A 144,179-nucleotide genomic window follows, 5' to 3' on the forward strand; every position below is an offset into this window, starting at 1 on the left:
CAAAGATACAGAAGTTACAGCCAAGAACCCAATTACCATTCACATGTACTTCACACTGCTTGTTCTGACCATATTCAAGGGGCCTGTAATTTTTCCCTATTTAGATAATGTCTGCATTGTTTAAAATAGAAGTGTATAATGTGTGGTTTTTCATAAACTGATTTTTCTTCCTTCTGAAATATTTTGATTATCTTTAAGATAGAAAACTGCAGCTAATCAGGCCAAACATCCAAGAGACAGAACATGTTTTGTTGTAATGAAGTCTTTTGGAGTTTAGAGGGACTGATCCAGCTGCTACTGAAATCATAGCAAAGTAACAAACACACAGATCGAAAAGTGTAGGTTTAGCCATTTCCTGATATTTTTGAAAGTGGCTGTGCACACTGACCTTCATGGAGACTTTTGCTCATTATATCATCAGATGTTTTTTGACCGTCTAGTTCATGTCTTCCATAGAAGTATGATTGTTTTAATTACCTCCTCAAAGAAAAGTGAAGATTAATCGCAGTAGGGAGAGACTAACATGAAAAAAAAAAAAAAAAAAGGCCATGAATGAGTCTAAATCTAAATTTCAAAAAGGATAAGAAATATCTGCAGGTGAGCAGCTTCCATTTCACTCCATCTGCAAATTTGCTCTGAAAGCTCTATTGTGGGAGGGAAATATGTAGCCAAGCAATACTACCAATTGCAGTTCATGCTTTCATGCTTATTTCCCCTAGTTATTTCTGTTGCAGTCTCTCTTTCCAGTGTTTCGTTTTCTGTGCGTTAGCTTTATTCCCCGAGATGTTTTTCAGCAACCATGTCTTGTATTTATAGTGATTTTTTCCTTTGTAATTCCTTAGTCATTTATCAAAGGATTTCTGAGGATTTGAAGTGTCAGTGTTATATAGAAAAGTTCATCAAATAGAAGTAGATAGAGCATCTGTGGTTTGTTACTACTTCCATTTGGTGTAACAGTGGCTATGACTTAAAAAAATTGAGTGAGGTTTAGACTGGTGTTTTTCCAAGATGCTAAGGGTAAAAAGGCAGTTGTTCAATTGATTTGTTCCACAGTATCCATCCTTTAAAGCTTGTGAAATGTCAGAATAGACAATATTTTTCAAGCATCTTTTTCAGAAAGCAGAAGATGTTCTACAAGATGTAGCACTATAAAGTATGAAATGCTCTGTCCTAAAGTGAAGCGTGCATCATTGTAAAGACCTGTGACATAAATTGTTCTGAATTCCTTCAGGGAGTAAGTAAGGCTTTCCTAAGTGCGTGTGGGCATGAGTAGATTATTCTCTACTGTTCACTGTCAGTATGGAATGGCTTCAGGTCACTACTACTAGTATCAGAATACAAAAGCCAGAATAGTCTGCCAGTTGCTGAGCCCATGCTGCAGATCTCAACCTTTTTGGTGAGCTGAGCATGTGTACTGCAGTATGACCTCCTGGTAGCCAGCCATAAGCTATTGGCTTGAGGTTTTAAGTTAAAAATAGTGCTTTTTCAACCACTGGTTCTTTCCATATACTGAACAGGACAGATTGTCTCTCCTCTCTGGAAATCACTGGATTATATGGAGTAGAGCTCCATTCTGTTGCACATGAAAAAGTGGAAAAATTTATGTTTGTCATTGGTTGTCATTAAGTGATTCCCCTGCAGAGCGCAGACTCATTGGAGAAGCTACCTAAAGCCAATGATTACCAGTGCCCAGTATGAGGTGAGTTCCAGAGGTTAAGCTCTACAGGCTGTGTTGAATATTGCTTCCACCAGCTGTGCTGATACTCAATGGAAGCAGGGAGAAGAACCGAGGGAGAGAAAACACTAACATTAATATTTTCTTCCTTGTCCACTGCTGGTGGCAGAGTTTGTATTGCAAAGAGAGACTGATGTATCACATGCAAGAGAAAGCAGATTTTGAGTTTTGAGTCAGTGCTCTCACTGGAGGTGGCAGAAGGCAGGGCTACAGTTTTTACCACGTGCTTCTTCTGAATCGTCTACTGCCTGCAATTTGTGGTTTCTGCAGTAGCAAAAGAAATAATTAAAGTGTCTAAGGCAAGTTACAGGATGACTTTAACCTGTATTTGAATTTTTGAAACTATGTCCCTGTGCAGTTCTTTGATAACCTGAGGTGATCAAACAAACAAAACAAGTGCATTTTTGCTTTCAGAGACTGGCATTTGTCCATGCAACTGGACCAACCCAAGTAAGATTTCCTCTCAAGCTGATGTATAGGTAATTCTGAGAACTGTCCTTTAGAATAATTCTGAGGGACTTTGACTTTCTTGTACAGCTCAGACATGGGAGGCAGGGTTGGTAGGAAAATATAAGTACTCTTATCGACTCAGAATATGGCATCTGACACTTCTTTTCAGTGCAGTTGTAGTTAATTTGAAATGGCTAGCGCCTTCCACACAGAAATGCTGTGGATTTAATAATCTTTCATTAGTTGTGTGGTTAATCTTGGCTGGATCACAAGCTGACTTGTTTTCTATTGTGAAGTTAATGGAAGCTTCCACCTGTAGACCATCAGCAATTGAGAAACAATTGAGCTGTTAGAAGGTGAATGCTCTTTGATGCCAGGGCTGCTACCAAAATTGTAACTATCTTTGGTAATGATTTTCAGTGCTCCACTTAGCCAACACTCTTGATGTTGATATTAACACCGAGGTCACCCGCTGTAAGATCACCACACCAGGACTGATACTGATGCTTATATTAACACTGATACTATTCAGCATACCAATTACCTGTCTGACTATCAACAGATGTTTTAGAACTTGTTTTGTGACTCTGTTTCCCAAGCCAGACAGTGGATCATCAGTTACATTTGTGTCTTGTAATTCCTCACAGGGAATACAGGCAACATGGGCATCTTTGCATCATGTTGGCAGCTGCCTGTTAAAGAAAATTAGTGTGTGAGTTGGACCCAGTGATGCACAGTTCTGAGGCTCGGGAGGTTGCTTGACTGCAGGCATGGTTTAGAGTTTGTACAAAAGCTTTCTCCTTCTTGTTTATCAACATATTGTGTTTATTACTTTTTTTTCTTATAGCTTAAGCGATTATCTAGTGATACCTGATACAAATGCAAAAATTGAGAAAATTGTCCTACTTTCCAGTGAGATTTTCAAAAGATGACTGATGAATGAGAAAGTTTTCACTTGGAAAAAAAGTAGGATCACAGGATCTCAATTACAGATGAGGAGTGAGCTCGTTTCACCTTTTAAAGTACATTTTCTAATAGAAATCTCTCTTTCAGAAAAAAAATCTAGGGCAACTTATGTAACTGAATATGTGAGAAGAAATAAAATTATAGCATTACATTATTTAGGAAGGAACTTTCTCTGAGGTGTATGTGATACTTGAATACGAGTGACAGAATTTTTGTTAGATAGTCATTGAAAGTCAAACAGTTCAAATTCCTACTTGACAACATCAAACTAATTGTGATAAACAGAAATATTTAAAGAGTTTGAGAGTTTTACATTATGATAATCCTCATATCAAAGCACTTCAAGAATATTCAATGCACAAAACTATCAGTTTAACTTAAATTTAAATCCAAAAATTCACTCTGGTTTTGGTTTTGCTAGCCATGTAGTTGTTTTGTCACAGATGTCGCTTTCTTCAAGAAGAAAAAGAGAGAAGATACTGCAGTACAGACATTATATTATAAATGTTTTGCAAATAACAAGGCTGAATATTAGTGCCAATAGAAAGAAAGAGAGAAAGAGAGAAAGGAAGAAAATGAGAATTTGACTATCAGGAAATGAAACAACTTTTATATTTTATATCCTGAATGAAAGCATGGAAATTATTCTGACTGCTTCCAGATGGAGAATTCAGTGTAGTGCAAGCTGAATAGAGGGCTAACTACTAAAAATGCTACAAGTTAATAAGTCTTTTACACTTAAATAAAGCTTTGTGTAATAGTTAAACCAAAGTCCCAAAAATGAATACAAATCTCATCATTTCAAATGAAAGGAGTGGCAAGAGGTATTTGGGATTTTTGTTGTATTTGCAGCTAACCAGGCAGCTAGCTGAAACATTTCTGGTCAAAGACAATGTTTCCTATTGAAACCCTTTGCCTTTAATTGTAAATGAGGTTTACATGAAGGTTTGAACTGATTTTTGGATACATGTTTTCTGGAAATCATTGAAAGAAATGAAAAGGGCAAGGATGTCTGCATCACAGGGCTCTCCCTGTTGCTTTCTGACATTCGTTACAACCGATCAAAGGATAACAGAAACAGATTTGTGACTGACCTTGGCAAAAATGGTTAGCTGAGGAATGTGTGAGAGTTTCCAATGAATGGGACATGGTTTAGACTTGATATTGAATTGGAAGATGAGGAAATTTAATGTCACATTGGAGGGAACTGTGGCATTTGACAACTATCTGCAAAAGGTAGCTCACTTTCTGCATATGTGAATAAAACAGAATACTGATTAGAGCTGCCACTGAAAAAGAAAAGATTCAGACAAATGAAGACAGGTGAACTGCTTCTCAGCACAAGTGTAGAAGGAACTGGAGAAATGTATGTGGTAGCAGGTAGGAAAGAAAGAAAAAGAAGTATCTAAAGGAAAATGTAAAGTGTAATGTAAATGTAATGTGTAAATGTAAACTACTTCAAATGCTAATCAAGGCCCTAGGGATTCTGCATTTATACTTGCACATATGAACATAATGGCTATTTAGTATTTTAGAATAAACCCAATCTTCAAATAAAAATGAAAAAAAAGAAACACACCAGTTGAAAAATTGTACTTTTTTTTAATCGGTGGAGTGGCGTTTGTTTGTTTGTTTGTTTGTTTTGTGTGTGTCCTCATTCCTACAACAAGATAGGATAGGGGAGGAAAGGAAGGAATAAAGCAATCCCACAGTAATTTTTTTCCTTGAGTATTCTGCTTGCTGCAGCTTAGTTCTGATTCCTTAAGTTCCTCATTAAACGTTTCTGGTAACAAAAGGTAAGACAAGTCAAATACATATCAGGAAGACTGCTGGAAACATCTTCATCTGTGGTAGGAAGAAAGGTCAAGAAGGAGCCTAAGGGGAGGCTGACAGAAAGTGAGGTAAAAAGTAAATCTAAGTATTATATGTACTGGGGCTTGTTAGACTTGCTGTTTTGAGGGAGAGAAAATCAACTTCTTAAGAAGATTTTACAAGTTTCTTGCTCAATAAAACAATTTCTGTGCCACCTGTAAAGTTTGAGGGGGTGGGATGCAGCACAGAGCATAGAATCTATAAAGCAAGTAATGTCAAAACAGCTCTAGTAACAAAGTCTTTGTTTGAATAAGGAACTGTAATGGGGATGGTTGTTATTTTTTTCTGTAATAAATAAACTTTGTCTCTATGTTAAAATGCATTGGTGTTACCTATCTCCCTTGCCTGCATTAGAGAATGTGAGTAAAGATTTGAGAAAAAAAAGGGTTCTTTTAAAATTTCTATTTAAGAATTACACAATAAATATCAGTTTGTTCACCTGCTCAAAATATTTGCTAATCATAGTTTTAAGTCACAAACTTAAGACATGCAAATCCTTTTTTTATTCCACAGCAGCCACGTACTTAGCTTTTTGCTTGCTATTACAAGTAGAAAAGTTACAGTGCAATTATAGCTTCTTCTGGCATCAGCTGGCATTCACCTGTGCATCAGCTGAGTGACAGTATTTCTCACTCTGCCAAAAAGTCACTGTCCTTTTTGAATGAGAAGGAAGTGTCATGCGGATGGATTCTCTGGGGAAAAAACAAAGCACATGGCAGCACGAAGTGAGTGTTTTTGAAAGAGAGCAATCTTACTTCAGTTCTTTCTATGCTTTATCAATACGTAGGTTTGTGACAAAGGAATATGTAATTTACTACTTATAATTAGTTAAATAAAAACTGTTGGAAAACTCAGGACTTGACCTTTGCTCAAGTAGCAAGGCTGTTGCACCAGGACGCAGATACAGAACTAAAATATTTCTAGCCTTTTTTTTTTTTTTTCAGTAGGAGGATTAATTTTTTCAGTTAAGTGTAATGAAAAATGTGCTGTTTCTGTATAGCCAATTATTTGTTAGAATATTTGTTTTCAATACCTGATTTATATTTGTAAACATCAGTTTCGTGAGTGATAATCAGAGGAACAGAGAAGTACCTTGTAAATTACAATAATCTGCAAAGGTATGTACATGCTAGCAATGGCTTTTATGCTACATCATTGTACAGCTTACATCATTGTACAGCTTCTCACAGTATGTAGACATGAATGTATTAAGCAGAAAGAAGGTCATGTAGTGACAGGATCTATGTTCCATAGAAGTAAAAAGCAAAATTCCATAGATTTCAGTGGAACCAGAAGCAGATTTGGAGGCAGAAGATAAAAGGTATAGAGAATGATCGGTAAATCTGGGAAATGTTATGTAGCAGAGTGTAAGATACATGCATATCTGTATTTGGCAAGTGAGGCAGCAGTTAAGTTACTGAAAAGTGAGAAAGCCAATTAAGGAAAAAGAAATCAGGTTTCTAGAAAAGGCTGTCTTACTCCTCTTCTATTAAGAACTGAAGTAGTACTGCCTCCTTACACAAGCATACACTATTTTCAGTTCTGGAGAAAAGCCATTATATGACAGGATGTTATACTGAGGAGCTGAATGTCAGGGGAGAGAATCAGAGCACCCCACACCTGAAGAGACCTATGGCTGAGGGAGCTAAGCCATGGGGTGCAGGATAAGGCAGAACACTGAGATGCAGTACTTCTCCCTACCTATAAATCATTTATAGCTCAGAGAAGCAGAGAAGTCATTCCAGTAATTTCAGCAGGTTTTAGAGGAGGTCACCTTTTGTAACTCAGCCCTATTTACTCCAAATATAATTTAATTCAGGTCAAGGAGCTGAGTAATACTATTACTAGTGATTTGCCATATCACTCTTTTGATGTCCATGCTGCTATTGCTTCAGCCAGGAAGATCAATAATGCTCACAGAGAATGAAAATGTCTCTAAATCCTACATTTATCTTCTTCTCCTACTAAATACTCACCACCAATCTTATCTGAAAAATTACCTGTATCACGACGTTGGTTTTTTGTTTTTTTTTTTTTAATTTTTAAAAATTTTTTATTTTATTCAGAAAGCAGCTAAATCTACAGCAGTTGTACCAGCACACTTCTATGGCCTCCAGCTTCAAGATTTGTTTATATTAGACAGAATAACCATTCAGATGTTTTTCATTTTTAATGCAACTCTTTTATTACTTGTAATGAGCACCCATAGTAATTACATTAGGATAGATGGGAAACAAATGTCCGAGTTAACCATAAAAAAGGATTATTTGCAGTAGTTAGGTGAGTGCTTATTCTTGTGTGTTTGTTAAGTTCCTGATACACTCGGATGCTTTTGCAATCAATAATAAAACACTGCAATCTGCAAACACAATGACTGCTCTTCTCTAAGTTTGGCCCTTCTTTATTTGTAATTGAAATGACATCTGCTGAAATGCATAGAGTTTGTTTGTTAATAGAAGAGCTTCTAAATGAGGTTTCTGATGCTAATGCAATGAGTGGAAATTGGAAAGGGAAAAGAAGTGTAGGAAAGGATGTATGAGTGATGTAAAGAACAATTTGCTACCTAGCTTAAGGCTGGAATGATTGTATAAGCACCAACAGAAAGGCTGGCTGGAAGAAGCTGGTTTTAGGCTATACCTGTTAGTGTATAGACCGGGGAAAAGTGCTGAGAAAATTGAATTTTAGGAACAGAGTCTGTCTAATGAGCATTTCTCCTCCAGAACAAGCCTTAGAAAGTCAGTGCGGGAACCTTTTTGAGTACATCGGTCCCAAGAGGAAAATGCACCAATGACTGGTGCCAGGGACCTTTCACACTGGGCTAATGAAGAGAATCTTAATTCTTTGCTTTGAAGGTATTATCACAAAAGATTTTCATAGCAATTTGGAGGATAGAATTCCGCAATTAAGAATTGGGAACTTCTCTCCACTAATTAACGCTTAAGTATTTTTTCAAATACAACACAAAACATGTTTGCTATTGTTGAGAACATTCATATCGCTGAGAGCCACCTGGTGATGAACTCTTTCGTCTTGATTGTTTCTTAGCACACCAACAACCTAATACCTAATAGATGGCTTTTGCTAGGCTTCTCTTAGTACTGTTTTATATTTCCCTGGCACAGGCACCAAGGGCAAGGAACACCCCTTCAGCAACAAAGCTGATTTTGCAGCTCTCTCCCAGGCAATGCTGTCTCTTCGTGAAACACCTACCACTACAGCGAGAGAGATGCGTATCTGGAAATATTCTCTGCAATTACTGCCCACACCTTCTTGATAATTCATGGTGTGACTGATGAAAAACAAACTCTTGATACTAAATGTATTGTCATATGGTACTGGGTAAGGTGTACTAGGCAATGTGAAAAAGGCTGTAAGACAAATCAATGCAGTTTTCCATCTATGCTCTCTACTGTTCTCTACATTTGAACAACAGTGGCATTTTCTTGAGCATTGTTGCAGCCATTTAACTGAAGTGCATTTTTATAGACCATGCAGCCCCACCTAAGTAAGCTACCAGCTAGCTGGCCTGCTTTCTGAGCAGACAGATGGGATTTTGCAAAGTTTGAGTGGTTTCGGTGCTAAATGGCTCCCTGGGCCAGCTATCCCCAGGAGTCTCTTGCGTTTCGGTGAGCTTCTTATCCAAAAGCTTGGAAAATGTTATTGCTGCCACATGAGAGTCAGGCAGCTGAATGCCAAGAGTGGATAAACTGCCCACATTGCCTATCCATTATCCATGCTGGGCTCCAGCCATCAGCAACGGGACCAACCGAGGCAGCAGCAGATGAGGCCCGACCAGCTCCGTAAGCTCTTTTATTTCTCTGTCAGCCTGATACGGATGCGCCAGGAGGCTGAGCGGGTGCTACAGCTCCCACCCGGGGCAGCCGGAGCCTTCGGGGCAGACGGGACCAGCGCCTGCTTCAGACCAGCCCCGCTCAGGGGAGCAGCGCGTGGAGCAGCCGGGGCGGGGGCGGCCGCGAGCTGCGCGCCTATTGGTTGCCGCGCCTCCCCCCGCCCCGGGGCGCTGGCCGCGGCGGAGCCTGCAGGCGGCGCCTCCGCCTCAAAGTTTGCCCCCGCGGGCAGCGCCCGTCTCTGCGCTCTTCTCCGGGCGCCCGGGCGGAGCGGTGGGGGGCGGTGATGGCGGGGCGCGACCGGGCGCGCTGAGGAACGAGCGGACGGAGAGCGAGGGGAGGAGGGCACCATGCGCTCTCTGAACATCACCCCGGAGCAGTTCGCGCAGCTCCTGCGGGACAACAACGTGACGCGAGAGCAGTTCATCGCCCTGTACGGGCTGCAGCCGCTGGTGTACGTCCCGGAGCTGCCGGGCCGCACCAAGGTGGCCTTCGTCCTCATCTGCGCGCTCATCTTCGCCCTGGCGCTTTTCGGCAACTGCTTGGTGCTCTACGTGGTGACCCGCAGCAGGGCCATGAGGACCGTCACCAACATCTTCATCTGCTCCCTGGCGCTCAGCGACCTCCTCATCGCCTTCTTCTGCGTCCCCTTCACCATGCTGCAGAACATCTCCTCCGAGTGGCTGGGCGGTGCGTGCCGGGCGGGTGCGGCGGTCCCCTCGGGTTGGATGCCGCCCGGCTGAGAAGCTCCCTGGGGCGGACAGCGGTCTGCCGCTCCCAAGCCCTGGGCGGTGTGCTGCTCGAAGCCCTGGGCACGCTCAGGGTGGAGGGGGTTGCGCTCCACAACTTGCGCTGCTGGTCGTGTTCGGGTGCTTGCACGCTTTGCGCGGTCGGGGTTTGATCTGTGAGCGCTGAATGCGGTAACTTCAGACTAATGCACATTAAGTGGAGTTAAGTAACGGCTACGCCGTTCCCTCGGGTTATGTTAAAAGCGCTGTGCTTTCGTGCTGGTGTTCGTTAAAAGTTGTGGTGCGTTTGTAAGTTCGTGGAGTAGTCTTGCAGTGGTGTTATTTTTTCTTTCTTCGAAACCTGAAGTTAGAACTCTTTAACCCTTGATGGGGAGAAGGAGCATCTCCTCAGAGAGCACAGGCAGGATTTACCTTTGTAGTAACGTGCTGTTTCAAGATATGATTTTTTCTTGGGAATTTTGTTATCTGGAGCACGAGTCTTACATGGGGCGGCTGAAGGAGCTTGGGATTGTTCAGTCGGGAGAAGAGAAAGCTCAGGGCAGACCTCAGGCTCTCTGCAACTGCCTGAAAAGAGGTTGTGGTGAGATGGGGTCTGCCTCTGCCCCCAGGTAACAGTGCACCAGGGGAGCTTCAGGTTGGTGATTAGGAAGCATTTATTCTCAGAAAAGGAGGTGATGCGCTGCTACAGGCTGCTCAGGGAGGTGGTGGAATCACCATCCTTGGAGTTGTTCAAGAAACATGTAGGTACGGCACCGAGGGTCATGAGCCGTGGGCATGGTGTGGTGGGTTAGAGGTTGGATTGCATGATCTCAGTGGTCTTTTCTGACATAAATGATTCTGTGTTGTGTTGCCATTAGTCTGAAGGACTTGTGTGTAAGGCCTCTGATACCTAGCAAGCACTTTAAAATGCATCCCAGGTCCAAAGAAGTTTAAAGACGAAAAGACAGGTGATGTAATGTTAGTTAAAGGGCATTTACCTTCCTTTTCTTGCTCCTAAAACGCGGTGTTGAATAAATAAAATAAAAGGGATGGTTTTGCAACAAGGAGCAGGTAAGGTCTTTGTACAACAGCAGATTGAACTGTTTCTTAAAAAAAAAAAAAAAAAAAGTGTCCATAAAGTGACTCCATTAATTTCAGTTCCCGAGGCTTGCTGTGCTGCTGGGAGGTACTGAACTGAGGCTATCTTCAGAGCATTAAGATTTAATTTCAGTACATTTGATGGATGAGAATGCAGGATAGGAATTGGCTGATCAGAGGAGACTTGAAAAGCAGAGATTTGAAACATGGGTACCTAACACAGTGAGAAGTAGGTTTGATTTTTTTTTTAATTTTTTTTATTTTTTTTTTATTTCTTTTTTTTTGTCTCAAAATCAAGAAGTTCCTAGGAAAAGTGATAAATATGAAACTACAGGAGCAACTAATAAGTTAAATGAGAAAAGCTGTTTTTGCAGCTGTTTTATTTTCTTACAAGATGACTTTGGGGAAGGAACTATTGTTTTTAAGATGGTGCACCTTAATATTGATATGGAGCCCCCAGATTAATATGGGTATGTCATAAAAATAATAGGGAAACTGTTAGTTATACAACTGTTCCTTCTTTTGTACTACTACTTCTCCTTGCTCAGAGAAGAATACAGCAGTAAGAAACACCAAGAGATCCCACACAAAAGGGAAAGGACTGAACTGATGTACCTTCCCCTAAATGTTAGAGTTGTGAATCTTCTCTCTTGATGGGGAGAATACCTATCTGTCAGTTTGAGACTGAACATCTGATCAGAGCCATCTGAAAGCTTGGTGGCATGAAGCTTCTGCCCGAGGTGGAATTGCAGCAGACATGCCAAAGATGTGCTTTATCCCAATTGTTCTGCATACACATCTTCATTTATCTTATTGAGGGTGCTTGACAAAATCTAGAAGTCAGTATACAATCACAGCATAGTTGAAACATGTATCTTCACTATTTGGATATTTTGAGGTATACTGTTGTATGAGTTTTACTGTATTTTTTGTTTACGCTCTGATGTCTTAGAGCTTCTTTACTACAAGTGGGATTCATAGTTCCTATGATTTTGATGTTGACATTAATTGTCCTGTTAGGATAATTGGATTTAACTAACATTATAATGTTGGAAGTGCATAATAAGTAACATAATTGATGAATGTTTGCCTTGACTGGGAATGGAAGAGAAGAAAGGGAAACAAATGAAATGTAAAATGATGGTACCCCAGGGGTATCTGGTTCCTGAGGATCATACTGTAAAGCATGAATGGTTATTACATTTATATATTATCTGAGGCTGCCAGACTGGGAGGGCTTTTCCTTCCTAGTTTTATTGGTTCAGTTTTCCTTTTGCCTTCCATTTTCTAGCCTGAGAAAGTTTAGTTCATCCATCTTAATGCAACATGTCTGTTCTGGGTTGTTCTAACTCCCATCTACTGAGAAAAAGGTGACTTGACTGTGTAGTATATTTCTGCTGGGAGAAGTACTTTGTCCTGAAGTGCTTGATACTAGAAATATCATTGAGTTTCTGGACATCTGATCTCTTCCCTTCTTGATCTAGCTGCATTTGAATCACTAAAATGAGCACTAGGTATACTAGGTATACTGAGATACAAGTATGTTTTGTACTGACCTTTGTGTTGGAGTTATTTATTTCCATTTTTGTATATATGTGTTTTATTTATCTTCTTTTCCCCCCGCAAAAATCAAGAGGAAGAGGTGAGGGCAGAACTGCAGTCACTCCAGGCTGTAGATACAGAAGTACAAATGTAATAACAGCCACGGCTTTAATGTAGCCATTAACATTTTAGCCATTCAGTGTTATCTCTATGATTGGATGCTATCAGGAAAGAATCGTTCCTGTTTTGTTTCTTCTGAAGTGAAGGGTGAAGTACTTCCATTGAAAAAGCCTCCAGGTGTGCATAGTTTAAAGTAGGACCTCAAGGAAAATGTTCATAATTGACAATGTAAAATAATTCAAATTGTCAATGGTAGAGTCACTCCTTTGTAATAGATAGCATTCCATTGTTACAAATCTGAAAGGCACTGGCATGACTTTTTCCACAATACATTCTTCAACAATTTCTAACTTCACCTACAATTCAGCAATTGAAATCTCAAGAAACTGAGTGTGTAGTGCTTTGCCTGATTATTATGTAGTTCTAACACATATGCAGCAACTGGGAGGACCACCATCTTGACCCAAAATGGGTGAATCTGTCTTGCTTTTGATTCTTAGATCTGTTAAGAATCTATTCAACTGCATGAGACTGTGGAAGTGACAGTGTAACCCATTTCTTGTTTATAATTTGCGACTGAAAAGGCTGTAACGTTCTAGAAGACCTTTAAGTAGAAATTCTGCAATCTCTCAGTAATATGAAAGAAAACTAAAATTGCAGCTTTGGTGTAAGTGATCACTGATATTATATTTAGTTGTAAGAAGGGGATGTAATTGGGGCTTGACTAAAAGATGAATTGATGCATACAGCAAGGAGTGGTTTTGGCACAGAGTGGCACAGTTGAGGATTTGCTTTCTTCTGATCATAGGTGGGAGATAGCAGTGGGGTCTTGTGGTCACACTGATGGCCAGCACTATGAAGGGTAAATCTGTGCTTTTATCTGCTGGCCAAATTTTACAGGATTTGTTTTATTTTCCAAAAATGGGTAGTTAGCTGTTAACTAACTGGATGCTGGTGTTAGCTAACACCAGCATCTTTGCTGAACTGGAGAACTACTGTTTTATTTTGTGCAACACAATACCCCTAGTGAAAGACAAGGCAAAAAAAAAACCAAAAAAAAAACCAAACAGATTACCAGAGACCTAGTATTATGCTTTGTCTTTCTTTTTGATCTTGTGGATTTTGATCTTATCAGATATGCAGAATGCATCAGAATGCATCTTACGGCTGGTGTCAGAAGCAGTTTTTTTCTCATCATCTAGGGAGTGCTGGGTCACCTAAAGCACTACTGAATGCACAGTGGCATTTGGGATGGCTGTGCTCAGTTGCATCCAAGCTGCTGGCCGCATGCAGCCCAATGCAGCTTACAGTGCAGCAGCTCCCTGCCCTGTGGTAGCTCTGCCCCACTGTGTGACCCGGCCCAGCCCCTCAGCACCAAACACCATCTGGGCTGAAACCAGAGTGCAATTAATTGCTAATTCAAGTTGTGGCAGGTAAGTTTATGGGGTTTGATACATTGGCTGAATAGAGTCCTGTGAACAGCAAAACATATGCAGCCATGCTTTCTATTTTGATAAAGGAATCTCAAAGTAAGTTTCAGGATTAGCAAAAAATTGCTGTCTTTACCCCGCGTACATGCTACTCCATTTTCAGTTGACATTAATAGATTACATGAGAATTTTCAAATGGAATGTATAGAGTTGCAACCCAGAATTTGATTATGTCTCTTTACCAGTCTTTCATAAGCCCTATATTTCCGGACAGAAATATCCATCCAAATATCCAAATGTACACAGTCACATTTTATTCACTACACCACCTTTTGGCAGTATGACTGTTTGTGAGCAACAGTTTTTAAGGTTGAAGCACAGGAATAGTAAAATTTCAGCAAAGATCTTTACTGAACAGCTTGAGAACTCATTGAGAATTGCAACCACTGCAGTTGAACTAGCCTGGTATGTTTGTTTCAGAAAAGCAAGGTCACATATTCCACTAGTTTTATGTTTTAATTGCACTTTTTTTTTTTTAAATTAAAAAACAACATTTAAAGACTAGTTTTTGTTACTTGTATACATTAACTATGTAGTATATTTTATGAGGGATGTTCTGAAAGCAATGCCTCCAATTTTATTATGTTGGCCCATGATGTCAGAGGCAGATGTTGGAGGTATGGCAGTAGAGATTGAACCTTCCCACCATTATTCCATCAAGTTTTGTTGTCGTGCAACAGATGGCAGCAGAGAGGCAGTCTGACAGAATGGTGTCTGATATGGAAGTGCAAATGAAGCAAAAGTGTAGAATTAATTCTTTCATGTGGAAACAGTGGCACCCATTGACATTAGCTGAACATTAGACTCTTGTTGAACATTTATGAAAACCAAACAGTGGATGTGAGCACAGGGAGGCAGTGGGTGATGTATTTGAGCAGTGGCAACAGTGGGTCACTTTTGCTGGAGCAGATTTTTACAAGTGTGGCGTGCAGCCTCTTATTCATCACTGATGAAAATACACAGCTAATGCTGGTGACGGATGAAAAATAGTGTTTTGTAGCTGAGAATTTACTCTATCAAATAGTGTATTGTGCTCTTTTATCTGTTGTTTCTTTCATGGAAGTAATTAGGAGGCATTACTTCAGGAGCAACCTTCATGGATACAGCCCTGGACAATTCCTCTTGACTCCATGTGGCCCAGGCCCACACCCATGCCTTTAGTTATCTTGTCTGTCCTACCTCTACCATTTCAGAAAGGTGTGAGTCTTCTGTACATATCTTCAGATATTCAGACATTTTCTAGCAAGTAGTATTAATACTTTTTTTTGTATGAGTAAACATTCCTTTCTGACAAAATATTACTGAATAAAATCAGTGGGCCCTTTGTGTCTGATACTTGGAGATACCTCTGTAAGCTCTCGTTCCTGTTCTTCAGTGTAACTTAAGAAACTTCTTCATTCTGTCTCACTTTAATAATGCTCTCATACTCTGCTTACTGGGATAATACTTGACAGTGTGAAACCTGGAGTGAAACCAGGCAGTTATCAGAGGCTTTCTTTTTTTTTTTTTTTAAAGCTTTTTGTTGAAATTTCCAATTTAAGTTTTATCTAGACTTACTGTAAAGATGACTAGAGAAAGGGTTATCCTAAGTACAGGGAATAATGGGCTTAGGGTTTTTTATTATGTAATATATTGATGGGATGACATTTGAAGAAAGCAGTAAAAGAATGCTGATATAAGGAAGCTTCTAGTTACATTTTCAGGGAATTTCTGCAAGCTATGTATCACATTGATTTGTATGAACATTCAACAGAGTGACTGATGTAAAGTGTTCATTGCATTGATTAAGCCAAGTAAGCAAGTTTGAAGGATATGGATGGATTGGTTAGAGCAATTTAAAATTATTTCTTTATTATTATTATTATTATTATTATTATTATTATTATTATTATTTGTGAGGTCATTATTGTATTCTTGGTAGAAGTACTTGACAATTTCTGTCTTATATTGTGTGAATTGAGACTCTTTACCATGTCTCATTTGCTCCCTGCTAGCAAGTCCCATTTGTCTCTTCAGTAGAGATCTGTATCCTTGATCTCTATCCCTGCCCAAACACCCCAAACTGAATTATTTTCTACCACAATAGCAAGTGAAATGGTATCCTGTGATGGTTTGGTGTTCTTGTAGCAATGTTTTGCTGCACAGTTTTAATGCATCCTTGCATGTTTGTATTTGTTTTTTTTCATTGATTGCTTTGTTTTGAAATAGACTGCTTTTTTTTTTTTTTTTTTTTTTTAAATTGCCTGAAGATTGCAATGCCTGTTTGGGAGACTTTGCCAAACTGTGGGCGAAGCTGAATACGAGCCTTGGTAGGGAAGGAGAGCGGACAGTGTGCAGACAGAATTCTTTGGTCTAGCTACTGTAGTTTGTGTTCACACTTTCCAATCACAGCACAGATTTGATTCTGTGGACTCCGGTATTCATTGATAAATCATGTATGGCTATTCAAGGCATGTGGTCTAAATGAGCTCACACCATACAATTTCCTCAGTGGCTGTAATTGACCGTAAATAGTCAGACTTACTGCAGACCTACTATCATCTGCTAGACTTGTACATTTTTGGTCAGAGCAATATATATCTTCGTTGTCTTCTCTAGGTAATAGGTGAGAGACAATTACCTTTCTCTTAGTAGTTTAATTACTAAGGCTACAAAATACTTATATGCCCAAGAATTGATTTAAAATGCACTTTGTTCAGTCTAGTCTGAAGTACCTTTAAGGATATTTTCTGTATAATTGCAGCAGACTTGTTTTCTGCTGTGAGGTTACGAAATACAAAGAAACAGGACATGCTTGCATCAAGCAAGCTGAAGAGAGCTATTTTACAAGCTGAGATAAAGACTTTCAGTGGAAGGGCTTAGTCAATAACACTTCAACAGAGGAAGGAGCAATTTAACTTCTATCAGAGAATAGTTTTAGAATTTTGCCTTTCTTTTATTAAAAGAAATAATAAATAATTTCAATAAAAATTTTATTGAAACGGGGGATGAAACAGCAAACTCATCGGAACAATGATCGTGATAATGAAGACATGAAGAATTGTTTAAGGACATACAGTTCATATTTACAGACTTCCGAATATGCTGTTGTTTGGGAGCACTCATAATGGATTGAATAAACCATGCAGTTTTCATCAGTGCATAAGGGGATACTTTTGGGAGCCTCTTAATGTCTTGAGAAGAAGAAGCAATTAGTTATTTTCATTCCCAGTAATCCTCTGGAAATTTTCTTTCTCCATTGGAAATGATTGGCATTTAAATGCTTCAGTGTTGTCTTCAGTAACAAGCTATTGGAAGGTTTCCTGGAAAATTTTTAGAAAGTTTTGCATTTTGATAATTTAAAGATACTGATATTATCTTAAATATGTATGTTTTAAAGTATTCAAAAATAGTCGCATCTTTCTGTATAGCAGGAAAACTAATTGAAAAATGAGGAGGCAGGAAGGGAGATACTTTCCTAGCAGTTTTCTCTTTAAAAATAAATGATTGAATGGCCTTTAAAAAAAATCCTCGAAAAATATTTATCAGATTATTTCTGCTGCATATGAGATTACTAAGGCCTCTTGACAGTTTGCAAAAGACCGAAAAGAAAACTGCTCTGAAAGATTTAGTATAGGCACAGCTAAAACAAAACGAACAAAACAAAAGCAGAAACCTCTGAGAATCTAATAAATAGGGATAAGTTTTTTGTGCTTCTCAGTTATAGCAGAAAACTATTTCAGTGCCTGGAATCATATCAAAACATTTGATGTATAGGAGCAGATATCATGTTATCCAATATAATTTACTAATGTTCCTGGTGCTTTTAAGACCTGAAATAGGTCTAGCTGTGTACAGGAGGTAGTCAATGCCGATCTTTTTATTGAGTTCTGACTTCATAGAACCTTAGCTTGGCTTATTTTGTGTTAATAACCTCAGGTAGCTAATGTTTGCACAGGTTTTGGAGTCAGGCTTAAGTGTCTTCAGTTTAATTAGCTTCAGTTTAAGTGAGTGTCTAGCCAGGCTTCTAATATGGATCAGAGGAAGAAGTGGAAAATGCCTTCCTTGTCCTCTGAAAATAGCTAGAAATCTCCTTAATTCAAGGATGTGATGCACACAAGCAGAAAATAGATGATTTTCTCTTTTAAAGTTTTTCCTTCTTTGCTCTCTTTTCCTGTGTTTACCAGATGATCTATCAGTATAAGGCCTGATAGAAAGTAGCCAATTTTGGTCAGTTAACAGAATAAATACACAGGGAAGCAAAGCAGTTTGTGTAGATGGATGAGGATGTGAGGTTGCTATGTCAAGTAGGCCTTTATTTCCAGAATTCTGCTGTAACATTATATTCTGTCTGCGTTGTCTACTTTCTTCGTACTTCACATATTTGAAAGGCAAATAATGACATCTTAGTGAGTTTTGTTTTCAATGAATTAAAGGCTTCAGGTAAACGTTTAGTAATAACAGTGATGCTTAGCTTGGAAATAAGGTGAATGCTGGAGCTTTTCATAAACTTACTAAAGTTACCTTTGGTGCCAAGTGAAATTAATGACAATCTCAGAGAGTCCCCAAAACTGTTGTACTTGGGGGTATTTGGGACCCTTGTGATAAGACTTTCTTCTTGAAGTTGGAAAGCAAGGATTCCAGGCGCCTTTTTTTTGCATTTCAATTGTTCAGTGATTACATCTGTTAGTCAGTGAAGGATAAGGAGTAAGAGGCATCATCTGCATTATGAGGAGACTTAGATGCTGCAAAATCTACCTCACCTGTCTTGGCCCATCAAGTCAATGTGTTCATAATGTTCACTTCTGAATATAGTGTAACAAATATAAGAAAGCTATTCTGATATGAATTCAGCGGAGGGCCATTTAAATGTCAGTGTGGGGAGCACCTCTCCTGGGTGGGTGGAGAAATTAAGGGAGTAGGACTTCTTCAGCCTGAAGAAGAAAGTTTTGTAGTGACCTGGCTGCCATTCTCTGTACATTCAAATATATTACTGAGAAGATGCATTCAGGCTCTTTACAACATTGCATGAAAACAGCCTTTGGCTTAAAGAAGGAAGGCAATCTGAATATAAGGAAGATTTTTCCCTGTGACTGCAGTCAAACAGAAGAAGAGATTCTTCCAGAGATGGTTGTGCTGTCTTCAGCCTTGGAAGTTTTCAAGATTGGAATCTTCTGGGTTTTTATCTAATTTGGTTTGGCTTTGTTCCTAATTCTGCTGTGAGTCAGGAGGCCAGAGTAGAGACCTGCTGAGTTTGTTTTCAACCAGCATTACTCCCTGATTCTCTGATTCTCTTCTGTGCTTATCAAAAACTGACTCAGACCTACGGCCTATTTCCAGATTACATACAATGCTTGAGATATTAGGCAGCTAAATCTCCCCCGAATTAAATCACACCTGGACTTCAATAGCTGTGCAAACTCCTTTCAGTAATTTACTTGAAACTCAACAGCAGCGAAATTTCTGTTAAGAAAAAAAGATTGATTTAGGGTTTATGGGTTTGAAAACAGTATTTTAGAAAGATCTACTGAAGAGTTTATCTCCATGTAGATACTCTATTTCGGAATATTCCTGGAGTAACTGGTGTTGCACTGAGATATCTAGTGCCCTGAAATAATGGTTCCAGATTGTCTTTCTCTTTTTAATTTATTACCACCCATTGTAATCCAACTGCCACTATTCTGAAATAATTACCTTATTTAAAAGTGAATAATCATCATTTTTCTTGCATACGAAAGCTGTTATTGTCTATAACATAAAAACATAAGCTATATAATTTGATGTATTAAAAGACTTGCATAAAATCTTCATCTATCATCAAGCAATTTGGAATGTCTTATATCTATTTGTAAATAATATAACGGAAGTTTAGAAAAATAAGAACAGGCTTTATGTGGAAACACAATGGGGACATTAAATTTGACGGAATAGATTATCTAACAAAGGATTGAATCCAATTCAAACATAATCAAGGACACTGGAGCTGGATCTCAGTTCTGACATCAGATTTCCATTGAAGTTGATGACACTAATGCTGGTTGTGACATTCAAAGTGCTTTTTTTCCTTTTCTTTCTGTTGAACAATTTCAAATGCTTCTGCAAACTAGAAAGGATTTTCTTGTTACTGTTACTTAAATCTGGTGAAGTTTTATATGTGAAACACTGGGGTATCTAATAGCTTCTGAAGGTAGGAAGCTTTTGTATAGCAAGCAAAAATTCCAGGCATGCAGAAGAGCCCTAAAATGATATGGTAGTGTTAGTGCAAGGTGTTTAGAGACCCTTGCCTTAATGGTATGAGAAGCCTTGGAGTTGATACACTGTTCTATTTTCACTGTTGATATGCAGAGGCTTTTCTAGTAGTTTTTAACTACTGTGCATTGGAAAACTGTGGGTGTTTTTTTTTTTTTTGGTTTTTTTTTTTGTTTTTTTTTTTGTTTTTTTGTTTTTTTGTTACTGAGGTGCATATGGCTGCTGTTTTGCTTTGGTTGCAAAGACTGAATCCATCAAGGACTTGAAATGTGTCCCATGTGGCTGAGCAAGTGTTTCTATTTCAGCTGTTTATCTGCCATGAGAAGTATCTTTTTACTACTTTTTAAGATTTAGTTACATTAGTTTAGTTCATCTGTTCCTGTGAATTTGTCTTCAGAGACAAGAAATCAGAAAATTCTGCTTTTTTTTTTTTTTTTTTTTTTTTTTTTTTTTATCTTGGACTTTCAACTGAAGGTATAATGATAGCCTGTGTTCTTTCCCAGTTAGTCAATGGGAAGAAAATGAGAATGTATCAGTAAAGGCAAGGAAAATCTGATTTTAGTGAAATTCTTTTTCTACTCTCAATATGGAAGTTGCCACTCATTGAACTCGAGTTTTCTGTTTCCTCTATGAATAGACACCAGCTGAAAACTTTGTCTCATAACTTTAGCGAATGTCACTGTTTCACCTTGTTACCATAAAGTAATACACTGATGCCTCTTTGCTTCCTAAGAATATTTTGGTGTTCTGGGACTTCGGTGAAAGAGCGGTATATGACAGTAAAGCCGATACAGTGGAGTATGGTTCAAGTGATCTTTGCTATTTGACTTTTTTCAGAGCATGAGGAAAAGCATATTATTGTTTGTTGTTGTTTTTTTTTGTTTTGTTTTTGTTTTTCCCCACAATTCTAACACGCAAACTTGGGCTTATCTTGTGAAAGAGGAGCTTAAACATTTTTCTTTCCTTCAAAATTTTGCTTTTCTGCTCGTATGGTTTCCTTTTTTTTATTTTTATTTTTTATTTTCTTTTTGAATGGTTGTCTTCTACCTTAACTTTGTTATTGAGGAGGAAAGAAAACTAAATAGTGAAAGCTGTTGAAACCAACCAACAATGAAAAACTTCACTTTGATTCAAGGGATTTGGATCTGACTGAAGATCCTTTTAGCTCTGTTTTACTCATGACAGCAGGCTGAGTTTTAGAAGAAATCAGGGACTGTAAGCTGTAACTTCTTATTTGGTTATATTTAGCATTTAACATGTGTGCAGATGTGACTTGACCTTTCTTTTTATCATCCCAGCGTGGAAGTTTCAATGCACTCTGGTTGAAGGGCTCTGAATTTTACAGACTAGGTCTGGTGATTGTATGTGTAGTGCATCCTGTATTGTTCTGGGTCTAGTAAGAAACTGATAAGATGTCAAATTTGTGTAAGAATGACCTTTATACATGTGGGACTTTCTTTGTGCTTATTTTGCTCTTGCCAGCACCTTGGCAACGTACTTAAATCAGAAACTATTATGAGTAACAAACAGGCAGCCTAGAACATAGTGCATTTCCTGCTGAGCATGCTAGGATTTCCTCCAGATAGCTTGAAACTAGACTTCGCTTCATATATGTATATGTGTATGTGTGTGTATGTGTATATAAAGCAGAATAGGAGAGCTGATGTAGAGCAGGTGAACGTAGAATTGTAGAATATCCTGAGTTGGAAGGGACCCACAGAGTTCAACAAGTCCAACTCCAAGGACCAGTCAAAGCCACTCAGAATTCAAATGTTATATCTGAGAACGTTGCCCAAATGCTTTTTGAACCCTGGCAGAATTGGGGCTGTGACTACTGCCCTGGGCAGCCTGCTCCAGTGTGCAGTCACCCTCTGGCAAAGAACCTTTTCCTAACACCCAACCTGACCCTCCCCTGATGCAGCTGCATGCCATTCCCTTGGGTGCTGTCACTGTCACCAGGAGCAGAGATCAGCACCTGTCCCTCTGTTCCCTTCTTGAGGAGCTGTAGAGTGCCATGAGGCTGCCCCTCAGTCTCACTGCCCTCTTGTCTGAGCTGAACAAACCGAGGAACCTCAGCCGCTCTTCAAATGTCTTGCCCTCCAAATCCTTCCCCATCTTTGTAGCCCTCCTTAGGTTAATCCCTAGGTTATGTCCTACTGTCGTTACATCCAAAAGGACACATAGTGTTCAAGGTGAGGCTGCACCAGTGCAGAGTGGGAACAATAGGCATTAAAATGTCCTTAGAATGCTTGTGTTCACAGGTGTAGCACAACACTATGACTATTGAAAACTGCACTTGATGAGTTGTTTTGCTTGATAGTACTTTAGTGACAAGACTACTGTAAACTATTACTTTACCATGATCTGCAACAGTTGCATGTTTTACCTTCTGACTATTCTAGGTGCCTTCGCTTGCAAGATGGTACCATTTGTTCAATCCACTGCCATTGTAACTGAGATTCTTACAATGACCTGCATCGCTGTGGAAAGACACCAGGGAATTGTGCATCCACTAAAAATGAAATGGCAGTACACCAATAAAAGGGCTTTCACGATGCTTGGTAAGATCTTAGGTGTCTCCAGTAACTGTGCATAGCGTGCATGTAGTTGGTGCAGATGGCACGATGAGCAGAATGCATTGATAAGGCAAGTGATTTTGAGATAGAGATGGTATTTATGTTTATAAGTCAGGGAAAGTGCCTATGCATAGAGTAACTACTTGCCAAAATCCTGGCAATAAATCTAGAATGTGAAGTTAAATATTTACTTAACTGAGACTCTAAAACATCTGGCAGCCATTTTTTTTTTTTTTTGTGAGAAGAGGTTCAAAATGTGCAAGCGCTGCTAAAGGATTGTCATAGGAGTAAATAATCCTTATGTTTTAATATTAAGAGAATACAGATAACACTCCTCTTACAAATTAATTTTTTTTTATGTGGATACTGATAAATGAAGACATTTTTGAGAAAAATTGAACTGGTAATGAAAGGTCATGCTGTTACACATCTGATTGTTGACTGTTATATATCGTATATTGAAAACTGCTATTTAATAGTCTACTTTGGCTTTTAAAGATGAAACTGTAGAATTATTAATTCCAAAACTTATGCTTCTTGTTAAAAGATGTATTTGTTTACAGGCATAGTCTGGTTGCTGGCTGTTATTGTTGGGTCACCTATGTGGCATGTGCAACGGCTTGAGGTACGTTACGTGAAATGGCAATTCATGTTTTCAACTCAGTAATTCCTGGATCTTTTTGCACATCTAACTATGAAATTGACTAAGCTCCTGAATAACATAAGAGGGAAATAACAAAAATTGGAGCTTTTTTTCTATGTGCCTGCATGAGAAAGAGGAATAATTAAGTCTTGCATGTGCTGCAAGAAAGACTGCCAGCAGGGACTAGTCATGTCCCTGTTTCTATCAAAAAGCATTATTTGCATTTGAGATTTGCCCAGTAGCTGACTTTTTTTTTTTTTTTTTTTTTTTTTTTTTTTAGGGGACGCAGACGCAGCAGTTGTAGGGCTTAAGTTTGTATTTCAGTATGGCATAGTCTTCTCCAAGATTTTGAAGAATTGTGTCTAGATGAAAGTGTAATTCACTGCCCATTATAGTTTAAGATGATACTGTACTTTTTTTTAGGGGAAAAAAAGTGGCTTATCAGAATCTGCTACTTGTGAGTCTGAATGTTTACCAATTCATTTTGTTGTTATTTTTTAAAATGGAATAATATGTGAAGTGTCTAGATACTTGTCTCTACTTGAAAAATACATAGCAAAGATTTCTTTTGAAAATTGTGATGTAAATAAGCTTTGAGGAGGAGTGCAAATCAGCATCTCCTGACCTCTCTTTGCCAACTTGGTTCAACACAACACTTGGTGTGAAAAAGTGCTTGGAAGAATTTTCTCACTTCAGAAAAATTCTCTGATGAATTCCAGTTGCTGTAATAAGAGCAAGGAATATTTGAATATTATATATTCAATATACAATGCAATAATATGAATGTGCTTTGTTTTTATGTTTGGGATTATTATTATTGTAGTGACTCATCTCCTTTACACTTGCTACAGGTTAAATATGACTTCCTGTATGAAAAAGTGCACATCTGTTGCTTGGAAGAATGGGCCAGTCCAACTTATCAGAAGATATATACCACTTTTATACTTGTTATACTCTTTCTTTTTCCATTGATATTGATGCTTTTCTTGTACACTAAAATTGGTTATGAACTCTGGATTAAGAAACGAGTGGGAGATGCTTCAGTTCTTCAAACCATTCATGGGAGTGAAATGTCTAAAATATCGAGGTTTGTAAAGTGAAATGCACTTGAAACTTTGACTTTTAGAAAGCTATTTTTTCTGTTGTATTTTGAGAACCAGTGCAGAGAAATATTTCTTAGGAAAATCTGCAGGCATAGCCCAGATTTCTAATGCTAGCTAGTTACTTAAACAAGATACTGAAATGAAGGCAACTTAAACATTTTTTGTCAAAATGCAGAATTGCCATACTGTGAATGTCAAGTCTCAATAAATCTGATACTACACATGATGTAGTGTTTGAAATTCTTGTGTTTGGAAGAAGTAGGCCATGAATTGGAAAATAACTTCTACGTTATTTCCATATGGTCTGTGGAGAATTCTTTATATAATTTTAAAAATATGAACTCTGCTTTATGATCCCTTTATAAATTAGATCGGTACTTGGGGGGAAGGGGGGGGGGAAAGGGGAACAGAGTTCTGAAAAGTTATAAAAACCCAATAATTATCAATTGAAGAGAAAGGTAAATTGGTTTACATTTATAACAACTTCATTATTTAATAGTGTACATGGGCTACCTTTTTATATTACTTCACATCTTTGCCCTTAATTGACAGATCAAGCTGATTCAAGATGATGATGTGATAGAAACCTCTAATAGGTCTGCTCATTGAGGAGTTTATCACCTTAAGAAAGGAGAAGACTGGCAAGCAGCTTGGAACTAAATGATTCATTAGACATTTATATAACAAAGTACCTAAGGAAGTGAGCCATTATCAGTCAAAACTGGAAGAGGGTGCAATCTTACATGAGTTTTGTTGAGATGAACTTTGGGCTACTCCCCAGCCTAGCAAGCGTTTCCCATAGTGAAGATCCTATAACTGCTACCAGTCAAGTGTTAACTTTTCAGTTTAAGTGAGAGATCTATCTTGCAATCTATAAATCTAGTTAGATGAATAAAATGTGATTTTGAGAACAATGAGAATTTAATGAATACCTTGAGTTTTGAGGAAGTGCATTTCATGCTCTCATTCCAGCATTTAACCTACCAGTGAAGTCTGAACGTTGCTCTGCCAACTCTGTCAACTAATTTTTTTTTTCCCCCCCTTATAATTGGGTGCTGCGGCCACAAAATGCCTTGCTTTCCTGACAGAGAAATAAAAGGTGTTATTTATTTACTACATTTATATGCTGCTGCAGTTCTTGTTTCAAAAGGAATTATGTACTTCTGATAATTTTTCCAGGGTTTTATTTGCATCTGCAACCATCAGAGCATCTTGGCAAATCTAACTTAATGAGACATATATAAACTACAAATCAATTCATAGTGATTCAGTATGAAATGTCTTGATGCAATTTCAGGAAGAAGAAGCGAGCAATTGTTATGATGGTGACAGTGGTGTTTCTCTTTGCAGTCTGTTGGGCCCCTTTCCACATTATTCACATGATGATGGAATACAGTGAGTATTTGCAATGTGTCATAAAATAAAGCCTTTCCTAGGTTTTTTTTTTTTTTTTTTATAATGAAACTAGAGATGATGAAAGGCTAGTGCTGCTCAGCTATAATATACTCCTGCTAGCAAAGGTTAACGTTCTGCTTCTAAATCCTGGGTCACTGTCTTGTAAGAGTTGCATAATCAACAACAGATGGATTACTCCAAAATCTGGATTGTACACAGTTCTGCAGTGCTCACAGAAAATTTAAATACATTAGAAGTATTATTGGATGTAGTGTTGTCTTGTATCTTAGATACACTTGTTTGTCAGCCACATCTGGTCTTTCCTACTTTATGAATTAAAAAAAGAAAAATGTCTCTACCAAGCTTTATTGCTGAAAGGGTGAAAGGGAACTTGAAATCTCTACAGCTCTTTTAGAATGTGTAAGTTCTTAGAGAGAAGATTGCTATTTTTTTTTCTTCTGAATTTGTGCTGCAGATAATCCAGCTTTGAAAAGGAGGTTTATGAGGTATAACAAGATTCCAGAAATGGCAGACTTGAATATTGGGGTGGTGAACGTATCACTGTGGATTATTTTGTCTGTTATACTATTCTCATTCACCTCAAGGTGAAAGTTATTTCCAAGTAGAAAAATCTCTTGAACAAGTAATTTTGAATAAGAACTTCTACTTGCATCAACGTACGTTCTCATACTGGTTTGAATGAAACCAATGTGAAATATTTATCCTTGCACTTGCCCTGGTTTTAGTGATGTAGGTAGGTATTTTGAAAGTATAAATACTTGGACAACAGGGATTAATATCCCCATTTTATCTGCTAATCCATTTGAACTTTCCCAGTGCTCTGGGTTAGATGCTGTTTTTGAAGCACCATCTTGTCTTTTGCTTTTTGCTGTTTGCCTAAATTCACTTGGGTCTTGCATTGTTCGTCTCCCATCTTCTACATGAGTACTGTGACAACATGTGGAGCTATGCAGTTGGCTATTTGTAGGAGCAGTAACTGTTGTACTCTACTTTCCAAATGCAGCAGGCATTTATTTGCCTTGTGTTGCAGGTAAGATGATAGCAGATAACTCAGCAGTCTTTAACCAGTTGGCCAAAAGAAAAAATGTTTGTATTTGGGCAGAATAAAAAGATGCAAAGATGTAACTATTAAAATGGTCTGGATTGTCTCATGATGAGGTCACCCATAATGCTTGGTGAACTAGGTTCTCTGAAATAATCTTGTGGATTATTTCAGCTGCTGAAAGGGCTTTACTTGCCATATGCATTTGTACTTGTTATTCCATAGTTTGGTAGCCAAGTATTTGAAATCAAGGAATTCAGAGTCCTGTATGATTTAATAATTTAAGAAGTATGAGATGTATCAAGATGATGTATTTTAACTCCATAAGATGATCTCCATAAAGTGAAGAATCCATTTCTGGTCTAGTGACAAGACAGGGATTTGTGTTATGTTGTAGGACTTACTTGGATATGGATGTGAAGGGCAGAGCCAGCTGAACAATAAACATGGCATGTATTTAAGGAACAGGAAGCTTTCTGCTTCTTGGCTATCAAGTGAGTTTTTTGGCTGATAGTTTTCCTCTTCTGGACTAGTCTGTCTTTCACTACTTCTATACACTGCATATGCATGGGTTGGGTAAGATAGACTGTGATATTTGCTTGCTGATTAATTCCTATTACTAATATTAATAAGTTCTACCGAGGTCTTTTATTGACATTAAACAAAAGTTTCTGAAGCTGGACTGCATGTATACGGGTTAAGTAGGAGGTGCTGTTCTGTGCTTTTAGCATGTTTTGTTTTTCCTTTCAGGTAACTTTGAAAAGCAGTATGACGATGTGACAATCAAAATGATCTTTGCAATCGTTCAAATCGTGGGATTCTTCAATTCCATTTGCAACCCTATTGTGTATGCTTTCATGAATGAGAACTTCAAGAAAAATTTTCTATCTGCCATTTGCTTCTGCATTGTGAAAGAAAATGCATCACCAACAAGGCAAGTTGGGAACTCAGGGATTACTATGAGACGGCAAAAGGCAAGTGATTCTCAGAGAGTTCCCACTGACTCGGATGAGGCTAGGAGAGAGGCATTCAGTGATGGCAACATTGAAGTGAAGTTCTGTGATCAACCGTCTTCAAAAAGAAATTTGAAAAGGCACCTCACTTTATTCAGCTCTGAGCTTCCTGTTCATTCTGCAAGCATACAGTAGCATCACAAAGGCTTTGAGAATGGAATAAAATATTCTCTTTATGAAACATTGAACAAGCCATTTAAAATAGTTTTCTAATTTGAATGCTGAAAATGAAAGGGGGAAAATATTTTGATTATAGTAATGTTGGAATAGTAGTTCAGAAAATGTAATATATTTTATAAGGATGAAGAATAAAACTTTGGAAAAATGTTACTGTGTGATTTCAAGGAAAATATTTTTCTTTCTAAGCTAATTTAGGGCTTGCCTTGCTCTTTGCTTTAGGTAGAACAAAAACCAATTGCTTGCCAGTTTATTCTGTCCAGATGTTGGCACACTGCTGGACTGTATTCAGGTGAATGCCAGAAGAGAAGCACTATGGAGAGTGTGCACACTTCCTTTGGACAGCTTGGGAAGCTCACATGAGTCTAACATTGTCTGCATGATCTACTGTCTGTGTAGCTCTGAGGACTGAGAGACTTCAGATCTGAGTTCAGAGAAAGTGTAGACTGAGATGAAATTCGGTTTGCAGAGACAGAGACAGAGAGAGAGAGAGTCAGCAATAATTTGGTTGTGATGAGATTTAGGTGCATTTGTGTGTGAATGTTATTAACAGGAAACATATTAGAAATTAACAATGCATGCATAACTAATGTGCTGTTTTTACAGGTTACTTAGTGGGTACAAAATTAAATGCCAGTGTACTGCCCTGTAAAATGCATTATTCCTGCTGAAAAATGTGGAACTTTAAAGTGCTGTACAAATCAAGGGTCTACAGAAGAGTGATCTGTATATAAACTCAGTGTTTACTCTTAGTCATGCTTTGACGAATAGCTTATGGGTTGGAATTGTTGCCACTTCCTGGAGGTATATAAGGGCCAGTCCCAGAACTTGTTGGACTCTAGATAAGACTTTCAGTTGAGTATTATTGTCTTTTGACTAGATGCTTAGCTGAAGATTTGCACGAACTGTGTCTGTCTTCTAAGTGTGTTAATCACTGTGGAAGAACAGGGCTGGTATTACAGAATTGAAATCCATATAAATTATTAAACAAAAAAAAAGGAAAAGCAACAACAACCCTCCTCCCCAAAACAAACAAACCAAAACAACAACAAAAAGCAAAAACAAAAAAACCCCACCAAGCTTGCTATCACTGGGTCAAGATGAGAGACTGGAAAATCAAAGGATTCTTATGAACGTGGGAATGGAGAAAGAGTGTGATCTAGTATGGTATACTGTGATCTGATCCCATAAATGATGCTTTGAAATATATAATTTGCAGCTCCAGATGAGATTAGGCTGGATCCTTTAATAGCCTGTGAGATATGGGTGCTTTTTTGTTATCTTTCACTTTCTATAATAGACCTTGGTGTTCCCTTGGTGGTGACCTTTAAGTTTCTTTGATATTGCTGCTTATGTTTTGTTGTCAATTAAGATTTAAATTATTCATGAATAAATTGGAACTAAACTGATCCTTACCTGATTTACAAATACTTGGATAATTTATTCTGATGCTGGTTTATGATGTACTCATTATTTAATTTTCTATTTATTATTATTTTTACTGTATATGACATAATTTATTATAATTATAGAGGAAGATTCCCAGCTTGACCTGGCAGCCAGGAATTAAGAGCACTCTTAGTCAATCTAGCTTATGTATTAGATAAAACGCTGATTTCAGAGAGCTATGTCTGGCTAAAACAGAATGAGGGAAGTCAGTTACTGTTTTAGTCATACAAAGGTGCCCTTTTGCATTACCTTTGAATAATGCTGGCAAACAGCCGCAGCAATTTTTGCCTGCAATTACAGCTGTGATTGCCTTTGCTTTTCTGTCTTAGTTTGTCTTTCTCGAAACAGGTCTGTAGTTAAATTCCCTGCCCTGAAGAAAAGGGCCTCAGAAAGGTCAATTATGACAGCTTTCCTCAGATGACACACAGTTTATCCGGCTGATGTAACCATATGGCTTGACAGATCCATAAAAAGCACTTTATTTTAAGCTTTTTTGTACTGCTAATTTTAGTAAGATACTTCAGCAAAGGTGATAGCTTTTTTAAAAAGCTTCCAAACATTGTATATGTTTTTGTCTTACCTGCTTGTTGTCTCATAAAAGTTATGTCCACAAGTGACTGTATTAACTTTTTTCATTAAAATTGCATTTTGACTTTTCTTGGAGCATCTACTATGAACTTGGAGTCTATTTTTGTTTAAAGACTTGTATAACTTTATATGTGCATTTCTAGTGATTAATTTCCAGTCATGTTAGAAGTACCAGCTGCTACTGTAATCCTGAGAAATGTGATTTAAAAGGCATTTTTTTTAACAGAAAAGTTAAGAGCAAAGAAATAAACAATATAGTAAAAGAGAAGTGATATTTCAACATAATTTATGATTACAGTTAAGTATAAACAAAACAAAGATGGTTATGGTACATCTTTGTAAACTATATTATTAGTGCCTTTTGAATCAACAGTTTTCTCAATGTGTTAAGAACAGCCGTGCTCTCCTCCTGGCTTGCTTGCTTTTTCCTTTTGGTGTTACTAGAATTGCATAATGAATCTCATCAGAAGACGTTCTGGATAGAGATTTACTGGTCAACAGAGAAGATAACTGACTTCCCTGAACTGAGAGTATTTATCAGTGGATTTGTTCTTCAAGAAAAAATGCTTCTGAAAAGATCCTTTCTGTTAACTTCAGATCAGTTACATTGTGAAACAGCTTGAAGAAACTTAGTTTGACTGCTCAAAGTATTTTATTTTATTTTTTTTTTTTATTCTCAGCTGTATTGAGTTATGCTTTTAAAGTTACCATGAAATTATGCCAGCAACTGGTACAGAAGTGAAGCCATGAATCTGAAAAGATACATTCAAGAGAATGAAGTCTGGTAATATGAATGGACTAGAAAAAAAACATCAGATGTATGTTGTCTGAATTCAGAGGGTGTAAACATGAAGAACAGTGAGTAGGAGGAAATGATTGCAGTTGTGCAGCTGTTACAGAAATTTTTGGGGTTGAGGGGGAGGTTTGGGGGAGGGCAGATATTGCATAAAATTGCTTCATAGGAGAATTTTAATGTTATTTCTGGGGAAGAGTTTCAAAGAACATCAGATGGATTCATTTGTGGCTGTATTTCTAAGCTGTAGCAATATATACCGGGCTGTGCTTTGAAGGAGCTATACTTTTACTGCAGACATGGATTCTGTTACAGACTAGCATAATGCTTTGTAGGCACCAAAAAAATCTGAATATAATGAGCAGTTGAACAGAGAGCACTTACAGCTCCTTGCAATACAAACAGCTTGTCATGATATATTAGTGGTACTGAGCACAGGGATCATCTAGGTGCAGACCATGAGATGTCCATTTGGAGCCTCATGGTAGAAGATCTGAGCACGTGGCACGGTGCTTGAGGGCACACATTTGTGTGGGACAATGAACTGATGCAGCTTAGCACAGTACTTACTGATGAGGACATACAGTCTGTTTTATGAGGCACTGGTATTTAAATGGATACAGGAGAGCCACAGTTTGACCTCTTTATTTAGGGTGTCTGGTCTGCTCTGTTTGCAGTTCAGTTAGTAGTAGACATCTGTTTTGAGTTTGTGTCAAGGTGCTGGAGGGAGCTGCTGGGCTGCTTTGAGAGGAGAGGCCAGGACTGTTATGCTGAATATGGCTGGTTCCAATGGCACAGCCAGTTGGCACGGCTGAACCCCTCAGCAGGACTTGGCAATGCCTCAGGCACATTTAAGAAAGAGTGGAAAACACCAGAGGAGAGAAGAGGAGAAAACAATGCATAAGGAGCAGAGGAGGGAACACCAGGGTCAGAAGGAGGTGGTCTCTGTAGCCCTTGGAAAGCCATGGTTGTTACTTTTCTGAATGACTACTCTTGTGGAGGAGCCACAGCATAGCAGGGAAAGAGAGAGGGGAGTGATAGGGATGAGCTGCTGTGTGCTGACCACATGCTGCAACTCATTACCTAAATCTATTGGCAATAAAGTAACTGACCCACAAAACCAATGGGTAAGCACTCTTCCTGTTTTCATCTTGACCCCTGGGCTTTCTCATTCGTGTTTGTTTGCCTTGTTTTGTATTCTCCTCATCTCCTGCAGAGAGTAGAAAGTAAATGAAGATTAATTTAGTTATTTGATGGAGATAAGCAGTCATTTATCAGGTGATCTTAATAAAGGAATCTGAGAAGTCTTATCTAATGTTGAGGTGAGGTTATTTGGGCTGCGGAGTCTTGTCCCTGAAAAGGATAGATGGAGAAACTGACTCTGAGGTACTTGGCCCTTGTGGGGCAAGCAACACTGGCTGGAATGCTAGCAGAGGCAGTGCTTAGGGTAACAGGGCAGGATGCAGAACCTGGAAGAGGCAGCCAACAGCTGGTATCTTAGGAGTATGGCTTGTGGGAAGGGAAGTGAGAACAATGTTTGTGTGTGCATCTGCTCTTAATAGTTTCTTTTTGAAGCGAGTCACCTGTTGCTTTGCAGTCAGATGGAGATGAATACTCCTTCTGTGGAAGACCATGTAATACAAGTACCTAATTCTGCAAAGATGCACACTGGAAACGTTTTCCTCATTGAAACAGTGCCTGTGAGAGTGGCTTAGTTTAGAAGTAATAGTTCAACTAAGGGAAGTCATAAAAACTGATGGACAGGATTTATTTAGCTGTGTTTTGGGAAGGAAGACTTAAGTAGCAATTAAACAATGACCTCATTTTTAGAGGGATATCTAGGGTGATTGAGACAGCTCAGTAAAATCAAACACTGCATTTCATTATTCCTTCTGAGTTCACTTAGGTTTTTCTCAAATACTATTTTAAGTGGTGATTGATGTTTATTAGTTATTGTTGTATGACACTGGTATTGGAACTACTTTGAGAAATGGTTTAATATATTGCAGTTTGGTGTTTACCCCCTTTCAAAAGTGCTATAGACTTCTGACAGTAGAGTTTGCACTTGAAGATATATAGCCATAATTGATGTAATCTATATCTTAACACATACTCTACTAAAGAGAGAAAATACCACAATTAGTGCTTTGACTTTAAGGTTCTATTTGTGCTAAATATCAAAATGAGAAAAATCTGTTCATAGCATCATCCAATTATAGCATTGCTTGTATTAAAGAAGCATCCAAGCGTGCTTGTTTGGGATTTCCTTGGTCAAGCTTATCTGGAAACACAACCTGAGGGTGAAATTTCTAGGTTCCTATCTTAACTTAGTGGCCAAATTTCTCATGGTTTGTGTCCAAGTTTCCTGATCATGTTGCAATCAGATTTGTAACTGTGTGGTAAAAGCTGGAATCAGTTCTTGTTAAACATGAACCTTTCTTTTTTTTTTTTTTTCTTTTTTTTTTTTCAAGTAGGTTTTGATTATTCCTAGGCAAGCATTACAAATGGTAACAGAGAAGATGGCATGCCTTAGTTTGGCACTGTATGTTTGCAGCATCTCAGGCCAAATTCTCAAAAAGAAATCGAAGCAAGCACATCAACAAAAACCAAGCAACCAACGCATCAATCTACAACCCTGAAAGAAAAAAAAAAAAAAAACCCACAAAAACAACTCTTAAAACTCTCAAACCAATAGCAACAAAGAAGTGAAGAAATAAAAACAGCCCTGAAAATGATAATGTAGGGCATTGGATTATGGTTAGTGTTTTGGGGAGTGCTGCCTGGATATTTATTGAGATTTTGCAAGACAAGTTTGTATAATAAAGTTTGTAGGTAGAAAGTACACCTGCAAGTTGCTTGTCTTCAGTCAAAAAGGAAAAACTTAAGTTGAAATTACATAGCTAATAATATAACTGTCTCTTGCTGAAGCTGTATTGCTCTGGTAGAATACCCATTAGAAATCTGTTTTGGGAGGGTAATAATGGGGATAGGGGTTTTAAAGGGAAGCATGCCCCAAATGTTGGATTGCTGGGCTGAGGTGAATGGAATGAGGTTCAAAAAGACCAAGTGTGGGGTCCTGCACTTTGGCCACAACAACCCCATGCAGCACTATAGGCTTGGGGATGAGTGGCTGGATGACTGTGAAGAGCAAAGAGACCTGGGGGTGTTGGTTGATGCTTGGCTGAACATGAGCCGACAGTGTGCCCAGGTGGCCAAGAGGGCCAACAGCATCCTGGCCTGCATTAGAAATAGTGTGGCCAGCAGGAGCAGGGAGGTGATCATCCCCCCGTACTCAGCACTGGTGAAGCTGCACCTGGAGTATTGTGTGCAGTTTTGGGCCCGTCACTACAAAAAAGACGTTGAGGCCCTGGAGCATGTCCAGAGAAGGGCAACGAAACTGGTGAGGGGTCTGGAGCACAAGTCTTATGAGGAGCAGTTGAGGGAGCTGGGATTGTTTAGTCTGGAGAAGAGGAGGCTTCTTCAGCTGTAGCTGCACTCTACAACTTCCTGAAGGGAGGTTGTGGTGAGGAGGGGTTTCCTCTTCTCCCAGGCAACAAACAGAACCTGGGGAAATGGCCACAAATTGTACCAGAGAAGATTTAGATTGGACATAAGGAAGAACTTCTTCTCTCAGCGAGTGGTCAGGTGCTGAAATGGCTGCCCAGGGAGGTGGTGGAGTCGCTGTTCCTGGCAGTGTTCAAGAGGTGTCTGGATGAGGAGCTACAAGATATGGTTTAGTTTGTCGTAGCAATGGTAATGAGAAGACTGTCAGACTAGATGATCTAGCAGGTTATTTCCAACCTTGTGATTCTATGATTCTATAAAATGAAAGGGAGCTGTCAGAGCAGAAAGTGGATGAATGCTGATGTGAGCAAAGCAGAGATGGTCAGCTGAAAGATGCACTTAAGTACATATAAACCTTGTCCAGAACTCAGCTGTCCAAGGCTTAGTTCCATGAAGTATGAATATAAGCACTTCGCTTAGCTTTAAAAAATCACTGAACTGAGAGTGTCTGGCAAAGCCGTGAAGAAAAATGTCCACAATTTTGTTTGGATTTGTTTCTTACTATGATAGAAATAGCAACTCATGAACATGAAGGAAAAATCAAATTATGAGGTATGAGGAGGAAAAAATTGAGATTTAAAAGACAGCAATTAGAAAATATTGAGTATTGGCTTGGTCCAAGGAGTAACAGGAGGCAGCCTCCCTTTTCACATTTCATGATTGCCATGCCAGTAGGGACGAGAAATGTTTGACCTTTCTGTATACTGATTAAATTTTTAACAAATATATAAAAGTCATCTGTTATGCTGCTTGTGAAATGGTAGAAGCTGTTTAAACAGTAGGGAGGAGGGGATACCTAAGATGTGGGAGGAAAATGAAAAGAGCTTTGAGATAGAGAACTAGATTATTATTGTCTGGAAAACAAAGGACCAAGTAGGTGAAAGGAGGAGACCTAAAAGCTCTATTTTATGTATGTGTGTGTGTGTGAATATATAAAAAGGGTAGACTGAGTATTAACTGAGTCTACCCTTTTTATATATTCACATACACACACATATAACCGAGAAAATTCAGAAACATTTTAGAGAGCAATTCTGGAAATTATCAGCATCTAAAAGAACAGGACAAAGAGCTAGGAAGGGTGCAAGATGCCCTTTGATGTTCTTCAGAAAGGAAGTGGTGGAGTGTAGTGGGAGCTCAGGATGAAAGCAGGGCATCAAGAGCAGCCACCCAAGTGGATTGTGTTACATTTGCCCAGTGGGAACAGGAGAAGGCTTTCCTGAAACAAATGGAGAAGGAGAGAGAGAGAATTCTCTGCGTTCTTCTTAGATTGTTGCATCAGGCTTGTTTTAAGGTTTTGCAAGGCACGTTTTCATTTAACATCTTAAGTGGGGTGTTCTTTGTTGTAGATTCTGTTTAACAGCAGTGTTTTAAAGCTTGTGTCTTTGACAAACAGATTTAATCCACAAACAAAGCAGGCTTAAACTGCTTATGGCCCTTCAGAGACATCTAATTTTTAATTTTATTTATTTATTCTGTCTATACCAGAAGTCCTGCTTTGGATGCTTTAAAACTGGCTTTTGGAGATCTTGCTGGAAGTTCTGGGCATCGTTATTTTACTCTGTTGAAGCTCCAGTGGAGTTAACAGTTTGAAGTTATTTTAGAAGTGCCTTTGGTGACTTGAGGCAAGAAGGAATGTATGCTATTACTATTCAGTTAATAATCTATTACAAGTGACTCTAGTTCTTGAAATTACTAATACATGAAGACCTGTTGAAAACATATGTAGATGTTCTCCAATGCCGTAATAAATTCTGGTCTGATTGGCTATCTCTAGTTCTGTTGTTAGGAAGTGATAATGTCTTTACCAATTTGTGATTACTGCTGCTTGCATGGGATTGTTATGGGATTTCTGATCTTTTTTTGCTTGTTTGTTTCTCCCCTCTGTCTTGCCAAGAGTGGAAGTTTTCCCCTTTCTGACTTGTTTGCAAGCAGCTGCAGTGATCAAAACTACCTCTCCAAGCCTTCATTTTTATAGAGTTGTGAATGTCTGCTTAAAAAATATTAAACGCAGGCATAAATATATAAATATAAGTAGCAATAACAAAAATTAAATCTGGAATAAATTAATGTTTAAGGTATTTGATATCACATACGTGTAGATGAAGCTGTACATCAGAACTAATGGTGAAAATGCTTAATTTAGATTCACTGACTGCATTGCAATTCTGTAATAGGAACATCTGCAGGAATAAATTACAAATGTAGTAGGCTACTCTCCTCCAGAGTCGCATAATAGTTTGTCATGAGAGCTTAAACACATATCCCTCCACAGCTTTCCAGCTGCAACAGGGAGTACAACAAAAACACTGTCAATCCAAAGCAGTAAAACTTGGTTTCTCTCACTCATAGAAATACAGATGAACAGTCCTGCAAATCAAGCTGATTTGCAGCAGAAATGCTACCCTGTAAACCAGGATTGTTTTTGAGAAAGTCTAAAGATATCTACAGCTAACACATGCATGCATAATAAGCTTCTAGAAATTTAGTAGAGATGCAAACAAACTTCTAGACTTGGGTCTGTGCACTGTGGGGTGCTTGAAGATCAAATGAAATCTTGGAAGAGATCTGCTGCATGGAGAAGATTCAAGTAATCTTACTGACACATCAGCCTCTTCCATTTCTAAGACAACATCTTGTCTTGCTGATTGTGGTCAGATTTTTTTACAGGTGTTCTCTTGTTAGACATCCTGTTTCTTAGCCTGTTTCTTACATGCACTGACCACAACTTTTCCCTCTTCATCCAAAATATATCCCTGTAGTTATGAATTACACTAGCTTATAACCTTTCTGGTCCCAATCCATCTTACCCTTACCAATTTTTTATTACTTTTTGGTGTGGCATAATCCAGTTAACCCCAAGTTAGCAAGTGGCATCACGAGTAGTAGATCCATATACATATCTTTTTTTTAGTTTGTATGTATTTTTTATTTTCCATTGAACAAAGTCTTAATGTTATAAGTTAAAATTGAAGGTATAATGTTAACCATTTTGTTATGTGTGGTCTAAACAAAAAGGCTGTCAGGCATTTACTTGTATATCACTATAATTTTCCCTCTTGAAATTGGTATCCTGGCTATCACAGAACCACAGAATGGCCTGGGTTGGAAGGGACTTGAGGATCATGAGTCTCCAATCCCCCTGCCACATGCAGGGCCACCAACCTCCACATTTAATACTAGACAAGGGCCCCATCCAATCTGGCCTTGAACACCTCCAGGGACGGGGATCCACAACCTCTCTGGGCAGCCTGTTCCAGCTCCTCACCATTCTCATAGTAAAAAGCTTCCCCCTGACATCCAACCTAAATCTCCCCTCCCTCAACTTAAAAACATTTCCCCTTGTCCTGCAGTTATCTATCCTTTCAAAGAGTTGATTCCCCTCCTGTCTGTAGGCTCCCTTTAGGTACTGAAAGGCCACAACAAAGTCATCTCACAGCCTTCTTTTCTCCATTCTCCAGCTCCCTCAGCCTGTCTTTGTAGGAGAGGTGCTCCAGTCCCCTGATTATCTTCAGCTACTTCTGTTTATGCTACTTCCATAAATATTCTACTGTTACATATATATAACCTACTGCAGAATCAGACTTTGTTTTCCTGTAGTATCATGGATGTACTGTTTTAATTTAACTTTTTGCTTCAACAGTTCATTGAAGCAAAAATTAGTCAAGGTTAAACTGCATTTTCCAGAAAGGAATGATGAACTCTTTGCTGTATAAATGAAGCAGAAGTGCATCGACTTTCACATCCATCTCACGTGAGGGGAAAAAGACTTTGAGGTGCTTTATTTTAAATGTTGTGCAAGCCAGTTGTTTTGCAGGCAAATACTTGCTGATGAAATTATGTTAGTAAACTTACCTGCAATTTTAGGGAAAAAAGGTTCTGCTTGTAAAAGGAAAACGTCAATATTTTTTTAATTTATTTACTCTAACATTACTTTGCTTCTTCATTATCATTTTTGACTGTACTCCACTGGGACTCTTCCAGATGAACTCCATGAAGTCTATCTAACAAAATTTGTCTTGAAGGTATATTTTACTTGGTTCATAACTCCTCGGCTTTGCTGATTTAAATAGTCTTTTCAGTGGTTACCGTGAATAAGATTTTGCTTCTGAGATCACGTTTGGGAAGGTGAGAAAGCAGCCTGAAGGATTCTTAAACCTTTACAAAAAGGCAACTCGCAGTCTTGTCCCTCTGTTTACTGGTACTCAGCTGCTAGTGTACAATGTCAGTACCAAAATCCCTGCTGATTTCAGAGCAATAAGTAGAATTTGAGATAAACTCCACCATAAACCAAACCTGAATGATCACTATTTGCAGCGAAGTCTGACGTAGAGCGTTTGGTGGTGTGATGAAGGGCTCCCATTGTGAATGCTGGGAAGGTTATAGGCTAGGCTGCAGCTTATGTGCTTTCTGCTGTTGAATGGATTTGTTTGCAGAACACGTGGTGGAAGGGATACAGCTGTGTTTACTAAATGTCCTAAGAAGTATATACTAAGATTGTATTTAGATGGAGGCAATCTTTTGGCATGAAAATGTGCAGCCATGTTAAAATTCTGAGGTAGACAAATAGAACTAGGTAATAAAACAAATTAAAAAATACCAAGTTATATGAAAAGTTCTCCACTCGGGAAAGTATATATAGCTGTCAGATACATTTGATATCAAGGCTGGATGTGGCCATCATATCATGAATGGCTTAGGTTGGAAGGGACTTTAAAGATCAGCTAGTTCCAACTGCTTGCCATGGGCAGGGTTGCCAGCCATTAGATCAGACTGCTCAGAAACCTTGAATGCCTCATCGTAACAGGGAAGGGGGTGAGATGGGGGTAACATTGAGAAATGTGCAGTAACATATGTCATGGACCAAGTCAGGCAGCACTGATGAAGTTGTTGAGGCCGCTGGGGTAAAATAGATCATCTGTGTTTGACATCATTGGGCTAAACAGAAGATATTTCCTCCCTTTCTACCTGGCCTTGAATTAGCTTAAGCTTCCAGATGCTTATCAATGTTCTCAAGGTAGCTTGCTTGTACTATATGTTGTTATTTCTGAATCTGACTTTGCATACTTACAATTTGTAGGAATTTAGATAGAGGTTTCTCAGAAATGTGCCAATTGACCTGGAACTGATGATTTTCTTGCTTCAAATAACAAGTGCTAATGTCTGCCTTGACTGTAAAAATAACATCTGAACTATGACTTATAAAAAGGACAGTAATTTTCTTCTGTGAGTCTTGTGTATGTGTGACAATGGAAATCTCTTGTTCATCTATTTCTCACCTCTTGCCTCAAACGTGGCTTTCATAGATGCATCTGCTAGGCACCAAAACTCCCACTAAAACGTAAGTATCATTGTTTCTTTCATAACTGAAGAGACTTAGAGACCATGCAGTCTATAGCAAGAAAATATGAAGTGTCTCCATGACTAAAGTATTACAAGATGTCCTACTAAATGTCATTTTAAAGCTGCGTCCTCGCTCAGGCTTGATTTGTAGCAGAAACGTTTGAAAAAGTCCCGTTCATCTACAGAACTCCGAATGGCTGTGTTGTGGCACAAATCAGGCTGTAGATGGCAGCGTTGCTGCATGCCAAAGGCCATCCCCTGCTCGCTCAGCTCTGAAAGGGTTTGATCGGAGCTTTTGAAAACATGTATTTGGTATAGGATATGGCCAGGGTTTGATAGCGCTCATTTCTCCATAGAATTGAATATCAGGAAGATACAACGTGAGAAGTGTTAAAATGTGCATGCAATGGTGCTTCCAAATGCATTGGTTGCGTGGTTTCCTCTCTTGTAGGAACAGTAAAAGCTGGGTCTCTTTCAGCTCCCTATGAGACCTGCATCGACAAATAATTTCTTAAAGAATTTCCTTATTTTCATCTTTGGGGGGTTTGGATATCTTCTAAGAGATTTCTAAAAATACTACTATAGCAATGATGTTCTGGAAGACACTGAAAAACCACAGAAGCTGGTAGAAATAAGTCTGGATTTGTAGCCTCCTGGCCTTATGTGGAAGACATCCCTATACAGGGATACAGGCCAGCAGTTTGACTTTGTGTAGTGGATACGCTTGTTGTTTTTATGGTAGTCCTACTGAAAGACATGACAGTAAATAAAAGCAGGTTTTTGAGGTAGTGTTTTCCTTTCCTTTATTAATTGTTTGGCTGTTTCTGATAGTAATTACACCTTGAATAATTCCAGGAATTAGGGTTGAGGTGAAAAACAGATGGGATGAGCTTGATGTGACAGCTAAATTGCAGAGACTGATAGAAGCATTGGTGTAAGGCAAGGCAGGCTGTGCATCACTTCTTTAGCTGTCCTGCCTGGCTTGGCTACCTTCCAGATCTGATGCCAAGTACAATAAGATTTTAAAAATGATAACAATTAAGAAAGTATCCAGTGACTATGCTGGGAGGTTTTAATTACAAATTTACGGGGATTATCGGCTATAGTCTCTATAAGTCTTTTCTTGGTACTGCTAGCTGCTTTTAGGCCACTGGTCAGGTCTGCAGTTTGCAAAGAATCATTATTCTGTCCCTTGCCTGCACATAGGTGTACTAACAGGGTTTCCATCTTTCCAGTCAACGTTGTTTTTGCATCTTGATCAGGTAATGGTCTAGCTTGGTATACCTGTCCAAGACATGAATTAAACCATATTGCTGAAGTAAGCCTGAAACAAAGTCCTTGGCCCATACTTCTGTAGCTCTTGTAGGCAGCTGTTCATTTGGCACATTGCCCCACAGTCCTCTTCCCATGCTGGATGCTTGTTTATATTCTCTGTCCCCCACTGTGTGAGGCTGGCCTGTTCCCTGCGCATCTAAGTCACAAGAAAGATGAGGACCATGGTGCCTTCAGGGGCGAATTGTGTATGAGATAGACCTTGAAGGAGTCTAAAAGGACATCTTTGAGTCGCAGATGTGTAGTGGAACAGCCAATTCTCAGTGAGGTTTTGGCCCAGTTTCTGGAGATAGTCCAGAGCAAAGCAGATTCTGATAATTACACTATTTCTAAGGTAGCAGCAAGTGGAGGCTGCTTTTAAGCCTCAGATCTACAGAGAGGTTTAGCTCTCTGACTGAAATTCTGTGGAAGTGAAATATATCTGAAGGAAAGAGAGCTCAAGGAGCAGTAAGATGGAAGAATGTGTTTGAGAATGTGTTTGAGGGGTGAAAGGGAATGAGAAGTTCTACTCTTGAGAATGTATAACTTTTTAAAAATCTTGAGTGGTATGGCACAGGAAAGAAGTATATTTATTAAAATTAAAACACATAAAAAATGTTTCATGAATATGTAAAGTAAAAAGGCAGATAAACTTGCTGAGTTTACAGTAATTAATCAGCTATTTTGAAAAGACTTAGGTGGCAGCCATGTGAAAGATAAGGCAAAGCACTCTTTTAAGAGGCATATTACTGAACTACTGAACTACTGAATTTTTCCTTGCATATCATGTTTCATTTTTTTCACCTTACATGGTGTTGAGCTTGGAAAGGAAAATATCAAGAAAGCATCATTAATTCATCAGCTAGAAACAGAGACTGAAATATAGCTGGCAGTAAAAACATCTTCAGTCTTATTAGGACAAATTTTGATTGACTGTTCTTGGAAAGGAATGCTATTTCAGTTTGTCACAGTTATTCTGGGTAAATGGTTATGGGCAATACTGCTTTCACTTCATGTTTTTGATTCCACAAAATTATGTCTACTGCTTTTGCAGTAACCATCTTATAACTTCCTGGGTTTTTTGTTTTTAATAATACATTTTAGCAATTACAAATGCTCCTAGAGCTTTTGTTCTTAGAAATTGTACTGCAGTTACTGTTATCTGCTTTATTTCTCCGATAGATGACCCTAAGCCATTGTGAAATTACTTCTGCATGAAATACAAAAACCTTAGAATAAATATTCTTATTTATACTTAGCCATGCAGAATAATTTCTTTGCTTATTCTGGGAAATGTAAGATGGCTACTTCTTATGGATTGCATTTGAACCTACTAGTGCCAGCATTCTAATGTACAAATCAAGCAGATAAAACACTTGAACTCCAATTGAGACCAGTTGTATTTTGTGCTCTTGTATTAACTGTGTACAGGCTAATAGAAACAGTATTGATATTTTATACTTGCTGTATTTTTTGTTTTTATTATATACTTTCTATGTTATAATAACGTGTGTACTCAACTTTCTGTTCCTTAAAGCCAGTAACTGGATGTTTCTCATACCTAAACTAGTTAGAACTGTGTTCCAAATTCTGATGAATTTTTTTTTAAGGCTAAGAAATCCATTTTGTGGTTTCACTTTTAAGAGTCTCTCTGCCTCAGCTGGTCTCTGTAATGAGGACAGGGTTCATTAGCAGCTACATTGAATGCTATTGCTCTGAAAAGATTTGATAGATTGTCTCAGCCTTGCTGGTTCTTGTGGAGAATGAAACAAGGGAGATGTGATCATTTACAAGATTCTCTCAAAAAATAAGGAACAGTCCCTATTACAAATAAATTTGGATGAATCCTACAGATAGCCTGAGCACATGGGATTTGATTGCTTGTATTTCTGGGAGTGCCCTTTGGAATTTGGCCATTGGCATGCAGATATAGGAAGTTGAGTAATTTCTGCAATAATCAGCTAATCACCATGCATTGGCTGCTAGGCAATAAGCAATGTAAGTCATTAAACCTGGTGTTCATTAAATCTGGTCTTTCTGGAGCAAGTGAGTAGGCCAATGATACATCTCTGTGCTGTTCAGTTGTGAGTAAATATAGCATCTGCTAAGGCTGTAAACTATTATTTTTCATATAATAAAAAAAAAAAAGGCACTGGAATGTAACCTTCAGTGATAGGCATTGAGTTAAAAGATGGGTTTAAAACTGAGTGATGAAAATGAAATGAGACATTATCACTAGCACTAATGTGGGACTGTGGCAGATCTGATAGTTGATTTTTCTTTTTTTTCCCCTCTTTCTATATTAGGAGTCTTAAAAGGGGGGCAACACAGCTTCTTCTGATTCTTCTGTAAAACACAAAACCTGCTGCAAACTTCTGAGCTATTTCCTTGTAAGTTGTTGCCTAAGTTGAATTACACTCCCTGTTAATCAGTGTTTACTTGGTTCATTCGCTGTTCGAATTATTGCTTAATAGGCCACATCTTAAGTGACAGAAGTGTGCAAGTAAGTATGTTTTTGAACAGTTGTCTTCATTTTTATGATTTCCAATCTGTCTGTAACATCTTCAAGGAACAGGAAGCAAAGGTAGGGAAGGGTGTTTCAGGAGTCTTTTGGCTGCTGCATCTCTAGTGACACCTTGTGGGATGTTTTGCAGGATCTTCAATTTCTCTTCAAGGAATAAATAAACTGATATACTTATTTGATAAAAACTTGTCCAGACACTCTACAGTGGGATATGGTTAAGTTTTTACACCGGTCTGGAGTGTTGCTCTCCCCAACCTCAGGAATGGCATTTTAACTGGGAGTTGGTAGGATGAAATGCAAAACCAAGATGCTATTTGGCAACTAAGGACAGCAAAGAACTGAAAGATGGTACTTGGTTCATCATATTCTGATTATGTTGGATTTTCCTTCACAACATTTTTTAGGTTTGCTACGCTCTAGGTCAGATCTTCACCCAAGTGATGACACCAAGCTGAGTGATGCAGTAGACACATTCAGAAGGAAGAGATGCCATACAGATGGATGGATCTTGACAAACTTGAAAAATTGGCCTGTGTGAACCCCATGAGGCTCTGCATAGCAAAGTGCAAGTTTTTGTACTTAAGTTGGAGTAATCCCAGATATGCAAACAGACTGGGAGAAGAACTCCTTGAGAGTAGCCTTGCTGAGAAGGACCCAGGGGTCCTGGTGGATGAAAAACTGAACAAGAGCCAGCAGTGTGCTCTTGCAGCTCAGGAGGCCAGTGGTACCATGAGCTCTATCAGAAGAGGGGTAGCCAGCAGGGATAGGGAGGTGATTGTCCTTCTCTACTCTGCCCTTGTGAGGCCCCATCTGCATCCAGGTCTGGGCCCCCAATACAGAAAAGACAGAGAGTTGTTGGAGACAGTCCAGAGGAGCCACAGAGATGATCAGGAGGCTGGAGCACCTCCCCTATGAAGACAGGCTGAGGGAGCTGGGTTTGTTCAGCCTGGAGAAGACTGCTGGGTGACCTTATTGCAGCCTTCCAGTACCTAAAAGGAGCCTATAAACAGGAGGGAAGCCAACTCTTTACGAGGGTAGATAATGGCAGAACAAGTGGAAGTGGTTTTCAGTTGAAGCAGGGAAGATTTAGGCTGGATGAGTGGGGGAAGTTCTTTACAGAGTGAGTGGTGAGGTGCTGGAACAGGCTACCCAGAGAGGTTGTGGATGCCCCATCCCAGGTTGGATGGGGCCCTGGGCAGCCTGGTCTAGAACCAGATCTGAGATTGGTGGCCCTGCCTGTGGCAGAGCAGTTGGAACTTAGTGATCCTTGGGGTCCCTTCCAACCCAAACCATTCTATGATGATTCTATGATTCAGGTTTAGAGCTGAGGTTTCAGAACTGAGATAGCAAATTAACTGAAGTATCTTTTCTCAGCATACTGTATGTGTTTCTCTGCTTATTTGTTTGTTTGTTTGTTTTAACTGATATATGGTCTTTCCATATGAATATGGTCTTTACTTGAAAATAATTGCTAATCTTTCTGAATTATTTGGCAGTATAATCAGACTTTTAGTCCTGCTTCTGGAACAAGAAACAAGTACCACAGCACTCTAGCTGATCTTTTGCAAACAGCAGTTAAAATGGAATCTCCATTAACAGAGTCCTGGCTTATGATTTTTGTTTTGCTAGTTTTTCCCCAGTGTGAAAGGATGAAGCCTATTGAAGTAACCTCACCTTGCTGACTCAGCTAGTCATAAATGCAACAGAGCTTCACATGAGACTGTTCCTCTGAACTACTCTAGGCAAAAAGAGATGGAGGTAATGCACTTGAAATAAGCAGGTCCTTTGGGCTATAACTAACACCTTAGCTTATTTTTTTTTCTTGAAACATTAATCACACTACAAACAACCCCTTCCTCCCCCCCTCCTCCCACCCCCAAAACCTATTTGACTATTTGGCATGCTTTTAACAATCCATTTTGTGTTGCACCAGGTAAGACAGTAACTTCTTTATTTAGCTTTGAGTTCTCTGTATGTAGTAGCTTTAAAAGTAACATCTATACAGTTTCACATTCTGTGGCTACATGCCACTAAGAGTTGTTCCTGGAACTTGAGGACTTGCAGTGATATGTAGTCCATATGAAGGTTACAGGGTGAAAGTTGTCATTTTCATCAGTGAGATTTGTGAATGTCATGAAAAATAAGTATTGGATGTTTTTTCTTCTGCTCCATTGAAGGCAACAAGACCTTTCAGTTCAGTGAGTTCAGAACCATACTGTAGATGCAGAGCAGATGTAAGGTGAAAGGAGAGAGCTGGGGAAGACCTTTCCCAAAGGTGCTCAGAACCCAAGTATGAGTAGGTGGTGAGGTGAGCTGAGGCAGTGGAGAGAACTAAGTGTTTTTTTTCTTCAGATGTATGACTTGTTATTTTCAACAGAATTTTGAAGCTAGTAGCGATGATTTTCCAGAAGTGAAGTAGTAATATTAGGCTGGAGAAGAACAACCAAGCAGAGTCTGTTCTACATCAGCACTCTAAAGCAGATAGACTACTGGGAATACAAGGTGTGATGCTGCCTGAAGGACAGGCACATAGACATTCAGGCCATACATCTGGTCTGTGTCCAGCATAAAGTCCAGGGTACTGATCTCTAGTGTGTCAGCAACTGCTTGTGATACAAACACAGCACAAGCACCAATGCTTGCGGAGTAGGCTGTTCCTCTATGACATTTGTCTTTCCTTGTGCTTGTGGGTGAGGCCAGGGTGCCCAGCTGTGCAGAGGGTGGAATGGAGAGCAAATGGGCAACGGATTTTGGTAATCCTCTGTGTCTCACCTTGCCTGAAAGCATAGGCTCCATTCTACAAGGAGGACTCCTCTGCAAATGAGGATGAAGCTGAAGTTTTTGCCCAGTGCCTGGGAACAGTGGCAAAGGGAAGACTAGCTGTTGCTGAAGTTGAATATTGATTGATTGAGGGGCAGTAATTACACATCCTTCTCCTTTCCTTTGGTGCACAGTATTTTTACTCTTGTCATTTTCATCAGAAACTTAATTTTGCAATTAATATGACTGCTGTAACTAGTGGTTTTAATTAATTATTGTTTTCAAATGGGTCACTTCTTAGAAAATTTCTAACCAGATTCATTGCTGTGCTTATAAGGGAGGAGACTATAATGTGAGAAATGTAGCAAAATAAATCTCTTGAAAAGTGGTTGGAAAACAATACCAATATTTAAAAAAAGATTTACTGTTGCTGCCTTGCCCAGCAGAATGTTTTATCTGTGTTTTTATAAATACCATGAACATAAATTTAACTTTGTCCTTTGCTGACTGCAAAGGAGGAATCAGAGACTTGTCTTCAAGAAACTGTTATGAATTCTCTTCCAATAAGGCAGAGCTGAGTTGATTTTTGCTTTGTCTAAACACATAGCTTCTCCTTCCTTTGAGTGCTATTTTTCATTCTCCTTGTCCACCCCAAGGCATTCTGCTTTTGTGGAGTTGCATGATTAGGCCTTCAACTGATGTGCTTGATTCTATTACTAGTGTTTTTGTTTCCTGTGTCACTGCAGACACATGAGCATGAGGAAAGTAAACGGGTCACTGAGACATGAGCATGAGGAAAGTAAACAGGGGTCTCTAATATCTGGAAAGAATCTCTAGCATCTAGAAGAAAAATCCGGTAAGTCCCATTCCAATAAAAAGCCATTCATAAAATCAATTTATGAATGAAAAACAGTTTTGCAAAGAGGAGTACTAATTTAATAGTCTAATTTTATTAATTTTTCACAAGCAAGTTGGTGGAAGTGTTGGCCCGGTTTCCCTACAGCAACTTGTCTGGAGAAAGGAAGCTATTGATGCGCTCCATATTTCTTTCACCTCGACTGTCATACTCTGTACCAATAAAACCTCTGTTGTCAGAGGACGGAATTCACTATGAGCAGTAAGCTGTACAAGTTTCTTATGCCTCTTGCATGGAAGTAGACAGCATGACTTGGTGAGGAAGCAGTGTGATTCAATGGCAGATCAGCCTCCAGTTTTATCCTCTACCTGCAGATTTCTACCTCGGTGGGAATCTTGCAGTCAGTTACTAAAAACCCTATCTCCTGGTGTTTCACATTCAAGGCAGAAGGTGTCCCGTGTTCTCACAGCCTACATATGAAACATCCTACGTAGTTCCTAACCACCCTCCTACTTTCACTCTGCGGGGGAGTTTGTCTTTACTAGAAACAGTAATTGCAAACGTGAACTTCATATTTACTGAAAGCGGTAGACTGCTTCACCCTGACTCATGGAAAGGAGCCCAGATATTGGGTAATGGCTCGCTTCTTGATAATCCATTTCTCATCTTGCACAATCTTTGAAATGAAGGCCAGACTTCTGTGCCAGATTCAATGGCAGAGGTAATGCATAGGGCTGCTCCGTCTTTGCCAGGATATAGGATGGAGCGATGAACTGCAGGAGTGTTGCTGACTGGTGAAAGCAGCCTAGTATTGGCTCAGCTGGGTTTCAGAGTGAAGGCTCAAATATCAGCATGTCTTCTAGTTTCAGTTTTAGAATAACAAATCCAGTTTGCTTCTTGTACCTCCAGCTGAAATAAAAACTGTTACTTTTGTGCTCTTCTTGTTTCACCTCCCTAATGGATCTTTGGCTCCCTTTTTATTCTTTTCCTACCTACTATTTTTAATTTTTTTTTTAATGTACATTGATGTTTTACTTCAGCAGGAAATCCCCTTTTTTAATGCAATGTAATGAGTCATAACTGCTGTTTGCTTCAAGCTGTTTGCTTCAAGCTGTTTGCTTCAAGCTGAAGGGGATTCCAACTATTTAGTTGTATTACTGCTATATATAATCCTGTTCCACTGTGTAGGTTGTAGCTTTGAAAGAGAGAAAGGTTTGACAGAGCTGTAGGTTAAACAAGCCATGTTGCCACCAGTTTTGTTTAATAAATTGGAGATTAATAGTTATTCCAGTGAGTAGTAAGCAGCTTAGGAATTCAGTAGGTCAAAATGCATCTCAAATTGAAAAAAGATGCTGAGCATTTTAGTATCTTGAAAGGTCTGTAGGGGTGCAGGGAGGTTGGGGGGGAGGGGGTGGAAGAGGGGAGCAATACATGATAGCTTGTGAGTCCAGTAACAAATATTTCTTCAGCAAGAAGCACAGTCTGGTTTGAGTTTTTGTGTATGCTCGGAATCAAAACTGAATTGCTCAAATTTTTTTTTCTTTTTTTTTTTTTTCTGGTATGGAAGAACGGTTTGAATTTCTTTCACTATAAATGTGTTGATCTTTGTGTCAGCATTACTGTTGTTCTAGCACGTGTTACCTTAAGCTGCTGTCTTCTGAAACCTCCCTCTACCATATTCTGTTATCTGGAGTGACTGTACTGATACTGTGTGCCAGAGTATTAATCACCTTTCAAAACTTCGTGTGCCTGCAGGAGATGGAAATTTTTGTTTGCAATAGCCTTTGGTCCTTTGCTTTTCTCTGCCATTTAAACAGAATTCAGCAACACCAGTTATCTAGGAACAAAATGAAATATAACCTGAAGTCACCATTTAAAAGCAAGCTGTGGCAGTATCTTCAGTATTAAGATGTGTTAGGGAGTGGTTGTATGTTGAGATATGGTGGTTATTAACCATTGAAAGGGACCACGAGATTGCTGAAGGTACCACAGTAACACTCTTGAGTTTAGAAAGAGTCATATTACTGGTTTTACAGCATATTGCTGTAAAGGAAATAAGTTAATAAAAGCCACAGAGATATACAATTTCCCATTGCCTTTGACTAATGCTTTTAGAGAAAGAACGTATAAAAATGATCTTAGTTGAAGATGAGGGGATTTCCTTAGGAAGAACACTTTTAAAATGCATTCAAGAAGGTCTTGCTCCAATCCAGTGACCTCAGGTTGTTTTTTAAGAGTGAGAAATGTCAGCCCAGATGAATGGGAGACCAGAGAGCAAAATGCCCAAGCCACTTCTGGGACTTAATGTTTTGTGGGTTTTTATTTATTTATTTATTTATTTTTTGGAAGGAATTCAATTGCTAAAGATTCTGAATCTCATAGCAATGCTCACAGATAATTACTTAGCTTAGCTGCAGCCCACTTGAGGTAGCTGGACCCAAAAGAGCTGGGCTACCCAGCAGGACAGAAAAACTCAAACTGCACAACTTGCACCAGGGTGATGTGGTGAGGAGGCCGTTGGGTGAGTCTGTCTCAAATCACTCTAGGTCTGGGAACTGACTAGAATGGCTTCACCACTGCACTGGTGAAGGTAATGCTATCTGAGTAACGCTTGGCTTCCCATTTAGCAAGTGCAGGTGAGGTTGTCTTAGGGCCCAATGTCATAACCATATGATGCTGAACAGAAACTGCTAAGCCCCCCACAGCGTAACACCCACATGGATCTAGAGCACAGACTTTGAAAATACTCCATTTCTGTCTTGTCTGGATAGTCCTCTCATACAGGTTGCATTTTCCTTCACTATTTCTCTCTGATTTGCAGAAACTGGATACGTCTTTTCAGGAACATAGGGTGAGCTAAACTTGAATGTCTGCTAGCACTTGAAAAACTAATAGATAGTGATGGGACATCTATTACACTAACTGGCTGTCTGCTGTGATTTAAGGCAGCTTTAAAAGTAAGATGCACAGAAATGTATTGCACAGAGTAAGATTGTAATTCATAGGTAGATACATATACCTAGGTTATAAACTAATCTTCAGTACTTAATGCTTTTGTTTGTTTGTTTTCTTTTTAAGGTTATTATTGCAGGGGAAGCACACAAGGGAAGTAAAGCTATTTGCTATAGCCTCCTATTGCTCCAAGCACTTGTCTCTTTTTTTTCCCTTAATAAAAAAAAGAATAAAAAGAGCAACCTTATCTCCACTACAGCAAATGGCTTTTCCTTGCATCATTTAAAACATTTAACAACCTTTTCCTTTACCATTCAATGAATTTTTACATTTTTTTTATTGTTCCCCAGTGCCTATACATTGCCTCTGTCTATGTTTTATGAGTAAAATCTGAATAACACAAAGGTGCTTTTTCCATAAAATTAAGGTCATATGAGGTGGAAATAGCAGCCTTAGATCAGGAGAGCCTTCATTTTTATTACCCTTTCTTTTGTTAACAGGAAACAGTTCTAAGGTGGTTTTCTTAAAGGATGTTGTACGGGAATTCTTGCCTTTATAAATTTTTGTTGATGTTGTCCGATTACTTATGTAATAGGGAACTGTATTAGAAATGATTGGATCTAGCTTCTAATGGTGAACTCCCTCTCTATTGTGGGTTTTAACTTTGCCACACTCACTTCTATGTCTTGCACAATCATACAGTGAAGTAGATATTATTCTTGATTTTATAAAGAGGGAAAATTCATATATTTTATAGAAGAAGGGGGTGATTGTTTTGACTGTTATGATGTTATGTTATGTACTGGGAGAAGAACTCTTTGAGGAGTATCCCTGCTGAGAAGGACCTAGGGGTTCTGGTGGATGAAAAATTTAACATGAGCCAGTAGCATGCTCTCGCAGACTGGAAGGCCAATGGTATCCTGGGTTCTATCAGAAGAGGGGTGGCCAGCAGGGACAGTAAGTTGATTGTCCCTCTCTGTTCTGCCCTCATGAGATCCCGGCTGGAGTAATGCATCCAAGTCTGGGCCCCGACACAAGAAAGATGTGGAGCTATTGGAGATGGTCCAGAGAAGGGTATTAGTGGTAGTGAAAAAAAGATCATCAGATTATCCAGAGAGCCTAGAAAATACATTTATCTTCTGAAATGCAGTGGAGGCATCACCCTTCACTGTCTTTTTCTCCTATAAGATACATTTTTTTCCTTGTCCACTGACAGTCAGGATAGCTCCTATGAAATGTCTGCATTTCCACTGTTTTCCCTTGGTCACCTGCAAGCGTGACCCAGGAGAAGGCATCTCTCTATATTCAACTCAGTGCCAATAGCAAAGCAGTTCTTACTGGGTACATTAGGTCTTACTTTGTGTTTTCTTCCATTTTTTAAATCCAGGACCTCTTGTGTCTTGTGCTTAGTTGGCTATTTATAGTCCACAGTTGAGGTGTTAGTTGACAATGACATTGATAAGCTTACTTGTCAGTGGAGGGAGGGGCATTTTTACACAATACTGTTTGATATCATTCGGTTTTCCTCTATTTGGTATCATTTGCCACCATGATCATCCAGTTCCAATAATGCTTTAGGTAATGTAGCCTAACATTTGCTGTACTTGAATTCCATTCCCTATACAGAGGGACAAGTAACTGTAGTGAAGAGTGAAGAGTGGTTACTTTCTGTGAATTTTTCTTTATATTTTAAAACATTTTAGCATGATTTATTTTAAAAACATAGGGAAATGTCATGCATATGCCTTATGGACAGCAACTATAGTCTTTGTGATGATCCTTCATTTTTTCCATAATATTCAGCTCATCCTTGAATCTTGGAATTTTTCCTTGGCCTTAACTATAGAGATGTTCAATGTTTCAGGTGAACTTGCAGTTTTTGGCAGTCCTTGAATCTGGAAGAAATATGCTTTGTCTCGTCCAAAAAAACCCTAACTGTCTCTATTGTATAAAGGTCATTTTTCCAACAAATTATTAGATGTTTCCTTAAGACTTCATTGTCATATAGTGTGGGAAACATATTATGACTGCAGGGTTTACTTTTTCCTCTTGTTAACTGACAAACACATTAAACTATGTATGGATAGGAAAGAATTCTTTCTGAAGCTAATGCAGAAAGAAAAAATCCTTTCATGGAGGATTCAGACACTGCCAAAATTAGATTTAATTCCAGTTCAGGACAAAACTCAGAATTTAGAGCCTGAAATATTTCAGTAAGAATAACTATAATGGCAGAAACCAATGGGTGGGCAGACAGCTGGGGTACAGGGTGGACTTTTTGGCCAGTAAAAAAGTTTCTATTCAGACTTCATTGACATTAAACTGTGTGCTTAATGTTCATTGAATTGACAAACATCAAGGAAGCAGTGTTGTGTTGAAACTTGTTTTAAACTGCTTTAAAACCCGTTTTCAAATTCTGGCTTCTGTTCTCTGTGCTGTGGAGGTAGTAATGAAAAGCCAGGTCCACTGAAATATGTGACAGCATGCTAACTGATTTCAAAAGGGCTAGGCAGCAGTGGAAGCTGATAGGAAGAATGTTGGATGAGAATGGTGGGCTGGGGAGGAGGACCACTAACAATTCCGCCTGACCAGAATCTGAGGTAGTAATAGGAAGTGGTGGAAGTTATTAGATTTGTGATTGGATGGAGGCGAGATCATTGCCTTTTCTTTCCTTACTTTGATACCACATTGACTTCATAAACATCTTGGTGAAAATCCAGTGAAAATACATAAAAATGTGTTTGAGTTATAATAAAAAATTAATTGAATTGCTGTACAAGACCTCATAAAGTTGCTGTGGCATTTCCAGATTTTCTGTAAGGGAGGGAGAATTTCTTTTGTGTGATCTTTCATTTGTGTCTAAGCAGTAAGCCACACAGTGAGCAGGAACAGAATGGGTAGGAAGTGCCTTGACTTCTCGTACATCTCAGGCCCAACTGAGTCCAAACTTCAATCAAAGTTCATAAAATTAAGAGCAGAAGTGGGTAACAGTATCTTCCCCTTGCAAAAGCCATTTCTGTGAGCGCAAAAATATGTTTCAACTCTGTATCAAACGTAGTCAAGATACGGACTGCATCATAGCTGTTTACATCAAAAAACATGACAGTTTGAACCGACTGCTTTGTATAACTACTTCTTGATCTGGACCAGTTGAGACTGTAAAAAATGTGGTAATGAAAACAAAAATAGTGGCCATTCTGTTTCTGTGAGAGAAGCAGAAGAGCATTTCAGCTTGGCAAACATGTAAGTGCGTAGGTGGGCTTCTCACTCATGCAGCAAAAAGAGAACAGCTGTAGGTAGCTAGTGAGTTACTTCTGTGTCGACAATGGCAGGCTTTTTTTTTTTTCCAATGGGATGAAATCATTCATAATGCCCTAAGTGTGGTATCAAAGTATAACCTTGAAACTAAGTCTCAGAAACTTCCCAAACAGCAAAAATATATCTTCAACTTCCTCTCCAGAATACTGGAGTCGTGAACTGTTTTGAGCACTTCCAAAATTGCCTTTTATTTCCCTGTTTCCTTTCTTCCTTGTAGTGGTCTTTTCTCTCCTCAATAATACTTACATGGCAATTAAGCCCTTCACAAGTCACCAAGGATCTGGTACTTTAAGCTGCTGTCTTTACGTTATATTAAATTTTCTCTAACTCATTTCCTTATTTTTCCCTTATGGAAAAACCCTATACAAACAATTCTTAAGTGAACAATAAAACGATTTGAATGGCAGCCATCCAATTTGGTCCTTCTATAGATAAGTGCCTTGGATATGCATGAGAAGCAATGAAATTTTTATTATTCAGACATGTTATGGTGTAGCCAAAGGGGTTTTCCTCTTGTGAATGGGGGGAGTGGGTAGGTCAGGTGAAAAGATGTATGTGTGACTTCTGCTGTACCCCTACAAATTTCCACTGAAGGCTAAGAAAAAAGGATTCCCCCCCTTCAATTTTTCCATTGACTACATCTATCTACCTCCACAGCATTTTTCTTGTGCCTGCCTTGCTGTGATGAAAATGGCATTACATGAATGTCGCTAACGTTTGCAAGGGTTCAAAATGAAACAGTATGATTGCTTGATTTAAGGTGGCTGGCAAACTTGGAAGAGTGTGGGCAGTCTGATGTAATGACTGGCAACCCTGCCTACGGCAGAGGGGATAGAACCAGATGATCATTGAGGTCCCTTTCAACCCAAGCCATTCTATATTTTCACTGCCAATTCTTAAGAATCATCAATGATCCTGTTCCATATTAGTGTTTTTTAAGCAAGTAGCTGGTCCTGCAGTGAGCAGAGCAATGCACCCCTACCTGAGCCTGCTTCGGGCTTAGTCATTAAAAGGCTCTGTAAACAGCCCAGTACTTCAGTGAATGTGTGTGATTCAAAATGACTTAGAGGTGTTTGTAAACGTTTTACCTTTAGTCTGGGGGAATGCTTCACAGAACATACATACTTACATATTTTGTTTGCTACTCATGGGATGTCATGCAGCCTTTCAGATAAGAAGGGATGTGATCTTAAAGGTTTAGCAATGGTGGCTTTGCCTGGTCCTGGATTAGGAAAAATCTTATTATTCCTGGTTTCCTTGGCAGAAATCATGATAGTGTTGAACAGGTGATGGATATTAAACTCAGGAACAGCACACATGGAAAGATTTAATTTAGCTCCTTCATTGTTGCTGAGCTGACAGATGACAACAACATAACAACAAACTGCTGAACTGTTTCCAGTCCCAAAGAAATTAAGCTTGTTGGTGAGTCCAAATTCAAAAGCTGTGTGTTAGTGAGGTGAAAGCCAAAAATATAGAAAGCTGTATTCACTGTACTTCTTGTGAATGCATTACAGGGGAAGAAGTGATGTTATTCCCTTGTTACTTGTCTGTCCAGTGGAAAAAGTATTTCTCCTCAGATGCACATCTCTTGGCTTCAGTTTCTTTTGCTGCTTGGAAGGATTTGAGTACATGGCATTTGTCTCCCAAGATGGTGCTCTAACAGTTTGCTACTGAGCTGGTAGATTGCTATCAGCTTCTCCTGTCCAGAACGTTCTGCTTTTTTTATTAGCACTTAGATAGGACTAAACAAGAGATCAGAACTAGAGATTGTAAGGGGTCTGATGTAGAGCTGAGTGAATACAAAGCGTTGTTTTGAAAAGGAGATGATGTTTGTGCCTTTTATTCATTTTAATCAGGCAGACAGTAATTCTGAGCTCCATAGGTAATAGTTTGAACCATCAAGCTGAAGTCATTAATGTTTTCTTTAACAAAGAGAGAGTAAATACTTAATATGCAGTGGAATAGATATGTATTGCAAAAGACTGGAGAAATCACCATGCAAATCCAGCAGTGAAATGCTTGTCCTGGAGATACAAACACAGTTAAGCTCCCTTCAGGCAGGAGAGACATTTGAGCCTTGGTCTCCCACATCCTGACCCTGGCCTGTTGCCTTCTGTGCTATTATTGCAAGTGTTTCCAGAATAGTTTTGTTTAAATAAAACCACAGTGAATTAGATGTGAATTTGCAGATGATTACTGTGTGAGTGTGAGAGGCAGAGGCTAAAATGGTGTGACAAAAAAAGATCTACCCTGCTCTACTGAGCAGCTCTGATATTTCTACTAGGAGCATGAAAATATTTCCAGGGCACCTGAATCACTGGTATTTCCAGTACAGAAGACAACAGGAGCTTCATAAACATGTTTGAACTGCTGCTTCTCCTTGGTGGAAAGCTGCGCAGGTTTTGTTGTTATCAAAACTGAAACCAATACAAGAGTCAGGCTGAAAGATCTTAATGTGCCTAGAAATGAGATTCGTAGTAAGTAACATAATGACAGCGTTAACTTTTATCGACTGTGAAACTTGATTAACGAGCTATTATGTGCAGTGGACTGCAGCCTGAGAGGAACAGTGTGTCCTGAAACTGCTGCATCACTTCTTGTCTGGGTGAAGGGGAAGATGTTTCTGCAGACTCCTCCTCTGTACGCCCCCTTCCTCAAAAGAAAATCCGAAACGATAACGTGATATTTCTTGCCTGGGTAGAGCACTGAAAGTCACTTCTGATGAAGGGACTTTGACAGGTTGGGCTGAGTGCTATTTCTGTAGGGAAACCTTTAAAACAAATTCTAATTAAAAAGCATTCCTAGAAATGGTTCCCTGACCTATCTACTCCTTACAGTAAATTATTCTACTTCTAGATTAAAACTTGCGTTTCGTACCCTTTGAGTTGATACAACTTTTCCACCATGCTCGACCACCACTTTTCCCATCACGCACCTCTTGCTGGTGAGTGGGTGTGCCATTGTGTTCCATGGCCATTAGAAGAGTGAGAGGGAATCCTCTGTGGTCTCTGATAAGCAGTGCTTTCAAGTAGATCTGTGTGGGCTGTGTTTATTCGTGAGAGATGAGTGTGTCCTAAACGCTACAGTGACTTTAAGAAAGGGATTTCCCTAAGCCTGGTGTGTAGGTTAAATCTTGAGATAGGTATATATTTGCTTCCAAACCACTTAGTTCTTATTTGATTCAGAGAGCCTTGATTGAGACAAGTGCATACCAGCCCAGCAGCACAGAGATGAGCACCTTGCCTAAAATGGTGAGTAACTGTTGCGTTTGAAGCTGTCATCTCTAGGTCTCTGTCTAGCCTCAGGGTGAAGTCATGTGCCTCTTTGCCCTTTTCATTTGCCAAAAAGATCTCAAATCCCAAGCCTGATGTCTTAATAGCTTTTTTTTTTTTTAAATTACATCTTAATTTTTTAATAATTATTGTGTATAAATCATTTAATTTATGAACATTTATACTTTGTTATAGCAGAGCTTCTACACTTTTTCTGCACGAAGATGGACAGTGAAAGGTAAAGGATTATTGCCAGGTAGAGGATTAGGGCTGTGTCAAACATTTAAGTAAATCTAATGATACGAAGATTCAGTGCATGTCTGTTGGTTGCACCTGGACTTCCTTGGGTAGCATTTCTGCTGAAACCTTTGCACGTTTTACAAGATCTGTAGACCATGATATGTCTGTGCAGTGTCCCTGCACTACTGCTGAGACTTGTTGAGCAGGCAGAGCATTCCTGTGGTTGGATTTGTGACTAGATAGAGGAGGGCCTTTATCCAGATTTGCTATTGTTTTTTCCATCATGTGTAGCCTTTGAGAGAGGTCCATGTCCCTGGCTTTGAAGCATTCCAGCCCTGAAAAAGGAATGTTTGTATCCACATAGCTGGAAATTTCAAGTGGTAAATTTGGGGTTAACAAGCATAAGCAGGACGAACTATGAGACGAGATTTGTATAGGGAGAGAAGAAAGCAAAAATTTTTTAACTACTTGTCTGACAAAAGGCAAAGCTGCAGCACTTCTGTCTGCTGCAGTGAGAATTAGCCCTTTTGTTTTCAGAGCCAAAGGTGCTCGCTACCAGAGGACCGGCACACTCCTTGCACTGGGGCAGCTGTAGGAAACTCCCTGCTCTTGTTCCCCCATTTTGAAATAAAGTAGAAGTTGTAGATACACCTGTGATAACGAGAAAATACTCACAGTACCCCACTAAGATGCCTGGGGAAAGAGATTTTCTTAAAGGGCCATCTTTCCTAGACTTGCTGCTGGATCTGCATTATGCCAAGATGTACTACTAGCAAAGTCCTAATTTCTAGTAGCAACAGCAGTTTTCAGGAGGGTGGGTACACTGAGTGTACCCAAGGCAACATGCGTTTCATGGGTTTCTGAGTTGCTCAGCACTGGTTCTCCTTCCAGCTAAGAAACACTGAGCTTTTTTGGGCGACTGTTTTTTCAGATTGTTCCTATCTTACTATGTACTCCTCTCCTTTCTCATTATTTCGTCCTGATATTTTGAAGCTTACTTGGAAAATACAAAATTTAAATATATTGGAGCTGAACTCCTAATCCAAATCAGATTTTTTTTTAACCTTCTCAACATTAAACTTTTGCTCCCACAGCTGTACATCTTTTTTGTGGGTAGATCTACCTCTATCTAGAATGCTTTTATCATAAACTCCTTCCCAGTCACATGGGCCCTGCCCTTGGAGTGATCTCCTTTCTGTAACTATGGCAAGTTACCTATTTGTACTCCAGAGTACAATTTCCAAAGTCATTGGGCTTAATAGATCTTAAATATTTTTCTTCTTGGCATGAATTGTACAAGGAAGTTCCATTGTTTCTTTCTCCTTTCTTAACGTTACGGTTGCACTGTAGTGAGATCTCCATTGGAAATCCTTCAGGAAAAAAACAAAGCCATTTATATAAAATATGTACTTAATTTTGCTTTTACCTTACAGCACGCTTTCTTTCTAGCTCTGTATGCTTTGTAATGACTGCTGTCTCTACTTTAGTGATTAGTATTCACAAAAAAATCTATTTTTTCACTGCACTGTTTAAAGCTGACATTTAACAAACAGTAGTTCTGTCCCATCCTGCCCACCCGCAAGTAAATTGTCATCCTAATTGAATTTAGATAGAGATACTGAGAGCAACTGGAAAGCCTTCACAATGTGCTCTTGCGGGAAGGATGCTTCGTTTATAAATGTTCTTCCAAAGAACTGTCTGTTTGGCAGATTTTTGTTTGACTTATCTATGGTTTCTTGACTAAAAAAAAACAAAACAAAAACTTTTAAACAAATCAAATATATTTATTGTTGAAGACTTTATTTTATTTCAACAGTGTATTTTTGGAACTAAACCTTATTCTTTCAACAACAATTTGCCTCCATAGACTTTGACTACAGAAAGTATCTTCAGAGTACCATTGACAGCCACCAACTCTGCTGTGTAGTGACAGGCTTACATTAAACAAACCTACCATTTTCTAGAAATGATCTAACAGCATTAAACATGAGGAGTGGTGTCTGAAAATCAGTGACAGGTTGCATATAAATATCAGAGAGTCTTAAATAAATGGAAGTTAAATTTTGTTTTGAAACACAGAAAAATTTGTGATGTTTTGGGTTGCAGTTACCATACATCTTCTAGCACTTTCCAAGTGTGTTGTAAAGCTCTCCAAATCGAAAAAGCTCAGCTGCCCACCCCCTTCACCAATCTCCCAACCTTATAATAATTACAAATTAGTCTTTTTTTTTTTTATATACTTTTATGGCTTCCAATGAGGGTAGGGAAACAGAGAATGACTTTGCAGAATTTTAAGAAAACACTGAGGTCATTTTGAGGCATATTGTGTATGGCTATGGCAGCTTGGTGATGTTTGACTTCTACTGGTCACTTCTTAGGTGGCTCTCGCACATTAGAAGCATAGTCATAATATTCTTAGCATGGAATGTATTTTTTGAAGCCTTTCAAATAATATTCTGTGCTTCAGATTCATCTGTGCAGATGCACACACCCTGGGCAAGACACTGTCTGGTTTTGGTAGCTTTTGTGCCTTGATTTCTGCTTGGTGTGGTTTATGTTCACCTGGGAATGTTTTTCTCACTTTAAAGACCTTGAGAAACTGCATTTAAATCTGAAAATGTTTGGAAATAGTAAAATGGACCAGTTTTCAAACAAATAAACACGTCTAACAGTTTTTCTTCTCTTTTAATGCACTGTAAAAGTGATACATTGATATATTTTTTATTATTTTCATTTATTTATTTTAGCCAAGTCATGTACTTAGAAACAGCAATCTGTACTCCCCGCTTCAACTCATTCGTGTGTATGGCAGTGGAAACATTTTCAGACCTCCTGATGTGGAAAGCCAGTACTCGTAAGACCAAATAACTAAACAGCAGATACTGCCTATCAGTGCAAAGTCATCGCCCCATATCACTTATGAGAAAGCCAATGCAGAGATTACGCTGTGCGTTTTATTTCCTGGACAAGTGCTAAACAGCTTACAGTGCAGAGCTTCTCCAGAATCACACTGACTTGATGCTGAAATCCAGACATTTATTTCTGGGTAGAAATAGCATAGTCAGCCTTTAATTGCTTCATTCCTCAGTCAGGTCCACTGCAACGGCTTTCTGCTGTTTAGGGTTTTAATTTATCTTTCTGCTGTTTGGGGTTTTACTTTATTTTGTTTACTGAATCATTTGTGATTATTTCAGGAAATGTAAATAGGCTACTTACTAAGTTCTGGCTATCATGGATTTGTGGAACAGCATCTACAAATTAGGGCATCTACAAATTATGGCATATTTACCATTCTTATGCTGTGCTACCCTAACCAAGAATAACTGCACTTAATGGTGAGATCACATTTAACTATTAAATTTTCCTGCATCACGTATTGCAGGAACCAGCTTCATTGTATCAGAATCAAGCTGGGCAAAACAGAGCTGAGAAACCTAGGAACTTGTCAATTTTGACACAGATGAAGCATCAGATTTATTTTTTTTTTAGTTACAAGCTGTCTAATATTGAATTTTCAGTACTTTACAAGGGAATGACCAGGAAGGAGGAAAGAGGACTGAGAGATGTTGGGGCTTTTTATGCTGTGCTTGTATGGCTGAAGCTGCATTTTCAGCAGTGGATACAGAAGCAGAAAGACATACACAGTGTCTGGTTCGGGGCTGGCTGCACTGAACATTACTGCTGTTGACAAGTATTAAACCTGGAGCAATCCAGGGAGGAAGGCATTGCAGAAATATTTCATATTTTACTTCTTCAGAGCTACAGGGCAAACAAACAAATTTGAAGGCTTTATTCCTTTTTTAGATTAGTTTCAGTTTGGATGTCTTTCATGAAATTTTGTTGGACTTTTTTTCCCTCTGGTTGCTCTGCCATTTTGATCATGTTTACAGTAACAATCTCTTTCTTTCCCCCCTACTCCTCCCACACAGCAGCCATGCACTGATAATGTGCAACCTGCCAGTTGTTTATCTGTGGGCTTGTTTGTGATTACATATGTTCCATTTTGTTTTGGAGCTATTTTGCAGTCTGGGTATTACTTAAAGGTGGTGATTTTGCTTAGTCTGTCTATGACAGCTAGCCCTAGGTCTTCTACAGTACAAAAAGTAAAAATCAGTGAGAAGGTAACATATCCATCAGTTTGTTCTCCGGGTGTAATTTGCTAGCATGTGCTTCTGTTTATTTTTGTGTGTGTGTTTTCTGCTCCCTGCAGCACTGTGACAATGCCAGTTTATGGTGGTGTTTTCTATAACTGAATCATTGAGCCAACCTGACAAGGTGTGCAGAGGGAACACAAAATCCCTTTCCCTTCTCTGCCTCCTTTCAGCCAGTCCATTTCTGGGAGCCATCTTGCATTGCATCCCCACAAAATGCTGCTTTGGTACAACAGAAGAATAAGTTAGTTACGGCACGTGTTTGGGGAAAATGAGGAAAGGTTCAGGAAAATAGGATGCTCTTAAGATAGTGGTAGGCTTGGAGGGCAAAAGAGAATGTGGCAGGAGGCAAAGCAAAAATACAGATGTTTGTGAAATGCATTTTAATTAACGGTTTGAAATCCTAGATTGATAAATGCCTGGGTGGCTGTTATTATTTTTATAATTAATATTTTACAAGAATTAGTGAGTCTTGTCCCTCTTTGGGGAGCTCTTTCTCTCAAAGTGCATTTTACACATGGAAATCTTCCTTGTTAATGCATGTTAGTACTCCAAACAAAAAAGTCTCTTACAGCCTGTTCAGGTATATTAAGGAAGTACTTAGGTCTTGAGTTATTATTGGAGGGCTGATAAAATTTTGCATGCTTTTTACTAAACATTTTCAATTACAGCTAGAACACAAATATGTGAGAAAAATGATCCTCTTTTTCTTCATCATGTTCCTATTTATTTTTTAATAGCCTTGACAGAAAGCAGAAAATTTATGTAATTCCGAGCAATCCTTGCCATGACAATTATAACCCCCTATTTTCTACAGAGCCTTAATTCTTTGAAGTAGCTGAATTTTTATCCAACTCAACTTCAATTTGTCTGATCTACTAAAAGCCTTACAGCATTAAATTTCATGGTATCATTGAAAAAGCTTCTAGTTCCTTTCGCAACAAAAATGTGCATGTTTTGTGCAATTGTCCAGATGACTCTTGCTCAGATATGTAACTGTAGATTTAGATGTAGGACAATTAGTGCTGCCAACACGGATTGGACTCATTTTGTCAAGAAGAACCAAAATGATTTAAAAAAAAAATAATTAAAAGCCATTCAGAACTGACATACTGACATTACTGGCAACTGGTAATATCAAAAAGCCATGAGAAATGAAAGGCAAAGACATTACCCTGCATCAACACAGTCATCCATTCATTTGGAGGTCAAGGGAAACAGATCAAAGCAGGTGGGCACACTGCACTGTTGTTTGGTTGGCAGCAGCCTGGCCATGATCTGCTGTGTAGATCACGCTGCTCTTAGCAGTATCGAACTCTCTGCTGCTTTTATGCCAGAGCCTCTGCTGTTTAGATGAACAGGTCTGTCACTGCAAAATCATGCAACAATCTTTTTCTTTATTCTTCATTCCTTCTGCCCACACCCCCAAACATGCTTTACTTTCTGCTGCATATGTTTTACCAACATTGGTCAGTAACTTTTAACTTTTATCCCTTTAACATGGCATATTTCTTTAGTATGTGGGCTGTCCTACTGTGTCTAACTTTGCATGTGGATCTGAAACTTGAAATATCTAAGTCCACAGAATGAATTAAGGAAGGAATGGTAGTTTGAATTATGGCACTAGTTTGTTTGTTGGTTTGTGCATGTTCATTTTACTTTTTGTTGGGACTGTTTATCCAGGTCAACATTTTTTCAAAATTGGTATCTTATTAAACACCTAAATGCCAAGTATTATAGTCACAGATTTGCAGGCGTTGGAAGGGACCTCTGGTGGTCATAGAGCCAAGATAAAATCTAATCCCCTAGTATTCCAATTACAACTACAATAATGCTATTCTGTCACTTTCTCCTAAAGAAAAGAATAAGACTCATGAACTCCTTTCCTGGTGAAATAGAGGTGTCCCACATACCATGAAGAAACATATTCTGGGATGATGTTGGCCTGCAGTACAGGCACTGGGATGACTTCTAGGGATGAGGTGGCATGACTTGGTCCCTCTGTACTATCTGTTCTCTCATTTGTAACGGAGAGGTGATTGTACTTCCAATATCTGTCCTTTCCTCTGGGAACAATGTTTTTTCTTCTCATTGGAAGTACAATGCTAGACAGCAGCTAGCCCTGACCAGAGGGAAGCTTATGGAAGCTTGTATAGTTTGTGAACAGTGCATTTGTGCACATTAACTTAAGCAAGGCTCCTACTCTTTTCTCTCCAAGTTATTTATATCAGGCCCCTACTCATCCTCTTAAGCTTGAGAGTAGTAGTTTTACTTTATACTTCCATGAAATGTTAATTTTCTGGTTAATCTGAGGATATACATGAACTCCAAGCATTTAAAACAATTGATTACGTTAGGATGAATAATAATAGTCGCAAAAATACCTTTCCCATCATTTCCAATATTTGCGTGAGTACTGGCAGCTTTGCTTCTTGGGAGATACCCGCTACCACGGCTGGAGAATGCTGTTGCTTCTGCTGTTGCAAAACTGCTCCTGTTACAATGATGGATTTAAGAGATTATAATGGTGAGCTAGGAGAAAGTAGATTCCTGGCCTATGTCAGCTCTTTACGGGATGGAAAGAGAAAACAGGAATGCAGACAATGCGTGATTATGTCTTCTTGTGATTGGACAATTGAATTTCTTCTGAGATTATTAACCTATTTATTTCCACTCTGAATACACTTTTTTTTTTTTCCTTCTCCCTCATAGATTCACTGTGAAAAGTTCAAAAGGAAGAATAAAGAGGCAGAGAATCTTCTAGAATTGTGTTCCCATCAGCATGTTGAGATGGAAAGGTATGACCAGTTTCACATCTTTATTTTTCTTGTGGAGAAACTTCTCCTTTTATTTTATTTTTATTTTTTACTTTTTGTCATTTGTATTATGCTACTAGAACTGTATAATCAAGCTTTTCCTGCATTTGTCTGTCTATTTTTCTTTCAGAAACTCAGCCTAATACAATAATTTTTTCCCATGTTAATCTGTCCAGTGGAGGTCTGTGTCATTTCTGTTTAAACGAGTAAAACATGGGCATATTATGTACTGAAAGAATCATAAAATAGTGTAGGTTGGAAATGACTTGAATATTGTCTGGACAAGTGGGTTTAGTCTGATCAGATGGCTTAGAGCCTATCTAGGCGAGTTTTTAGTATTTCTGACTACAGAGATTTTGTGGCTTCTTGGGTCTGCTTGCTTCTTTGTGAAGTAAAACTAGTTCTACTGATAATGGCAGGAAAAGAGGTTGTATGGTAGGATGGAGAGATACTTCATTCAGATAAGGAGGTCACAGTATGGTTAAGAGTGAGGCTGTGATGATGACAACCCATTTCTAAGATTCAGTGAGTCATTAGGAGAATAAGAAAACAAATAGTGCTGAGAATTTAAATGAATAGCTGTAACCGGTAAGGTAAGCTCTGACAATAATGATGATAATAAATATGTCAGGTAGTTGAGGATGGTTAATACCTTTTAAAGCTATCTTTTAATCGTAACATGCAAGTGTGAGAGAGGAAAATAAGCAAAATGAAAGGAAAGTGTAGATGTTTTTGTTTGTTTTGGATATTAGATGTTTTTGTAGATGTTTTGTATGTTTAGGAAATACATAGTCCTGTATCCATCTTTTCTTCTGGAAAGAAACGCTTTTTTCTTCAAGTTAGTTTGTGAAATAAGTGGATTTTGAAATTGCTTGGGATTTCCCATTTGCTGAAGACACTGTGTGCTACTGCTAGTGTAGTTTGACTCTAATCCATCTGTGATGGCAGGGATGTGTCAGATTCCTTTCAGGCAGTGGCATCCCTGGTGAAAGCAGATGCCAGGTGCTGGCAGTTCAAGCACTGGATCTGTGACACAGACAGCTGTGCAGTGAGCTTCCTCTGTGTTTCATTTGGCTGCCTAACAGCTACTACAGGCAAGAAGTTGACTTGAGTCAACAGAGCTGATTATCCTCCTCAGCTACTGTAAGTTAATTTCCTGCTGAAATTCCAAGTGGTGCTCTGTTTATTTTGCTTGCATTGTTAGTAGACAATAGGAAATACATAAGATCTATGGGGGGGAAACTGACCCAAATGAATCCTGGGCTTGTTTTGCTCCAAAGGTGCCCTGATTAGTGAGGGTTTTGGTGATGCATCTACATCCTGACTGAGGGTGAGCTAGGAGGCAGAACAGGCAGTGCGTAGGTCTTGTTTGGTTTGCAGTGATGCCTGATTGAGGAAGAGAGAGAGCAGAGGTGTAAAACACCAGTTAAAATCATCATCCATACAATTGCACCAGGGTGACAGTTTTCCAGGGAAATGTGTGCCTGTGAGGCCTGAATGTACACCTGGTGCTTATGGTGTGGCTGTGGAGCAAGCAGGCAGTGCAGAAAGTACTGCTGGAGGGTAACTGTTTCAAAAAGGTGCCTGCCGAGGCCAGGAATGTGCCCTAACAGGGGCTCCAGCTTTTCCTGCTATTGGTCTTCATAGAAAGAGAGCACTGAAAACACTAATTTTTGCTCTGCTGTAGATTTTTCTCCCTTTTTGTTGTTAACTCTTAGTTTTCGACTCTTTCAACACTTTCCTGCTGTCTCCCACCAGCTTTCTGCAGGTGTGAGTTTCAGCAGAGTAAGGAGTTGATCTACTCAGAAAGCACACACTTGGCTGAGCTTTCTGCTTCGGATGAATTTCAGAGAAAAACTTCAATTCCCTTTCAATTCCCTCTCCCTTCCCCCCCATGGTCCACACACAGCTGCATGAGCCCTGCGAGGGGAGTCTGGGTGACAGTGCTCCATGTGCTGCTTCTCCTGGGGTCTTCTGTCACTCGAGGCTTGCGTGAAACCTGACAAACTTAGTGAAACTCAGTCCATGACTTCCCAGGGGGTTGAATTTCTCCCAAATTCTGTCCATTGTGAAGAACTTGAATTACGATTTTGATATTGTAATTAAGGAGAAGATCCTAGTAAAAGGGGAATGATGCAACCAGTTTAGCTGTTGTCTTCTCGCATGTCCCATATTTGTTGAAGGGAACAGTCAACCACTGGAAAATACAGAGTGCCTGCATATCGGTAGCTTTGCTTCTCTCTTCACTGAGGAGGGACAGATTACGTGAGCAGCTTCAGTTAATCACCAGACCAATTTTTTGGCTTCTTTTCAGAGAAACCAGATGTGTTTCCATTAAGAACATGCACCTCTTTTGTTGTTGCGATTTGTGTAATTCTTAAAATTAAGCAAAACTATTAAAGAATAATTGTTTCTGTTCACATTTATGGCACAGCTTCTCCAGATGTGGCATTTGACAGCCAAACAGCTGCTGGCTATTAAATGTTCCTTAAAAGCTCCATTCCTTTGTCGTAAAGGGAACAGAAGTGTAGGGACGTTTATGGGGTGACAGGCAGATGTTTTGGCTGAATCGCATTTGAGCGAAAGTTTAAGTGGTTTCTCTGCTGTAGTCTCAGTGTACACACTCGTTATAATCCATATCATACAGCTTGCCTTGTGGAGCTCTCTCCTTGGGAGTGGAGCAAGATTAGGTATAATCTTGTACTTAGCTCCCAAGTACCAGTGCCAGCCCCTTTTTCCCAACATCTGGGACCTCTCACTCCAAAGACAGTACAGTTCTGTGAGGTGGAGCTCAGCTGCTGCTGGTGCCTGGCTTTTCCGGTACACTTTTGAAATACCAGATGAACTTTGTTGTTCCTTTTCTCTCCCTCTTTCTTGTTTATTTATATCCTCACAGTCAACAAAGGCAGGTTCTTTCTGCATGCTTGCACTGGTGCAGAGCGCTTCATGTCTAATAGATGTCTCTTATGGTGGTGTGTGAGAAGAGAAATGCAGAATGCGTGCAGTTCCATCCCAGGAGATGAGGCTTGGATTCCCAGCCCTAAGCTCCAAGTGGAGATCTGCTTGCTGGGTGTTGAGTACTGGAATAGCACCACTGATTCTTAGGGAGCTGCACTACATCGTAACTGTTGTTTATCAGCTCAGGAACCCATGGTTTGCTAATGGCTTACTAAAGCTCTAAGAGTTCATGAGGTTATGAAAGAGAACAAAAACAACAATAATGAAAAACACACCCAGTTCTATAGCAAAAGTCGTCTTGTTTTCTTGGCGAAAGATTTTTCTCTCTGTTGTTTATTAGATTGGCAATTCTTTGTCATTTAGTCTTGGGTGGGTAAGATTTTAATATAAAAATCTTAAGATATGTGCATGGAAAAAAGCCTAGAAATTATTATACAAATCTGAACTAAGAGAACAAAAAGCTTTCAAAATTGCAGAACCTAAGATAATAGCATAGTTCTATGGATAAACTGTCATTGTGAAGAAGTATATGCCTGATGTTATCCTTGTTTCAAATATTTCTAACCCATGCTAGATTAGAAATTCTGTAAGCAGGTCTTTTTTTGTCCAAATTCTAAAAGCATTTTCCTGAATGAAATTAATCACTGTATCAAAAATAGGGGAAATATTAGTTGAAATTGTTTGCCTTGAAATTTGCTGCCAATTTTAACTTATCAGAACCAGTTTGTCCTTTGTAATTCAAATTCAGATGTTTACATCTTCCTAAGGATCAGCTCTCTAGACTTGGTTGCAAAAATGTCTGAAATGCCTACCCAAGGGGATATAGCATGTGTTTAACCCCTACACTCTGGAATTCATTTCCCGTCAAAATAGGGCTCTGTGCTGTTGGTGTCTGGCTGTAAATCCTGGCTTAAAAACTTTTCTAACAACTGCTTATGGTGTTTATTTTTGCTTTTGCCAATACAGGAGAATGACCCCAGCACACCAACCTATAAATTATTATTACAAATAGTTATATAGTTAATTAAATGAAAGAACGCATAATTCTGGTCAAATAATCAAACAGTCAATTCAGAATTTTGCAGTTTATTCCCTGAGACTCATTGTATTTATGTCACCGTTTCCACGTAGCCATTAGTAACTAATAATACTAATAACGTTAGCATATAATAACACTGGAAAAGACAGTAATACTACCTAGTCTTTCCCAGTGAAAACCAGGGAGAGACAAGAGCTCACAAAAGATACCAGCAGCAACACTGGGACTCTTCTCAGGATTCATGCCCAACTATTTGAATAAAGTATGTATTTCTTAGCTATGAATCTATGCAATCTATTGCAAGATGGCTCATGAAAAGACCATAGAGCAGGCCATCAGGAGCTGGGTATGGCTGCTACTCCATTAGAGAAATGGGAGTTAATGGGGAGTTGTGCCGCTTCTTTTGACCAGAAGAAGCTTGACTACAAAGAAGTGCACTTGATTCTATTAGCTGTTCATTTCCACACCTCATGTTTCCTTTCTGCTGCCATAACTTTCCAACTTTAGTATAGTTTTGGGCCAAAACTTTGCTCTGATTATACTACATGCATAATTTAATAAAACTGTGCATGCATAACCAGCACTTCATAGCATAACTCTTTGAGGATATAATTGAATAGTTTATTTGATTGAATGGCTTTGATCTAGCTAGGAATTTTAGTTGCAGTCACAGACAAAGCATGTGTCGGTCACGTTTTTATTCTGACTCTCAGCTGAGAAACTGAGTCGCTATAAAAAGTATGCAGCAATTTATAAGAAATTAACCACAAAAGGTGTTTAAGTCCTGGATTTAAAATAGCATAAAGATACGTCATGAAGCAAAAAGAGAAAAACATTTTAAGACAGTAAGGGAATACAAAGGGGGAATGAAAACATCTTTGTTACACAGCTCTAGCAGCGAAATTCTGCATGGAGATGGTAACTTTCAAAAGGAAGAAAACACATCTGAGGAATTTCTTGTTTTTGGAGATCATACCTGGAAGGATATTGACTACTACTTCACGTGTTCGTGACATGGAAATCATGAGTAAGGTTGTGCTCTCTCCTTTTCTCCTGTAAGCTGCTAAAACTTACAGCGAGCCACCACCTGGCTTTGTATATCTGTCAGTGCTGCTTCCATCTCAAATGTTTTAATTTTCCCATCAAACAAAATTGAGCACGTAACTCACAATTTACAGAGAGGATTTACCATAATACCTTATTATTGTCTTCTTTAACCGTAACATGCCACGTAAATGGGATAGGTTTTATATTTTTTATCTTCCTATTTTTACATTTCAGAAAGCTTTTATACCCAGAAGAGATATACTTTGCCCTCTACTGCAGCATGAAAATATTTTTAACATTTTCCGATGGGCTGCCCAGGAAGGTGGTTGAGTCACTGTCCCTGGAGGTGTTCAAGAAACGTTTAGTTGTGGTACTGAGGGACATTGTTTAGTAGGGAAATATTGGTGATAGGTAGGCAGTTGAACTGAATGATCTTGGAGGTCTTTTCCAGCCTTGGTGATTTTATGATTCTATGATGACTGATTTTACACAACATGCATCTCTAAAATTTGAATTTCTGTTCTGTTTTTTTGTTCTTCTAGTGGATTGTCTATTTTCTCTCCTTACGAGAAACATTATTAATGAAAAACAAAATACCCAACTTTAGGAAATGTTGATAGTGATGTAATGTAATAAAGATGCTAATGGTGCACAGATATGTCTGCAAACTCTGCGATACCAAAAGTAGTTGAGGAAGAATTGCTTTCTGTGGCAGTTATGTGCTGTGTGCCCTCTGCTGCTCACCAAGGGAAGCTCATGTTATCATCCAAAGCTGCCTTGTGCTGTGGTACTTCTAATCATGTCTTGGAGAGGTATTCAAACACTTTGGTCATCTGTGTGCTCTGAAAGTATGGTCTGTAAAATGCATCTACATCACAGATATGGTTAATTAACATTTTACATAATTAATGATAAATATACCCTTCCAAGTACTGAAGTGGCTAGTGATCTTTTGAAATGCACATAAACAGAGGGATAGTTTCTGGTCAAAATACCCTAGTTTAAAGGCTGAGAGGAGAAATAAGTGCGCTGAGAAACACGTCCAAAGAAATAGTTTTCTAACTTTCATGGTGGTGTTGAAACACATGGATATTACAGAGCAGCAACATTTGCAAGGGTTTGAGTCTTTCCCAGCCTTTTTCACTGGCATTGCTGGATCTTAATCCTTCTCTTGCCTAGACTCTGCTAAGCCTAAGAAGGAGAATGCAGAGTGAGAAAGGGAATTGCAGGAAGTATCAGGAACAGCACTCTGTCAGGCAAGCTGCAGGAAACAGAGCAGAGTGATGTGAGCTTCCTGACTGAGAAGAAGTACTTAAAGCCAACCCCCATCTTTACAGGGGATTTCCCAGGTCTATTCATGCTCTGATCTCAGGAGGCTGTGGTCAGACATCTCTTGCTGTTGCTGAGCAGCGGAGATGCATGCAGCCTACCTCAGTGCACACTGCTGCCAGGCTGCTCCTCTTTTGCTTTCTTTGGAGCTGCCCCTGGAAATTGCCCTTTGCCTTTTAGCAGTTGTTTTATTCTGAGTTGCTTTATTTCACTTGAAGGAAACACTGACTGCACTGACCCAGCCAGAGAGGTGGGTTGCGCCAGCAGTGAAGGGTGGCCATTTGCAGCAGAGTGGTTATGAGAGGTGAAAAGTGATGTGCATGTGACTGCAACCCTGGGCAACGAGCAGAACAGTCTTTGCGAGAAGCTACATATAGGCAAGAGGTTTTTTCTCTCAGCTCTGTAAGCTAAGTGGAGCAACAAAGGAGAGCAGCTCTCACCTTCATTTGGTTGTCCAAGCACAGAATAGAAACAGAAGTTCTGACAGCTCAGCCTGAAAGTGTTGGTCAGTGGTTTTAACAGCTGTCCTAAATCCCTCAGTGCCGCTCAGTTACATTTCCCTTCGCTGTACTTAACCTCTTCTCGACTCTTCCCACATTGTTAGGGCTTCTGAGGAGGCTATAATAGCAATTTCTCCCCTATTATGTAAATATCATATAATGCATTTTTCCTAAAACTGCACCGTGAGTGTTTGCTTCAATGCCATAATTTCTCAGTTCTCTCAAGCACCCTTAAGTGCACTCAGCCCTCTGCATGGCATAAATCCGAGCTCTTAGATAAAGCAAGTCCCGTGTTAGGCCAGGTGTGGAATTCCTAATGAGTTGAAGCTGCTGTTTTTCAGGGAGGTGCGCTTAGACGAAAGGGGGGTACTGATGGGCAGAGCTGGTTTTGTGTAGCTGCTTGAAAGCAAAGCCTCCAAAGAGAACTGTTGGTTGTGCCACCACCCCTGAACTTATTGTCTGAGAAGCTTAGCAAACAGTTGCTTAAAAAGGAGAAAAATGCCACTTGCACTGCTATCTGGGATTTTGCAACTTTTTAGCAGTACAGAAAAGGGCTGGTTTTCTTTCTCCAGGTTCCTTGTTTTCCTCCTGAGGTTTTCTTCTTGATTTACATGCATTTGTGCTGACAAGGCTTTGTGGGTCCTTCCCTGTGAGCACCAAAAGCCCTGCTCATCTCCTCAGACCAGAAGTGGAAGGGAAGCTAAGGAGTGCCAGGTTGTGTGCTTGCTCTGTGGAGCTGACTTTGCTCACAAAGCCAGCTCATGTGCCCATGTCGCCAGGGCTGGCTGTGCCACCCATGCACCAGGGAGGCCTTGAAAACCGCAGGCATTTGGAGCAGCTTATGAAAATGTGTGCCAAGAAAGCCCTCCTTTTGTTCATTGTGACTTTAGCTGGCCACAATTCCCTTTCCAAGCGGTCTAACAAAATGCAGGGACTCTTTTCTGTCGAGTAGTCTCTTCCTTTGAACTCACTCTAGCTACCGTATTGGTTTAATACAAACAACAAAGAAGACAGTACAAGGAAATATCTTTCTGTATAAGAGAAAAGTCATGTGATGTGTTCTAGTGAATGAGAACGTTCCATAATTGAAATGAAATATCGTGGTTCTGTTCCCTGTGCAAAAGTCTAATTGCCTACTGTGGAAGTCTAGCTCTCAAATTACACCCAAATATCCTGACATTACATTTGTTTTTTTTTTCTTCCTCCATGCTGTGGCTCAACAAAAGTAAGACAGTTTGAAGAGGCTGGATTATAAAGAGGAGGGAAATGAACTTTATGCATAGTGAGATAGTGATAGGACAAGGGAAAATGGTTTAAAACTAAAGGAGGAGAGATTTATGTTAGATACTGGAGGAAGTTTTTCACAGAGAGGCTGATGAGGTGCTGGAACAGGCTAACCAGAAAGGTTGTGGATGCCCCATCCCTGGAGGTGTTCAAGGCCAGGCTGGATGGGGCCCTGGGCAGCCTGAGCTGGTAGGGAATGACCAGCCCATCATGGCTGGGGGTTGGAACTAGATGATCTTTGAGGTCCGTTCCAACCCAACCCATTTTGTGATTACATACATTTAGAGTTGGTTTAATCTGCTCAGGAAATGAAGAAAATATGTCCCAAAAGCTTGGCTTGGAGGTAGGTTTTTGGGGGGGTCTGCTTTTGCTTATGGCCAGGTCAGTCCTTTGAAAGTTGTGTTCCACCACTGCAACCCTAATTGCTAGCTCTCAGGACTTAAGTCCTGAGTGTCCTTAGTAGAGACTGAAAGAGAACGATTGTCCCACAAATATTTTTGCATTAAGAACAGATCTTTTTTTTCCTATTTTTTGCAAGTTACATTTGGGGGGGGGGAGACAGGGAAGAGGAGGGGGAGGGAATGAAAGTGCCTGTTGGGAATTTATTATGAAGTATTACAGAAAACAAAGTGTGCAATGAAAAAAAAAAAACAACAAACCAAACCAAAACCAAACCAAAACAAACAAACAAAAAACAAAACAAACAAAAAAAAACACCTGAAGATTTGGTTTTGGAATTCAAATCCAATTTTAACTATTCTGAGAACACTTGCGCTATATTTTAACATTCTTGCAGCTGGAGGTGGGGGTGCATGGTAGCGTTCAGACAGCACCCAGGAAGGCTTGCTTGGTTTTTCTATATACAAAGTAATACAATTGGTCAAGAGCACTGGCTTAACTATTTTGCATGCACACAACATGTGTGAGGCTGCCCGAGTGCTCTCTGACTGTATTCCTGGAAGGAAGGCAGCAGGAGCTTGCGGCTCTGCTCTGTCTGTTTTCATGTTCAGAAGACAACAGACAGATCTCCCTTCTCTGTGCTTTAAGTCTTTCTGCAATTTCTTTTTAAGCAGGTGTGAAAGTAAAGAGCTTGATGTTGAAATAAGGAACCTGATAGAGCAGAGTGGTGTTTCCAAGTCGTGTGAGGACTCTGAATTTATTGCCCAAGGGAGTCTGAACCACCAGAGGACTTCATGTTCCCCTAAGGTAAACACACTTTCGCAATTGTTATCTGTGAGAGCAGAACGTTCCAGGCACGTTCCCTGCGTTGGTTATGCAGGAAACTGCTTGATTTCTGAAATGATGCACTGAACACGCTCTGTATTTTTTTTTTTTCTTCTGATACTGCTACTTCGTGCAATGAAGAAGTTAAAATGAGAAGGTGCTTTTCATGTTTTAGAAGGTCAGCTATAGCTGCTGGTTCTGTGAAGAGCCATCCCGTGTAGCCAGCTGTACCTCTTTGGTATCATGGATCCATGAGACCTCGTGCATGCAGAGCACTGATATCCCTTTTAGTTGTTGTGATTGGTAGCTCTGATTTAACCGAGAATGCAAAGAGATGTGAGGAAGAGAGAGCTCTGGGAGGATCAAAGGCATTTAGATAAACAGGAAGAAGATGCTGAAGAGGGAAAATGATTATTTAAACCTGCATTTCTGTGATTTTATAAACAGAAACGTAAAGCCACCTGCCAGAGCAGTCTTTGCTGCTTGTAGCTGAAGCAGCAGTTAACAAACAGGGCAAACATGTTTCCTTCCTCTCCCCTTAAACAGCAAGCTGCTTTTACCATTCAGGAGGAGTAGAAAAGGAAATCCCTGCTTTCTGCTGACTGGGAAGGAAGGAGAGGTAGGTGTGAAGGAGAGCAGTGCTGAAGGTGTGAATGCCAGTGCTCTGCTGGAGGGAGGGATGGCACGCTTACCCACCGGTGCAGGTGTGCCAGGAGATCTCTGAAGGCAGTTCCTCTTGGTGTGATACAGGAACTTCACGAGGAGGTGGAGGAGAGTTAACTCTTCTATGAAATACAGAATTACACACAGCTCTTTTCACATGTGAACTGCTATTTCCAAAATGACTCATGACTTTGGGGCATGCACCAGGGCTAAGCCTGAGGAGATGCTGCAGCATTGGGCCAGTGGGATTAGAAACAGAGAGAGAGAAACTACATGGAGAAATGGGGATTCCCAGTCCAGGGCTGGAACAAGAAGGTAGAGCAGAAGTCAGTACCAAACTGAGTAGTAATCAGGCTGTGGAACTGCTGTTCTGAACAGCATGCACAGCTGGTCTGTGGGAATGCATAGCTCCCATGTTATTCTCTGTGACAGAAGGAGATGCAGGAAAGGATTTATGGGGTGTGAGGGAGAAAAAAAATGGTTGCACTCACTTCAATCACTTCTATGGGGTGCTTCAGTGCTTCACTCAGAACACTGTGGCAACATTCCATCTGTCGTATTTTTATACTTTTTGCATTTATAGGACCTTTGCCCACTTGTGACTCTTTTCCCACTCATGTAGCTTAAAGAACAAAGTTTTATGATATTTTCATGGTAGCAATACATTGGCTGTTTATTCTTTGTACTTATAAGTCAAAGAGATTTTCACTAGGCTGGTTACTGACTTCAAGTGAGTGAGGCTCCAGTAATGTCAGATGAACTGATTCCATGAAATATATTGTAATACAAGAGAATTAAACTGCTAAAGCATCTGAATTCTTTTGAGCGGAAAGTCAGAAAAAGTTTAATGTAAAGACTCTCCACGCTTGTAGCAACTTTGTTTTAAACGTCAAAATGGTCTACTTGCTACAGGGAAAAATTATTAATCAATTGTTGTATCATGAAATTGGCATTTTCATCTTTAGAACTGAGTTTGCAAATGCTTAGGTACCTGAGTAGCCGTGCCTGTGTGGTTAGCCTCACTGCTGATGACAGAAAATAGTGAATAAAAGGAGATCCTTTTATTCTATTCAAAAACAGAAGCCTGTGCTTCTGTGTTTTGCTTGCTCTGAAGACACATCTTGGTCTAATTTTGTTTCCTGTGCATTAGGGAACTTATATGAATCTACAAGTGTTAGAGGGAGTACCTATCTGAATAATGAAAAATGTTGAGGCTGACATGCTTATTTAAGGGAAAATCCCTTTCTAGTGCATTTCTCCTGGTGAAGCACATGGACCAGCTTGAGACAGGTTTAAGAGCCGATTTTATTCTTCAACTAAAATTCCTTAATTTCTATCCTTTCATTATGTGCACGAGAATGGAGGAAAAAGGGCTGCAAAAGGGTTGCAATAATGTGCCAAACGTTGCTGATTAAGTAACAGCTTCCAGAATAAAGCATTTATTTTAGACAGTTTTGCCCAAAGCAGAGTAGAAGATGTCAGAATGCTTTTAGAAGTGATTCAGATACAAAAGAAAAGCTTGACCCAAACATAAGCAAACAGAAGATTTCTCAGAAGCCACCAAATTTTAGCCAAAGTTCATCTCAAAGTAAATGTCACGTCTACCATTCTGAAGCAGTACAATTTAAAAGAATCTCAGCATATATCTGATTGATAGAGTAGGAAGGAAAAAAGAGAGATAATTTTACTGTTTTCTTACAGTCAAGGGAAGGTTTGCTTTAGCTTGACTGGAGCAATTTAATGGTTTTTGGTTTCACTGCAGTGACTGAACAGAGTTTTCAGAAGTGACGAGGCTTTCATTACCTTAATTTGTGTGCCTATTTTGTAATACTTTTCCCAGAATAAAGATCCAGCACTCTCCAAAAATGAGAACTTCTAACTTCTTCTAGTGCTGATGCTTTCAAGAGGACTCAGCATTGGCCAGAGTTCCAAGGTTCCTATTTAAATCTTGTTGCAAGATTCCTACTGATGTCTAAAAGGCTTTTATAATCAGAAATGTTGGATGTTGCTAGAATAAAAACTACAAATAATCCTTAATTCAAAATGGGGGTGAGGAAGATGCCTTAAGGCTGTTAATAACAGAAAGTACATCATTTCCTAGAAACAGAATAGTCATTATTAGAGGACTCCTGAGCAGATCAGCCCTTTCTGTAACTCTGGGGGTCAGCAGATTCTGCCCACCCCATTTTGTCATTGGGAAGCTTTTTCCACACATGGTAGATAGCAGGATTATTCCTGCTCCACACAGCTGTTGGTTTGCAGGAGCTTCTGGCTTCCACCTCACTGCCAGCCATTCCTGGCAGCTGTGCTCTGAAGCCTCTGAGAATGGGGAAATACCCTTTCCCCATTCACCTTAGCTCTTAAAATAAGGCAGCTGTGACCAAACATGGAGATGAGACGAGCACTGGCTATCACATTCATCAGGGCTGCTAAGTGGTTTTTGAGGAATAGAGGGCCAGTTGTGGTTGTTGCTATTGCTTGTAGCACAGACAATATTCATAAGTGCCAAGGATAAGCACATGGGTGTGGATGGAGAGGAGAAAAGGAGTGTGAAGGGAGGGAGAAAGAAGGGCAAAGGTCTTACTAAGAATTCTTGCTGATTCGGAGAACATTTTAAATTATGATTCACTGACCTTACAGAAGGTTTCAGGCTTACTCAAGTACCCTGCAGGGGGAGGTTCCCTCACTACTTTGTTTTCTTAGTATGTTTCATCGTGTTCTGGTCTGTCATTTTAAGGGAGTTATAGTGGGGGGGGGGGAGGGATTCAAGAAGCAGAATGGCATGTGTGGGCATGAAGAAAGCATTCCTACTATATGCATAGGCAGAGGGGAAACTACCAGCTCTCTGCAGAAAGAAAATGACCATTCTTGCATCCAATTCTTAAGCCACAGCACTGCAGTGACTGTTTTGAAGAGCAAAATCTGCACCAATTCTGTTTTCCATATTTTCTTGAACTATATTTAAATGTAAGGAAAAGATTATTTATATTCAGTCTCAGCCCAGCAGCAGGAATAGTGACATTTTATTTTCTTATGTGGGTCAGGTGTAAGAAATGTGCAAAGGGACTGACTTTCTGGAAAGAGTGGGTACAGAAGGAAAGGGTGAAACAGATGAAAGAAGCATGCAATTCTAGAGGAAGTTCTTTCTCTAGAACCTGTCAATCAACCTGGCTAGATAAAGGCCTGTGTGGCATACTGTAGGGAGGTTGTAAGAAGTAACATGACGCTGACTGCTGTGGATGGAGACATGGATTTGCGCGTATGTGGAGAAGTTGGAGGTAGTAATACTGTAGGTTACTAAATTTGGACTTCTGCACTCACAGACTGTTCCCTGCAGCCTGCTTACTGGAGGTTTTTAAAGTGTAGCCAGTAAAGGGCATGACAAAAACTTCAGAGGAAGAGAAGAAATAGGGAAATTAAGGTTTGTGTAAGCATTAGACAGGGATTTGTTGCACTTGCTGACCAGTTTGTTACTGCTGTTATGTCACATTTAGTAAATTAAGTTTTTGCATGTCAGTGGCTGAGTACAAATGATTTCGCCACAGTAAAATCTGATTTTTGTTAGTCTCTATTCCAAGGGACTTGTTTTCTCTGCAAGCCCTTTACTGCAGTGCTACACAGAGTGCTGATTTGCACGCTGTTGCCCATGTGTATGTGGCCTGATGTCCTGTCCGTGTCTGAAGTCCTATTCCAGTCCTTACTGTGAGAGTTGCTCAGGCAGCCTCCAAAATTTACTTTCACAGTATTTTGTGCAGATCTGTTTACACTTTGCAGACCCCCTCTTCAGCTGTCATTTTCTGCTGCCTCTGAGCTTCTTGTGGCTGTGTTGCATGAAGTCAAATTTCACCCCCAACTCTTTAACTGCTCTGAGTGTATTGTGCAGGCTGGCAAATTTGAACAGCGTATTTAAAACATTGCTTGAATCTATAAACACTCTGCTTTTGTTTTAGCTTTGTTACTGCATTTACTGTCTGGTCTTGAACTAGAATTTTCCAGGCGATCAACAATAGCTTATTTGATTCAACAGTTTCAAGCTGCTTGTAAATATGTTAAAAATTTGTTGGGGTTTTGTTTTGTTTTTTTATACTCCTAAAGTCCCATAGCTCTCAAGAGCCTTTCTTTCAAGGAGTTTTATAAATACATCTCAAATTTCCGCAGTGCTATCATGTAATTAAGTTGTTTTACATTGACTGATTGCAATAGACTGATAAACAAATTTAGTAGCTTTCTCTCAGCAAAAGAAAATGAATGTCATCCCCTCATCTTTTTTTCCAGAGCCATTAAGTGTTTTCAAGGAGAGAAAAATACTTTGCTTCAACTTCTCCCAAGTTTTGCTGGAATAAAACCAGTACCTCTGAAGGGCTGAACTTCTGTTCCCTACTCACTGGCTTTTCTTCTGTTCTTACAGATTCCAGAGACACTTCTCTTTCCAGTGTCCACTACTGTTCTTATGTGGTAATGGGAGCAGAAGAGCATTTGTGAGGGAGGGGCCAAGACACCTATCATCTCCCATCAAACCACTTGCACCACTGACCAGAACCATTGCCTTTCAACAGCGCCTTGGGCTGGTTTTGGCCCCTGAGTTGGATTTCCTATCATGTCTTTTAAAAGGCCAGTTGGCTTAAAGCAGTGCCTGAAGGGGCACTGGCATTATCCATAAGAATGCTGTGCTTGCCTAGCTATGTACTAAAGAAAACTTAATGTCATTTCTATTCTGTCATATATTGAATGAAATCCCTGCAGTGGAAAGTGATAGCTATGAGTAAGATGGTACAAGTACAATTGGAAACATTTTTAATATGTATGCACAGGCTGCAAAATCTATAGATTTCTGCTTGCATCAAGATGTTTCTTGTTCCACTGAAATCTGCATATTTCACAAAATTAATACTAAAAAAATATTAACTTTGGACAGATTTTCATTAGTTGAGGCAGAAGAAGACTTTAAAAGAATGAAAATTATATGAGCTTTCCCATAGCCTCCATGAGGTCACAGCCCTGTGCTATAATATAACATGGCATACTCTGAAAAGCTTTGAATCCTCCAGTCTAAGAGATAACCAATCACTTTCAGTGGTCATTAATGAGATCTCTATGGTATTAACAACTAAGGATTTAGGGCCCTAATGTCCACCCAGCTTTCCACATAACTGTTTTGAATTAATCAGTGGCAACAACAACTGTGTGAACTCCAGGGTCTTAGCCTCGCCCTCTCTTTGGAATGATTTGAGCCCCAGCATTTTTCAAGTGGGAGCTGTGATTCACAAGCAGGTCTATGCCCTCAGTTTGCTCTTCTGTCCCCACTGCAGGAAATGCTTAGCACCTCACCTGGCACTTTGCAGGTTGTTTTTCCATGAGTTTATAATGTTTGGCTGTGGCAGGCACACCAGAAGGTACTGGGACATGATGAGGAGATGAGAGGTAGTGGCTGTTCATGTCATTTGTGTTGAGTGACATTACTCTCTCAGTCAGCAGCTAACTTTTGACTATTCATGTGCAGTAATTTCAGTATGGAAAATTGTTTTCCTCTGTCTTGGGTGTGAGAACACAAAATTATACAGGCACCCAATTAATGGATGCTGCAGAAGTGACTGGGACAGCCCCAGACTGTGGGTGAAAGGGAGATATTATTCACTCGCCAATCTGACACCACCATCTGTCTGATCTTTAGGGCTCAGTTGGTCTGTTTCCCCTCATGTATGATAGAGCTATTACCTAGGCTTTTGCTTCGAAATCCTAAGCTTTGATATGACATAAATGTCTGACAGTGCTATTGCAATACTGGGTCTTGTTCTAAAAATGTGTGATGCTTCCTTCCTCTTCCTACCTCACTGTGGGCATTTTACAGTTTTACTATTACTACTTTACTCATGTAGTGCGGTGTATTTATTCATTTTAGAAGCTGGCCTTATCACAAACCTGTTTCCAGAGGATAACTTTCTTGTTTCCCTTAATTTGGCTTTGGACTAAATTTTGCTTAGATGGTGGAGAGATATACTTTGTTTTGCAGCCTGAAAATTACTGGCATATATCAATTACATTATACGAATTATAGGAGAAATTTCAAGAACCACAATTGTGGAAATTGCTGCTGTGTTATTCATCATACCTAGTTTTTCCTTTTTTTAAACCAGCGCTGTACATGGAAGGGATATGTACTCAAAAGCTGGTTTTGCCAAATGTACAGATGAAATGCTTTTGTTTTTTTGATGGGTAGAATTGCTTCCATGTATAATCTAAAGTATCTTTACTAAAATAAAATGTGTCTTTTAACTTCTTTCTTTTATAACCCACAAGTTTTGCAGCCACTCCACAAAAGAGAAGACTTAAGAACTACGTCAGAGTTGGGAGGATATATTTCATGTGCAAATGTTTTCAAGCAGTAGTTCTCTCTCAGATTGGGTTTTGTATTTTGGAAAACAGAATTTGCCTAGTCACACATTATGAACCAGAAAGCTGGAATGTGGCTAGCAAATTCTACCAATTCACAGGATTACTTGAGTTTGATTAATGCTGTTTTCCAAATTCAAAGATCTCCTGAAGAATTATATTATTCTGTGTCACATTTCACAGGCCAGTCTTTGTTTATTTGCTTTTCAAGCAATGGAATGACTTCTGTCCTCACTGAAAAGAGACTTCAGGTCTGGGGATCTATCCACAATAAGGAAAACTATTTTTCTTTCATCTTTCCTTCTTGAATTCATAACCAGTCAGAATTCCAAGACTAGAGACAGTGATGCTTTGTGCTTTTATATTTTCTCTTCACTTTGCATGTGAAGTCTGTGGAAACATTTTTCATTGTTGATCTTTTCTGTGAGTTTAACTTCATAGTATCAGCTGCTTTTCCCAAATGGGAAAATAAGACATAAGTTCAAACTATTAAGACTTGAGTACCTTGACTCTAGAACCATGCTTAGAGTTACTGACTAAAACTACAAGTCCTTGTGATGAGAACAAAATCTGCTGCCCTTCTTCATCTTTGTGCCACCCTTCTTCAAGGAAAGTAAATCAGTTTTCCAGTTAAGATGCTCCCCCTGACATCCTGGTATTTGTGTGGATGTCCTCTTCCTCATAGCTGTTAACATCACAGCCTTTCTAAGCATGATTCACTAATTTTAGCTATCGTGATAGTTCACGCTGTCTTACTGTCACTTAATATTTACCGTACTTACGTAAGTGCTTTGTTACACCTGGAAGCAGGGATAGAAAACCCTGCTGTCCTACTTGCTGAGAAAAATGTACCCTTCTTTCCCTTACACATGTAACTTCCTCTCAGGGGGCACACTGTCCGGTCAATTGCAATTTACGTACGGAGCATTCAGTGCTGCCTTGCCTGGTGCATTAGTCATAGGCAGTGTGCTTGAACCATTCTGGGAAGTCCCAGATAGGAAGGAGGAAAAGCTTAAAATCAAAATTCCACCACCTAGTGCTCAGTCCCCACTGCTTCCACAGGCAGCGCTTGTGTTTCTCCTGCAGTTCTGTGCATTTTCCATCATCTTTCATTGCCCTTATTTCAAAGATCTGCTGTGAGACGAATGCTCAAGGCCGTCTTGGAAGCACATGGGCAGACATGAGTGAGATGGAAGCTCCAGCAGACCTGCCAGAAGTAAGTGAATGTTTCGGCTCCTTCTGAAGTGCTGTTTGAATTGAAAAACAATTGAAAACAATTCAACGCATGAATAACTCAATTGATGGACATGTAATTGTTTTAGATGCTTTAATTTAAACATGTTGGTGAGTTTCTACAGGAAGAGGGAGAAATCGTTTTCTTGAAGTCAAGTGCTCCAATGTTAGAATTCAGCAGGACTGGCCATGGGGTAAATACATGGTCAGTATTTGTACTATGAAAAAAATCTACAGAGATATTCTATAATTTTCTTCATTGGCATTAGCATTAAATTCTCTAAATGAAGAAAATAAATTTACTTCAGGAGCCATAATATCTCAGAAGTGCTCTACTTTTATTCTACATTTTGCTCATTTATTGATTAGAATTCAGACTAGGGAGAGAAAAATATCCCTGATCTGATGTAGTATATTTATATGAACATGAACATTTTTTCCAGGCCAATTGTCTTATACATATATATCACATGTATACCTTTGTAAAAACCCATGGAAACTTCTTGAAAATTAAATTGGGCATTGCCATTACAGAAATGAGGACATAGCTGCTGTTGTCCTGCATGGGTACGAGATTTATGGAAGAACCGCAGATTGGACTGATTTCCCTAAGTTCTTCAAATAGCCAATTCATTTTCTGTGTTGCCTGTTTTGAACTGTTGTTTTAAAGATTATTGCTCCAGGCCTGTAAACACTTACCGGGTGCAACATTACTTAATATTCTAGTTCTTGTAAATGAAGGAATCGCTTGCACCCACTTATGCTCAACTTCTCTGGCTCGCACTGTTTGTTTCTAGTACCATCTGTAAGATGATTAAAAGCCTTTTTTGTGTTCTGCATCTGAGATGGTGTGAATAGTCATAATTCTGTTTATTTTGGGATCCATTTGCAAAATAGCTGTAAAGCACAGGCCAAGCAGGGTTAAAGCAGATGCATACTTTAGAATCCACTGCCAGAGAGTGTTGAGGTACCAAAATCAAATACAGCGAAAGAAAATGTTGCTGCTTCAAATTCTTTACATGCACGTAGCAGGGTGGATGGGAGTTTTATTTGATAATATTGACTTGAAGAGAAGATGCTGAAAACATTCATTTTAAGCACTTTTTTTCCTCCAGTCAAAGCAAGGATTACCAAACAAACAGAAGACTCTATTAGCCAACTCTCAGGAACGACATATCCTCTCACTGGAAAGACAGAGACAAGAGGTAATCTTGAATTTACCTATCTTTTACCTTTACAGTATAATCTTTATCTATAGTATAATATTTTGAGTACCGCCTCCAAAATCAAATTATCATCTATTATAACGTAAATATGAATCCAGAAGAGATTTTTATGTCATTAAGGGCAAATTTTCTTAATTTGGTGAAGGCCAAAGAATCACTATGAGTACTAGCAAATGGAGTCTTATTCACAGGTAGCAGCAAACTGGGAGCTGTTTTCTAGCTGAGCATCCCAAAGTGTGATCCTGTATCCTAAAAATCAAAATTTCTGAGACCTATTTGGCTTTCTTCAATAAAAATGCACACACACTGATTTCAGTTGTAATACTTGCATGAAAGTTGTTTGTTAGGCTTCCCTGTCTTGCATGCCTGCTATTTTTCAGTTTAGTGGTACTGAGAAAGGCAAGAAAGCTCTGCACTCAGTAGTAATTGCAGTTAATAGACATGTTCTATTCACTTCTTGAAGCCAGTGACCTTCTAATTGCAAATACATTTATGTAACTTAAAGCAGATTAACAAAAAGTCCTTGGTCATGTAGGAACTGCATCTTGGGGGTTTGTTCAGTCTTGCTAGTGATTCACCTGTAATTTATTGTATATTTGCATGTTTTCTGATTTCCACTTCCTGAACATTCATGTTCTGTAACTGAAATAGCAAATAACTGACAGATGGGCCATAAAGCTTGCAAAACTTTCCATTTGCTTTCTTTGATATGAACTGGCCAGATAACAAGGAGACTGTGAACACACAGTTTGAGTACCAGAATGCCAGTCTTTTTTATGTATTGACAGTGTTGAAATAAGACTTATTTACTGTGACTTCGTGATCATTACAGCTTCTGGAGGTGAACAAGCAATGGGATCATCAATTTAGAACTATGAAACAGCTTTATGAAAAACAGGTAACGATGCTGATTACTTCTATTGGAATATGAATGTCACCTGCTGCTAGTTAGTTAATTCAGCTTAAAAACTAGCTGGCATATCTGTAGTGAGTATCTTTTGAAGGGATGGGGGCAGGAAGCATAATATTTACTTTGTCTTTAGCTTACATAGGTAAAAATACTTCATCACATACAAGTAAAGATAATGCATGCACAATCTTCAGTGGGATAAAATAACAAGAGAGTACAGAAGTAGCCCATCTCTCTAAGTAGGGAACCGGGCTGGACATGACAGCAGAGAACATCATATCCTCCAAAAGGGCACACTTCAGAGCACAGATGACTGAAAAGTAACTTGTGGTGTCTGATGCATCCAGCCACTGATCCACATCACTATGTGTCTTTTGGTTCTTGTCCCACCTTTCATGGTACTTACCACTCTGGTTTATTAATGGAGTGCTAGCAATTTCTTTCGATACTCCAAAAACCGAATCTCTTTGTAAGCTGACACTTCTCATCTCTTATTTCCTTCTATGGGAAGGAAGTTGGATGAGTGACCTCATGTACTTATCAGGAAAATTTTCTCTCTAATATGTTCCAGTAAGTTTTACTGAGATCCAGATAATTTCTTCCTTGATTTTTCTTCCCCCTCTCCCTCCAAAGGAGGAGAATTCAAATGACTCTTCCTCATTTAATATAACACATTTTTGTGCCTCTGTCTACATTGCTTTGGATGTGTACTAGAGCAGACCTGGTCCATGTTGCAAAGAGAAAAGAACATTAAAATGAATTCATACAGAGGAACAACCCCTTAATAGCTGTGCTTTGGCAGCAAAATCAGTGCAAGAGTCAGCTGATTGAGCACCATGAAAGCAATTGCCCAGAGTTATTAAGACTCTTCAAACAGAGCAGCAAAGCTTGGATTCAGGGAGGTGGGGGGAGAAATAAGCAATTGGGAACTTTACAGCCAAACAGACCCACTCCTTTACACCAGTCTACTGAGAGCTGAAGGGGTGCAGTGGCGCCTTTGGTGTGCTGAGCCCCTTAGGATGGACAGGCAGCCCACCATGGTATGTTACTTGCCTTTCAGCTGGCAGAAGTGAAAGCAAAACTGCACGTGTCAGAGAAGAGAGTCAGTGAGCTGGAGGAACAAAGACATCGACATCCTCCAGAGAAGGAGAGGTTGCAGATCCTGGACAGAGACACACCATCACAGGAAATGGTAGGAGGGTGCATTCTCTTACCCAGCGCTGAATGCTGTCCTGCCTTTTCTCTCTTCTAGCGAGGTGCATGGCGTAGGTTGTTGTACAACCGGTAGATGGAGTTGTGGTGTTGGGCTCTTCAGTACTGGACTCAAGGCAGTGTCTGATCAGAGAACTACGTGGTGAGACAGTCATTTGCATAAAAATTGTCAGACTGCACAGCAGTAGTCTGTGTGTGGGAATAAAGGACAGATTGATGTGTACAGTGCAGAGGTGTTCTGCCTAAGTGTTAATTTCAGGGTAAATTTCTTTGAGCGCTCAGTGAAAGAAAGTACTACAGAGACTTTCAGTGGAAAAGCTGCAGGTTTATTTAAAATGCTTGGCAGTAATGAACTGAACTCCATACCCCACTTTTTGATACATATTTTTACATGTGGGCTAGCGTCAACAGTTTACAACTAGCTGTCTTAGGTCCCCTTAAAGATTAAGGTATTAAGTGCTGAAAGCAATGGGGCTGATCAGTTGTAGCTCTCTGTTCTAGAGAAGCATTCACCTTACCCTGAGTCAGGCACCTCTCTCAGGAGTCCTTAGGCAGTGGCATAGAGATGCACACTGGAAGTCAGATCCCTGAAGCGTTCCCTCTAAAGTAAATCCACAAACCATTTCCAGGCTTTAAAGCAAACTGTGCCATTATGAATGTGCTGAATCACTGCCTGTGTTTACCCTCAGTGTGCAGACAAGGTGAGACAGTTCATCTTCTTGTATTACTACAGTTTTTATTGCCCACCCTTTACAATGTGATAGCTGTGAAAAATACCTAGCTTTCTAAAAGGGTGTGCTCTCCATTTATATTTTTATTTTTCTAACTACATACGCAAATAATGAACAAAATAACTCTGTACTCCATAAACCTCTTACATGTGCCAGTCTCAGTTCACCAGTTTCTTTACAAATTATACAGTCAACAACCAGAAAGTGCTTCTCTTCCCTTTGAATTTCTTTACCTGCTGGATGAGCTGCAGGGGTGCAGAAGATCTGTACCCTTGCAGATGTAGCTGATAAAAGCAGTGGATTTTGAATGAGCAACATGATTTTTAATACCCACATCAACCCAGGCTGCCCATGGGGTTAGATGAAGAAAAAGCAATTCCAGGGGATGATCCAAAGAAATGCTTAAAGTTATTCAGCTTGAAAGCACATGAACAAGATTTGTCTTTATTATTGTTCAGCAGTCTGAAGGGACCCAGGCTGATAAATTTACCAAGGTTAGATTTGTAGGGCTATATATTTTTTTCTAAAGCATCTAACATTCTTTATAACGGCATTTATATTTTGTTAAATGCATGCATGCATACATACATATATATATATATATAAATAATATATATATACATATAAAATTTCTTAGAAGTTAGCAGTAGTTTCTTTTTCAAAGGTTCCACATCCCATCCCATAGCCACAGAGCTGGGAGAAGCTGCAGAAAGCTATTGCCAGAGAAGAGTGTTGTTTGCTCTCTAATTGCTTATCTAATCCCACAGCCATAGTAGAGTAGCAGCAGAGAAGCCATTCTCTGCATGCTTTCCTGACCCATTTAGGAAAGCCAGCAGCAGCTAATAGTCCTGGGGTAGATTATCTACTACTGCTGTCTTAGAGGGCTGTTTCCTTTTTTGATGAATCTGAAAGTATGTCTCAGAAAGACAATGTTGTGAACTTAGCTATCTGTTCCCATGACCTCTGTGGCCCACAGAGGAAAACCGATTCTTTTGGAAATGCACATTTTTTGGCTCCTTTTGGGCTTGACTATATGCCCATAGGCAGCGACCAAAGACTTATGATAAAATCTAGGTGCCAGAACGCCTAAAATTCAGAGTTGAATAAGAAGAATGTGAATGGTTCAAAAACCTCAACAAACTGGAAATCTTTACTTGCAAATAGCCATGTTCTCTAAGCTATCAATCCTGCAGAAGAATGTGTGCCAGGAGCTAGGAAAAGAGGGTGGCAATGGTGAAGCATAGAATATAATAAAAGCCTATCAGAAATTTAATTTTTGCTATTTTTTTTATTTTAATATCTTCAAGCATACCAACTTGAGCAAGCTCCCGAGTTCCTATGCGGAACAAAGAAAAATAAAGCTACCTCCTGCATAAGTGGCAGTTTCTCAAGGGTGTTTCTCAATGACTTGATATGTACACTGCGATTCATATCTCATGAGCTCAAACATGAATGCCTCGTAGCTGCACAGAGGTATGCCTGTTGCACAGAGCATTCATATAATATCGCGTGTGTGATTGTTGGATTTCATTTCTTTATTACATAAGGCAACTGCAGAGGTATATTTGAAATATTTGTTTTTAGTAGAACAGACAGTTCTGTTCAATGCATGTAACCAGCAGGCTAGCAAGGAAGCTTTTCCGTTGGAGAGAAAGGAGGAAATCTTAAACGTCACCAGCTACTTCAGGCTGTGATCTGAATCTTAGCTCCCTTCACTGTAAACTGAAAATTATTGAAAGCAATAGGAAAAGGGAATCAAACTTAGTTTGGCAAATCTGTCCTAATAATTCCTATGATACTATCTTGAAAGGCTACTGTAGGCCTTGTTGCAAATAGGAACATCTTCATGGTAGCTTACTTGAAGGAAACAGTGTGGACAGACATACCAAGAAGGGTCAAGTTCAAGGCACCAACAACTGTGATGGGGTAAAAAAGTGGGTTTCTATAAGCCTTTGTTGGTAGCATGGTAATTTTTGAGCAGGGTTAGGCTTGCCTTAATTTCTCAAGCCCTCAGACTATTTAACACTGAGAAGTGGTTTTATCTTCAATGTTACATAATACTGAGAATGACTGGAACTCCACAGACCTCTATCCCTGGTATGGGTAGATGAGCCTGAAGCAGGATTGGGATGGTCATTTGTATGCAACTGTTTGCCTTGGCCTGCCAGCTTTTTCATGCCTTTGTGCAACAGCAGATCGTAGAGAATTTAGTCTGCTATTTTGCCTCTATCTCATCATATGGTGAGTGGTCAAAATGGTTTCAACAGACTTTATCATATTTGGGTTTTACTAACCACCCGTCTTCCTGTTGCTTTCCTTCACAGCTATGTTTGGGACACCAGAAATTCAGCACATCTGCCAGACAGCAGAGATTCTGAAAACTGTTCTTGCAAAATGATTCCATCTGCATTTCAACAGCATTTCTCTGTTTTTTTTGCATCCCAGAAAGAAACAAAGGTCCTCAGTGAAGCCCTGCATGAAATGAAGGAAGAAAACAAGCTCCTGAAGAAGAAGAATGCATCAATGATAAGAAAACAAGAGCACTATGAGTGTGAAATAAGTCGTCTCAACAAGGTAGGAACAAAAATGAGGCACTGGTCAGAAAATCACTTCTCCCTTTAATTCTAGGGCCTCTACTATCAAGCACTGACGCTACCTGATGATATTCTCAATCCTGGGTGGACAGTCTGTTCATGGCAGCAAACTAATCACTGTTAATCTGTAAATGGCTGATTCAGGGAGCTGGGGAAACAAGCATGAACTGAATTTAGCAAATACCTGGGCATGCTGCTTTGGCAAGCAGCAAAGTTTGCACTGCAAAGATTAAAGAAAGAAAATCTCTGGCTTCATCTGTGAAACTTCTCTGTACCACACTTAAGCTCTTTCTAGGTTTCTCCTTGTTAGAACAGAAGAGAAGTAGGAAATGGCTTTCATATGCATCTAATGAAACACTGCTTTAAAAAAGTTAGTTTATAAACTTGTTTTACATATGTTTTGTTAGAGAATGGCTTCTCTTGACAAGACAGACGCTCCTGTTCTTGTATGCATACATATACACATGTGTATGCATATTCTCGTGTACGTGTGTATATATTTTTGAAGAAATTGCCATAATATAACTCAAGGTTTTTTGGTTTTTGTTTTTTGTTTAAATTTTCCACTGGAGGGAAAGTAATAAATGTAACTTAGTTTGATCAGAAGATCGCGTGAAGCAGTGGGTGTTTCGTAACAATTCTATATTTCATGGTGAACCACAAACGCTTCCTGAGGAAATGCACTGCAGTAACCATTGCTGTGTGTCTTTAAGTGCAACATAAGCTGGAGGACCTGCAAAAGTCAGGGTAAAAAAGCAACGCTGTCATATTAAAATCTGACAGAATTCATGATTTCTAACTCATTCTGAAATGCTTTAGCAAGACTTGCTCAAAACCTTACTGTACTTTCATTTTTTTTTTGTAAAAACAGCTCACTTCAATGTTTTGTTTTGCTTTCTTATCTTATAATGTTATTGGAACTAAGATGTGGGTGAATAAACCGTACTTTTAAATGAAACATCAATTTCATGCAATGTGTTTTCTAACATGAGTGATGCTGATTTCCTGTGTAACTGCATCCTTCACACCTCATGTCATGAATGTATATAAAATTGTGCTATTGCAATTTCAGTGACATGAAGTTCTTACAAATTCTAATCAAATTTCTGTATTAAAAGTACTTGAAACTCCTTCCACTGCATCTTTTGGAAGGTTGTTCTGGAACTCTGTCTCTGTTTTCATTAGACACTTCATCTCTTTCAATTGGGAGGAGTATATTCTGGCCAATTGATACTCATTTATTCTTATGGTACCAGATCTCCTTCACTCCTACTGTTACCCCTACTTTTACATTTAGCTACACAGGGCAGTCATATTTTCACTAGAGGACAGTTTAGTTAAGCTGACCCAGTTCTTTTGATCTCTTAATACGCAACTATACTTGCTCATATGTATGATTTTGCACCTCAGTCATTTCAGTTGCTTAGTTCCCTTTTTATTGAAGACATTAGTACTGTGTCCAAGTACATTTACTTCGGGCTTCATGTTGATCCAGTCATCTGGAGAGCCCATGATGCAGGGTTTGGTCTGATCCTGCTTTGATGTTTATATTATGAAACTGATTCTGTAATGCCAGAATAGTTTGCAATACCATGTCCCAGTATTGACTTTCCTGTTCACCATACAGTAAAAGTATTAGACCAATTTCTCTCTAACTTAATGGATAATTTTGCTGTATTACCATCTCAGTTATGTTTTTCAACCATAGACTGGAATGTATTTCCACATTAAGAAAATCTGTGAATTTTTGTATTTTTTATTTTGTTTTTTTTTTTTTTGTATTTTGTATTTTATTTTGTATTTTTTTTTGTATTTTGTATTTTATTTTGTATTTTTTATTTATTTACTTATTTTTAATGAAAGATATCAGGTTAAACTGTGCTTTGCTTCATCCCTTTTCTCTTGTCTCTATGACTACTCTCTTCAGAATTTATTCCCAGGCCTAAAAATGTATTCTGGTTTGATTAAGATATTTCTAGATGCATGGACTATTTATCCTTCTCATAACTATGAGAATAAAGCTAGATATTTTTTGGTCACACATTTCCCTTTTTGATATAGAAAATTTCAGGAAAACTCTGTGTGGCTAATTTTGCAATTTCAGGTTGTGGTTTTCAGTATTTCTGAATGAACAGTATTTGACACTGCATGAAGTTAAGCTGAATTTAACTCAGTGAGCTGTGAGATCCTCCTCATTTTTACATGTTCCTTGCATGGAGCTGGTCTCTGTTATTCTTCTTCTTGGGTAATATGATCTTTAGTCTTGCTCAGAGCATCACTGCATAATACTTTTGTCTTTATTTTTATGATGAAAGAAGCTTTTATGATTTAGTTTATTGTGCAACATACAGCTCACAATACATTCTATCTTCCATTCCTTGTGGCTGCTAGTGAACAACTTCCAGTCTAAATGCCAATGTGAAGTTTGTTTTTATTTGTTTTGCTATTTGTGCAGAATGCTGAAGTGTCATATGCTGAGAGAGATTAGCAGAGGCCAGAATAGACAAAAGGAAGATCAACCAGTGAGCTATTAGTATCTTTATCCTCCCATATCTATGTTCAATCTTATTCACGTATGACATGGTACACAAACTTTACCATTATTATATGCCTATTTATCTTCTGCAGTATCCTTTTGACACTAGCTCATCAAATGAAAGGCCTCCCTTTTCTCTTCTGCATTCTTTGCAGGAAGTGCTTTTGTTGTTGTTGTTGTTGTTGTTGTTCTCCTTTTGGTACTTCATTGAAAATGAAGTCCGTAATGCTACTAATCCTTGTGTTACGTTATATGCTGTTGGTTTTTTTTCCCTGCCTATTTCTTCTTCCTCTTCCAAAATGATCTTCACCTTTCTCTTAAGACACGAATAGTATGTGGCCAGCCATGAGGAGCTGGGGACAATAAGCAAGAATAGAGCCTTCTGAAATGAATGAAATTAGCCGAGTGTATACGTCCTGAGAGAGACATGGAAAAGTACTGAAACTGCAGTATTTGTGCTACAGTAAACAAATACATGAGCATAGTGTGTGGTTATAGACAAAAAGTGGTAAGAGTAGTTTAAAAACTATTCCAGTCCAAGGGACTGCTGTGGAATACTACTAAATGAAACATTCTAAGTAGCAGAATTTGACTGAAAAATAGAATGTAAGAACATTCTGTGCAGTGTGCGTATACATAACTCCCTCTAGTGACAAATTACAGAGACTACATAACTTCCTTTCAAAAGGAGTTTTCCCTTCGGTTCTAGTTGAAGAAGTCTGGGCTCCTTCTGCAGAGGGTGTTTTGATCAGGCTTTACTATAGTTACACGTATAGGAGGATATGGCAGAATGCTTCTTTATACAGTCTTGGGTTGTCTGTTTTTGGACCTAGATGAATTTAGACACCTCCCTTGGTTTTCCCAAATTCTGATTTACACAGGTAAAATGACATTTCTGGATGAGAATTGCAGCTGTGATGTTCACTGTTATTTGTTGGTTATAGTTGTAAGTACAAACACAGTCTTCTAAACTGTGCTGTCTCAGATTCATGAATGCAGTATGGGCATTTGGAAAATTTGGACTTAGGCATGCATACACGTTATTGTTAGTGAGGTTAACATTGTGTGTATAACTGAAGCAACTGTAAGTGAAGGAAAAGTCTGTGACTCACTCTAATCTGTTTATTTAAAGAGAAAACATTATAATGGATTGAAATAACTTTTTCTGATGTGGTGAGTCTCAGTAGTAAGTGTCATGTTTTATGTTGCAGGCCCTTCTGGATGTGTTGAAAAAGAACTCGTCTGTTCTTAGGACTCCTTCAGAGACTGGTGACAAGAACAGCTTTGGTGACATGAGAACCCAACTTGAAGTTCTCAGACAACAGGTAAGAATGGGTAAGAGAAAGCCTGGCAGAATTTCATGCTATGTGGTTTTGCCTTCACTCCCAAGAGCAGTGTCTAGTTGACTCGCTATATAGTACTTTTGAAAGGAAGCTGTAGGAGCTCTATGCTATTAAAACTGGTTTTTCCTAAAATGCTGTCATCACAGCAGAGTCCATAAAGTGAAACGGAGTCCTTGCAAAGATCTGGAGCAAAGCCTTGTCTTGGACCTCAGGCGGCAAAATGGCGTTTGTGGTTCTTGGAGCTGTCCTGGCAGCCTCTTGCTATGGGCTGAATTCATCCAGAGAGACTGATGTACTTCATCAGTTACTGATGGATTGGTCACTTGTGTCTTCTGTTTCTTATTTTGTTGAAGTTGAAAGCTTAATTTGCCAAGACCAGGATTCTCAAAACAATTCATTAGTGCTGGTCTTGCAGTGTTTTAAAGTATGAGGCAAAACATTTGCATCCATAACTTGTATGCCTGTGACTATAGGGAAGTGTATTTATTTTTTTTAATGTTCATTTTAAGCTATTCAAGTGCTTTGTGCACTCTCTGTCTGCACATGAAAGAATCTGGTTAAAGCATGATACTTTACAGATAGTTTTGTAGTTTAGGTCAGTCATTCTGGACAGTGTTAAGGTTAACATTATTGACACACAAATGGATATGATCAGAATGGAAATTTTATTCAATAGAAATAAAATACTTGTTTCTGTCACGTTTGACAGCAGAGCCAGAGTTTGCTCTCTAATGTAATGCTTGCCACATGCTGGAAAATAAAATCCTGTACTTGATTGTACAGTAATGAGTTATTTCATTCTCCACAATAAAATAGAGTAAACCAAATTTTTTCAGAATTCTCATGGGGTAACCATTTTATGAATTTATTTTTCTGGTTCTATAAATCAGTACAATGAATCCAAACTTCCTTTTGCACAGAGTGGAGCAGGAGGCTTTAGTTTTACAGGGAAAGGCATCCTTGGGATGAAAAGTGATGTGACAGTCTCACCAGATCTTGGCTGTCATCAGCCAAGATGGCCACTACAGATGAGTTGAAGGCATTCATTCCTTGGGAGGTGTCCCTCCCTTTCTCTGTGCAAGAGAATATTGACAAAACCGTGACAAAGTTTGCTCTCTTGCAGCTTCAACAGATCCCTACAGCTGAGAGGGAAGTGAGAGAGCAGAGAGCAAAGCAGGAAAGAAGAAATGAGGAAACGCTGAGATTGTGTAGATGGACAGGGATACAAGAAACCTACACGTCAGTAGCTGACAGCTTTGCATCTGTTTCAGGGGATCACAGCACTCATGCCTCCATCAGCCACAGGCAGTGGAGCTGAGACTCCACGTGGCCACACAGAAAGCCTTTGTTCGTTTTTACACTGTGTTATTCAGGAAAGGGATTATATCTAGTGGGGGGCCTCTGGGCCCTAAAAACCTTGCAAAAATTAGCTGCAACAGGCAAGTCATGAAAATAATTTATGGAGCCCTATGTTGACTTTTTTTGTTCCCTGAGGCATTAACATTTCTTTAGTCTTCCTGTGAAGTCATAATACTGCTGCCAGCAAAAAGCAAACTAGGTCTGTGCTGTGGGCAGAGCTTGAACTGCAGCAAAGAAACTCTGCAAGTAGACTGTTAGCAGGCTTTAGTGGCCAACTGCAAGGACACAAAAGGACTCCTGGAAGCTCTGATGGTCATTCCCACTCCAATGTATTTCTGCTGTTATTTGTCTGTGGAAGTGCCACCAACCTCTAAGTTCACACCAGGTGGATGTCTGTCCATTAGCTGAGGAACTAAAGTCAGCCAGCTTGATATCAATTAACTTGTGGACTTGTATTTTGCTTCTGAATATGTTTGCTGTCTGTGCCCTGGGAGGTCGGATGTTTTTTAAACAGGATGCGGAGCTATGACCCCATATGACATAAGAAAAGATATTGTATTCCTCAGTATCAAAAGACAGTTTGTCTTCTAGGAACTGGGTCAAACCCCCATGTTTGCATTCTGAATTGTGTGTCAATGATCCCCTCTGCCTCTTTGCTGAGATGGGTAGGTTCTTTGGGCAGCTGTTTGAGAGGGGGGATCAGAGGTCCCATATCACAGACAAAAGGTACACTGGCCAATTATTTTTTCTCATCCCTTTTCAAGCTTCTAGGGCAAGACATCCTCCTACACATTTCTTCCTACAGTGTTTCAGGCAAGGTCTAAACTTCTTGACAGTCCTGACTTGTCCAGGTCTTCTGGTCACAGCTCTAAATAGTACCAGTATTTCTGTGCAGCTTAATCCTTTGATCTGCACCAATGTTAGATGGTTAGAGCAACATATAAAGTAAAACTACAGGGCGTAAAACAAGACAGGCACAAGGCTGATCTTGTCATGTGGTGTTCAGTGGTGTTTAATGGCTATGGAAAAGGCAGGACATTATTTAATCATAGCTGTTCATTGATAGGTTGGATAAAATGATAATGTTATGTCGGACTGTGTGCTGGAAGTTGTTTTTTTTGTGCTATGCCGACACCTTTTGCCTCCACCATGATGCTCACTGAGGTACAGGGGGGAGTTGCAAGGGCTTGTAATTGAAAAGAAGATTGAGGGAAAAAAGGGAACTTTTTTTTTTTTTTTAAACTACTGTTTATTCCCTAAAAATATCCATGTCTTTAATCATTGCAATCCTATTTATAGTCTTTAAAATGGATATTCCCCAGTAATTACATGCGTCTATGAACAATGAAGCTGTGGACTGTTTCAGTTGATATGTGCCACTGGAGACTCTTCATTTGCTATTTTTAATTAAAAAAAAAAGATGGGGGAAAGTATTTTGGTTGCAGGATTGTAAGGATCCTTTTCGGATGCAACCCTCTGGTTGACAAATGTTTAAAAAGCAACCACACACACAAAAAAAGTGGATTAAAATTTCTGTGTGGCTCTGCTGAAATTCATAAACTTGGTCATAATGATTGCAGGTACAAATATATGAAGAGGACTTCAGAAAGGAGAGATCTGACAGAGAAAGACTTAATGAGGAGAAAGAAGCATTGCAGAAGGCTAATGAGAGATTACAGACTCAACTGAATAAACTAAACTCACAGGTATGAGTCAAAAGAAAGATGCTCTTGCCAACACATGCGTATTTTATTTTTATTTTCTCACTCTCCACACAACCCAAGGCTTTCTGGCTCCTATTAATTGACATTGAATTTTATGTGAGGTCACCACCTGGGATGAAATCATTCTGAAGTAATGAGTTAAGAAGATGAGAAATGATTATAGACAACTTCCAAATTAAGCAGATGAGGGGAGTGTTTACTGCAAAAAATCCTCAAACATATCTTAAAATGGAGAGGAAAATCAAAAACAAATCCAGAGGGCTCCTGATTGTTTTTCTGGCACTTGATATTAGAGTCATGACATTGAGCCAGCTTTTGAAATGAGAAATGTCTGTAAAGTGTCCTGACCTCTGTCTTGGAATTACGGAGTAATACTAATATCACTGAGGAAAAAAAATAAATGTCTCCATGCAAATTAGCTGAGCAGCCTCTAGAATAATTTGTTATTGCAACATCCTTTTTATCTCTTCGGAGTAGTGTCAGTATTCTGTTCACAGACATTCAAGAAGCCAAGGCGAAGTCATGGCATGTAAAACTTTAAGCTTTCTCAACCCCATTTAAAAATGATGAAATGCTGAGGTTTCCTCTCTCAACAAAATTGTGCAATAGCTTAAAAGAACGGCTGATTACCAAAATGTTCTGTGATGATTTTTTTGTCTGCCCCAACTTTGTTGTGAAACAGAAACTGCAACATTGCCTTGTTCTCAGCCCAGGCATGAGCCAGCATTAGTATTAGGGCCTCTGGCTAGTGAATGCTTTTATAGGTGCTTCAAAGCACTTCATGCAAGTGTGGAGAGAAAAAAAAAAAAAAAAAAGAAATCCTCCTAGGCATGCAGAAAGACCTAGGACAAATCTGTTAGTATTGCATGCAAACACGTTTTAATTACATTTCTCCCACTCCAGCCTACTCCTGGATGGTTTGATAAAGTAATAATTATTATTTTTTTTGGTAGAACGCACTCAGACACATTCTTCCTGTGTATTTTTGCTTTGTCTAGAGACCATAAATACATAACTTGCATGGCCCCAGATGGTCAGTGGATGCTGTGAAAATAGGGAACTACAAACAATGCTGCATGGGCTCTTCCACCCTCCCCAGCTCTCTGAGCAAGAAGTGTTTCCACAGTGCACACGTGAACATACTCTATGGGTGGTGCATGTGCTTGCATGGTGTTTGTGTAGAACTTGGTTGTTGCTGCATTGCAATGACAGGAACAGCTTTGGATGTGGCTTTTAGAGAGTTGGTTTATTAGGGTGAATATTTCATTTCTTCACAGATGAAGACCTGTCTGAAAGGAAAGGAACCACAAGAAAGGCAGTTACAGCAGCAGGTACGCTCTCTTTTCCTGTTCCTTATTGCTGGATGTAACTGAAATGCTGGCCCTTGGGCTCACTGAGGAGTATTTCCATTTCTTAAGAGCCCAGCCTCTCCCTTTGCTTGCCAGCCACAACAGCTAGTGGCATTGCACATGACAAGACAGCCTGAAGGGTTCACAATGGGAGAACAAGTGCGCTCCTTCCTTCTTCCTCTCTCCCCCTGCCAGAAGGTCAGATCTGCTGTAGCTGGGGATTACCTGTGGCTCACTGGTGTGTTCTAGAGGAAACAGAGGCTAGTGGAGGTATACTTGAGGCTTGCCCACATAAAAAGGCTTGGTACAGAGCTTTAAACTATCCCCCTCGTGTGATCAGCTGCAGTTGCTTACAAAAATCCATTCCACATGTTATCTGTGGCTATGAGCAGATGAGAGGGACCAGGTAGGGTGTGAAATTTCCAGTGCATCGGCTCCTCCATATTTGCCCTTGCACAACTCTTCCTTTTGCACTTGGCTGAGCCTTGCCTCTTTCCACAGGAAATTTTTGAGGCAGATAGGTAGTGGGAACTTACACTTGGATTCATCTTGTTTGTCTCTTTCTGCCTTGGGATATGATTAAACGGAGCTTGTGAAGGACTTTAAATATGGGAACAGTCATACAGTCATGCAGCATATTTATTAGTTTATTTTCTGAAGTAAAAATATTTAGTTCTGACTCATCTGTCATTCCTCCTTGTTCTGTCCCTTGGCGAATTCCTATTGATTCTACTGACATGCAGCCTGAGATAAGACTCAACCAAATCTCAATACCACAGACTTCAGTTCATTATCAAAGGACCAGAAGTTGATTTTTTTCTCGTTGCATGAGTACCTGTCTGTGTAGGTTTGCTTCAAGCTATTGAAAGCTATGGCATGAGATGAAAAACTCTTGAAGACAGAAAACACCCAGAAATGTGCTTGCCATATATAGGAGAAAAATTCTAATATAAAAAGTGTCAAAAAGTGTCATGGCAAAGATCAAATTTCTTAATTTATTTTTTTAATCATGAACAGACTTGAGAGAATAAACTGAACATTGTGACACACACTGAGAGAGCTTTTTTTCTTTCCTGTTCCTTTTCACCAAGGCATTTGGTATGTGAATATTCTACTGTTTGTCATATGCTGTTAGTAATGCATTTCTTCTTGTTTTGTTTATTTTTTGACAGACAAAAGATATTCCGGTACAGTCTGAGAGGCTCACCTACCCACCTCCACTATTTCTCTCCCCGTGTGTTAATTATGGGAGTTGTGGGTTGCTTCTTCACTATCAAGATCCTCGAGTCCACCGAGTGTCTCGCAGAGCACAAGAACAGCAGCAGCACTCGGTAAGGTTCCCACCTTCTCCGGTTTCACAAAGGCGCTGATTTTCTCACAGCATGGTGACCATGGAAGAATTAACACAGTGCTGCCATACTGCTATCCTCACCAGTATCCAAATTTGTTGGTTTTCCATTTGTTTTTGGCACCAGATCAAGATTTCATGCAGGTTTTAGAATTACCTCAAGATTCTGAAGAGCCTTTCTGAGTTCTGTGCAGTCTCTCTTCCATAATTGTCTTTCTCAACATGCTGGTTTCCTTTTATGAGCATGTTCTGTTCTTCCTTATTGTTCCAGCATCTTTGGTACTAAATTGCACAGATTGCTGCCATGTCTCATTTGAAGCATAGCCAACTGAAATCTGTGTGTAGAGGAAAAAATTTACAGCAATTTAAGCCTGTAAATAATTATATACCTTAAGTATATATCCTTGTAAATTTTAAAATAATTTTAGCAAATACTAATTATTTTTAAATTGCTGAGAAGAAAAAGGGGACTATTATCCATTTGATTTCAGTCATCATGGTGGTCATCCTATAATTAAAAAAATAAATAAGATTGTCTGATTAAGCTCTTGCTGGTTTCTCAGATTAATTTACATCCATGTAAATTCAGAGCCTTTTCTAGCTGGATCCCAGTTCTGGGCATTCAGAATAAATGATAGTGACAACAGTAAGTATTTAGCTGCAGCCAATATTATTTTGTTCTCTTCTGTCTAGTCTGCCTAAGAAAGCTTGTTGGCTAATGGCTTATTTCCATGTCCTACCCTGAGTATTTCTTTCTTTGGCCTTGTCACTGGAAAATAACTTCTGTGCTTCACTTACGATTTCTGCATTCGTGGATAATACAGCTGTCCTACCTTCAGGCAATGCTCCTGTAGACAGATGCACAGTCACACATTCCCCGTCCCCATTCCCACACGCTGACAAGCCAGCTGTAGGATTCACAGAGCTGCTGTTAAACTGTAAGGGTGAAATTCCAGATGCTATCTCTTGTACCAAGTAGTACCTTCCTTCTGGTCCTCTGATGTAAAGTAGGATTATGTGAGGAATGAGGTTCTACTAGAGTTGAGCCACTCTGACCATGAATGCTCTAGGAATGCAGTTTTCCCAAGCAAGCCTGTGTAGTGGGAGAAGAGGGGGGAAAAAAAAGAAGTATAAGTGGGAGTTACATTTGTGTGTAGATAACACAGCAGGAAATTGGCCTTTTTCCTGTAATCCTCAGTATGAAGTGAAATCTTTTTCTTTAGGCCAGGTTATGTCAGGTAGAGTTGTCTATTTCAATGAAAATACTGCTTCAAAGACTGATACTTTTGAAGTGCTCTGGGTTATCTAAAAAGAAGGCTGTACCCCTTCAAAACCAGTGAAGATCCATTTAAACATGGTGAATGTCATTTTAGATATGCAGTATCTGTTTCTGCATGTAAAGCTATCGCCTACTAAAGATGTTCATTTATTTGAGAAATTCAAGCTTAGTTCTTGCAAAATACATATAAGGCTGCAGAAACAAGCAGAAGGCTGTGGTCAAACCTCATTTCCATACTTCAGGAGTGTGCTCATCTACCTGTTTATCAGAATTTGAAGCATTGGGGAATGTTTTTCACTTCAATTTGGACACTGTCCCAGATTATTTTGGCTCTTCTCCCTGAATTTTCATTGTCTGGATTTCTAATTCTGTAAAGGATTACTGGGCTTAGAGTTTAACCGTTCCTGCCGGAACACTGGGGTCACTTTGACTGGTCACTTTGTAACTCCTAGTTTCATTCTGAGCTTTCTTTGAAATTCTCTGCCTGTGTGAGTGCAGCGTTACTGCTCTGAGCTTTTGATAGCTCCCTGAGCAATTTGTTAGCAATGAGGAAAGGTGTTGCAATTTAATGGGTGTCCTGAGTTAACGTATGTAACCCTGTGTGTTTAGTCTGTGCTTTTGCTTTTTCAGTCTTTTTATATCTTGTGCCTTTTTGTTCATTTTACTTGTCAATAGAAAAAATCTGTTTAGTCTAACATGAAATACATCTCTTTTCTCTGAAATGCATTCCACTCTGCATTGTGTACGTGTGAAAGAAAACAGTAAATCAGAGAACAAAAAAGTGAGTAGAAATTCAGAAGAGCAATGCAGATAAATACATTTTGAACCATTAGGGGGGAAAACTAACGGTGCATAAAGTAAAGCACAGTCTTGCATTGTATCAAAGCCTGTTTGTTTGTCCTCAAACACAGAATTAGTTAATTCCTGTGAACGATGTTCTTCAAGTGAAAATAGGATACTTCCTTTTCCCTGGCAACATATGATGATGATCACTGCTATGTGACTGAATGAAAGCACACATAGAAGCTGAATCTCTTTTCTGTATCTGCAGCTTCATCTTGCCATCTTAATTGAGGCAGAACTTCTTGAGACATTAATGGCATTTCTCTCTACAAGTTGAAGTCTGTAAGAGTCTCCTTGGACTACTCAGGGTTTTGTTAGAGTAATTTCTGCAAAACAGCAATTATTTAACTAATTTGAAGCCTGGAAGTAATTTGATGAGCTTGAATGCAGTGCTCAAATCACACTGCTGGTTTAACAGAGCTTCAGATAGACAGCCTGGTCCCTGGATTGTTTTCTCTGCTCGTAACACTCACTTACCACAGTGCACAATATAAACTATGACACAATTTTGCTTTCTTCCTTACTGTTCCTTACCATGAAGAATTTCCGTGTACTATGCTTGTAGGCACACAACCTTCTCAATAGTGCTTCTTATAAGAAAGATGGGGAATCTTCTCATCCCACGGTATTTTCAATAGATTATCAAACAACAGCTAATGTGATTGCAACAGAAATGCTGATCTGTGGGAAAGGGAAAAGGGAGAGAACTTTATTCAAAAGGATTTTCCTATTGTGCAAAGCAATGTGTTACCTGTACTGAAAGTAGAACAGGTTCACCTGTCATGTCATAGTGCACACCAGGCTTCTCTGGCTTGCTAAGTATAGAGGATGGAGCCAGTCATATCTTCTGATATGTTTTATTCCTTTATTCCTAGCTGCAGTGTACTATAAAGCCCATTTAAAATTGAACTAGCTTCTGTTAATGTTTTTTGATTTGAAGGATCTAGAAAGGTTTACAACAATGTTTCTAATTGGTGCAGCAACTAAACCATGCATCACAAAGATGGAAGCAAGCAGAAAGTCTCAACTGGTAGAAAATCAAGCTAGATATAAGATTTTTGTAAGCTACTTCTGTATAACTAATAAAAAGCTTCACAGCACAATTATGTTTTTAACATGCCACTATTCTCTTGTTTGAAGTGTCTGTGAAGTCCATATTGCTGTAATAATGTTTTATTGTTCTGTGCAGCCAGACTATCAGTGGTATGTTCCTGACCAGTTTCCTCCAGATGTTCAGCACAAGGCAAAGGGTAAGACAACAGCTGTACTATTTTTTTGAAATGGGGGCTTTCGAGGGATATATAGTAAACTTTTCTATTTATCTGTTGAGTACTTACATGACAGCTTTGCTTCAGCAAGATGAGATTGGTGTATGTGCAACATAGGTGATGTTTCTAATGTAATATCATCTATGTCACAGCTTTCGACTTTGTTGCACTCGGTAAAATATCTCTGTTACACATTATGGGATCATGGATTTGCCTCATTAAATGCCTGTGAAGTCCTAAAGAGTAGATATCCTCCGAATTGTCTTTAGAGGTTCTGCTGCTTCAGCTAAAACTAAATTCAATGATGAGCCAAACTTGGGAGCCAAGATGGGGCAGGTTTTAGGAGTCCTTGATAACAAAGTGCAGGATTTAGAACATTATTTCACTTTAAAGTGAAAATGCCTGTTCTTGATCAGTTCTGGTAGTTTAGTGTGCTGGGTCTAAAAATAAAACTATTTAAACAGACCAAATTAATTGCTTGCTGAAGTGTTGATGTAAGCTATCTGTTGGAAACCAGGAGGATCATTTAATATTTGTAGCTGCATTTGAAGTCATGCAAAGTTCCTTGGAATTTTGAAGTGCTTGGTTCAGGCCTCTTAAAAGACTGCCAGGGAGCACAAAGAAAGGACTTTGTTCTTGGTGCAAATCCAGAATTTCCCCAGTCCACTGCTTTTCTCTCTTAAGTTTCATGTTTTTCTCTGTTCTCATGTCTAAATGGTCCTTTTATATCAATACTGTCTCAAACAAATGATGCATCATCCAGTGCAGCACTAGGGGACTGACCAGGTTAGCTGGTGTACACTGCCGGAGTGTGTACACTCCATCTGAGCACCATTTCCTGGGGTGAGTGGGTTCCATATGGACTGGGAGGGAGTCACCAGCAAAAACTGCATAGTAACATCTGGAAGAAGATGGCTGCAGAGTAACTCTTCTGTTGTTTATAGTCCCCCACATTTGTACAGAAGAGAGGGTGCGGTGGGAACATAGCTTGCCAAAACAGAGGACAAGCTTCCCATAATTACATGGCAACTGCTTGGAGGGTTCTGATGTGGTTGCAGGGAAAGTAGTGCTGTGACTGCAAGAGAGGACAGGAGATTAATTTTGTAGTTCCTCCCACTTAAACTCAGAGTGATTTATTGCACCAGAGAATACTGAGAGGATGTTTATACCAGTGTATGAAACGTCCGGCCACCAACTGCAGCTGTGGTCCAGGGCAGTACACTTAGGGGATCTGAAGAAAAGCAAATTATTTTTCACTGTTTGATTATAATGACTTCTGCCTCCTTGAAAATCTTTTTTAAACCCCATGTTCTGTCTTTCTTTAACTGTTCCTTGTCCAGAACATCCAAATGCCACCTCCTCAGTGAAACAGTGAGTAGGAAACTCACAGACTTTTCCCTTTCTTTTTTTAGTGTCCATAATGAAGAATTCTCAGCTAGTACCATCATGGTGCTATGTAGGGTATGTCTGTAGTGTATCTTCAGGGCTCTTTTTATCTTTGCTAATAAAACAGTGTTTTATTAGCCATTGGTCACCGAGAAGTCCAATGTCTACTATCAATTAAAATGCACTAGCCTGGACTTATATGTTATATATAGTCAATTAAATTAAATCTGTATTTAAGCCATTTGTTTTAAGAAATGTTTCAAATTTAGAATCTCCAAGAATATATGATGAAAGTGTTCTTAATGTTTTCCAATTTCTTTGTTCTCTTTTTGACTACTTCTAATTGCAATTCTGAGTTTAAATGAGTTAGTATGTGTGGCAGCATTCCTGAGTCTCATTTCTCAGCTTTCATTTCCTCATTAGGTGATAAACTGACCAATAAATCTCATCTCTTCTGAGCTAGTGCTTCATTATAGAAAAACCAAACGCCAGTGCAGCAACTCTGAGCATGAGGCAGTTGCCTTTAGAAATGCTGTTTTGGTAGATTGATGTTTCTAGGGCAAACCTTTAGGTTTTCCCTATCTGAACGTAGTTTCCTTCAATACTGGTATTTTTTTCTTTGAGAAATAATTACTAAGTATGTGTCACAGATTGTGGCATTAGAACTGAAGACAAATGAGGTGAATCAGAAGACAGATCTTTTCAATGACATGCTGTAAAAAAACCCTCCAACCCAGTTTTAAACACCTCTCAAATCTGAGAGTGTCTGCGCTGGCAGTAACTAGCTCTATGATACAGAATAGATAGAGGTGCTCCTATCTGTGCACCATTTATGGATTTAATCTGGGTGAAAAGAAGGGTCTGTAGGCTTTGCAGTAAGATGAAGTTACTGTACAGTGAGAGTGGGTGCTGCGGCTTGGGAGACTAGTTCTCAGCCTTGAAATGACAGCAGTGTGACCTTGAACACAGAGTTCAAAGCCGAATGCAACAGTGTTCTCAAGTGTCTTGCACCTGCCTTTGTTTGTGTAGAGCATGGGAATTTGAAGGCTGGCGTGTGTGCAAGCAGGTATGAGTATCTGGATGTGACCAAGCACAACTAGTAATCTTGGTATACATTTATGAGTACTTAAAATTTTGATCTCCCTATGTGTCTGAATAGGTAAAACAAAAGCTATTGGCTGTTATAGACATGATGTCCAGGACTAGCTACTGAGAATAATATGTGGCCTCTCTATATTTTTGATTCAGTAATCAGGATTTAAATTACTTAATCCATTTTTATTCACAGATGCCCATGGCTATTTTTGAAATGCTTTCTTTAATAAAAGTTAATGCTTCCCCAAGGAAAATGACAGTCAATCTCAAAGGACAAAGCAATGAATGTTTCAAACTGCAGTGATTGTAGCCATAAAGAGCTCTTAAAGTAGCAAGAGACAATATATGTGCATCTCCTGGCTGAGGAAATGAATCAGGGGAAATGGAAGACTTTAAAGAAAAACAACTAAAATCTAGAACTCCCAGATAAGAAAGGGAGGGTGGAAAAACCTCAAGACCTCAGGAATTTAAGGGCAGAAATTGATATGGGATAGGAAGAGGAAGCCCAAGTGAGGCAAGCTGCAATTGAACTGCATTTGCTATGTTGAAATAAGAGAAATGAGATACCCTATAGTAAAGTCAGAAAGAGGAGGAAGAACTTCTTGGGATAAATTGTCCTGCAAAAAAGAGTAAGAAAGAGTCCTGGCTAGTAATACTTGTAGTGGTCTACCAAAAACACACAAACAAACAAAAAAGCCCAAAGACACTGCCAAACAAAGGTAGAGGAAGAGGTGGTTTATTTTAGCTTTGGTGTCTCTAAAAGCTGTCTGCTTAGTGGATCAGAAATAGTTGCATTAGGGTGCAAATCTGTCCTGAAATGAATTTACCTTTTCTGCAAGTATTTGTGATAGAGGCATCTGTGCTATTGTAAGCTGACATTTTTTTTTCTTTAGACTACTTTGTATTGACTACTAAACTTGCTTCATATAAGTAAATTTCTGACACTAGGGCATTTAGTTAAATATTATCAAAGTACCATTCAGGCCTTTGAGACCTTAGAAACAGTTTCGATGGGCCTCATATATTAAGAAACATGGTACTGCCATTGGTAATCATAGGAGCTTGGAGACTCTTTGACCTGTGAGGGGTTGCGTGGAACAGTGAAGATTTACTTACCACATAAAATATAACTTCCAGAAAGGTTGGGATCCAAGCCGAATCCAGAAATATTCAACAGACTTTTGCAAAGAGGAGCATGTGGACTGTATCCGAACTTACGGATCTGATTTCCTTGCTTTTTCTTCCTACTAGTATCCCAGAAGTTTCACATTGCACATGTTGTTGAACAGCTCAAAAAAAGTCAGATGACTCATATCAGAGCAAGCTTGTCTGTAAGAACAAAGATGTCTTCTCCTTCTCTTCCCAAACATGAAACACTCCATGAAGACAGGCTGCATGGGGAATTAGGCAGGAGCACTCTGTGCTTTGCCATGCCCCATAGATGGGTGGTAGTAGAGACTAGGCTATTAAGTAATGGGCATTCATGGTTTGCAGGGTAGGGTTAGGACAAATCACTTGGCTTCCAAAAATGTGAGGCTATTTGCTTGAGGGTCACAATAAAGAGAGAAGGGCACTGTGTAATGATAAATGGTAGGAGGTGGGTAGAGGTTAAGGAAGAGGCTAAGGAAGAAGAGAGATGACTCATTGCATGAGCAACGGGTTTCTGAGAAGTTAACTTCTCCTGTCTGCCTCTGGGATGATCCCATCCCCAGTTCTTCACTCTCTGGAAATCCTGCTCTTACAGCGTGCTTAAATCCTTCCAGCTCAGCCTTGTTCTGCCAGCTGTGCTGCTTTCAGAGGGACATTAGCTCCTAAATATCTGTGCTTTGTCACTCAGAATTGTTGGAACAAGTTTCCCCTTTTTTTTCCTTCCTTTCTAGGGAGCAAGGCAGAAAGAATTCCAGCAAGTGCATTTAATGTCACTTTTTTTGGCAAATAGTGTTGACTTCCTTCCTTATCCAACTGCGTAAAATTGAAAAGGCAGTTTAGGGGAAAAAAAAAAAAAAAAAAAGAAGACTAATATTTGGACATTTTCCCCAAACTCAGTTTTTAATGGAAAATTGTCTGGAAAAGAGGTTTATAGCACAAAGCCTACTCTGAGCAAGAACCCTTTTGCATGCCACAACTGCTGGCACATACTGATTCCTTCACATGTATTTGTTTTCTTGGCAGAAAGAGTCTCAATACGTTTGAGAACCCCAATTGCCCCCGTTTGATACAACTACTGGATTTCTTTCACCTGAACTGTACATTTTAGTTTTGGATCCAGTTATGCTGGGCACAGGCAGCTCTTAGCGAGGCAACTGGCATTCCTTGGAAAGCAGAAACCAACCTGTGAAGCCCTAGGGATGCCCAAAAGAGTACATGTAGCAGCTTGATATGTCCACTTACTTTCATTATAATATCATCTTCTGTTCCCCTCTGCACTGTGCTGCTTTCCAGATTTTGGCCTCAAGGGTACCTACTTTGCGGCTAATGTTGTTATAATTACAGCTAATTGGAAGAAGAGGGGGGAAGTGAGGGGTTTTCCATTGAAAATAATGGCATCTGCAGGGAGGGGAAAAATGTGAAATGGAAAAATTTATTTGCGGAGATCTTCAATGAAAAACAGACAGAACAAAAGTCAGTTAACTGACATCTTAATTTTCCTGGAGAGGGAAAAAAAAAAAGAAACACTGTTGGTATTTACCCTGTCTTCAGTGCATACATTTCATTAGAAAAGTCAAGACAGTTATTTGATTAACAGCTTGCCCTCCCTCGGGTGTGTATACGTGATTATTTCCAGGATTTTCACTGATACAACTTGAGTTTTGCTGTTGCAATATAAAGAAAAGACCACTCTGTACCCCTCTAAGATTTAACTTAGTTAAATTATTAGTTAAATTAATTTAGTTAATTTAATTAGTTAAATTAATCAAAAACATGAGAAGTATTTCTTTTTGAAGTCAGTTTGAGATAGAGATCACAGAAAAATTTTTAATTTTCTACAGTACAATCCGAAAGTGTCTAATGTGAAGAGAAACAGTATATATATCTGTATATCTCTGGATATAATTTCATTTCTATTGAACACTATATTGTGATTTATCTAGATCTTGTTTTGCTTTCAGTGGACGTTGGATATTAAATTTGGTGTGAAGTTTTTGAAATATGGTGCTTGGTAGAAACGTTGTGTTTCATCCTCCTTGCTGTTACAGGGGGCTATGTGCATGAAATTACTCTGCTGCTTATCTGTAAGGTTTATTTGCATCTCTGCCCAGAGATACTACCTGACCCTGTTCTGACTGGGGAAGGATTTGTGTTCTCTCTTCATGGAGTCATGTGAGCAGAAAAGAGGATGCTGGAAAAGTAGAACCAGACTGGACATATTGCTCTTGCTGCCGAATCATGGAAGCTTTTGGTCTTCCTCTACACTCATTTCTGTGGCAGACTGTTGGTGCCATGCTGCTATGTGACCTTGGGGCTGGGAGCAGAAGAGGCTTTTGTGCAGTGATGGACCAGAGCTGCCTGGAACTCTCAAAATGCAAGTCAGAGGCTCAAGGCCAAAGAGTCAGTGTTTCACATTTTCATCAAATTGTTTTCTTTGGAAAAGGTTTTGCTTCAAAAACATTGTGTGGGAATACAAGCTGAGGTGTTCCCTATGTGGTAGAAGAGTACAATATTCCACTGGATGGCTGAACTGTAAATTATTGATTTATCTTATGTGCACATAATGCACAAATATTTATATTTATATATTTGTATTCCTTTCTGTCTACCTTAAATATGTACAAAGAACCAATCTGCTAATGGTTGCCTTTCCTGGCTTTTCTGAACAAGGAACGTGAATTTTAGCTCTGGTAATACCTGAAAGGAAAAATTTAGCCAAAATCAATGATTTGTGTGGTGCTGTGCCTTGTCACAGATGTGGATACTTTGGTTAACTTTCTTTCATCTGCATTTGGATATCATCAACCCCGTGTGTTCAGACATGAAAGATGGGGTTACTGCATAGTAGCTGCAGAGCAATTCTCCTAGGCAAATTCAAATCCCTGCTGGAGGTATTTCACCCCTAATATTTCTCTTGTAAGCGAAGTGGTGTGAGCACCAGTGTATGTGCTACTAGCAACAAGTTACAGCATTTCAAGAATCTTTTGAAGCTTCAGGAAGGAAGGACGTATTACATTGGCCATAGTACATTTCCTTTCTCTGATCATTTTTTGTTTTCCTACCTTGAATGAGTTTCTGATAAACACATCTGAAGTGCAGACACCTACTTAACAGTTGTATTATTACTGAATTCTTCTCTCTGTTGTACTTTTGTACTTACCTACTCTCTTGGGTGCACCTACTGTTAATGTACACCTAATGAGCACTGCTGAATGTCAGTTGCTCTTTTTAGAGATCTAGAAGGGTTTTATATAGGGAATGGAGGTTAATAGAACCTCCGAATTGCACTGTACCATGATTATTCAGGACTAGATAGAGAATGCTGTTGCACTGCAGGATGTCCCCACACTCCTTTGCTTCTTCATGCTCACTATTATTTGTATTGGGTTGATTACTGGCTTGTAAGGATGTGTGATATTGGCTCCAAGGGAAGGGAAGGAGAGAAAACATTGAGATAAATGAATCATTAGCAGATTGGATTTATCAGTGTCAGAATCATGCTATTGATTTACTTTTGCAGATTCATCATCAGAGAAAGGAGCCCATCACTGACAGCCTTTGACCTGAAGATGTGTACACCCAAGACTGCGAGCTAGTCTTGCAATTTCATTATTTGGTTTTGTTCTGTTTTTCTCTTGGTGGTTCTTTTGTTGGTTTTTTTTTTTGTTTTTTTTTTGTTTTTTTTTGTTTTTTTTTTTTGGTCCCAGCTCCTTATCTCTTCAGGCATGTTATTTATGCCTTGTGAAATCCCTGTGAGGACAATAGAAAAGCTGATTGTTCAGGCTAGAGATCCTCACGATCCACTTAAAACTCTACTGGGAAGCGTTAATGCCCTTTGTTCTGAAAATGCTGTTTGTGCTGGCTATTTGTTAAGAAGCCTTGTGATAAAAGATGGAGCTGTTGCTGGGGCTTTGGAAGACAGTTGCATCTGGTTTGAATTCAAGAGTTTCCAGCTCTATACCGTTGTGATTCTTTCTGTTTAAAGATTGTAATTGTTTTTATTTGATTCCTGGGAATGATTTGTTTATGGTACCATCTTGAATTCTGTAGGTTCTCTTGGTTGTGTGTAAAAAAGGAAATGCACTTCACTGTTTTAACATGTTTGTGCAATTGGAATCGGGTGCCATTGATGTTAGGCCAGGCACATGGTGCCTATTCCCATTCTGAGTCCAGGCCAGCCCTCCTTTCAAAACAATAATTCTTTTTCTATTCATACTTATTTGTATCTGTATAGTTTTTGTGTAAGTATTTCATGAGCTTAACTTCACAGTGAAAGCAGATTTATATTTCCAAAGACTTCTTGCAAAGAATCCCACTGCAATGAATCTGAACATTGTCATGTGACTTCCAATCAGAGAATAAAGCCTGGATTTCTAAACAAAATTGTATTACGACTATGAGACTTTTCTAAAACTCCGGTCAATGGCTGTTCATCAAGTACTGCCTCGTAACCCACTTGCCAGACTGCCTCTTCCCTTCAGGCTCTTGGTGAAGGAGGTACCCCAAGCTGCTGGGACCCCATCTAAAGGAAGAAGTGGGGACTTAGTGCCAGGAGCCATATGAGATGTCCTGTGTGCTTTCCTGCTAACACAGAAGTAGTTAATATGAGTTGAAATTCTTACTCAAGCAGATTATTGATCTACATGTAGACAGAGAGAAATCAGCTAGAGAAGGTTTGTGTGTCATTTCTGCATTTAGAACAGGTATTTTAATTCCCATCAACATACAGAGGCATTTAAATAATAACCATATAGGATGAAACATGTTGCGAGTTTGATTTTAGACACACTAGGGAAGAGTCCATGGGAAAGGACTTTTCTATTGTTAAATTTTACTGCAATGCTGCTCTTGCCTATGCTGATTAAAGAAAAGCTTTCCTAACTTACAGTAAAGAACTGGGAAGAGCCTAAGCGAAGCGCCAAGTGAACTGAGCACTGGAGAGAAATTGCTTTTTCACGATCTATTGAAAATTAGAGTTTTAATTGCAAGACTAGCCCCAGAACAAACTCCCTGCCTGTTAGATAAAGAGGAGTTTTTATCGCTGTGTGAATTTGCAGTTGGCTTGCAGACAGTATAGCAGTGGATCGCTTAACTAGCAAACAGTGTAAGAGCGCGACTCCGATTAGCTATTTGGCTAATAAGGGTGAGATCATGGAAAATGCTAATGCAGTGCTTTCGGAAAATCCAATTATAATGTAGCCCGGCTCAATGCAGGCTCCCAGCAGGTGACCAGTGTTGTGGGCAGGGCACCCTGCACTCAAAGGCGCCGTGCCTTCCCCAAACAGGCCAGCTTCTGTGTAGCTGCTGTGGGAGGCAACAAACCTCGCTTCATTCATTTCGATGTTTTCCCCAACACACTTCGAAGGTTTGTGCCTTCCATTGGTGGAGCTTAACTCATTATCTTGCAACTTGTGCAGGCATTATCTGGCCCAAGCAGATGATTCAACGCGAGCCATTCACCGTAAGAAAATAGAGCTTGCAGGGCTACCTTTTTCTCAGTTTAGTCACAGGCTTTTAGTGTCTGGCTGGCTTGGGCACAAGGCGATAAACCTTGACTCATGCGGATCCCAATCATGCTAAGTGTGAGGTAGTCTTTGTGTTATATGGTAGAAAATCCACATATTTTTGGATGTGCCTAAAATGTCCATAGAGTTCTTTCCTATTTTCTGGTACAGATGCATGTTTCCCAAATGTAGGCCCAACAATTTGAGTTAGTGTTATCAGGTTCAGGTACCCCCAATGGATATGCTTTCTTCAGTGGCCTGGACAAGTTTGGGGAGGTGAGTTATTCTACTTGAAGATCAACCAAAACTACTCATAGCAAGCAATTGTTCCTTCCTCTAGTTTTGCCAGAACTGGGCACCAGCACCTTTTAAAAAAAAAATCTGCCAGTCCCCAATCTCTCTTTCATGTTTTATTTTCCAGACACCTGCCAGATTTTCCATCTGAGCCTTTCAACTGAACTTTCTCCAATATTTTTGTGTACTGGTGGTGAGCGGATTTTTGCAGTTAAGAGCTCATGTCTTGTATTTGTGAAAGGCCTTTTCTTTTTACCTCCCTTTTTCTGTAGGAACTGCTGGGGGTTTGGGAATGCTGGAATTACTATGCAAATTGCCAAAGGAGCAATTCGCACAGACAGAGTAACTCTATTTAATAATGGACCAGAAACTTATTTGAATACCTGAATCTTTAATGAGCTATGCCAAGGTTTGTAGGCCCTCTTTTCCTCTCTTTCATGCTGGCTTGGGAAAACAAGGCAAGCACAGAGTGAGCTCCTGTCAAAACCCTTCAGCCATTTAAAGGGATGTTTACTAGACTTTGCACTTCCTCTTTTACTGCAGGACGCTGACTTGCAGCCTGCATGCTTCTTCTTGTTTGTCTAGCAGAGCCACTGCCGTGCCTTGTTCAATCTCCGTCCATGCTGCCCACCACTCAGCTGCACTGTTAAAAGTGGTAAACTTTGATGGTTACGATGAGGAACTGACCTGTGGTGAAACTGATTACTCACTGAGTTAACATGATGGGGCTCCCAGATGTCTCCTTGCTGGTTGTGGCCAGCTCACCATCTTCCTTCTGCTGGGCATGCTCCAGCTGTCATCACAGAACTGTGCAGATTGAGTGGCAAGCTGTGGAATCTAATGGACACACAATTTTACTAAATAACACTAAATAATTTAGTAAAAAAATCTGATTTACTGAAATCTAAAAATGTGCTTTTTGGCATAGGTTTCTATAGATTTTTTTTTCAAAACTGAACTTTTTCCATACAGCTACAGTGTTACATACTTAACATGCTGTGAAGAAATTTTCATTTCAATGAATGAGAGCAAGTCTTCATATGTCAGGTTAAATTATCTGCTTCTAATATTATCTTTATGTTATTTACAACATGATATGCTGGGTTCACTAAATGATGTTTTGATTATCATAACAGTAATTATCCAACATTAAAGTAGGAGCACATGTTTGAATGCATGGAGTGATTAATGCAAATGAGACACTGGAAAGCTTGAGGTCTTTGGGGAATTTTTGTCCTTTTGTGTGTGTGTGTGTGTGCTTGTGTGTGTGGAGCCAGCAGATGTGACACCAGCATTTTGCTTGCATGAAATTTTAGGTTTGGGTTTACTTCCCAGGTATTTAAAACACCATGTTTGTCTAAAATAATGTAGTTCTAAAAGTGCTTTTCTCTTCTGGAAGAATTAGGTGCAATCGGGGGCAGTCATGCTAATGATTATTCCATTCTGTTTCTATAGATATATTTTTCTACTTTCTTACATAGATACTCTGTGGCACACTATGAGGATTTAATTGATGATAAGTTGTTATATAAGTGTTTATAAATCACTAAATAGTATCCCTCCTTAGTCTCTCTTAGTCTTAAATTTCATTTCTTTTAAGAAGGAAAAATTGCCAGTAGAAGCTGGGAGCTGTTCTAATTGCCTTGGGAGCCCTGGATAAAAGAAAAAGTGGGTTCAGGATTTACTGTGGGCAAACTATGCAGGGTTTCCCAGATAAACATGTATCCTATCCTATAAAAGGGAGGCTAGGTATTCCAGCTCAGAATGATTTGAGAGAATACAAGCAAAATTTTTGATCACCTTACCTTCCTTGAATCCATAATTTTTGATCTTTTGCTGCATCGATATTTAATTTCTTGTCCAAACAATGAATCTTTATCTCATTCTATTTCCCTTATAATGTTTCACTGTTTCTCCTAGCTTCTTACCGTTTCTTTTGCTTTCCAGAGCATGACTTTTCATCCTATATGATAAGATGTTGTTTCTATTGTAGCCTTCATCATTTGCCTGTCAGAAATATTTCTGTTATTGTTCAAACAACTCCTTAACCTCATTTCCCATCTTCTCTGTGTGATTGATTTCTAAATCCTTCTGTACATGCTATGGCCTTTCAAACTGTGGTGTACCATCCTTGTTTGTTTTTAATAATTGCTAAGAAGTTCAGTGCTTTGTTTTCTAGATCTCTTGGCAAGGAATGTTATCCCTGTAGGAGAGATTAGTCTGTTATCCTCTGCAATGCAAAGTGTTCTATTGTTATACATAATCCTATGAATTATAATAAGAACATTTTCAAAACAAAATATTTTCTTCTTAGATAAAATGAATATAAACAGTAAAACTAGAAGTGCATTATTAATGCTAGGGATAGCAGGACCCTTTGCCTCTGTTTGTCCACACCCGACTGCAGTAGCTCCATGTCATACTTTCAATCTCCTTCCCTGTGTTGTTGCCCTGTTCGCTTTCATTTCTTTATGTTTTGGAGGAATTAGGATTATGAGATGCCCAAAAGTTCTTGTCATTGTCCTCCTCTTTCTCTGCAGTTTGGAATAGGAATAGAAGCTAGTGTTGTATGACAAAAACTTTTGATCAGACTCATCTCAGCTCTCCACCCGCCCCAGAACATCCTGGAAATGCAGCTTTACCCTAAAGAGATGAAATTCTACTACAGCCATTCCTGTAGCACTCTGTGCTGAACTGAGAAAGCATTTCTACTCACGCTAGAGTACTCTCCCTTGTTTAAAAAAAAAAGCAAAACAACAACAACAAAAACCCCTCAAGATTTAAAAACAATTTCTGTATTTTGACTTTGTTATGAGAATGACAGGAAAATTTCTCTGTGTTTTGCAGATGCGAGTGTAAAGGTCTGTGAGACACCACAGGGTGGAAAGTATTGTTCTGATTAGTGAAACACTTTCCCACCAGGAGCCAGGATACAGGCTAATTCTGCATTTCCACTTAGGGCAGCAGCAACCCCTCTCCACCATCCCTGCAGGTGGGAACCCCCAGGTGCTTCCTGCCTCAGGGCTGCTTGTGCAAAGGGCCCACACCAGCTGCAGGGCATGCAACACGGCTTAGGACAACGAGGGCAGGCAGATAGGGTGTATAACAGAGTATGTTCACTGATGCTAGATCATTGCAAAAGCTGAGATCTGGTGAGGCTGAGATTGTAGGTTACAGCATTGTTGATCTAATGGAAGGCATCAGAATAGGGAGCTCTGCAGCTCTCCCCACCGCTAAAGAAGGATTTGGAGAAGGGAATTGTTGTGGACGGGGAAGCAGAATGTATGCTACTGGTATTTATATGGCATAACCTGATTGAGAGATTACTTACAGCTCTGATGAAAACTAGAACACTTTGGTTGGCATTTTCATCTTCAGGTTGCTTTATTTCATTTAGTTGCTTGGTTTAATTGAGGAGACAGAGGGAAATGCTTTAATTATCTTGGAGGAAATTTTCATTTTGTTCCTACCTGTTCTGGCATCCTGAGCTCAGCTCTTAGCAGCATAAATACCAAATTAATCCATTTAATGGAGGCACACAGAACTGGCATGTACTTAGGTCCACTGCAAGTTACTCACAAAATCACCTCTCTTTGACTAAGTATGCTGCTCACTTAGCAATGATACTGAAGGCAAGGCATAAAGCATCAGCCAGATTATTTCATTATGATTAAAACTGATAAAGAACTTTACTGAAGCTTGAAATATGAGCTGGTCTGTCCCTTCTAATTGTGATCCAGCAGGGAACCTGTTGTAACAAAATATCAGAAGAAACTCTCTTGGTTGTGCTGAAGAGCTGATAATGAGAGCAGAAAACATGGTCAACAACCAAAGAATGGAATACTTCAAATAAAATTCTTTTTGCATAAATGACAGGGCAAACACCAAATCAACTTTGGAAGAACAATTCCCTCATATTTTCAGTCTTCATGTGGAAATCAGCACTTTGATACACTCAAAGAACAAGCTCCAAAAGCAGAACACCTCACCATAAAGGCAAGCCTGCTGCTATCGAGTGACCCCCGTGAGTTGCAGCTCTGCATTACAAGGTACCTGTTGGGTGGCTGGGAGGAAAATTTCCAGAATAAAACAGTGATTAATCGGAATGTGCTGTTAATTTAATCGCATTCCCACGGGGAACCTCAGACAGTGCTACCATTCACAGGCTTGCCATAACTTCCTACTGTTCCACAGATGCCTGTGGCAGGCTCCACTTTTCATGCTCATTGCTCTGAAGTCCTTTACTCCTGAGTCGCACAAACCATCTATTTTGCGTTTTATGAGCCAAATGAGGTATGTGGATAGTAAAATTTCTGCTGGATGAGAACTGAGGAGGTTAATGCTCAACAAGCAGGAAGCTTTTCCAAATAATTGAATTCTTATTAATGAAAGTTCTCTCCCTGATGAATGCAAATATTCAAGTGATAGCATGTTGTGAGACACTTCATATCTGGATGCACAGATAAGAGACGTGGGAAAGGCAAACAAAAACCTTTGAGCAGCACCAGGTAGGATGCTGAAGAAGGAAGAAACATCCTCTATAGCTTCCACTTTGGTTCTGACTCATCCAGCTTGCTCAGTTTTGTTTGATTTCTATATGTAAACTCTGCAACTGCTGACGAGGATAATTTAATTTTGTTTTAAAACAGCTTAATTTTGTGAAGACCATAAGCCTTTCTTCATCTGAATAGAAACTGATGCAAGCATTGCACCTTGATTTATGTATCCTAGACAGTGCTCAGGCTCAAATGTGTTAGGACTGCTCAGCAGCTGTCTTTCATCCTGGCCCCTCTTTCTCAAGAAAGAGCATAGTTGCACTCCCGTTGCATTGCAGTCATATAAATCTCCATTAACTTCTTTGGGCTGCTTTGAATTGCTGCAGATCATTCCTTGAAATTCTGCAGACATTCCACCTCTGGAGTCCACAGACACCTGGTGGGGATCTGCAGAGCCATGTCAATTCTGGCTCTGTTAAACTGCATGGGTGTTCCATGATCTATGGGAAAAATGCATGCAGTCAACCCACGTGCTTCCAGGTGGCTGAGGGATGGCGTGTGAGCTGTGAAGCTCCTGCACGTGTGAACACATCCACTTTGTGCTCTAAAAGCTTGGTCTCAGCTTGAGAGCAGAGACTTACTGCTATAACTTCCAGACAGGTTATGCAGCAAGGGTCAGGGTGCCATGTCCCCAGGGCAGAGATTTAAAGTAACAGAAAATGAAGGCTTCTTTTTAACCAGGTCTGTCCAGTCCGGGAAACTTTACCTGTGCTGAGAAGGCTTTATATGAATCTGGGTGGCAGAAGACCGTTTCCTGCCACCAGCTTTTTGAAAATCTGCCACCATGCCGGTGCTTCCTTAGCGCTTACTTTTTGTTTATACACTGGTAGGGCGAAAGTGCATTTCCATTTATTTTATTTACTCTTTTATAAGGGCACTTTGAGTTTACTAGGACAGTTTAATTGGGCTCCAAAGCAGCCTGTCCTGCTTACACAAGTGTGCTGTTTTTTCCATTGCTGTTTTTCCTGTTGGGATCAGGGGCCTCTGAAGCTAAACGTTGTCTCTTTTTTGCCTTCAGGCTGCAGAAAGGCTTATTGTGCCTTTTGGCGTTGCTCATATGCTGCCAGGTGATGGCTGTTGGACATCTTTTTCTTCCTTAGACTCCTTTACTGAGCCAGAGTGGGGTGTTTCAGCAGGATGGAGAAGGTCAGTGCCCCTTTAGCAGAATTAGCTCGAAGAAATCTCAGTATGCAAGATCAGAGAATCGACACATGCCCTCATCCAGGTGAGATCTACCCCGTAAACCTGATTTTAAAGACTCAAGTCTGCTGCTCATGTCAGAGCCTCTTTAATCTCCACCCTGACTCCTCAGCTAACAGAACTAGTGGGGCTTTCTGAGGGATGGTGGCAAGCCACAAAGAATAAAAACGGGACATTTGGACAGACAATGTTGTCAATGCTGTACAACGTTGGCATTTAGATAATGTTTTTCTTGCTAGTACAGTCTGCATGATCTGAACTTTGGAAAGTTAGCCATGTGATGAACTTCTGTCTGAGTGGTTATACTGCAGACCATGCAGATATTTTGCTGATGTACAGACTGTTACCATAAGTGTGCTGTTTCATATTTCTCATTTTTAGTAGGAGCAATTGTCTTTCAGAAAGTTGTTTGATAAAGCCATAACAGGTAGAAATGTAGTTGAGAGTGACCAGCTTGGAATTCCTTTATGATCATACTCACATATCTTTGAAAGAATGCTCCACCTTTATTCACTACTTTGGAAAATACCTCTAAGATTATCCAGTCTAACTGTCCACCCAAGCTCACCATGCCTTCTAACCACATCCGTCAGTACCCCATCTCCATGTTTTTTGAACACCTTCAGGGACAGTAACTCCACCACCTTCTGGGGTTGCCCATTCCAATGCAATGTACTTTTATTGGAGAAGAATTTTTTTCCCAGTATCTGACCTGAACATCCCCTAGCATAATATAAGACCATTACCTCTAGTTCTACTTTGCCTTAATAAGAATATCAAAATATGGTCAATGGTGTACAGTCATCCAACTTGGTGCTGCGGTAGGGTCAGCTATGGCTCTGCCCTCTCTGCCTATATGCTCTGTCTAATGCACCACATAAAGTTTGGAGTAATGGTTTCCTCTTCAAGGAAATGCATTTGCCACAGGGATCACTGTTCCAATGTTTGGATTCTGATCATCCCCAGAAAGCTGAGAAAAAGTGACAGAAGCTACCTGTGGAGCCTAGAAGAATGTAGATTTCAGTGAGAAACTGGGGTCTTGTGAAATTTTTGCCTGCATGTTTCTTGTATTTAGTTTAGGTGTTTTCCAAGCAGTAATCTTAGTAAAAATTCCTCAGAGTCCTCTGGCACAGTGGGTAGTGGTGTTTACAGACAATAAATGTTGATTCTGTGTGGAGGGATGGGAAGTGAAACCGTGGTTGGAGAATGCTTGTTGGTTTGTACAATAGCCTTAAAGCTGGTGTTGAGAAAAAATAATTATCTTCAAGCAAACAACTCCATTTGGAACAGTAATACCCCAAATGTATTTCCAGCCACTTAATCCAGAGATGCTCTTTCCACTCTGAATCTCTGGCTTAGCTGGCTCCCTGTGTTCCTCCAGCTGGTGTTGTAAAAATGAGAGGCAAGATTAAATAAATGTATCCAGTCAATTCCTCCTTGGCTCTTATGGCTTTAGAAGTAAGCTCATCTGCACAGATTTCTTAATGTCTTGAGGCAAACTCTCCCATGGACTTTCGTTAGGACCACACACAAACATTCAGTTCCCTCATTTTTCTCGTAATTGCCCATCTTCTAATGAGCAGTCCTTGCTCTTATCAAGGGTTGCAAATAACTTCTTTTGAATAGCTCTGATGTACTTAGCTACAAGGAAATCGTAAACAGTGAGCATCTCCGCTGTGCCTTTTGCTCTTCACAACATATGAATAGTGTGAAAAAACAGACCAGCTAGCTGGGCTTGTTGGGTGTCTGCAGAATTGTGCAAGCCATTCACGCAGCCGTGTGAGTCCTGCTACCTCCTGAGTTGTGGAAGCTCCTCTTTGTGCCAGAGGGAGCATGGAGAGTGCTCTGGAAGACAGACAAGTTAGTTATGTGCGTTCCCACATGCAGCATTCCTTAATCACAGACAAATTTCTGCTGTTACAGAAGATGTTGGTTTTTAAGCTTTGCATAATTGTATTTAATATAATTTCAATCTCAAATGTTTTTAAATTTTGCTTTCCTAGCCAATGCAGTTTATTATGGTTAGCTTTTAATCTTCCACAGTGGTCTCTATTATCAGTTCACTTGAGATGGGAAGCAATTAATAGATCTTTGAAACAGATGTTCTACTTAGACTGAGTGAAATATCTTTACATAATCCAGTATTTAGTAACAAAGGATTCAAAATGATGATAACACCCTTAGAACAGGGAACCGTGTGGCTCTGGAGCTGTGCTGTCTCCCATCAATACACCCATAAATCCACTACAGTTTCCATCTAGATGTCCCCAGCATGCGTGCGCGAGGAGGACCGCAGAGCGCCCAGACCCAGAGGCGAGCCCTGCCAGCCCTGAGGGCCCCAGTTTGTCTCTGGGATGCAGAAACGACCATTTGCCCTCGGAGCAGCCGGGTTGAACCGTGCTGGCGTTCCGGGCAGGCCCACGAGATGGCGCTCGTGTGTGAAGGATGGGGCTCTTAGGGCCGCGGCCGGGGCCAGGAGGGGCCATCGGCCTGGCTTTTAGCGCATTTTTTGTTTGTATTGAGCAAGCCTGGCTTCCCGAGCGCTTGCTGCTAACTGGCAACGCTCAGCAGGAAAGGTGGGGGAAATGGGAATGTGTTCTTGCGGCTAGAAGTGCTTGAAACTTCCCTTGGTGTGTTCGTTGTCCTGTCGCTCGCTTGTCTGGCAAAGCTGTTCCAGCTCTTGCTCTCTCCAATCTTTCTATCCCCTAGCATGCTTCCCATGTGTAATTACAACTCTTCCACCCCTTAGCTATTAAACCCAAATAAAATCACGGCACTGGAAAACTTGCTTAATGGTTTAGAGGAAAATATGTGCAATGGGGGTGTGAGGAAGAAAAGCATTCAACCTGACACGTAGTTACCCAGTGTAAAGCCGATCGAACTTCCCAGTGAGGCAAAGAAAGCAGCATTAGCTGTGTCTTACACTCTGTGCACTTTGCCTCACAGATTTCGTGTCTCAAATGCTTTAAAAAAATCCATTTATAGAAGTGCATTAGTTACTCGTGTAACCAAACAAGTACACTAATTCATCACATAATGGCAGCATAAGGCAGCATAATAAAGGACAGCATAAACACTCCACCCTGCAGGACGTTGTGCTTCTCTTCAACATGGGTGGTACGAGCAGCAAAGAGGTTTGGGTTCCACTTCTCGTGGTGTAATGCAGCCATGTTCCACCTTCTTTGGGGAAGGCAGAATGAATGATCATCACTAATTCCACTTTCTAATGAGTTAAGTAATCATGGCCCACCTTTGTTAAGCAGCCTGGCCATCCGGACTGTGCTGAGAATCTTACTGGGCAATGTAAACCTGAGATTGGTTTGCTATCAGATTCATTTTAATCTTCATCAACCAACCAACAAGTGCGGTCACACCGAACGGCCACTGGCTTCAAACAATGCAAAGATGGCCTACTGCCACATAGTGTGTGTGTTTGTGAGAAGGGAAAAACCTACAGTCAGGTGGGCTTTTATTCTAAGCCATGTAGGATGAGATTCTTTTCTATCATGCTTTTAGGAGAAGCATTCTGTAGCTTACTATACTACTCTGCCATTATCAGATCTCTTTTCCATAGAAGTGGATGTGAGATCACAAAGCGTTGGTGCCAGCTGCAGGGTGCTACTGGGTACACTTAGATAAGAGCTAATATATCTGGATTTATGCTTCTAATGCTGTATGACTAGTTGTGCCAGATATTCTAGCTTAATTTGATCTCTTTCTGCATTGTTAAAGCCCACAGTGTGGGCTTTGAAAATGGATCAAATCAGAACCTGTGCCTCCCCAGTTCGTTTCCTCATTGGTCTATGTCAGTAATTATGGGGAATCAAACCCTAGCTCAGATGTGTTTCCGTTTCTCCCAGCTATGGTGTATTTCTGCTTCCCATGATTGGGCTTATGACCAACAGTTCCTTTTTAATCTCTTCCTTTTTCCTGTCTATTAAATAAATTACATGTTCACATTTCCTAGGAATAACAAGTGTTTGCCAGTTATATACACACAGTGAGATGGGCCATCGTGTTCACAGAGGTAGCCATATCTAAAACACAGCAATATTATATGCTACAGATATACACAGATATTAAGGATTCTGAACATCTTCATATCAAACTCTCAGCTGGGGATCCTGGATCTTCTGGGAAAGGGGTAAAGGAAGAAATATAATCATCATACGTGCAGTTGGGGTATTTCTGTGGAGTCTGCAATTTTGTTTTCTTCTTATCACTGGTTATCCAAAAGGGAAATCTCAAGTCTTGAAATGGGTGAGGAGGATATCAAAGGCCGCTCATCCCCTTGAGGTAAGAAGGAGAGGAAGAGGAGGAGGAGGCTGATGCCATGGACTTTTCAGAAGCCTGGAGGGAACTGCATAGGGCATCTCCAAGCTGCCTTTCATGAAAATGAATCCTTCTCAGTGAGGCGTCACCACATTAAACCCAAATCAGTTTGTCAAATCTGTTCTGATTTGCTGCCAAGCAAGTTGAAATCTTTCGCGTTTTACAGATGAATGCTTTAGGAGTCACCAAATTGGCTGTCAGAATCACAATTACTGTTTACAGTTTTGCACTAAGGTTTTATAGTGAGCAGAATGTCCTGTTTCTCGATAAGAGCTGCTTGCAAAAACTGTATGTGCAGCTGAATCTTGCTGCTCAGACAAGAATTTGTGGCTCTGCGGTGTGAGTGTGTAATACTGTGATTGAAAACAGCAACCTGAACAAACACTGCAGTAACGTGTCGAAAACATTTTTTTTTTTTAAGACAGGAATATAATGAGAATTTAGATCTGGGATGTGTCTGTGGGAACACCTAGCCACATAAGAATTAAAGAGTGCATGTTCTAGATCAAAGCAGCCTGTAGTTTGTATTACTTCTAATTATTGTACCATTCTCTTTTATTAAATTCATTTGTTTTAATTAGCAGAATAGATAATTTGCATCAGAGTTTAAGAGGTCTATTGGACACTTGAGATTAAATCAATGATTTGTTAACAATTTTATCTGGGAAGTAGATTAGATTATTTAAATTATGTGAAATAGCACCAATTTTCTTCTCTCAGTGGAATAAAATCATGATTAAGAAATAATGCTTGGAGCATGAGAGCTCTGCTCATCATTATTTTGAACATGCAGATGTGGGACTTTACAGTAAAATTATCATCTTTAATTTGTTTTTCTAATATTATATAAAATTTGACAAAATCAAACAAGTGGTGTTTAATGGCAAATGATTTCCAGCAACAGTATGGGAAACTCTGGTGTTTGCCACTTGACTCAATACAACTGTATTTTAGGTTTTTGCTTTGGATTTGTGGTCTTGGAGCAAAAAGTCTTATTAATCAGTTCATAAAACAGTAGGATTAAGAAGAATGTACCGGAGGTGTAAAACAGTCGACACGAAGAGATTTTAAAATTAGCTTAATAAATAAATCATAATTCGATAAAATAGGTGAGTAATGAGTTCAGAGCGGTCCAAATGTGCAATTTCTCAAGCTCAGTGGCAGCGTGGCAGCTCGCACCACAGCTGGGCAAAGCCTGGAGGGCGCGTGGCAGGGGGCTGCAATGTTGCATTAGCTGCACTTTGCCATCGAGGTGTCTCAGTTGGTCCCTCTCACAGCAGTGCTTTTAAGTGATGCGGAAGAAGCTGAGCTAACTCGCAAGATGCATGCCAACTGCTGCGTTTGCTTTTGATTTTTCTTCCTCTTGAGATGGGGTAAAGGAAATGTCCTTCATTACAGCAAGAAGCCAGGAAGGGAGGCAGGTCCCTGCGGCTCTGACTCTCTGTGGGTGTGTGTGGGACACCCACTGGCAAGTGCTGTCCCCCAGAGCCCTGCTGCTCTGCCCATCCACGACCCTGCAGGGCTGGGAGCTGAAGCCATCGCAGCCTTATCACTGATCAATATGTCCAGCATAACGTTGCGCTTTCTGAGGTTAATAGATAACAATACCTTTTCCCTACCAGCAAACATTAATCGATTACTGAGGGCAGATCTTCAGATCTGCACCACAATGAGAGTCACATAATCGGGTGAAAAAAAAGATAGATACACACAATTAAACACGCACATGCAGGCACACAGTGTCATCTGTCCTCTATTCTGAATGCGCAGCAGTGCTGGGTGCTAAAATTTGCAATGAATTATTTATACGATGAATTAGCCCTCTTCTCTGCTTCTAGAATATCCAATTGCAGGTTTCCATTTTGGTTCCAGAAAGATTTATTATTCAGATTTATTCATGGGACAGATTATTAAACATTTCCTCCCCTTTTCCCTCTGTAATGCATAACATACATCTTGTTTCTGGTAGCACCTCTCTGCTCAGGCAGGGGATCCCAGCATGGAGAAACAGCACACAACGCAGAGAATTTGCTGCCTTTCTTGTGAACCAATTACAGATGTTCCAAATTTTGGATATTGGTTTGCTCACTTAAGTCAAAACAGTTTCAGTCCCTAAGTAAATGAACCACGGCTGCATGAAAGATCACAGCTAGATGTGAGTGAGTGATTTGGCTCTCATCACTATTTTGACATTCGGTTTTGTGCTCATTCTTTTTTCCTGGTAAAACTCCATTCTTCAGAATGCTTTGATAGATGGAAAAGAGAAGCCAATGGCTGAAGTCATCTGCTCAGAAGTTTCCTGATCTCCTTCCCCTGGAGTGTCTCAGTTTTGCTGTCTTGGCACAAGAAGCTGCCCTTTACCACCTTCCCTCTTGCTATGGGCGCTGTGAGCTGCTCAGCCTGCTGGTGGCTGCTCGCACAGAAGCCCGAGCGCGGGGCTCTGCACTAAGTGTAAGTCTCCCCTGTGCTTTGACAGTGCCCATGACAGCCAAGTGGATTCAAGTGGAAATCGCCAGCTTTCTTTCAAATACCCCTGGCTGCCTTAGTACCTCCCAGACTGCTCCCCTGGCTCAGCGTGGTTCTCAGCCATGCCCTAAATCTCAGCAGGGATCTACACTTCTGACAGAGATTAATCTGTAGCATCCAAGCACGAGTGACCCACACACAGAAGCGTTGCTGCTTGCATGGCTCGGTAAATAACATTAAGGGGATGTGGTTCTGCTTGTACTGAAATCACATGCAGCAGTACCCTGTAAGAACAATAGCACTAAAGCTGTCCTCAGGTTAGAAATAATCTGTGTGCCTGTGTGCAAAGTGCACGCTCTCACGAGCTCTTGGCTGGGCAGCAATATTTTACCTCTAATGACCTCACACCAGAGCCAGCCATTTTTGCTGGCTTTCCAGAGCAATATTTTGTCACGAGGTGACCCTAAATGTAAACACATCCCCTAAACCAAGTGCAGAACTCCCCACTGGCTCCTGCATGTTATGAAGGCTTGGGAAAAGGCTAATTTCCCTTGTTTTTCTTCACTAATTTGGACTTATTTCGTTAGTTTCTCGCATTTGATATCGAGTGCCTGCGTCTTCTGCAGGAGAGGAGAAACGTGCCGTGAGCAGAGCTTTTGTTTGTACTTCTTCCCGAAGTGTTGCAGTTGGAGGCAAGCATTCCTCTTGGAAGGAAGAAGCAGGGATGCTGCATGCGAGCACCAGGTATTTGTAAGTTCTCCCCTGATATGCATACATTAATTCTAAACTTCCACATCTTTCCTCTCTGCCCCATGCTCCTACCCTCGAACCTGTTTGAAAATGAGGAATACCGTTGCACAATGTGTAAAAATAGGGGCATGAGAACAGAACAATGTCTGAACTTGGCTGCCGTGGGGTTCTTTCTCTTGATTCTGGGCTTCTTTGGGTAAACTTATATTTCGAGCAGTCTGTCCGGCAGTGTTTGCCGTGTTGTGGCGAGAAACTGTTGCTCGGTACTGGAAGAAGCAGCGCCGATGGCCCTCAGCAGCTCCGGGCAGCTGCGTGTCCGCAGACGGGAGCTCTTCTGGGCTCTTTGCCTTCGCAAAGCGAAGCTGATTGCTGCCTACAGCCGAGGGCAATTTGTGTCCCTTCCCCAGGGTATTGCTGTCAGTTTTGCTCAGCAGTTTTGCTGGGGAAAAGGAGGTTTTATTTTATTTTTGCCCTCGAGGTCTCCGGAAGATAGGATGTGGCGTGCAGGGAGGGAACGGGTACTTCCAGGAGAATTGCCGAGCGGCTGTTGTCGGTGATCACTTGTTTAATGCTTGTGGAGCGCTTGACATCTTTATGAGTTATGTGCCAAAAACAGAAACAGAAAGAGGCTGGCTCCCCGATGACAAATACTTTCTACCTTTTCGTCGCAGGTAAGGGTAGAAACATCTGTCACTGCCCAAACCCGAGAGTCGCTTCCGAGCGAAACGTGGCGAGGAAGAAGGTGAGGGACAGAATACATTACGCGGGGCTGTCCGCACAGCTGCGGGAGCCGCGATAAGCCCCATCCATTGCCCTCTCCCCGCCGGGACGCCGCTGCCCCGTCGCCGCCGGGGAGCAGCCCGGACCCATCCCGCTGCATACAGCCATTCCCGCGCCCCCCCTCTTCCCCGGGGGCCGGGGCTCCCGGTACCGCCCCTCGGCCCGGAGCGGCGCAGCGGGGCGGGGCGGCCGCGGGGCTCCCCTGCCGCCCGCCCCGGCGGCAGCAGCGAGACACGCCGGGCGCCGCCGGTCCGCGCCCTCCGCGCCCCAAACTTTGCCCTCCGCTCCCCCCTCATACCCCCGGCTCTGGCACCCCCTTTTAAGTGTTTGGGGTTTTTTTGGTTGTTGTTTTTTTTTTTTTTTTTTTTTTTTTTTTTTTTTTTTTTTTTTTTCCTCGCAGGAGGGGTGGGAGGGGAAGGGGCTATAAAGCGCGGAGGGACGGGCAGGACGCAGTCCCCGCTGCAGCCCGTCCCTGCCAGAGAGGGGGTTCGCCAAACACCTCCCCCCCTCCCGAAAAAGCCGGGCCCCGAGGGAGCTCCGTGACGGGACGCAGCAAGGTAAGGCACCGGCACCGGCCACCGGGAGGGAAGGAGGGAGCACCGATCGCCGGCCCCGCCGCCGGCCCCGCCGCCCTCGGCTCCTCCGGGCTCTGCCGCCCTCCCCGCCCGCTGCCAGCCCGGTGCCGCTGCAGCCCCGCCGGGCGGAGCGCATCGGGAGCGCGGCGTTGGAGCGAAAAAGGGAGTTGGGAGGGAACAAAAAAAAGTGACGACCGAAAAAAGTGAGCGCTGGGATGTAAGCTCGAGGATTTGCGTGGATTGCGTTTTTATTTCGGCAGCGCCCAGACAATAGCTACAAAGCGTCGTTTAATCACTTGCAGATACCATTTTGATGCTTCAAACCCCTAAAGCCCGGCACGGCTCCGTGCTCTCTCCGTGTCCCGCTCCCGCCGCCTCCGAGGGGCTCCCGAGCGTACGCTGCCTCCCCACGAAGGGTTTCGTTGTAACACTGCAGGGTATCGCTGCTGTGCGGCGGCCGGGGGAGGGAGCAGTCCCAGCCCGCGTCCCGCTGGCAGGCAGAGCGGGTGGTACTGGGCGAGCAGCCGGGCAGCGCGCTGCCGTTCTGCACTGGGCTGCACTGTAGCACCGCTCAGGGCTTCGTGACTCGGTTTGTGTTAGGCGGAGCCGGCAGAATTATGCGTATGTAAAAGAAGCGTGAGGTGTGGGGTTGAAGTTTTCCCTACCCCAAGTGATTTGTGTGCTCGCAGGGCCCGGCTGGCTGGGGCATAGCCCGATTCCCATGAGGATAGTGCAGGAGTGTGGGACGTGGGCGGCCCACACCGCGCTGCGAGGAAGCAGGGAGACAGCTCAGAGGGTCCGGTTTGCCTGCTAGGAACTCGCTGCTCCCAGCTTTCAGAAAAATGTCATTTTGCAACACTCCTCATCAGGAGTCTAGTCCTGTGCTGCTGCCACGCAGCAATCAGAGCTGTGGGAGAGGGCTGCCTCCTGCACCACCAAACTCTGGAGCACGTAGTGGTGTGGTCAGGATTCAAAACTTCTTCCTGTTGAAGAAGGAGAGAGCTTTTAAAAGCAGATTTTATGTACTGTTTTCAACATTACCAATCAGAAGTGCTGTTTTGCATGTCCCGCACATACTGTGCGGGTGTATTTGGGATCCCACAGTTGCAGTTCCTCCCCCATTATCAGCTCCTCACATGCTGGATCTCGCCTCTCACAGATGAGAAGCCCCTCTTAATTTAAGAGACCTTTGTAATGCTGCCGATAAAACCTTTCCCACTGCAGCCCAGCCGAGCCCTCCAGCTCCCAACATCCCTGTGGCACCTGGCAGCCAGCAGCCTGTGACAAGCACTGGGTGCCACTGGCTCCTGTCACCCCACAGTGCGTCCCCCGCGGAGGTGCCATCGGTCCCGTCATGCCAAGAATGCAGGTCTGGGTGGCAGCAGGCGTGATGTGTCGGGCAGTCCTACGCCACGTGGAATCCCAAGCAATTACTTGCCTGAGCGACCCCGCTGAAATTAATAGGGCCTCTTTTTTTAATTGGAGCCGGCTTTGCGCTGGGATCACCCTGCAGGACTGTTGTGTTGCGGATTGCTCCTTTGGAAGCACAGAGGAGAAGCATTTCACGTTCCTCAGTGTTTATAAATACAATATGGTGCGAGCTGTCAAGCAAGCTGCTCCGAATCACGCAACGCCTGCGCCCTGCCGGGCTCCACGGCCTGTGCAAGGCCTCGCTCTGTGTCTGACAATCAGTGCTGCCCTGCAGCCCTGCTCAGTTCAGCCCGGCCCATTGGCCACAGTTGGTGGGACTCATGCTCTCAGCAGAAAGCTCATCCCAGTCTTGGGGGGGTCTTGGCCCTGGAACGAGGAGATCAGGGCGTCTGGAGTGTGAAGGCTCTGTGGGGCACGGGGGCTGCCTGGCTCCATGGTGTGCCAGGGTTGCCAGTATGGCAGGATGAGATGTTTATTAAACTCAGCCCCTGCTTTGTCTAATGCGATTTATGTTCCGAAAGGCTCGTAATAAACAGTTTATTAAAGAGAAATCCTGATTTATTTCTGCAAGTGGTTACACCTCGAGGTGGTATCAAACAGTTTTGCAGGAGACCGGCTTGTATGCTTCCTCTGGCAGTTTCAAAGATTGCTAGGAAAATAACCCAGAGCCTACATGTGTTTGGACAAAGCCAGCCACAATCAGATGTCAGGGTGCATGGGGCTGTCCTGCGGTGGGGCAGTGGATTCTGTTGCAGAACATCTGTGCACAGGCACAGGTTATGGTATGGCTTTCAGGGATAGCACGTCGTGTTTGGTCTCATCTCTGTCTTGAAGTCACTAAACTTTATGTGAATAATAAAACCGTAAGCCCATTACTTCACTATTTTCAGGGGGCTATTTTATGGCCTTCTTCGGTATCTTGCCTCTTTCTAGAGCTGGTTTTATTTTGTGTGCTGGGTATTTGTCTTTTCACTCCCCAACTTTTTCTATTTTCATTTCTGCGGGAGGCAGTTTGCTCATTCATGCCGACGGACACCCTCTGGGTGCCAGCTCTCTGTGCAACCCCGCTGCATATTTTCTGCATTGTAGGTCTAATGAGGGCTGCACACCTCTCATTCAGCCCACTCAGACATTCCGCCCATGTCATTAGTGTGGGGCACTATGGAGCTGCTGCCATTCGGCCACTAATAGTTAACGTGACAGCAGAGCTTGGCTCTCTTTTTTCTGCTTGCTTATAAGCTGTAGAGAAGAAGGGAATGGGGCTCAACAGGAGCACACAGAGAGCCCTAAGTGTGATGTTTCCAGCCAGTACAGTGCTGTGAGGCACTGCACTTTGCTGTCCATTGGGGCATGGTTCTGTGGAATGAAGGGGAAGGAGAAAACCGAGTTATGTCCAAGCGATGCAAATTTTTGGGGTGTGACTCGAGTTGTGCTGGAGCTCTATCATGGAGAAGTGAGCATCCTCCTGGAGAAAAGGCAAAAGCCCCACAGAAACTATCCCCAAACTTCGTTTTGCATTGTGACTGAGAATACATTGCTTCCATGGCAGAAATCCTTGTTAGGTCCAGCAGCTATCGTGTCTGTCCAAGAAAACTGCTCCACGGAGTTAATGCTGCTGAGAGAAGCTGGAGGGTCAGGAGAGGTTGCGGCTGAAAATTTCAGTGAGGTGTCATCAGGAGAGGAAGCATTTGCCTTTCGATCGAGAAAAGGGTCAGGAAAATAAATCTGAACTCCGAGAGAGCGTGTCTGAAGGCAGAGGTAAATTGAGAAGAACCGGGATGGTAAATATTAAAAACAAGTTTTCTCCTTCAGAATTCATTTTCTGATGTGCAGCATACAGAGACGGCTGCTATGCTGACGAGAGCTGAACGTGAGCACTGAGCTGTGACAGGGGCTGCCAGAAAATCCGCACGGATGGCTTTCGGCAGGGCATGGCAGTCTGTGCAAGATGGCTAATGTTGTGACTCCAGCCTAAAATGTGTTGGTTTTACTGGGCTGGTCCGGGGATTGTGCTTATCCTGTGAGTGCTGTGCAAGCAGGCAGCAGGCAAAGTGCTCTGAGTGCCCAGGTCTGCCAGTCCAGAAAGTGTCTGTGCTGTTGGGCTGTTAGAGGGATGCACTCATGGGATGCTCAAGGGCATGTGGGGCTGGCTGTTCTTGGGACGTGGAGCTGTATGGCTGCTCTGCCTGTGGGCTAATTAAACCGTGTCATGGGAGAGACATTCGCTGATTGTGTGACAGCTGAGATAAGGAGCCATGGTCCTTGCTGAGAGCACCTGGAAGTCAAGAAGCAATAATTTCTCCTTCCCACGTCATTCCCTACTCTGCAGGTCCGGATATGAGTGCCCCTCCATATGACCCCTGTGTGCCCACGAGGTGACACACCACGAGAGCTGCACTTCCGCTGCAACTTACAGGGGGAGAGCATTGTGCACCTAATTAAGTGAAGTGCATTGGTACCTGGCTTTTTTTTTTTAAATTATTTTTATTTTTATTTAAGGAAAGGTAGTGTTAGAGGGGTTGTAACTTTATTAGGGTGAGAAGAATGATACTTTGCAGCTTCCTCACTTCTACCCTTGTCAGTGCCAAAGCACTTCTGCCACAGAGCCTGGTGATGAGAATTGCGGGTTTGGATTACAGAGATTGAGCAGAGTGATGTCCTGGCTGCTGCCTTTTTTTTAGGGTGCGTGGGGAAGCAGCGTTCCTGCTGCTCCTTGTGCTGTTATAGCTGCAGTCAGTTCTCTGTGAGTTTTACCCCCTGAGTAATACTTAACTTGAATATGATTTGTAGGGCTAATAGGATCTCCTTCTTTGGGGAAGATCCTAGGGGCTCTCTCTGACTGATTTTTTCAGTAATGAAGAATAATCATTTAAAACTTACCATTTTGCAGGGAAGATTTAATGTCAGTCCATTAAAACTTTTTAAGACCATTAGAGCACAATTGTTGAAATAATACGTCCTGTGAAAAATAAGCAGTTTCTAAGACCGTTTCACACCATGTGAACAAAGCAGAGCTCGAGTTTAAAGTCCTCGAACTTACAGTTTGAACTGAACAAGAATAAACATTTTAAAGCAAGATGCAAACACTCCTTGCAGGCACATGGAGCAGGGCTGCAGGCTCAAGGTGGGAGCTGTGCTGCCTTAATTCGTGGTGCACACTCCCATCCTCACTTACTTAAGAAAAAGCATTTGCAGGGCTATAAGAAAATGCCTACAATTAGCACTTCAATTCCAGATGTATTCTGTTCCTTCTTTCTCCTATTCTTTCCCGCCAGGCAAGGAGGGACGCTGACCCCAACAGAGTCTGAGGGCCAGTGTCTGTTTGGACGTCTGCTCATCCGTGGCAGCCTGGCCTGCCATGTGCTCCCTGGGCGGTGGTGGGATGAAGGGCCAGCCTTTGGCCTGCCGGCTGCACAAACAGCCTCTGCTGAGCTAGGACGTGGGACTGAGGCCTGCCTATCAGTAAGCTGTTCCCAAAACCCTGCATCACAGCTCTGCAGCTGACCCAGGTGGGGCCATGGTGGTAATGAAGCAGGGTGCAGGGATCTCTGGGAGCCAGAGCCCATGATGATGGAGAGCCATCTGTGTCCCATGGGTCCTTAGCTGTTGGAGGTGCTAAATGATGATTATGAGCTATGCCGTGGTGTATGTCTGCTCTTCTTCCTGAGGGGCCTTGCTTCCTCCTGAGCATCAGGTGCCTTTGCTGCTCACATTTGTCCCAGTAGTTGATGAGAGAATGGGGAAATCAGGGCTGGTGTCTTCCTGCTTCTCTCTGGGCAAAATTAACCTCACCTGATGGACACTGCATGAAGGTTGGACATATAGGGGAAGCAAAGATCAGCTTTTTCTGGAATTGTTTGATTGACAGAACAAAGTGACTGCAGGTAGTTGAGTTGGGTGACTCAGAGCTGTTGGCTTCCTGGACCAGCAATTTTCAGAAGTTCACTGAGCTACCTTCTATAGAAACCTGCCTTTTCATTTTCTTTCTCTCTTCCTTTTTTTTTTTTTTTTTTTTAAAAAAAAAAAAGCAAGATCCTAGTGAAATAAACATTAGCCCCTGAAAGAAGACAGCAGAGCTGATGAAGCTATGCCCATGTAGCCATGTGTGAGGTCTGCCAGCTCCTATTTCGCATCACTGTAGAAATACGTCAATACATCAATATCCATCCCCATAGCACTACATTTCATACTTTCCATTTTCAAACATTATACAAATGTTTACACATTAGCAGCAAGCTTTCTCCAGCTAGGGAAAATTGGACACAGGATGTGAGTGTTGATGTGCTATGTAGCAAGTCCTTGTGAGAGCACCTGAATGGTGCAGCATTCAGGATTTCTACTGTTCTCTTTGCTTGCCTTTAAAGCAGATGATATTAAAAAGGAATTCGATTTTGGCCAGTAAATCTCACTGGAAAACTTGGATTCTCATGTTATTTAAGGAGCTGGAAATTTTAGGGGTTCAGCATAATCTATGTCACTGCAACTATGGAGTTGGCTTTTGCCATGCCATCACTGCAGGGTGTCTGCCAGCACTACAGATGATCATGGTTGCCTGCTGGGCTCAAGCATCACAGCAGCTGTCCAGCTGTGCGCTCACAGCTGCACTGGGTGTTTGGGAAGCTGCTGCAGCTTTTTGTGCTGCCTCAGGTATCTGTAGGGGCAGTTGTTAGCTGAGAACCCTAGTCAGTAAGAAGGAGTATATGGTGTACCTGAAAATGAGGTTTTCTGAGGAGATCTCACAGGAAAACTGTATTTGTGGAGGTCAGGAAGCTGGCATGAAAACTGGCTGTGGCTCGTAACCGTGTGTATACATTTGCTGTTCTCGATGCTGAAGAAACTGTGTTTCTAGTGAAAGGAACTGCAAGGCAATGAGTGATTTTTCCCTTTTGTTAATCATCTACCAAAAAGCAGAAAGAAAAGAGCACACAAACAATTCCAGTGTCCTCCCCTGACGCTCCAGTCATCCTTGTCCCGTGTGGATTTTGGCAGGAGTTGCAGCTTGTAATGTCATTTGGGGCTATTATAGGGAAGCAGTAGGAAACATGGTACCAAACGGCAATGTGCTGGCGTTGGTTGTCATCTGTAATTGTGTGAGTGTGCTCCTCCCCGCTAATCCTCTTGCTGAAATCCATTACAGGGCGGCAGCAGCACCCACGCACAGAGCCCTGCTGCAGGCAGAGGGAATTGGCCCCGGGAAGTGGCTATTGTGTTGTGATTAAAGGAAGGATTAGATCGGGATTTCCTCGAACAAGGAATTCAGTGCCCCACTTTTATTGCTTGTAATAAGGGGATAGTAATTGCTCTCCATTACAAAACACCTCGGGATCTTGTGATGGAAGATTTGTTGTAGTGCTAGGTGGTGTTTAGAGTCAGTTATCTTCAATGGGCTAGAGGCGTACAAACTCAAGTTTCTCTGCCCCATTTGATTCTTCCTACTAGGGCTCAAAACCTGCTGAGATGATAGAAAAATTCCCTGAGTTTAGCTTTGAGTCTGGGGCCTAATATTGGTGCTTCGTATTGAAGACACTTGCTGTAGTGGTGTCATTCTATGAGGGTGATGTGTGGTCCCACTGGAAGACATTCAGCCACATGGGCACATTGGGAGGGCTGGGGAGTTGAACAGGAGTGGTGCCAGTCACAAGGCCTGCTGATACTGGAACTATGAGGGGAAGAAAGAGTTGTGTTGGAGCAGCCAGCAGGCTTCAGCCACTGGACCAAAGGGAACAACTGGACGTTGTGCCAGAGGTCTCTAGGACTCGTATTTTGTTCTTGATGCTCACCCATGGATTGTGTGGAGGGAAGTGGCTGTAAAGGAGAGAGGAGCTGTTTAGTGGGCAGTGGATGGCAGGAGGAGAGGAACTGCCAAGCCTCTCCCTAGACTGGGATCTCCTGGCCCTGCTGGGTTTTTGAAGCATCCCGCTTCCATGTGCTGCATGACAGAGATTTCAAGCTCGAATCTGTTTCCACTAAAAGTGGAAAAATAAATATGGCTCAGTTTGGAAACAGAATATTCCATGTAAAATTTGATTTTTGATACCATATCTCCCTAGTATGTTTGCTTTTCAACATGTCTAATTTGAGACAGCTCCACGTTTCACAGTATTCCCCCTTCGGAGTTAACCTCTCCCACAAGTTGCGATTCGTCACCACTGTTGTTCATTAAGAGTTGGTGGAAACGTACCCTTAACTTCTTCATACAGCCCTATTTCTGCAGAGCTGAACAGTTTCCCATGCTACTGCCATTTGCTTTACTGCCACAATATTTCAAGTGAAGGGGAACTGTGGTTTGAATTGGGATTGCAAGGGGTAATCAGCGAACCCCCAGGTTATCAACAGGTTGGGCCCTAACAGCTTCAGAGGCATCATCACGCCATGTCTTTGCATGCTGAGAGATAAGGGCACAATGGAGCATGGATATTTCCTCTCAGGGTGGGCAATGGGCCCAGCCCCCTCCTAGGTGAGGTCTGCAGGCACAAGGCTGCAGCCAGCAATGGGCCCGCCAGATCGCAGCTTGTTCTTTCTAAAGAAAAACAAACAGACAAAAAAAAAAAGCAACAAAACCAACAAATGAAAGGCATACCAAACGTTTTCCAGATCCTTCAGGGAATCCTAAGTATTAAATGCAGTGCCTTCGCTGCTTCCCTCGGGTCTCCGTTTGAAAAAACAAACTGACCCACTTCCAGTAAATACTTAAAATTTCTAAGGCGTTGTTGTTTATCCTGTGCACATTAAATATGATTAATTATATTACAATTGAAATTGGTAGGTGGTTTTAAATTGCTTTGTGTCTGTGGTGATAACTCTACATGCCAAGGCACATGCATTTGTGTTCTTTATCTCTGGAAATGAAGGCTATAATGGCAAAGCTCGCAAACTTGCAGTGTTCCTACAATAAGTCAGAGAAGTCTGGCAGTGCACTTTCGTTTTCAAAGCTAGACCTGAATCAAGTCAATAAATCTGCAGACTTATTATGAGATACAGTGTGGGTTATGCAAACAACCAAAAAAAAACCAAAACCCAGAATTTAAAAATAGGGAATAAGGAGGAAAAAAAGTTAACCAACCATATAAGAAAAAGAAATGCAACACAAAGGTACTGTGGCAGATGGTGCCTTGAAATGTTCCTCACTAAATTGCAGTTGTGCATTTTCCACTCTTTCTAATTAAACATTAGGTTTCATTTATTCCAGATGTGTTTGCTTCAAATAAACTCAGATCTCTTGTTTTGTTTTGGTATTGCAAATTCTTCTTGGGTTCCTGTGATCTGCAGACAGTGGTAAAGGACGTGTAGTGGGGGCCATGATGATCTCTCTCCGTTCTGGCTTATGGTTGCATTCTCCCTAGATATTCACAGTTCTTTGTACAGATGGAGTTAGGTGTGCAAATGTCTTAGGGACCATGCAGAGAGTGAGTGAGTGGGATATGGGGAGGGCTGGGAAGCCTTGCTGCTTGAACGTGATGTGCTCAGAAGGAAGGAGGAAATGGGAATTGCTGTGAAATCTCTGATACAATGTAATGATTTTCACCTATGTGCTCACAGCTCAAGTTTATAAAATGGCCAGACTGCAGCCTTGATTTATTTGTACTTTCAGAAAGAAAAACCACACCTATGGCAAGGCTGAAGCACTTGAGGTCATCACATCCCACTCCCAGCTCACTGCCTGTGCTTCTGCTCTCCTGGTCCTTTTGCATAACCATGTGTGCCTGTGGCTGTCTCCTTGGGCTGGTGGCTGGGGCTGGGGAGGGGGCCAGTGGGAAGGATGGGCCATCAGAGGGCAGTTGTGCACTCTGGAGAAGGCAAGCGATGCTTATTATTTCACTTAGGACTGTTTGCTTTGGCTCACTCTTAAATTCAGTGATAAACAGCAAGCAAATCCCTCCAGTCAGCGGGAATATATCAATAAAATATTGACTCCGAGTTGAAAAGAAAAGAAGGCGAACTTATGGAAAAGGGAACAAAAGGCATGTGGAAAGCGGCACAGTCTGGAGAATGAAAATCACAAAGCATACTTCACATCATTCGTGTGGTGTTGGAGGGCAGGGTGCTGGCCTCATCCTGTGCATGCGGTTAGAAAATAAAACAAGCTTGGGCTGCAAGGCACCGAGAAAGCAGAAACATTTGCGGGAGAGGGATGGGAGAGCACTTGTACATGTGCCCACAGGCACAGTGTGCAAATCTGGGGAGACGCCATGAGAGTGAGCTCAGGCGGGAGCTTGTCCAGGAGAAAACATGGAGTGACAAATTCTTTTTGTTTTTCTCCTGGTGTTTGGTATGAGCGAACTGTAGGGATTTTAACTTTAAAATTGTGCCAAATTAACCAATGCACTGAAAAAAAAAGAAAAAGAAAGAAAATCTGTTCATTAACTCATGTGAAGAAGCGCTGTGAGGCTGACAAAAGGTTTTTCCAAAACTGCTAGTGAATTTTTAGTGTCTCTTTGCTACTTAGATGTTCCACTTTTAAAAGTGTCATGCATAAAAATTGGGCCTGTTTTAGGCCTGTAAGGTTGGATATGTGAAAATGAAGGCACTCAAAGCCCCATTTGCTTGTAAAGTAACTAAGCTTATAAAACATTTATCTTTTATTAACTTAACAGCTTTGCAAGCTATTTCACATATAAAATGGTCTGGTGCTGGCCTGAGTAGGGAGTATGGAACTAACCTTGAAGTCTCTTGTTATTTTTAAGCTGAAATGATTTTCCAATTAGATACAGAAATCACAGACAAATCCCTACCTTTCTACTACACCACAGTAGTTCATGGGGACACAAATGCTGTCTACCAAAGTTTTTAAAGTGGATTAGCTAGTGGAATTATTTAAGAACTGAAGCTTAGCCTGGGTAGTCCTATAATCAAAAGTAGTTTATTTTGGTAGCGGTTGCACTGCAGTGGAGTGGGCTACAAGAATATATGATACTGCAGTTTCAGGGAGTTCACGCAGAGGACGCTGTCTGTAGAAAGTGTCCATGTTTCTTACCTAACCAAATAATCTGCTGTAGCTGTATGATTAAGTTAGAAAGAATTTCTTCACTGTTGGCCAACGATAATACGTGAAAAGTCAATAAACAGCACGGCATAGCACACAGAGCTCATCCTGCATCCTGAGAGAAGGGATTTCTGCTGACTTGGGTGGCTCAAGTCAGCCAGTATTTTGAGTTAGGATCTTTGCTCCCAAAGGCCAAATGTCATTAGCTGTGATGATAAGCATCAACACTTTGGTCTGAATTCAAGAAAATGTGTCTGCTGTTGTCAAAACCTAGGCAAGGATCTGGTTGGGATAAACTTTGACAAACCCTGGGAGAGCCAGCTCATAACTAAGATTGCAAGTTGCAGCTCCATATCCTAGATAAAGCCAGGTACACTGAAGTAAGCTCTCAAATAATAACAAAACAGCAATTTAAAACCTGCAAGTGATGGAGATGAAGCATTACATGCCCTGCAAATGGGGAATTGCTTCCACGGAACCTCCCTGCCCTGGGGACCTGCATTGCTGTTGTGAGGTTATCACTGAATAAATAACCGGACTGCAGCTCTTTTTGAGTTTTCAGAAGGTAACTGCAGGAGGGAGAAGGAGGCAGACACTGACGCTTCCCTTGGGGATGTGCTTATATTTTTGTTAAGAGCTTGAAAGGGAAAAGTGATTTTATTATGGCTTAAACTACATCATGCCACTTCTCAGTGAGCCCTGTATTTACTGTTTTCGTGTAAAAGCCTGGAGAAGGTTCATGGTGAGGGAAAGAAAAATCAACAGGAGTTTGTTATGAAGCAGTAATCAGCTTATCCTGCAGTGTAAGGACCAGGGCATACCCTCACATTCGAAGAAATAAGAAGAAGAAAAGTACTATAAAACTGTTCCATCCAGCTTAGTGTTTTTATTGTGCTTTTCCCCAAAGCTGGTGGCTAACACGGCTTAGGTAATGGCCTAACACTCTTTTTCCTAATTTTAGGAATGTAATCATCTAGCGGTTTAAACTCACTGTACTCATACCAGAAATGGGCTGCATTTCCCCCCACCCTATACCAGAGCCATTATGTGTGAGATCATCTGCTGTACTGAGAGGAGATTTGCAGTCCATCCTGCTGTATATGTTAGTGTAGTCATTACTGACCTAGTTGTAGACATAATAATGAAAGGCTGAGATTATGAATTATTATGCCTAATTTGTAAGGGATTCACTGCTTTTGTGTTTTGCAGTTCCCATCAGGCTTGAGGATTAAGGCCTGCTGAATTGCATGTTAATACCAATGTGCTTCAAATATATGTGGGCTTATATCACATATTTTCCTAATTCACTATTTTTATAAACAGCAATTTCACTGGAAATATTTACTTTTCAAAGACTTGTTGGAAGCCCAACCAAACTCTGCTGAGCAAAGTGAGCTTGCTGTACCCTCCATCTGCTCTGATCCCACATTCAGCAAGCTCTCCTATGGCAGAACACCAACCTGTAGCTCTACCAAAAGATGTGCAAGGCTTTTGCTCTTTGTTAAAAGGAGGGAGATACACCAATTTCAAACCACTGTGTGGGCTTGCTTTCAATTACAGCTTGAGATGAAAACATCTTATTTACGTATTTCATCCAAATGCTCTGACGGTGCAAGCTTGGTCCTAACAACACACATTCCCAGTGCTTGCGTGGTAATACTGTGAAGGTTCCTATAAAACATAAAGGGCATGCAACATCATTGTGTGTATGCATGAGCTTCAGTGGCAGAATAAGCCTTTCAAAATCATTTCTCTTAGTTGCCTTCTGCAACTAAGGGTTCGCAGAAGACTGTACTAAGCTTCTTGGCAGCCTTAAATCAATGTGTAGGATCTACATGAGTTGGCAACTTGCTGAGTTTGTGAACAAATAGGTCACTACTAGACCCCGTTCGTGCCTTGTTGCAGTCTCTTGAGCAGCTCCTGTTGTGTGCATGGCTCAGTCCTCGCCAATCTGGAATCCCTGTCATTCCTGCAGGATGCTCCTGCTCCACTGCCCGCTGCTCTTGCTGCTGCTGCCACTCAGCTCCAGGATGCAGAAGCTGCCTACCAGAGATGAGGAGCTCTTCCAGATGCAGATCCGGGACAAAGCGTTTTTTCATGATTCATCAGTCATCCCAGATGGAGCCGAAATTAGCAGCTACCTCTTCCGAGACACACCTAAAAGGTATTGCTGCCCAGATTAAGTGAGAACTTAATTGGTCTGGGAAAGACCTTATTTGTTGTTTTGAATCAAAGCTGGATCTGAGTAAGAGAAATGCAAATGCCAGCACCCTGTCTGGTGAAGTAAGTAATGATGTGAGCTGCATCCCAGTCTGGCCTCCCAGCTGAAGGTCCATGCAGTTTGTGTGATTTCTGCTACAATGCCAGTGCCCCCGCAGAGCACAGAAGTTCCCCGAAGCAGGGTCACTACCATGTCTGCAGAAAAAGGGAGGGGAAGGAAAAACTACAGGCTGACACCACCATACTTACTTCTCTTTTTTATTTCATAGTGTGCTTTAAAGAAGCAGCTCAAGCCAGTCTGGCCTGATCACCCACTTCCCAGCCTCAACCTTAGGGTTAGAAAATACTGAGGTTAGGTAGGAGAAGGAATTGAGTCAAAGAATTTAGGGAAGAGCAGCACTGCCACCATCCTCCATGAGTACGTGTATGTACGTGCTTCTAGGGCCTTCATCTGGACACACTGAAAAGCATGTCCTGCTTTGAAGAGCATAAACCTAAATCCCAGGAAAGGCCCTGTTTCCCTCATTTGTACTTTCGTGACAATTTTGTTACCATTTATACTGTCTGTGGTTAGTGTAGCGGCAAAAGGTGAAGCTGATGGAGGGGAGGGCAGGTGGCCAAAACCTCCTGTGCTATGAAGTTTTGGCAGCACTGTGCAGCTGGAGGTTTTAGCCTCTCATCTCCTTAGCTCATGCCAACTAGCCTTTCAGCATTTCCTCTTATTCCCTGTAAGTTACATTTTTGTCTCTGCTGCCCCATACGGTCAACCACAATAATGTAAATTCAGTCCCTGACAGTTGGTGCCAATAGAATTTATTGATGATGAAGGTCTGTTAACCTTCCTCTAGGTACTTTTTTGTGGTGGAAGAGGACAACACACCCCTAGCAGTAACAGTGACACCCTGTGATGCTCCCCTGGAGTGGAAACTGAGTGTGCAGGAGCTCCCAGAGGAAGCCAGTGGAGAAGGTTCAGGTAACAACTCATCCAAGGCTTTCCTTACCCCTCCAAGCTTTCGCTTTTCTCCTGGATTCAAAGTTCCTCAAGCCAATGTCAACACAGTGCTGAGTCTCTCAGCAGTCCCATTGCTATGACCTTTGGATCTTCAGCCCTAGTCCTGCCTTTGCGCACAAATGTGGCAGTAGGTAGCAACATAAGAAGGAAAAGAGATGTAAAAAGTGAAAACAAAACCTAAAGTGAATAGGACCGGCAAGATTTGCTTTCCTCTAGGGCTCAGTTGGCCCCTCTGTGAGCCCATCTATTGACAAAGAACTTATTTGGAGACAGCAATATAATTTCTTCTCAGGAGAGGAACAGTCTCTGATTCCCAGAGGTTCTTACACAAGTTCCAAATGTCATCTACGCTGGACTGGGGGATAGTCACATTTGGGCCTCATTGTATTTAGGCAGGCAGCTTTAGAGTGACTCAGTAGGGCCAAATGTGAGGACCCAAGCCCGAAAACAGGGAGCAGAGTCAGTTTCTCTGGGAGCAGTATGGCATATCCAAACTAGGTGTTGGGCATAGTCTGGTGAAGGGTATAGCTGCCATCTGCCAGACTCTGGTAACACTGGTCAGGTGTGGTTCCTATTGCCTTTGTTAACCTGAGTGCCAAGCCCTGCTTTATTTGACAGAACTATTGGTAATACCTTCCTAAGAAGGTAAAACCTTTCTTTTTTCATCTCACATTTGCATTTTATGTAGAAGTGCAGTTTTCTTTTCTCATATTCTTGGATCGTGTATATACAAATGTTTTTCTTTGCTTATAATTTAGGTGAACCTGAACCTCTCGAGCAACAGAAACAGCAGATTACTAATGAAGAAGGCACAGAGCTGTTCTCTTACAAAGGCAACGATGTTGAGTATTTTGTGTCCTCTAGTTCTCCTTCTGGTTTGTACCAATTAGATTTGCTGTCGACAGAGAAGGATACACATTTTAAAGTGTATGCAACTACTACTCCAGAATCCGACCAACCTTACCCTGAATTACCTTATGATCCAAGAATTGATGTTACTTCTCTGGGACGTACAACAATAACATTGGCATGGAAGCCAAGTCCCACGGCCTCATTGCTGAAACAGCCAATTCAGTATTGCATAGTCATCAATAAAGAGCACAATTTCAAAAGCCTCTGTGCTGTTGAAGCCAAGCTTAGTTCTGATGATGCCTTCATGATGGCTCCAAAACCAGGTCTGGATTTCAGTCCATTTGACTTTGCCCATTTTGGCTTCCCCTCGGACAACAATGCTGGCAAAGAACGTGGTTTCCTAAAATCACCATCAAAATTTGGGCGCCAAACATCCTCAAAGCCAAGAGTTGACCTGCATAAAGTTTGTATTGGGAACAAGAACATCTTCACAGTGTCTGACCTGAAGCCTGACACGCAGTACTACTTTGACATGTTTGCAGTAAACACTAACACGAACCTGAGCACCGCATATGTTGGCACCTTTGCCAGAACGAAGGAGGAGGCCAAGCAGAAAACAGTTGAGCTGAAGGATGGCAAAGTTACAGATGTGTTCATCAAGAGGAAGGGAGCCAAATTTCTGCGGTTTGCTCCTGTTTCATCTCATCAGAAGGTCACCTTTTCTGTTCATTCGTGCCTAGATGCTGTTCAGATCCAAGTTAGAAGAGATGGCAAACTACTCTTGTCTCAAAATGTGGAAGGAGTACGGCAGTTCCAGCTGCGAGGGAAAGCAAAAGCTAAGTATCTGATTAGGCTGAAAGGGAACAAAAAAGGTGCTTCTATGCTGAAGATTCTGGCAACAACAAGGCCAAACAAGCAGTTATTTCCTTCTCTTCCTGAAGATACAAGAATCAAAGCTTTTGACAAACTCCGCACATGTTCTTCAGTCACAGTGGCATGGCTTGGCACACAGGAGAGAAACAAATTCTGCATCTACAAAAAGGAGGTGGATGACAACTACAGTGAGGAACAGAAGAAAAGAGAACAGAACCAGTGCTTAGGTCCAGATACAAGGAAGAAATCAGAAAAGGTTCTCTGTAAATACTTTCACAGCCAGAATATACAGAAAGCAGTTACCACAGAAACAGTTCGGGGCCTGCAGTCTGGCAAGTCCTACTTGCTGGATGTGTATGTTATTGGGCATGGAGGGCACTCTGTCAAATACCAGAGCAAATTGGTGAAAACAAGGAAGTTCTGTTAGTGCACCTGTAAATAGAGATGTATGGAACTCCACTCTGAACATTATCCTACTTCCCGGTATACAGTTTGACTACTTGCACAGCTGAGAAGTTGTGGCCTGTATTTGTACTGTGTAGAAAAGATATCAACTTGTATATTTATGTTTACATAAATGATTGTTTGGAGAAACTGAGGCTGGTGCTCTCTGGCAGCATCTGATAGCTGTACTATCATGTGTCTGGTGAACCACATTCGATGCTCAGTAGATGTCTGAGGCAGCAGTAAACCTTGCAGGAACTGACACTCCTTCGCTTCCACATTGCATGAACTGCTTCTAAATTATTTTATACTTAAAAGGCTGAGATAAATCATTCATTCACCTTGTTACTCACACACAAAAACAAACAGGAGTACACCCTTTCTCTGAGTGTAGATGGTAGAGTTTCTGTAAATTATTTTATAGAGTCTTGTTTTAAATGTTTATGTTTCTATGATTGTAAACTATTAAAATTTTTCCCAATAAAAATACAGATCTAAACTAAATATTAACTGAGCTGCACATGAATCAGTTTCATTGCTAATGTAAATTCTTACCTAGCTGATTTTTGCATTTAAATACTGTATGTATTTCATGTACAAAATTGCCATAACATTATATTCCTGTACAGAAAATTAAAAATAATATTAGATTATATATTGTTTCTTTTTTTTTCTTTTCTTTTTTTTTTTTTTGTCATTTTAAGGGAGAAAACAGAGTTAGAGACAGAAGATGCAGGCTGCAACTTGAACTGAATTCAGTTAGCGCGCACTTATTTATGTTCTTCATCTTTTGGAGAAAGGTGTCCAAAGTTCAGGAGAAGGAATTACTGATGTTACAGAGAGAGGTTAAAATATATAAGGGAGCCATTGGAAGAGGGGCATTTGTGACATGTTCTGCATCTGCTCTGATAAGAGCACTGAAGGAACAGGACAGCATGGAAACATTTTGTCCCGGATAAAAAAAGGATTCTGCTTTGTCATGGTTGCAAGTACTTCTGATGTATAGCGTTCCTTAGAAGTTCACAGTCTGAGTTAGAGCAAGCATACAATTCAAAAAAATAACTCTTCAGAGAGCTAGACGTTATTTTTGTTAGATTATCATTGAAAATATTTGCTTTCTGAATGCTGGTGATTTTGACCACGGCAATTGTAAATGGAGAGAATTTTTTTCATTGACAAGAATGGTAGTGCTAAGGAAAAAAAAGAGTAATTTAAAACGCAGTTATTTCCATTGTGTAAATTTCTTTTAGATATTAAGTGTCTGGATCTCATCTTTTTTAAATTTTCTTATTTCTTTGTTTTTGCACGTGTCACCTTCACTGACTCAGAAACTTGTATAGAGCTGCTTAATGGGAAACACACTTCTCAAAAGCAGCTAAAGCAACCCTGTTTCAAGTGGCTAAGAGCAGGATACACACTGCATCATTCTTGATACTGTAGTGTGCTTCAGGGCCTCAGGACCGGTAACCAAGACTTTTTCTCAGACTCATTTATACATCAGTGCAAACTGCAGGGTGCAGTACCTAGGCAGTGAATGTTGGGTCTCTTCCTTAGGTGGCCATCAGACTCCTGGTGTCCCTTGGGAATCTGATAATACACTTAAAGAAACTGGGGAATGAGAAGGAAAATCAAAGAGAAAAAGGCCCAAACCTGCAGAAAGCAGGTTTCTCTTAGGCTTCTCACAGGAGAGACAAAAGCTCGATCCCTGTGTAAATGCTGTTTCCTTTGGCTTCTTAGTGCTGAGCTCTTCAAGGTTTCCCTTCTGCTGCTCCCAGCAATTTCAATCTGCAGACTGAGAGGCAGCAGCAAGGTTTCGTGGCTGTACAAGCTCCTGCCTCATTCCATATATAGTTTGTTTTGCAATTCTTGAAGATGCAAATACTCTATTATGAAGTCTAACAAGAAAAAAGCTGTTGTGTTTGATTATATAGTAAACCTAATAATTGAAATTTAGATTTTCCTGGAGATGATCCCTCTTCCTCATTCAAAAACATCTGTGATCTCTTAAGCTGGATGACTTTGGTAACACAGGGTAAACATGCTGGATTATGGTAACAGGGCACAGGTGAGAAGTCACTACAGGTAGGAATCCCTCAAGGACCAGTCTGATATCAGTGTTGACTCAGTGGTTGCAAAGGATATATATTTCCCACCTTTCACTACCTAAAAAGCCACTGAATCCTGCAGGTAAAGGTGACACTTGCACTTCTGGAAGCTTTACATTAGTGCTATTATTTATTTGTTTGTTTAGTTACTTATTTATGTCAGGGAATGGTACTCCTTCCACTGATATGTTACAGTATTCACTTCAAAATGTGCATTTTGCAGCCATTCCAGCTCTATTTGTTCTGTTTTTCCACGTTTCTCTGTTGGTTATTCATCCAGTTTGCTTGGCTTTTCTGCCTTTAGTCACTTCTGTTCACATTAGGTAACAAAATGAAAAAATTCCCCAAAATGCATTCATCTTCTATATCTGAATGCTGAATGAATTCAAAGAAAAATGTCACATCTAGCTTTTCTCCTACTGGAATTCTTTTCCCTTTCTAGCTTTATTTTTTCTGGATGAAACTGAGGTCATACTAGTATCACATTTACTGATAATGCCATTATTATTCAGGTCTTAACAAAGTCAATTGGATCTGAGAGAGGCCTGAGGGATGCAGTTCTTTTAGAGGATGGAATGGAAGGGCACCAGAATCTATATGGAAAAAACAGCCACTACCCTTAAGCAGGAAGTGTCTGAAGTGGATTTTAAAGTTAAACGGGTACCTAAAAGGTAAGTTTTAGGCTGGGTGTTTGTGGGTTTTTTAAGCACAAGGTTTGAGAAGTGATAAAACTGAAACACGAGCTTGGAAGTAGAGGGTTAAGTGGAGTTTGGTGTGTATGTCTCACTGAGAACAA

At 40.5% G+C, this 144,179-nt stretch overlaps 3 protein-coding genes across 3 annotated transcripts; all 3 read left to right on the forward strand.

Annotated features, from left to right (window-relative positions):
- Positions 1 to 9,221: 9,221 nt before the first annotated feature.
- QRFPR (pyroglutamylated RFamide peptide receptor) lies at positions 9,222 to 28,005 on the forward strand (the record flags this gene model as incomplete). Its single annotated transcript, XM_079534514.1, has 6 exons — positions 9,222 to 9,561; positions 22,480 to 22,638; positions 23,217 to 23,278; positions 24,148 to 24,383; positions 25,697 to 25,794; positions 27,608 to 28,005. The coding sequence occupies 6 exons, from the start codon at positions 9,222 to 9,224 to the stop codon at positions 28,003 to 28,005; spliced, it is 1,293 nt and encodes a 430-aa protein (XP_079390640.1).
- A 3,915-nt stretch (positions 28,006 to 31,920) lies between these two features.
- On the forward strand, positions 31,921 to 116,522 carry TNIP3 (TNFAIP3 interacting protein 3; the record flags this gene model as incomplete). Its single annotated transcript, XM_079534107.1, has 15 exons — positions 31,921 to 32,004; positions 63,884 to 63,969; positions 73,215 to 73,350; positions 81,551 to 81,637; positions 82,770 to 82,859; positions 83,713 to 83,778; positions 84,851 to 84,982; positions 88,179 to 88,307; positions 92,075 to 92,188; positions 95,146 to 95,271; positions 96,567 to 96,620; positions 97,811 to 97,974; positions 101,298 to 101,358; positions 110,703 to 110,786; positions 116,379 to 116,522. 15 exons carry the CDS (start codon positions 31,921 to 31,923, stop codon positions 116,520 to 116,522), a joined length of 1,557 nt encoding a protein of 518 aa, XP_079390233.1.
- Positions 116,523 to 137,853: 21,331 nt separating this feature from the next.
- NDNF (neuron derived neurotrophic factor) lies at positions 137,854 to 141,261 on the forward strand (the record flags this gene model as incomplete). The annotated part of the gene is made up of 3 exons (XM_079534576.1): positions 137,854 to 138,041; positions 138,946 to 139,070; positions 139,868 to 141,261. 3 exons carry the CDS (start codon positions 137,854 to 137,856, stop codon positions 141,259 to 141,261), a joined length of 1,707 nt encoding a protein of 568 aa, XP_079390702.1.
- Between the last annotated feature and the right edge of the window lie 2,918 nt (positions 141,262 to 144,179).

The sequence above is a fragment of the Tetrao urogallus genome (genome assembly GCF_951394365.1).
Source record: "Tetrao urogallus genome assembly, chromosome: 4".
Lineage (NCBI taxonomy): Eukaryota > Metazoa > Chordata > Aves > Galliformes > Phasianidae > Tetrao > Tetrao urogallus.